Below are 144,179 nucleotides of genomic sequence, written 5' to 3'. Positions count from 1 at the left end.
GAACTCTTACCACTTGCAACAGCATGGATGGACCTGGAGAGCACTATGCTAAGCTATATAAGCCAGTTCGAGAAAGACAAATACAGTGGGGCCTTGACTTACAAGTGTCCCGACTAACGAGTTTTTCAAGATATGAGCTGTCTCTAGGCCGATTTTTTGCATTGAGTTGTGAGCTAAAATTTGGGTTACGAGCCAGGTTCAGATACCCCACTGCTAGTTGGCGCAGCGAACGTCACAGTGAACACCACAACATCAGCCCAGCATCACGTGTCTCACTTGTTCACTTTTTGATTTGACATAGGAGTAATTTGAGTTACGAGCTCTGTCACGGAACGAATTAAACTCATAAGTCAAGGCCCCACTGTAACACATGATATCACTCATTTGTGGAATATAATGAACAACATAAACTGGTGAACAAAAATAGATCCAGAGACACAGAAGCATCAAACAGACCAACCCACCTCAGAGGCAAGGCAAGGGAGGGAAGGGGGGTAAGATTAATCAAAGGACTTGTATGCATGCATAAAGCATAGCCCATGGACACAGACAGTAGGGGGATGAGGGCATGTGCTAGGGAGTGGGAGTAACCAGGGAGAAGTCAATGGGGGAAAAAGGAGACTTATGTAATACTTTAAACAATAAAGAATTTTAAAAATACTATTAAAAAATGCATCAGGGGATGGGTGTCACAACTAGTTTCTTAGTTGAAATGATGGTCAAACTTTCTGTGGTGTTGGATGATGTTCTTAATGAACAAAAATCTTACATAAAGTGTCATTCAGCTGAAAAGAGTTTCCTTTTCTTTAAAAGAATCACTTTTAAAGAAGGTGATTCTGTAAATCTGAAGCAGCGTGGATGTGTGACCTGCCCCTGTAAAACTTTTATCCTGTCATTAGAGAACCAGTCCTGTGGACCTTGATTTTCCTCACAGCAACATTATTTTTTTACTTAGTAGATTTTTTTTCATGAAGGCTGTCACTCCTCATTCTAGGTCATTGCTGTGCCATCCAAAAAAAGTTTTGCAATTTTTTTCATAAGGTTCCTGTGTGGGGCACGGCTACAGTGATTTGGACAGGTTCAAGCCTTGGACTGAGGAGAGGGCACAGCCCTCTCACTGCCACGTGCAAGTCCCAGCTGGAGGGCAGAGCCTTCCCAGCATAATGATAGCCAACAGCTATAGTTGTAAGCTTGAGCCTGTGGTCCGAACACGTGGCCCCACATGCCTGAGTGATAGAGTTCAGGCGCATGTAGTTGACTAGGATTGAAACCCACAAGAATGTTGTAAACATCTTGATCACACCCTTACTTTGTCTCATGGCATCTGCTATAAAATAAAGACACGGCTTGTGGGTGTCGGTGCTGTCCATCAGAGGGGCAGCGTCCCACTGAGACCCGGCTTTCATTCTCTTGTCTGTCTTTTCTAAGCCTTTCATTGCCCCCCACTCAGGGTCACTGAACCAGGCTGAACTGGCATGAATATGCCATGGCCGTGCCAGCTACCCACATATGGCACCTGAACAGGGACTGAGTTCTAGGTCCAGGAACTGAGTTCTGGGACCAGGGACTGAGTTATGAGGAACAGGGCCTGAGTTCGGGCTCCCCACATATGGCGCCCGAACAGGGCCTGAGTTCGGGGGGAAGTTAAAAATGGTCAGGTGAAAGGAGGCTCCCTTGAGGCACATGCAGAGAAATAGAGAAATAAGTAAAGATAAGCAAAGTAAAAGTAAAAAGAAAGTAAGGTAGGGAGCAGAGGTGTGGTAAATTAGCTCAGTGTAAAACTTGGGAAATTCAGGATCCCGGGAAGGGGATCATTAAAAGTAATGCTTATTGAAGCATTTTTAAATTTCTTAAGGAGAAAATAAGTTGAAGCATTTTTAAATTTCTCAAGAAGAAAATAAGTAGGAAACAAGCGGTAGAAAGCAAGCGGCAGAGAGTAAGCAGTAGAAACAGAAATGAGTGTTAGAAATAAGCGGCAGAAATAAGTGGTAGAAATAGGAGGTAGAAATAGGTAGAAAGTAGAAAATAGGAGATAGAAAATAAGGTAGAAATCTCCTAGGTTCTGTTTAAGCTACTGTAAAGCAAAAAATGGCTGTGGTTGATTTTGTTTGAGGAAGTAACGTTTATTTTAGACCTAGATTGTAAGCTCTTGCAGCAGTTTTGTTTCTGGGCTTTGGTTATTTTTGCGTGTGTGACGTGATAGCTCCCTGGGACTTTGGGTCTGTGTGAGACGCCAGACTCAGAGTTGGAAGTCTCCAGCTCTGCAGGACTAAGGGCTGCTCGTTTCCATGCAGCAGTGGCTAAAGAAAGAAGCTGTGAAGGGACCAGACTTCCCCAGGCGTGGACAGGGCTGATTTGACGGGGACTGGTGCCGACTCAGTGTCAAGGCCAACCATCCAAACAGCCTGATCCAGGGGACTAGTTTTGTATCAACGACATCTTCACATCGGCGGCATATCAACATGGAGTCAGCTGAAGAAGATGGCGTCTGAGGCCAAGCAGCTGTTAGAAAAGCAAGAAGTGGAAGCTATGCTAGTGTTGGTGAATTGCCAGTTTTCTGTAAAATCTTGCGGAGCTAAATCTAAGAACTCTAAGTAAGATATCCTGAAAACGTTAATATGTATGAAGTTTGGTTTTGCATTAGTATTGCTTTGTTATTAACCAGAATTTTGTTCTCTCTTGTTGCTGTATTAACACTGCTGTGCTTATGGTTTTGTTAATAGCCAGAAGTTGGTTTTGATGTTCTGATTATTTAGGTAATGTAAATAGATGTGTTTAAAAACAAAAGTAAAGGGAGATATGTGGGGTGTGGCTACAGTGTTTTGGACAGGTTCAAGCCTTGGACTGAGGAGAGGGCACAGCCTTCCCAGCATAATGATAGCCAACAGCTATAGTTATAAGCTTAAGCCTGTGGTCCGAACACGTGGCCCCACGTGCCTGAGTGATAGAGTTCAGGTGCATGTAGTTGAATAGGGTTGAAACCCACAAGAATGTTGTAAACATCTTGATCACACCCTTACTTTGTCTCATGGCATCTGCTATAAAATAAAGACACGGCTTGTGGGCGCTGGCGCTGTCCATCAGAGGGGCAGTGTCCCACTGAGACCCAGCTTTCATTCTCTTGTCTATCTTTTCTAAGCCTTTCATCGCCCCCACTCAGGGTCACCGAACCAGGCTGAGCTGGCATGAGTATGCCATGGCCGTGCCGGCTCCCCACATTCCTGCACTTTTTGATAAAAGTCAGTTTTAATTATAGTTGTTGTTATTGTGAATAAACTTATATAATATTTAATTTTATCTTTTTTTGAAATATTGAATTAAAAATGTACCTTTTCCACTTCTCTAAAATAAACCAAAGTGGCCCAGTTGACAAACTAAGTGAACCTTATTAATGATAACTAGAGGAGAGAGAAAAACAAGAACAATTGAAAAATATGGTATGATCTCTAAGGAAATATTTTCAGAAGCAATCCTGAAGGCTCCTGCAAGATCTCAGCCTAATGAAGGATCATGGCTCAGAATTAATGTTCTACTTTAAAGAAAGTTCTGCCTGTCTGTCCCTAGATGAACAATTGGAAATGAACATGCCCCAGCTCTAGTTATGAGGAAATCAGAATTCAAATAAAACGTGGCCGGAAGTGGGTGTGGCAATATGTTTCTTAGTGGTATTGATAGTGAAACTTGCTTTGATTTTGGAAAATATTCTTCAGTTTACACTGGACAACAGACATGAAAACAGATTGTTTAGGCACTAATTACACTAATGTCTGTAATGTGGAAGGCAAAGAAGCAGGGGGGTCAACCAAATCTTAGCTGGGAAGTGGTGACTCTCTATGGCATCGGTTCTCAACCTGTGGGTCGCGACCCCTTTGGAGGGTCAAACGACCCTTTCACAGGGTTCGCCTAAGACCATCGGAAAACACATACATAATTACATATTGTTTTGTGATTAATCACTATGCTTTAATTATGTTCAATTTGTAACAATGAAATTGGGGGTCACCACAACATGAGGAACTGTATTAAAGGGTCGCGGCATTAGGAAGGTTGAGAACCACTGCTCTATGGAAAAGATGCCTGGTGGCATATGGATGAGGCTGAGGAGATGCAACTGTAGAGGTAGCCCCAGGCTGGGCTTTGAAGTGCCTCATCAGCCATGCAAAGTATTTGGACTTTTCTTTTACAAAAAAAAAAAAAAAAAAAAAAAAAAGGACCTAATGGAGATCTTGAAGCATAAAAGTGAAATAATTAGGCCTGCTTTATCAAAAGACCTTAGCAGCTCTTTATTGAAGCATTTTAAAAAGTATGTTTCTGGCTTATTTTCCCCAGTTCTCCCCCAGCTCCTCCCCCTCCCCTAACACATCCTTTCCCTTTTCCTCCATTCATGATGCCAGAAGCAAACTGAACACCACAGCAAAGGCAAAGTCATTATCTTGTCACAAAAAGGTAATTTTATGTTGTCCTCACCATTGAGCCCACTGCATTTTACTCTATGATTATGACTCACATTGGGTCAGCAGCTATCAGCTGAACACCAACTTCTATTTTGTGTAGCTTGATACTGTTTGAGAAGCCTTCCAAGTTTGGCTTATAGAATTTGGGAAAAGCATCCTTATGACTAGAATAGGGGTAACTCAGGAGACCTGAGATTTCAATGTCCCCAAATAAATTATTGGAAACCAGTTCTTCACAAAAGATAGCTAAGATGTAAGTCTCTGTTCCAGGGAACTGAAGAGAACATTATCTAAGAAAAGCAGTTATTAAAGGTTTCAGACCCAATTTGTAACAAAAAGGGAAGCTAAGTCAGAGAATTTGAAATGTGAGAATGTAAGAGATGACAGGATAAGAGAAATAAGCAATCTTCCTAACTTTATTCATTAATTTCTTACATATTTGCACACATGCCTTAGATGCTGGGTTTGATTTCTTTCAAAACAAAATTTTAAAATATTAAAACAATTCAAAGTAAGCAATTGTTTAGAATATCATACTTAACTAGATATCCTAGAGATAGTACAATACAAATGTTAACAATAATTTGCCCTTAATTTACATCAACTGTTTGTAAATAACAGATATAGCTTCCAGTTGGACCAAAACAATGACAACAGCTGAGTGCAGTATTGAGGAAACCCAGGTGACCAGTCTGTCTTCTTTATGGTAATACCACCAGGCTTAGAGCGGCTCTGATGGCCATTCTCTCCTCTGAGAGGCCTCCCTTCTCCTTGTGAGGGCAGAATCTCTGCCCTGAGAAGGTAGGCCAGGCGGCTAGAAGTCCAAAAGAGCCTGGACCTTCAGATTTCTACACCTGTGGAGCACATTTAGGTGCTCTAATAGAGCAAATAGGAATCCTAAGAAACCCACAGGTAGGGAATGAGCAGAGGTAGAACGCAGAGGTAAAAATATAAAGTTCTGAAGCACTTAGTGAGGCTCAGAGTAAGAACCAGCATCTTTGACCTGATGGAGAACGAGTGTGAGAACTTAGGGAGAACTCTGAAGCAAACATCGTGTTTAATAGCCTACAAAACTCTTCCCAAAATCTTAAAAGGATGCTACTCTTTGACATGTATATGACATACCTAATAACAACCTTCTCTGTTAGAGTTTAGGTTTCTGAATATAGCAGTGGGATATCTGGATGTCCGTTTAGTATAAGTAAAATTTTTGTATGATACTTCTGCAATAAAAGCAGTAAAGATGCTTCATGTGGTATCTGGGAAAACTCTGAGTTCCCTGAAAGAAACAAAAAATAAATCTAGTGTCAGAATGTTCGTGAACTTGAGGGTATAGATTACTTTAGGAAGGTGTTACCTTTCGTTTAATCAATAAACATCAGGAAAAATTGTTTTAATGGGCAGACCAAGAAGTTGCCACATTCTTCACAACTTATAAGCATACATCAAATCTCTGAAGCCAAGGGAAAAATAAACATTGTTAAAATATTCTGCAACAGGAAATCTCATAAAACCACATGATGCATTTGAGCTGAAGTTATTCACGAGCTACTTTCAGGAAATCAGATACCTCTTCTTTCTGGAATGGGTTTGCTAAACCATCTTTAGCTAGTGTGCACCAGTGTCTTCTGCCATTTATCCTCATTTAGTATCAACGATACTCACTGACGTCTCTGAGCACCTCCCAGAAAAAGGGAGAAACAGGATAGCTGCCTTCATCTTTGCCCTGTAATTTAAGCTGACCCCCAGAGAGCTAGCAATAAGGTAACCACAGAGAACTGTCTCTCCCCTAGAGTTATATTTTTTATAGCCCAACCAACTTTACACACACACACACACACACACACACACACACACACACACACACACAAGCATACCATACACAAATAGTGGGGTGGCAAGATTTGACAAATACAAATAGGAGACAATCAGTCAGATTTGAATTTCAGGTAAACAGCATATAATTTTTTCGTTTATGCCATAAATATCATCTGGCAGATTTCAGAGATTTTGCTTATACACATACATGTGTACCATTTGGCTCAGAATTGTCTGAGAAAAGATTTGGGGCTAGGGTACAGAAGAGGATGTTAATATTGACATAGGGCAGTGGTTAAAATTAGACTGAGTGGCTCTTTTCCAAGTTCTGTCAGCCTTATGAAATTTGGCAGGTGATTTAACTGTTCTAAACCTCAGTTTCCTTATCTGTAAAATGGAAATGATTACAGTGATAACAACTAACATTTTCTGACCACTTACTAAGTAGTAGGCACTATTCTATAAGGCTTTACATGTAGCGACTTATTTTATTTTTACACCAATAGTATGCGAGGATATAATTTTGAGTCCTAATCAGATCTGCATTTTAGAATGAGAACTCTCTGAAATAGGGAGGACACTTTGGACAAAGGTTTTTCTGGAGAGAGAGGGACCGGTTATGAGGTCTTTGTAGTGATCCCCCCAAGGCAGAAGTGATGGACTCACATCTGTCTGTGTAGTATCCAGGTGTACACCTAGTATGCAGGGGTCTTTCAGTGATAGGATGTTATATGAAAGGACTGTTAAAATGAATGAGAATGCATGTGAATTTGTTGGCACTTTATCCAAGAATTCTACTTCCAGGTGTCAATGCAGTACAGTAATTGTAAGACAAGATGATCCAATCATTGAAAATAGATATTATGCAGTTTAGTTCCAGTTAACTATAAACCCATAATCCTTTCTAAATGTAACTACAAATCTCCTTTGCTTTTCAGGAACATTTAATAATAGGGGATTGTAGAGGAAGGATATATTTACAAAATTTTAATTGCTCTAAAAAAAGTATCTGCAGATCTAGGTATTAATCACACACCTAATTGCTGCCAAAGTGTACTTATCAACCTACATGATAACTGAGATGCAAGTGATTCTCTTCTAATCTTTGGGTGGGTAGAAACAGGTGATTGACAGCTTTAGTTAGATAGAAGTTATCTTTTATAGATAATGCAATCCAATTCTTCTTTTCATTAGCAGGATGTAGAATTTTCCATTTTCTTTTTCTAAATTTTGGTTTTAGATATTCACTTTTCTCTAGTCTCTGTACAATTCAGAGCTCACTTTAAAAGTCATAGGTAACTACTGATGCATTGTCTTTTCTTTGTTCTACTCAATTGATTCAATAAACATATTCTAAACATCTGTTTGGGGCCAGGCCCTATTCCAGACCCTCAAATAAACAGTGAACAAAACAGATAAAGTCACTGTCCTCATCAGATTTGGACTCAGGGAGGGAAAACAGACTAAACAAATCAAACGTAAAAATATGGAAACCAGACCCCACCGACAATGTTAAATGAATGAAATAATCACCAAAACCAAGATTGGTGCTCCTTGATATTTCTCTTGATTTTATTTAATTATTTAAAATAAAATCAAGAGAATGGTCTGGAATTGTCAGGGATTTGGGAGGTACACACACTAGACAGAAAGTCAAAGGACTCTCATTGTCTTTTCTACCAACAATTGCAATTTATTTTCAAGTAGCTGGTGTTATTTTATTTTAAAAATGTTGTTGTTATAAATGTTCCACATTCCATCTAGATAAGAAATACCACCCCAAAACTCAAATTTCTGTAATACATGACACGGCAACCAATGTGTTCACAGAAACAATCAATATTTTCCAGAGAAACTATCATGATTCAAAGTTAATCTGTTACAAGGAAAGGAACTGGAATTGGTTACTGACATGCAATCATTCATTTCTTATTTTACCAACAGTAATTAAATTGCCCGGAACTGTTGTCATTTAACAGCCTATTAATTGACTAATGTGCATTACTTGCATTCAGAGTATAGGTAAAATCCAGGGATTAAGCAAGAAAGAAAAAGATTTGCAAACTCTGCTTGTCATCCTCAAAGGGCTAAATTTACCTCCTCTGGGAAGGTAATTTATAAATGTACCTGTAGCTTGGGTTTCAGAAAAAGGGAACATCTCAATCTGAAATTACAGAAGCAACAAGGAACCAAAAGCTTCTCTCACAGCCCTGGACGTGGGTCTCTTGAAACCTCTAAGAGCAAAAGGATCCACCATCCTTTACCATCAAACAGTAAATTAGAAAGGTGTAATTATTTCCATTTTGCCGTAACTTCTTTTCTTCTGCCGTAACTTCTTTTCTCATGAGATATTTCATTTACCCTTGCGAATTCATCAGGTTGCTTCTGAGACATTATTTTGCATTCCTAACTAGGGCCATTCCTAACTTTTGTAACACTGACATAGAACTCTGCTGCACACCACAGTTTACTCCTTTTCCAGTGTTAGAAGTTTAAACAAATGGTTTACAGGAGTCTGTAGCATATTTTGAGGTTCTAGGCTGTGTGTTTGTCAAAGCCTGGGATCTTTGCATCTTTGAATCTTCAGGATTCTAAACAAATCTGACACATGGAAGATATAAAAAATTGTTCAATTAGGATAGGAAATAATTTACTATAAGTTAGGTTAAAAGGAAGTGACAAAATTAACATTTGTGGGAATTATTAAAATGTTCAGTTCTGGCATCTCATAATCTTATATTGCTAACAACCCACAGGCAAGGGAGCATCTCTTTTGCTCATAAAATTTTCTTCAAAGAATCTCATTCCCAAACACATTTCTATAGGATTTCTCTCAGAGCACACTACAAATCCGGGTTGTCTTTCTGAAGCCAGAGAACTTCTTGCTCTTCTTGGACTTGAGGCAGAAATTCCCTCTAAAGGTCGCATTACCCTTTCCAGGAAAACTTCTGGCTGAGGCTTATGAGAGAGTCCTCGGAAGCATGTATACTTTCTCTTGTTTCAGAGCACGGTGTTCTGTTGACCTTGTCGGAGTAATGTCTCCCCAGAAGCAAATGCTCTTGCTTCCCACTACCTCAGTTTATTCTCTGCAAAATGGAAATAATTACACCTTTCTAATTTACTGACACACAATTAAGTTGGAAAATTATTTTGGCCCAAGGTATGAATAGGACAGAATAAAGCAAGATGCCATCATTTTTCTTTTCTTTTGAGATCCTTAATAACCCTTGCCCATTTGCTTCTCATCCACTGTGGATAGCATTAAGTGGTCTCACTTATTTCTCCAATAGAACTGGCCTGCAGAATATTTTATTGTCTGTTGTTTCTGAACATTGGTTCTTTGGTGATAATGTATAAATAAAATACAAGGCTTAAGATTTCATTCTAGTCCCTCACACATAAATTCAGAATTGACTTATTTACCCTTAATTCATTGTCACCCTCCAGTGGAAAGAAGCTTTACTTATAAACAGGCAACTTGAATGGCAACGGTAGGTGTGAATTGGTGCCAAATAAGATTATAAATGTGTCTATGCCCACTTAGGCTGATGTGTGATCTTTGGTAAGTCTGAACCTCAGTTCATTCATTCATGATATGACGCAGTCAAAACAGGTGGCCTCTAAAGAATTCTTCTTCTATGAGTCTTTGCATATTAAATAGAACTGATTGTGTTCATGGAAAGAGAAGTCAGTTAGGTTTGTGCTTTTCTCTGACACCAAGCCCATCTTGAATCAAACTTTTCTTTAAAGGGTATAATATTTTTGGCCATATTTTTGGATTCTAGGCAGAGAATTTTAATGCTCCTCACTTCTCCAAGCCAAACTAGCTGTAAGATTAACTTTACTAGGCTATCTGTCTATGTATCCAAACTATTAACTTTCCGTTTTAAGGTTAATTTTATGTGACAATGTAAAATTCATATTAACTTGTCTGTCAAAGGCTGGTAGAAGAGAGAATAATGACTAAATGGTCTATCCTGGATCCCTTTAAAACATATTCTACCAGAAACAATAAGTCTGAATCTCTAATATATAGAGAGATTTCCTGTGACATGTCAGAGAGTTCCTGCTCAGTGACATCTTTCCATTACATAGTACTCTTTAAGTACAGATTTTGAACAAACATGAATATACCTATCTATATTCAATTTTTTAATTAGTTGAAGAGAACTTTTTTCAATACCTACTACTAAATATACAAGATGTTGTGTCAAAGTACTTAACATATGTTGTCTCTGCTCAAAGTCCAGAGTGGGCTGCATCATTTCCCCATGTTACTTCAAAGGTATCCTGGAAGACTCATGCCAATAACTTCTTCTCTCAGAGGCATTTGATTCTGAGCCTTATTTGTAACTATGGAGTGAAAGCTTGACTTCATAGTTCAGAGATGGCTGATGTCAGGAGAAAAATCAGGCATTCAAAAAAGGTCTAAGGGGCACTTTCTCATGTGCTGGTAGTAAGCAGAATAGATCTTTTCATTTGCCAAAGGCCAAAGGCATTCAACACAGAAGAGTGTTGCCTGATGCAGTGCAATCTCATTAAAAGCAACAGAGAAGCATATTCAGTTAATATCTGGATAGTATTCTCAAATTTAAATTCAAAGGACAGCATATTTTCATAACAAACGACTGACCTGAGAATTTTCTAGAAGAACCCATTGTGTATCATAAATTGGTGGTTCACCTAATACCTCTGTAGAAATACGTTAACAGAACAGCCAGACTGGCTGGCTTACAATTGTAACATTATTTTTCTTAAATTCCCAACATTCATGATTTAATTTCAGTAAAACAGTAATTTAAACAATGACTAAATGTGTAAGAAAAAATACATTGAAGGTTATGGAACAATTTATTAATAATGGTAGGACATTTTCTGCGGTACTTTTAATTCATCACTTAGGACTATATTGATTCAGCATCAAAGTTCTTGGAAACAAGCCTCTTACCAATATCTAAGATCCTGATGTTGTAATTGAACTAGAAAATGTAAGATTTCTACCGTTTCTGCTGAGAATTCTTCCCAATAAATGTATGTTTTCCACTGGGGCTAAAACCATTGCTACTTGTGTTTTTAATTTTTCCTCCTGTTTCTTTTTCATATTATTCTGTTTTATTTTTTTCTCTCCTTTACCAGAAAAACAGATATATTAGACACTATTTATTCCTCTAAGACAACTTGCACTTTAGGGGCCCATTTGAATGATAAACTTTGTTATAACTTATAGCCAGAAAATCACCAGTGTGCAGTATGAAAGAACTGAAAAATGTATTAGTGTTTAACTCTATAAGGTGTCTGAGTAAAACTCAGCAGAGATGAACTTTCACTATGTATTTCATTGTTATATGTGTGTTTTTCTGTAAAAAAGTTTAAGAAATGTCTCAGCTTGCTGCCTCACTGAGGAGACACGACATTTACCTCTGAACTTAATGAGCTGCATTTTATAGCACTAGCATCACACCATTGTTTCCTGAAAGAAAAAAGAGCACTCAACTAGGGTTATAGTTTTGATTTTAGTGCTAAGTGGATGTGTGGCCTTTGGTAAGGTGTTTCATCTTTGAGCATCTGAAAACAAATGGATCAGCCACGGTGATCTCTAAGGTTCTTCTATTGCTGTTATATACCTTGGCTGTGAGTTTTCTGAAGCTTGAGAAAAACAATAAAGAGCTACCTGAGACAGCTGACTGGAAATATCTAACATTAGGATAATTGAACAATTTTCAGGGAATGGAATCATCCTAAGAAGAGGAGTACTTTGGGTGAATAGTATGATGACTTTCTCTGGGGTGAGAAGGGGTATGGCTCGCTCTTATGACAAGATGGCTGTAGAACGAATAGTTCTTCATCAGGGTACTAGGGTCATATTTTCTAGATGTAGTGGATGCTGTAGTGTGCTGCTCGTATGCCCCCTTCAGTACAAAGACATTTATTCATCAATGGCTCCCCGTGTTTTAAGTCCAGTTCCTCTCTTGGAATTACTCTTAGCTTAAGGGAGTTGCCTTATTCAGGTTATACTCTTCCTTGAGATGCTCTGCTTCTGATAACTGCTCAATGTAGGGAGAGTACAAAGGCTCAGCCACCTTGCCTCAGTTTGAGATAACTTTGAAGGATCCTCTCAGCTTAGGGTCCCCCACAACACTGTGTGATGCACTGAGGTCTCTGTTGCAAATGCATCACAGACCACTTTCTCTGACAGATTTTGCCTTTCTCATTTCTTTTGGGATGGTGCACATGAGAGTAATATTCAATAAATCTCCTATGCCCAAATTTTCCTCTCAGAGTTTATCTCTGAGTAACCCACCCAAGGAACCAGAAGATGGGAAATAAAAGATTAGTATTAAATTCAGTATTATTTAGTAAAAATACCCATTGAGAAATGGGTTTAAGGTGGGAGACAGAGTGGTGACAAGGAAGGATAGAGCAAAGAAACACTGAAAATTTGCTAGATTCTATCAAAATTGAGTTAGTGCAGATAATATATTAGGATAAGGTACTTTTCCTATCCAATATGGAAATAACCCACTTGGAACTTTTTAAGGCCTATGTTAGAAGTACTGTGCTCTGTTAGAAGTGAATAGACATTTAGTAGAAGGAACATGAGAAAACAGTCTCCAGTGATTGCCATGGAGTCACAAAGTGAGGAGAGGAGCCCAGGGCTTCTTCTGAAGAAAGCAGCTCATGGCAGCTCGGCATTCCTGAGAAGAGCAGCATGCAAACCAGCAGGATGAGAAGCAGCAGCGTAACAGAATCCCAACAATTGCTGTCAAGAATACTCAGGATTCTACACCAGAAAGTCATTAGTGCCCACAGAGATATGGGGGGAAGAGAGAGAGAGAGAGAGAGAGAGAGAGAGAGAGAGAGAGAGAGAGAGGTGGGAAGAGACTTATTATTCTATGAATAGTGAGCAGGAGTGTTTCTTAAGGCAAAATCTCTGGAGACATAGCCTTTTCCACTTTCCTTTCAGTGGCTGTCACTGGAGGAGCTGGTTAAGAAAACTGATATTCAAGCATCAAGCAACTTGGGAAGGGAACATGTATGGTGTGCGCACATTCAGGGATTATTATTCAACCTCCATGTAAAAACAAACAAACACTGTGATTAGACAAAACATCCTGCCTCTTTCCTCCCCATACTATTATACTTATGTAGCTGCTTTGTGTTCATATAGTAATATATATATATATATATATATATATATATATATATATATATATATACTATATTTCATCTTATTATGTTTGGACCTTGATTCAAGCCAATTGTGAATCTATTTCATTCTGATTTAGTTATTCACTGTGTTCTGTAATCCATAGTCTACTCCCACTCTTTCCTGTATTTTGCTTTGTGCTATCCATAATTTTATTAAACATATACTTCATATATCCACTAATAATAATTTAATTGATTATATTTCTTGTCTTTAAGAAATATCTCTTTAGATAGTTAAAACACACAAACAAACACACACATGATTTTTATCTTCCCTCTAATCATAGCATCATAGCCCTGAATATTTTCCCTTCCAATGTATACCACTGCAGACACAGGAATCCTGAATCTCACACACATACCTATGTAATAGTGAAGAGATTTAGATACAGACAATAGAAGGCAACTCCTATTAATTTAAGCAGAAAATAAATTTCAGATAATCCATAATATAATGGGTGACTGGAGGTATATCAGGTGAGCCCTAGAAATAGTGAGATATTGGAGAATTGCTTTCAGGAAATGGACAGGAATTCAGAGAGGTTAGAAACCTGGCACACAGCTGAGGTAATCCTGTGGTTACATTCTGTTTCGAGTGCCCCTGCAGGCACTACTCCGGCAAGGCTGGAAGTTAATGTTACCGTTACTGCTCAGCCCCTTTGTGTTGAATGCTATGGCTGTGAATGGACTCACCCAGTGGGGAATTCCTCACAATGGGAAGGGGGTTTCTAGCAGGCAGCCAGTGTCAACCATAGTAAACTTATTTAGTTGTCCAATTTTCAAATACATATTTCTTCTCACAATTATATTAAAACAAACCTTTCCCAATATAATGTAACTCCATGGGGAACTAAATATATTTATCTATCTTTCCAAGGAGAGATATCCCAATGTCTCATCAATATTTGCTATGGCTCCAAGTTATGACCTCCTAGGTCATTGTCATGCCTTTCCTTATTCTGCCATGATACTGATCATTCTGAAACCCTTGAAACATGTAAAGTTAACCAGAGCCAACAATCTCTATACACAACTGTGGGGCATAGAGATAGAAACAAAAAAATGGGAATTAAGGTATATGAAAGCATATATGCACAACAAAAAGAAGAGTTATAGAAAAAGCTCCAGAGGTTATGGAAGACAATGAGGGACAGCTGTTACTTAGTCCTCCCCTTTTCTCCACATCAATTGCATCTACTTAGCACCTCATTTGATCAGGTTTTTTTATCCAGTGTGGAAACCCAAACCTTGGTGATCTTCTCAATATGGGATTGTAATGGTTCAACATCTTTGCCACCGGGCAGAGTAGTAAGATAATAACCCTAAAGGCTCACCTAGATTCCATTTACATGCCCCTCTGCATTGTACAAAGCAATTCTAATTATTTTATGTAGTCAAAATCAGTAACAGAAAACAACAATATAACAACTATTATGTTGTGCTGGTGTACTCATGAGTTTAGGGTGTCAGAAATGTCTAAGTAGCAGTCTCAGATTCTAACTTAAAGCATTATCTTGTATCAGTGGCAGTCTCTCTTGATTGCTAAAACCTCTAAACTTCAAAGAGCTCAACATAGAAAAAGCTGAATGAAAAAAGTGTGTAAATGGCTCATTTCCCTAAGAGTGAATATTCACACTTCTCTCCCTTGAATCCTAGAAACCTATATTCTGACTATGGAAAAATAACACCATATATTGTTTATGGTGTCTGAGTATATATTGCATTTTATAAGACCGCTTCCCAATTTGAGAAGGGGTTCTCTCCTTGATGAGAGTCTTACTGAGTCTAATACCGATTATTTCATCATTCTTTTTTTGCGTATGTGTGGTGAAATTGCCTAAAATCTACTCTCAGCATTTTTCAAGTATACAACTCCATATTATGAGCTATAGTTATTATGCTGTGCATCAGATCCTCAGACCTTATTCATTTTATAACTGAAAGATTGTTTCCGTTGACCTACATCTTCCCATTTCTCCTAAGTTTGTTGCCACATCATCCACAATAGCCAAAATAATATGGAAACAACCTAAGTGTTCATGTGTCCATCAATGGATGAAATATTATATATGTGATATATTATTCAGCCATAAAAAGAAGTAAATCTTGCCATTTGCAACAACATGGGTAACTTGGAGGGCATTATGCTAAGTGAAATTCACTAGAAGGAGAAACACAAATACTGCATGTTATCTCTTACATGTGAGCTCTCTTCTCTATATCAAGCCAATACATTTTTGACACTTTGCCTTTACTTGGGATGGGCTATGTGATATTGCCTAGTGTGGACCACACTTACACATCAGACACTCTCTGTCTTGGGTTTAGGGTTACATTTGTACATTCCACTTTTGGCATCCTCAGAATACACTCCCACTAGTAAATTTTGCAATAATCTAAATCAGCCAAGTACAAGAATACATCGATGTACACAAGATTTCTCCTACTCAATTTGGCTTTTAATTTTTTTAATATATATTTTATTGATTTTATACAGAAAGGAAGGGAGAGGGATACAGAGTTAGAAATACCAATGAGCCAAAACCGGTTTGGCTCAGTGGATAGAGCGTCGGCCTGCTGACTGAAAGGTCCCAGGTTCGATTCCGGTCAAGGGCATGTACCTGGGTTGCGGGCACATCCCCAGTAGGAGATGTGCAGCGAGGCGGCTGATCGATGTTTCTCTCCCATCGATGTTTCTGACTCTCTGTCTCTCTCCCTTCCTCTCTGTATAAAATCAATAAAATATATTTTTTTTTAAAAAAAAGAAAAGAAATATCAGTGAGAGAGAAACATTGATCAGCTGCCTCCTGCACGCCCCCTAGTGGGGATGTGCCCGCAACCAAGGTACATGCCCTTGACTGGAATCAAACCTGGCACCCTTTAGTCCGCAGGCTGACGCTCTATCCACTGAGCAAACCGGTTACGGCTCAATTTGGCTTTTAATTAGCTCCTTGGAGCATGTTGGGCTTTGGTTTGATTACACATATGGACATGTGTAAGGTGCTGGGACATTAGCACTGGCTTCCTTCCGAATGGAAAATAACCACATAAGACAAGGGGATGCTTTTCAGGGAAATGCTTTTCTTGGGCTTTGTGGTTCCAAAATGCTTTTCAAAATCTAGAAGTTCTACTCACCTTAAATCAGTGCTCTTATTTTCACCGAGAAATGGTAAAGTGGAATTCAATTGTTGTAATTCAGCCACTAGTTGCTGTAATTGAGTTTAACCTCAGCAATGTAAGACACGTTATGAGACTTAAGATATGTGGGCAAGCTCTATGCTTTAGCGAAGGATGGGGACTGGAAATTGTTCTTTTCTTTCTTTAAGTTGTTCCCTTGTTGTTCCTAAATTCTTAGACTCTTTTTATAGCTTTTTTGAATCCATTATGTGGTTTCTCAAAGTCGTGGTTGTAGGGAATTTGATTCCAAGTTACTTATTTTTAACCACTGTGTATCCTGGGCTTCATGTTACCATCCTGTAATATTGATGACTTTGAATATCTTTTTGTGTCAGCTAGGACAGACAACGAATGTCGTAATCCTTACACGTTTCTGAGGTTTTCTTTTGTACAAATCATGCAGTAGTTTCATGAGTGCATGCAACAGAGCATAGCCATACTAAGTTAATCTGAAAACTAACTTGTTGGAACATTATTTAGTAGCTTACAGAAACAAACAGAATTCCCATAACATTAACAGAAACTAAGGAAGACTAAGTGGTAAGAACAGAAGGGTTCTACTACAGAAACAACCTGAATAGGCTGCTACTCTTGGAACTTTTCCTCTTCTCCTTCTGGACACTCCAGCTACCACTGCTCAACACTGCTTCACCACTCTGACTGCTGTGTGCTGGAGCTATTAATGGATTCTAACCCTGACTTCATATTAATATTACTTATTTAAGTTTCAGAGTTTTAGCTGGAAGCATCTAATTGTCTCTTCCAGGGCACATGCCTGGGGTGTGGAGATGTATAAGAAGGTGTGACTTCCTTTCACAAAGGTTCTCACAATGGAGATTCCTCCAAAATAGGAATGAGTTCATGTGCTGGGAAGTCCAAAATGACAAATTTCCACTACATGCACAAATACTGTTATAAATGTAAGAAAGATTAGTTACTTTCCTTCCAAATTAACCACCACAACTACTACAGTTTAGTAGTTAACCATTGAGTAGCAGTTAGAGAGGCAATTTATTGTAACTTTGATACAAGTATGTCTACCTAATAATGGTAATTATATGCCACCATGTCCTGAATCTCCTCTATGTTATGCCACCTATCTAACTATAAATATTAACTGGACACTTTTTTAAACTTTTCTATTTGGTACAGAGAGGGCTGGTACCTTACAGTGCTAACATCTGAATTTTTATCTGGAGTAATCTTTCTTTTCTGATTGTGAATTAGGTTGGTTTATGAAGTACTGTGAGCTCTGAGCATGGACTACAGTGGGGTAAATATAAGATTATTTTGTAGGTGCTGCTGATACCCACATTCTAGAACCCAAAATTGAAGGTCTGTACCTCAAAAATATGGTTTTAACTTGGCCTTCCATCATTCTTCCAAGATGTAGAACTGCACTCTAAATCTACTTGTGATGAGAGAGCGGGGATGATTTATTTAGTTGCAAGCCCATCAAGATTGGAGGGTCAGGGAGGAGCTTTGAAAGCAAATTCCTATAGTGGGAAAGAGTAGGTGCCATAAAAATTCAATTTTACCAAGGGCTAAATGAGTGTTATGTTTTTTTTCCTTATTCTGAATTAAGTTTGTTCTGAAATAGAAATCCTTCTCTTTTTCCTTTTACTTCATTCTATTCTCAGCTCTTGTCTAGGGACCCTATTTAGGATTAAAATAAATGGACCGTTTCAGCATAAATGTAGCAGTGCAGGAAAGAGTGTGGAAAGTGCTTACTGCATAAAACACATCCCTTTCTGATTCATTACATCCCTTTTCTGCTGTGTATAAGTGGACACCTTTCACTAACTCTCTACAGGGTAGCTGTGCACTGCATTTTGAAGGGAGGAGAAGTCCCTTCCCAAAATACATAGAACTAAACTGTGAATCAAATAGACTTTGTCAAAATCAATCAATTAACAAAAGGGCCCCTCAAAAATTTGTCTCTTCCAAGCTTGGAACTTTATTTTCCTGTTTAGTAAGTCCCAGGGACAGATATGTTTTCATGGAGGATAAGCATTCTTCATATCCAAGAGATGCTCTAAATAGAAAACAATTTATACAGGAAAAACTGATCATTGATTGTAATTAGCTTTCCAAAGGAGTAGCATTTTGAAAAAGTAAACTAGAAATTGAAGTATGAGATTAAACTGAGATAGTGAGGCAATTATTAATATATCTGTTGCCTGCATTTTTAAGCTTGTAATACTTTTGAGAAATATTTGGGTAGGTGCCATTAAAAATAAAGATCTCAGTAGATGCATTTATGAACTAGTAACATTAAATTATTTTAGTGAGGAATTTTAAAGACACAGTAATAATGTTTAATCTGATTTTAAAGTAAGATGCAAGAATATACAAAGACAAAAGCATGGGACCAAGATAATACCTGCATAAGTATGTATAGTATCCTATAGTTTTCAAATATAGTTGTCATATGCTGTATTCAGTGACAATTCCTGAAAACAGTGACTATTATAGCAGTCCAAATTTGTATTTATCCAAGCAGGGAAAGGCAGAAAACTTAGAGTGGAAGTATTTAAAATCTCAGTTAGTCAATAGGCTACATTTGGAAATATATCCATTTCAGTAAGCAGTCCTACCTAAGACTTGTTAGGGGCAAAAAAATCTTGCAAATATGCGGGAATCATTAAAGGTTTTCAGTATTATGCTAGTACACATGCACAATCTAGGCTTTGAGAACCTCGGACCTATGTTTACTTTGAAAAACAAAAAATAATAAACAAACAAAGCAAACTCATAGATACACACAACAGAATGTTGGTTACCAGAGGGGGAGAGGGGAAGGGGAAGATAAAGAGCATAAAGGGGATCAAATACATAGTGACTGCCTGGTGATGGAAGGAGATCAGGCTTGGGGTGGTGAGGATACAATACAGTATACAGATGTCCTATTATAAAGTTATACACCTGAAATGTATATAATACTAGAGGCCTGATGCATGAAATTCGTGCATGGATGGGGTCCCTAAGCCTGGCCAGCATCAGGGTTGATCTGCAGGGAGACTGGTGGGGCAATTGCCCCCCCTCCCCACACCCCACCCCCCACCCCCCGCCCTCCACTGGCTCTCATCTTGGCTAGCCTTGGGCCTGTGGGCTGGGGGCAGCTCCTGCATTGAGCGTCTGCCCCCTGGTGGCCAGTGTACATCATAGTAACCAGTCATTCCACCAGTCATTCTGCCATTCAGTTGATTTGCATATTAGGCTTTTATTATATAGGATTATTAATCAATGTTACCCCCCAAAATTAATAAAAAAATGACAAAATATAGAAAAAAATTATGAAAAGATATCATGAATTTCCTTTAGAAAAAGAATTTACTCTGCTGCTGCCCCAACTTGGAGCAAATAACCCTTATTTATATAATTCCTAACATTTTTCATGGCTCCCCTTGCCATGCAAACTGGTTGTAATGGATTCCGTACTTCTTTTCAAATCACAGACCACACATGGAGAGCATAACTCAATCATACATGAAAATATCCCCACCATCATCTTCAGGAATTTTGAAAATTCATATGTTGATTAAACTTTCCTATCCTCACAAATAGAAATTGTAATGCCTTCATCAAATATATTCCTCTTTATTTATGTCTCCAAATTTATACATACAGTATAGCTAAAATATTTAAACTCAATATTTTTTAATGTTAGCACTGTTTCTTTTTTTAATACATTTTTTTTTACTGATTTTGGAGAGGAAGGAAGGGAGAGGGAGAGAGAGATAGAAACGTCAATGATGAGAGAGTATCATTGATCGGCTGCCTCCTGCACGCCCCCTATTGGGGATCGAACCCTGCAACCTGAGCTTGTGCCCTGACCAGGAATCAGACCAGTGACGTCTTGATGCATGGGAGGATGCTCAACCAGGTGAGTCACACCAGCCAGGTCAGAAAACAAGTTAATCTTATATACAATCTAATCTTCTTGCAATGGACAGTGGGTTGAATTGATTGAATTGTGTGCCGCCCACCCCACCCCACGGCAAAAAAAAAAGATATGCTGAAATCCCACGCCCTGGTATCTATAAATGCAATGTTATTTGGAATTAGGATTTGTTCATGCAGATGTAATCAAGTTAAGATGTAATTATTCTTGATTAGGAAGGGCCCTACTTGAATATGACTGTGTCTCTATAAGAAGAAAATCCTACATGAAGACAGAGACACTCAATGACATTACTATGCAATAACAGAGATATTGAAGTGAGGCAACTGAAAACAAAGAAACACCCACTGCTGATGGCCACCACCAGATGCTAGAAAAAGGCAGGGAAGGGTTTTTATCCAGAGTCTCAGTGGAAACATGGCTCTGCTGACATCTTGAGTTTGGATTTCTAGCCCCCAGAACTGAAAAAAAATTATGTCCTGTTGTCTTACGCTGTCAAAGTTAGTGACAGTTTATTACACCAGTCCTGGGAAACTTACACACCATGCAAGTCACAGTTAGTTCATAATAGGCTCTCAGTTAATACCTATTAAATGAATGCATGATGGGTAAATGAGTGAGTGAGTGAATATAATTACACAGTATAATTTTATTTGTATATTAAATTTCTTTGCCCTCACAAATCAGAAATTATAATTCCTTCATCAAATCTATTCCTCTTTCTTCATGTCTCCAAATTTACAAATACAGAGTACCCAAAATATTTTAAAATCAATATTTAAAATGTTATTGTGTTTTCTGTGTTTTTGTTTTTGTTGTTGACATAGAGTTAACCAAGAAGGTATATATATATATATATATATATATATATATATATATATATATATATCTGAATGGGTTCACATATGAGGGTATGTTGGGCTACTTGTGGCTACTTGTATAAAAATAAAGCCTGGCTAAGCACAAGCCAGACCTCTATTTGGTCGGCTATTTGGTAAATACTTTTTAAATTATCTCCCCAATGAATGATTGTTCTTCAGGCACTTTCTCTATATTCAAATAAAACAAGTGGATTTTAACTTTAGCTAAGTTGAATATAATTATAAAATTAAATAATGATCAGACTATTACATAATGTTTTCAATGAAACAAAAATAGAGAAATATGAAATACAGAGAAACAAATATGTACTGTTTTCCATTTGAGAATATAAAAAAAAAATCAGACACACATAAGGGGCGTTAGAGTGGTGGATGCTTTGTTATTATTATCCTACATTTGTCTGTGAGGATATATAAATGTTTCATATATAAAACTCTAAGGAATTCTTTAAATACTTATTTCCATTTTATAGGTAGTGCAACTAAGGCATTTTCATTTCTAAATTAGGAACTAAATGTGTCAAAACTAGGTCACACTTAACTTCAATTTTAACACCCATATGAAAAAGAGAGACTTGTTTGACAAAGAGGATACTGCAGAATCATTGTATCTCCTTAAACAATTTTAATAACTGGATAAGCTTAAAAAAATTAGCACAAATAATGTCTGCTCTTTAAGGTAAGAAAATGAGATATAAAGACCAAAATAGACTTGAAAGAGCAAAGATATAAGAAACACACACACACACACACACACACACACACACACACACACTAGGAAACAAATTCCTGGAAAGCATAGCCTATATTTGATAACTTCTAAAATATACTGCGTCAGGGGTTTTTAACTTAATGAGTGCCGTCTAGTAATAACCTGCATATAAATAATCATATTTTCTTACCCCAGTTTGTTCTCTTTGAGCAATAATTGACTTGATGATAGGTAAAATTCCTACACACTTGGAGGTATTTTGCATCTATTTTTTTCATTATTGCAATAAACATAAGGAATATATCTTTTTATTAATAAACTCTGGAAATTTTCCAATAGGACAATAGAATTTTTATAGCTTTGCATGATAGCCTTGGGAATAAGTTCCTCCAAAAGGTAATGTTATTTGGCTAGGGGTACAATGGATAAGTAAACTACTGGCACTGAAATATCTTGAGGAATAGAGACATTATTGATCTTTGGCTTGAGGTTATTTGATGGACGTTAGGAAAAACTCATTCTTATTAATGTGCAAATATTTACCATTACATTTTTACTTGGAAATTTATTTTCTGGGAATTTTATATGTACCTATTAAATAACAAATAGCTATTTTATGACTAATTTTAAAAAGGAGCACCTGTTATGTCTGATGAAATACACAAAATCATTGTAAGGAGCAGATGGTTATATCTGATCAGAGTGGTTCCCCAAGGATAGAACCCAGGGCCAGGAAAGATTTTACCTTTACTTGTGTCTGCTACCAAAAATACCTTGTGTTTCTCCTCTGTAAAATGCCCTGATGTTGTCAACTTATACTAATCTCCTTCTTCTCATTGACATTTAAAATTTGTAATTAAATTTATTGGGGTGACATTGGTTAATAAGATTACAGATGATTTCTCTATAAGTACATTAATAAAATTGTATCTATCATCTATCTATCATCTTTCCTATATAATAAAGAGCTAATATGCTAATTAAACCAGACATTGGAACAACCTTCTGGAATGACCAGTGGGCAGGAGGTGGGGCTGTGGGGCCGCGGGGCCGTGAGGCAGCCAGGGCTGTGAGGGCTGAGCCCCTTGCACAAATTCTGTGCATCAGGCCTCTAGTATTTATATATGTGACCATTTGTTCTGCTTGTTGCACCTATCCTTATCTCAGCATTGTAACCAAATGGTAAGCTCCCATGTGCTGTGGCTTACACTTTCCTTATGTCCCTCTCCATATATAACACAGTTCTGGTCACTGAGAACACATTCAATACATTCCCATTCAATGACTGACTTATAACATAATTCATTTCTATGTCGCCACATAGGGTTTTTCTGGAAAGCCAATGTGTTTTATTTATTTATTTATTTATTTATTTATTTATTTATTTATTTTTGTGGTAGCTCCAAGCAACTTGTTCAAGCCATTAGTGGTACACTGGCATGTGCAAAGTGACAGATCACTGTGACCACAGAACCCAAGGAATCTGAGAGCATAGTGGACTCCAATTGTTTTAAAATTTATCAGCTGCTTTGTAACTGTGTTCAACGTGTGGCAATATTAATATTTCTTTTAAGTGTGCTTGGCGGAAATAAAAAATTTTGGGAAGACATCCACTACTGTTTTCCATCTGCTGCCCTCTACGTGGAAGGCAAAAACAGCAGTTTTATTATTGGAGGATATGAATGGCTTACCCATCTGCTTGCCTGCCTGCAAGCAGGGAGCACAGAGTGTCCTTCAATGCACTGGAGCCCAGTCTGCCTCAATGCTAAGCTCAGAGCGGAGAGGGTTAAAAGCTTTGGTTTTCCCTCAGTAACCATTTAGAAGTACACAATGCAAGTCAACCATCGTTTAATTTATTTTGCTTTGTTAGATGGTGGCATTAATTAATTTTGCTTTGTCGCCTCGCTTTCCTCTTGATAACATCATTCTTTTTAATAGCAATGGAACCTTGCAAATGTCAAGCAGCCTGCCCCAATCACAACAGGCTGCAACATAAAAACACATTAGAGTTTGGAGTCACCACAAATAACTACTTTAGGAAAAAATGTAATAGCTGTAATTATGTTTGTGCCTGCCAGTGAGCTGCCCTCCTCCTCCTCCTCTCTCTCTCGCGCGCTCTCTCTCGCTCCCAGTGTCCTTAATGGATTTTTGTTGTACAAAACATCAGCACCTTTTGTCAAATGCTCAGTGGCCTCTGCCTTGGACAGTCAGCTGTTTATATCTGCCACCGAGCCACCTGCTACACTGTTACCTCCTGGGTGCTCGCTGACTTTCCATATTGGGGCTGTTTGATTGACCTACTTCTTGAACCATTTTGTATTGTCTCCATAATTTCACATGTATTTTTTCCTTTATTATATTAAAGCCTGCTTGTATCCCCAAACAATATCAGGATTAACATGACATTTCTGCTCTGTCTAAAAGGCTCTCACAGGTCCTTGTGTTCCTAGCAGGTTCTTATCCTTTAGTTTGTCATCAAGAAGGTAAACTGAAGGAATAATTGCTTCATATCTTAATCTTCAGAGATCTCAACCCATTGCCTAGCGTCATGCAATATGGTCTGGCTTTGCCTCCTAGGAGTCTCTTAAAGGTGACAAGGATATTAGTAAGCTCAGTGAGCTCCCCTGGGCCATCAATCTGATACTTTCTGAGTGATAGCTGCTGTGGATTTGGGTGGAATGGTGGTGAATGGAAACAGTAGCTGTGATAACAAGGAACATGAAGGAAGCCTTATTTACATGTTCAGGCATAAAATTAGCTGAGGATACAGGGGGAAAAGTTCTTGTGTGCACGTGTGTGCATGTGTGTGTGTGTGTGCGTGTGTGTGTGTTTGTGTGTGTGTGTACAGTTGACCCACACTGGGTTGGTGGTGATGACCCCTGCAAAGTAGAAAATCTGCATATAACTTTTCACTACCTAAATTTAATTACTAATAGCCTACCCTCAAACAGAAGCCTCACAATAACACACAGTTAATTAGCACATATTTTTATGTTATATGTATTATATACTCTATTCTTACAATAAAGCAATCTATAAAACAGAAAATGTTATTAAGGAAGTCATAAGGAAGATAAAATATATTTACTGTATTTATTGAAAAAAATGCATATAAGTTGACTGGTACAGTTAAACCCATGTTGGTAAAGGGTCAACTATGATGGCACAAATATAGATAGATTGGATTAAATAGATGATATAGATAGCTATAGATTATATAGATATAGATACAAATGTAGATATATATCTGTGCATGTGTGTGTATATCTTAGTATGGGCCAGGCTAGATACTAGGAATATAGTGGCGGTAACCAAGACAAACTCATCCACTGCCCTAATGGATCTTCTAGTCTAGTGGGAATGTCTTGATCACTTTTATAAAAGGGCTTGATGCATTTGGTACCTATGTTCCTCTGGCATTTGATAGATATGGCCAACGATAGGAGATTGCCTGGGGGTAGAAAGGGCACAAGTAAGACTTATTGATAAGAAAGTTTCAGGCATGTTGGAGCAGTGAAGTGGAAAACTGATAGATGCAGAGGAGGTTTGTGTCCACAGGTACAGAGAGACACCGTGATGAAAACGAACCCATCTATTTGAGGACCTTGACTATCATGTGAAGGGATTTCTGTGCTGTTCTACAGGTAATGGGAAGCAGGAAGTCAATTAAAGATTTTAAGCAGTGGAATGAAATGAGCAAGAGCAATTTCAGAAGAATAATCTGGAGCCAGATGAAGTACTTAGTGCAGAGGAAGCTGTTGGAGACAATAAAATGTGAAGCAGTTGTGTTATGAATAAAATGTACAGTATGCAGGGAGTCACTGTCAGAGAGAGGCTGTTTGGAGAATAAAGTCATAACAACCAGTCAATGATGAAGAGGCTATCTTGTATAATAGACAGGATTGTAGTCTTCAGAATGAGACCAAATTGGAGTCAAATCCCTGCTCTACCTTTTCCTTGCTCACCGAGGCTAGGGAAAGAACGTGCCTCATTGATACTCCTTGCCATACATACCTGTGTGTACTTAGGTAAGTGCCTGAAGTCAATATCCTTGGGTAGATCTACTACTCAGCTTAGCTCCTGCCACACATTAAGCAGCAAACCACTGCTGGCTGTTATTGTCAGACTAGAGACCCGGTGCATGGGTTCATGCCCTGGTGGGCTCCCTAGGCCTGGCCTGCAGGGATCAGGCTGAAACCGGAGGTCTGACATCCCCTGAGGGGTCCCAGAGTGTGAGATGGCACTCTGCAAAGTTGCTGTCACTCAATAGCTCCTGCATTGAGCGTCTACTACCTGGCAGTCAGCCAGTCGACCTATTGGCCATTTGATTAGGCTTTTATATATATAGACTAGAGCCACTCATGGGGGTCCCTCAGCCCAACCTGTGCCCTCTCACAGTCTGGGACCCCTCGGGGGATGTCAACCTGCTGGCTTAGGCCCTCTCCCCAGGGGATCAGGCCTAACCTGGCAGTAAGACATCCCTCTGGCAGCCCAGCAGCCCTCGGGGGATGTCCACTTGCCACTGGGGAGCAGGCCTAGCTGCAGTCGGACATCCTTAGTGCTGCTGAGGAGGCAGGAGAGGCTGCCACCACCACCACTGTGCTGGCAGCCGGCAGCCTGGCTTGTGGCTGAGCAGAGCTCCCCCTGTGGGAGCATACTGACCACCAGGGGACATCTCCTGCATTGAGCATCTGCCCCCTGGGGGTCAGTGTGTGTCATAGTGACCAGTCATTTCCAATTGTTCTGCTGTTAGGCTCAATTTGCATATTACCCTTTTATTATATAGGACTAAAGACCCGGTGCACAAAAATCTGTGCACTTGGGAGGGTCCCTCAGCCTGGCCTGTGCCCTCTCACACTCTGGGACACCTTGGGGAATGACCACCTGCTGGCTTAGGCCCGCTCCCCAGGGGATTAGGCCTAAGCTGGCAGTCAGACATTCCTCTGGCAGCCTGGGAGCACTCAGGAGATGTCCACTTGCCAGCAGGGAGCAGGCCTAGCTGCAGTCTGACATCCTTAGCGCTGCTGAGGAGGCGGGAGAGGCTCCCACCACCACCGCTGTACTGGCAGCCATAAGCCTGGCGTGTGGCTGACCAGAGTTCTCCCTGTGGGAGCACACTGACCACCAGGGGGCAGCTCCTGCATTGAGTGTCTGCCCTTGGTGGTCAGTGTGTGTCATAGTGACCAGTGATTCCCAGTCGCTCTGCTGTTGGGGTCAATTTGCATATTACCCTTTTATTATATAGGATAGAGGCCTGGTGCATGGGTGGGGGACTGGCTAGTTTGCCCTGAAGGGTGTCCCGGATCAGGGTGGGAGTCCCGCTGGGGTGCCTGGCCAGCCTGGGTGAGGGGCTGATGGATGTTTGCAGGTTGGCCACAGCCCCTTCACGGTGGGGGTCCCCCCTGGGGTGCCTGGCCCACCTGGGTGAGGAGCTGATGGCTGTTTGCAGGATGGCCACAGCCCCCAGCCACCCAAGCTCCCAGTGGAGGCTGTCTAGAAGCAGGTATCTGGGATTTATTTAGCTTCTATAATTGAAACTTTGTTACCTTTTGCGGAGGCCACAGCTGGCCAGAGCAGGTGGGAAGCTTGGCTTCCTCCATTGCCTGGGCAACCAAGCCTCCTGCTTGCTCCAGCTCTGTGGCTGCCAGCAGCCATCTTGGTTAGGTTAATTTGCATATAGTCGCTCTGCTTGGCTGGTGGACTTGGCTTGGGCATAGCGAAGGTATGGTCAATTACCATCTTTGTCTTTTATTAGTGTAGATAGAGGCCTGGTGCATGGGTGGAGCCTGGCTATTTTGCCCTGAAGGGTGTCCCGGATCAGGGTGGGGCTCCTCACTGGGGTTCCTGGCCAGCCTGGGTGAGGTGCTGCTGCCCGTTTTCAGGCTGGCTACGCTCGTGGGCTAGAAGCAGGTATCTGGGATTTATTTATCTTCTATAATTGAAACTTTGTAGCCTTGAGTGGAGCTCAGGGCTGACAGGGCAGGCAGGAAGCTTGGCTTCCTCCATCGCCAGGGGTGATCCAAGCCTCCTGCTCACCAGCTCTGTGGCCGCCACCATCTTTGTGACGGAGTGACGGAGTGAGGGAGTGGCAGTTAATTTGCATATTACTCTTTTATTATATAGGATAGGTCTTTACAATGTTTAAACACTCACATATTTTCATTTCACCACTAAGACTATCATTTTATAGTTTTCCTGATTTTTGTAAAAAACACTGATGAATAGAAGGGTTAACTAATGCTCACTAATGAGTTTCAGAGGGACTGTGGGAGGGGGAGAGAGATTAATCAGGGAAGCGTGTACATGCATATATGCATAGCCCATGGGCACAGGCAATAGTCAGGTGAGGGCCTGGGAGGGTCAAGTGGGGGGTGGAGGAGTTCATCTTTATCAACAATAAAGATAAATTAAATACAAACAAAAAACAACAAAGTACTGATATCCAGATTTTAACCCAGATTTTCACAGTCTTCTGAGACCATCTCCCTTTTTCAGAGAAGAAATAACCCAAGTATGGTTTTGTCATTCATTCAGAATATAAAGAAAAAAATAATGGATCAAGAAAAAAAAACAATTAAAATCCTGGTGTCATAGATGTCATTGATGTAGAAAAGAACTTCAAGCTAAAGGGAGTGCTGGTAACAAATAATTGATGGGTGTTAGCATCCAGGTAGGATCTAATCATTCTCTCTTCCCTGCCAGAACAAGCTGTGGATGGACTGCTTTCATCCTGTCTGCACCAAACGAGAGAATCTTAGTGACTCCCTACGGCCTTCAGACAAAAGCTGTACAACCTGAAGTGCCTTTTGAAGTCTTCACCTTGGCCCTGGCCTATACTTATAACTGTATCTTCTTACTAACTCCTTGGAACATGATTTGTACTGGGCCATTTCTTCCACCGCTGTCTTTATGTGTCTACCACTAAAATGTGTCTGTATGCTTCCCCATAGTCATCTCTTCTTCTCTGAGTACATGGAGCTCTAGGAGGTGATTAAGGAAGGTGGGAGGAGGGGGGACTCTAGAATCTGACTTCTTTTGCATGAGCCTGACATTTAAATGGCTGCAGCAGGTCACAGGAAGAACTTTCTGAGTGGGCGCAGACAGTGCTGCATTGTTTTGATCATTGCAGTGTCCTGAATAAATGTTTGATGTCATTTACTCCGTATCATCCTCGACTCACCTTTTAATTTATTTTAATAAAGAAATCTATTTTTAATGATCAATTGGAATTAAAGGAAATCACAGACATTTCAAATCAAATATCTTAATTAAATGCATATCTGAGAACCTTAATTTAACTATTACCTAAAGCTCCATGCTCTCAAGACATCTTAATTTACCCTGAGTATAATCGTACCTTATTCTTTCATTTCAGGCAGTCAGTGGTGCAGGTAGCTTCTTATACTCCTTAATGAAGAGCAAGATTTCTATTATAAAACAATAGTATACATGCAAATAGCCTCTATTGATTTTCAAATAGAAACTGCTTATCCTAGGCAGGTTATTAAGACTCTTAAAAAAACAAACGAACAAACAAAAACTTGAGGTACCCAAACCACGCATTCATAAACAAAACAGAACATTTTGAGTTATTATTTTAAATTCTAGGATAATTAATAGTGACTATAATTAATTGGGTAGCTAATGTAACCTTAAAACTCCAGTAATCTTTTTAAATGATATTTCCTCAGATCAAGAAAAAATATTTTACTGATGACCAGAAATATGGATAATAAGAGGATATATCATAAGAAGACATTTACAAAATTCTGTATTTTCTGCAAAGTTAGTCTTATGTTAGCATGTTATTTTTTTAAAGCAAAGAAAAATACTTCCATACAAATTTTTTTTAATGTAGGAAGTTTGTTTCCTATTCGATAAAATAAGACTTCTACACTTCAAACTACTAAATAGATTTTTCTCTAATAAGTGTGCATTTCCTACTTTCTTTCCTCCATCCTTCCCCATCTCCCTCTTTCTTTTTCTTTCTTTCTTTCCATCTAGAGAATCATTAATTATTTTAAATAATTCAGTAAATTATATCATTGCTACTACTTTGGCAATCAAAATTTTTACTTTACATTTTTATTGCAGGTACTTAGATAGAATAGAATAGGAAACGAAAGTAATGAATGATAATGCCCAAATATAATTCAAGAAGTTAGATCATTTGGAAGAATATATTGAAATCCAACCGTGCTACCTTCATTGGGCCATTAAGACATTTTTGGTGTCTTGATTTAAAATAACAGGAAACAAATAATGAGTGATGGACAAATCCTTATGCATCGCCATTGCACTAACAAAAAACTCCCAAACTTAAAAATATATATATTAGATGCATGAGTTCTCATGTAATAAATGCCATATCTGACATCATTGCAGATATCTTTTATACCTCATGTAAAATGATAAAGCACGCATACGATTTGAGAACTTGAAGATATAGGGTAGAAGCAGTAGAGAATAGCAGTGCTTAAATCAAAACAGAAACTATTTTCACCTATTTTAAATCTTATCTCTCTTCCTTCCAGTGTCATGCCATACAATTCATTTAGATAAACTAGTTTACTTGATTTATATGCAGCTGTTGTGTTTATGGGTGATGGGGAATTTTTTCCCAGTGTAACAATGAGCCTTAAAAAAGATTATATTCTATAGGCAAGCAAAGAATGATGTTTAAACATGGCTTTCTCAGCATTTATCTCTGAGTGATTGAATTTGAGTATCTCCTAGGAGTAAAATATTTGATTATGAAAGTTTTGGGTTGCACTTCAAATGCCACTGCATAAACATTCCCCCCAGCCTGTATGAACATCTAAATTGCAACACACACACACACACACACACACACACAAACACAAACACAACTGTGCATGGTGACATGAAGAAAATTACCAGTAGCCATAATATCTCATATTGGAAAAACCTGGAAATATGAACCGTGAACCGGGGGCATTATGTTATGGACCCCTCACTGACTGGTCTGGGTAGTTTCTGCTGCCTGCCTTGAAGTCCCTAACGCAGTTTCAGTTTTTGCACCCTTGCATCCCTCTTTGCTACTTCCCTCTGGAAGAGTGCAGCCTAATGCAAACTAAAACAGAAAGCTAATACTTCTTGTAAATGACTGATGGATGGCATCTCTTAATACACCATAAAGGGGGCAGGGAATGTGCTGGGCTGGAGCTGCCTGACAATGCCCGCACTAATGTGATCCCACAGCAGTGGCACGAACGAGGAAGGCAGCTAAATTTACCAAGTTCTCTTTAGTGCTCAGTTCAGTGATATTAGTTCACATTTCTCAAATAAAAATCATTACCTATCATTTAACACCCCCCCATTGTGAATTCAGTTGTTATTTGTCTAGCACAGAGCATCACAGAAAATAACTGCCCTTTGTGTGAATGATGAATATTTCTTATCTATAAAAGAAGATACTGATGTCTCTGGAAATTCTAAGACACTTTCCGTTAAAGAGAGTATGCAGGACTAATTTGTAGAATGATGAGGTCATTGGTCTTGGGCTTTTGCTCACCATTTTTTCTTTTTTTAAATCTCATTCTCTTCATTTTCTTTATTACTAAGAGGGAAGCAAACTCTCAAAAACCTGTTATCTATTATCCTTGCTCCAAATTTTGCTGGTTCTCAGTCCCTGGGGTTTGAAGTCAATATGTTTGGTAATGACTTCTTACAAAGAAAAAGGAAAAGGGACAGAGATTGGATTTCAAGTGTTATGATAAATGCATATCTGAACTTTCAGCTAAGTTTGGCTTGAAGAACCCAGCCTCACTTGTGTAGGAAGCCCAATCTTCTGAGAAACTGAAATCTGACAGAACACTAAATAAAATACCATATATTTTTCTCTCTCTCTTTCATATTCTCTCATTCTCTCTCTCTCTCTCTCTCTCTCTCTCTCTCTCTCTCTCTCTCTCTCTCTCTCTCTCTCTCTCTCTCCTCTCTCTCTCCACATCTACACACACACACACACACACACACACACACACACCGCAAACACATATACCTACAGGTTCATCCCTAACTCAGGTAAAAACTCAGAGAGATACATACTTATGTTGTAAACAGAAACTAGTCAATAATTGAGTTTGCAAAGTCAGAGTTAACACTGTTCACACTCCCCCCCTTCCCCCCGCAACCTTCAACTAACATACTAATTGGCTTCAAATTAGCTCTATTGCTTGCATTTTGTTGGCTTTTCAGGGTGAAAACATAAAGATGAGTGTCCTGTCTCAAAAAAATATATGCTGAAATGTGTTAGAACTCTAAATGCAATGTGTTTCAGAAACACATAATTCAAGAAAAAAATAATTTGTTTTATGGAAACCCTATGTCATATTGGTGGGTAAACTGACAGCACTTTTTAAAAAGATATGTTTTATAGAAGAATCAGTTTTACCAGTTCTTATCTGTAAATAACGTAGCTCTTTGGCTTATTGTGGAAAACTCCGGAAATGCTACATTTTAAAATTGAAATAAAGGTCTTCAAAGAATTTTCCTCAAATAGTTTATTCTTTTTTTTTTCTGGAATATTATATGAAAAAAAAGTGTGTGTGTGCATATATGTATGTGTCTGTGCATGTGTGTGTATATATGATTGTGTTCATCTGTGGGTTTTTCCTAATGGAAAGCTAAGTTTTCTGTTAGCTGGAACCAGCCTGGGTCTCGGTATCTTTGGTGCCTGAATAAACCCTAAAAATTCAAGAGAGCAGTAGAAATTCCCATAATGGTTATGTTAGATTTTTTTTATTCCAAATTCAAAAGACATAGGACTTTCCATATGTGTGTATATATATATATATATATATATATATATATATATATATATATCCTAATATCTATATTAATAAAAGGGTAATATGCTAATTAGACTGGAAGTCTTCTGGACGTCCTTCCAGACAAAGCCATGGTGGCGGGAGCTGAGGCAGAGGCGGTTAGGGGCAATCAGGCTGACAGGGGAGAGCAGTTAGGGGCAATCAGGTTGGCAGGGGAGGGCAGTTAGGGGTGACCAGGCCAGCAGGGGAGGTCAGTTAAGGGCGATCAGGCTGGCAGGGGAGGGCAGTTAGGGGCAACCAAGCCAGCAGGCAGAGGTGGTTAGGGGTGATCAGGCTGGCAGGAGAGAAGTTAGGGGCATCAGGCTGGCAGGCAGAGTGGTTAGGGCCAATCAGGCAGGCAGGCAGGCAAGCGGTTAGGAGCCAGCAGTCCTGGATTATGAGAGGGATGTCCAACTGCCCGTGGGATCAGGCCTAAACTAGCAGCCAGACATTCCTTGAGAGGTCCTGAATTGGAGAGGGTGCAGGCTGGGCTGAGGGACCCCCCCCCCCCACCCAGTGCACGAATTTTGTGCACTGGGCCTCTAATATATATATCCTAATACAAAAAAAGCCAGGGGCTGTCATGACCAAAACAAAACAACCAGACAGATGACTGAACAGCAACCTGCATAGGGCTACCAGGCCTGCAGGAGGGTTAGTGAGGGACAACCAAATGACTGAATAACAGGCTGTATGGGGCCACCAGCCCGGCAGGGGGGACAGTTGGGGGTGACCAGGCCTGCATGGGGGGCAGTTAGGAGCGATCAGGCCAGTAGGCAGAGGCGATTAGGGGTTATCAGTTTGGCGGGGGTGGGGGCAGTTAGGGGTGATCAGGCAGGCAGGCAGGTGAGCAGTTAGGAGCCAGTGGTCCCGGATTGTGAGAGGGATGTCCGACTGCCGGTTTAGGCCTGATTGGGCCTAAATCGGCAGTTGGACATCCCCTGAGGGGTCCCAGATTGGAGAGAATGCAGGCTGGGCTGAAGGGACCCCCCCACCCCATGCATGAATTTCATGCCCTGGGCCTCGTGTGTGTGTGTGTGTGTGTGTGTGTGTGTGTGTATGTGTGTGTGTGTGAATATATATATCACATGAGTGGCTGGCCTAGCTTCTAGCTTTTAGGTGCATGATCTTTAGCAACCTGGTTGCTGCTTCCAGTCCTTTGGGAGACCAGGAGCATTCCACAGCAGTGGAGATTACTGTGGCTGTGAACTGGCAATCAAGTGAAGAGAGGGTAAGAGATGACTTTTTCTGTCCAAGTGGTTAATAGTTTTCTTGCTCCAACAGACTAGGCATGCCATGCTGAGACAGAGGTTCTTTCCCCCAAATAAGACACTTGATGAGGCTCCAACTGTAAACTGCAATGTGCTTCTTTTACAGGTACCCAGCATACAAGCCCCGAGAGTATGCATCCTTTGTTCATCAGACCACCCCATAGATCTGATTGTTTCTGTTTCACTGGGAACATGTGCATACTGTCTAGGCACAGCTGATGTGTGCCCCAACTAAGTAGTTCCAATCAGAGGGAAAAATCATCTTAAACTTCTAGACTTACTTGAACAGGAAAAGCAAAACACCTTTTCAGCCAGACATTTGCCAGATGTCTCTGCTCCAATCTGAAGGCAAACTAGAGCAGAGCTCTGACTCGTAAGGCCCTTGAGCTCCTACTGTAGATTTGTTATTAATTAAAAATTCAGCAAGGGAAATCTCAGGTTCTTTAAAATAATGCTTTATCTATTTCCCCATATGAGGATGAACTCTTATAAATTCTATTTTATGATACTCATATTGATGGTTTGGGAGAACAAATTAATTGTTGGGGGAACAAAGCTGGTGAGTGAACACAGAAAAAGTGTCTTACCCAAAGAACAATTAAATGAGATAGGTCATATGATCAGGGTTGAATATACTCCTGATGATTCTCCAGGTTCCCTTCTTTCTGTGTGAGGGACTCAGAAAGCCTAACCTTCCCAAGGATTATTATTTAAGTCTACAAGTGTATTGAAAAGCTAAGGTATGGAAATCAAAATTTGAATGATTATTAGGGAATTAAGAGTTCCTTCAGATAGCCCTTATCACAATTGAAATTGAAGTACTTGAAATTCTGGTAGTTTCTAATTCTCTCTCTCTCTCTCTCTCTCTCTCTCTCTCTCTCTCTCTCTCTCTCTCCCTCCCCTCCCCCCTTCTGTAATGCCATATTTTATAGAATACTGCTAATCTTTTCTAGGATAAGATATTATTTTACCTAATCTCTAATCAAGAAAATTTAGGAATTCTAGGAGAAATAAATAAATGTAATCTTCATTCACTTCATATTGATTCTCTAATCAGACTATTTGGAATGGTTACCCATAGGACAATGGTTGAGAATATGGACTCTAGAGCAAGCGAGCCATCGTAGTCTGGGAGTTGTGTTGCTCAGACCTCTCTCCCACAGGCTTACTTTGAGGAATGCAGTTAGCTGACAGCCTCCAGCCTCAATGTTTGGGGGATCTGCAGCACATTCAAGCTCAGGCCATGCTTTTGCTGGGCAGCTCTCAACCAATGACTAAACATGGTGGCAAATTAGCACCGGCCATTTCCAGTTAATTCAGAACCTCTCCATGAGTCTTCTTTGGAGCCTACAGTGGTCTGACTGAGAACTTCTCCAAATTATATCATAGTCAGAGACCCTGCCTACCCAGTCCTTTTTAATATCTATTTTCCTTTCACAGTATCAGAAGGGCACTGCTGTCTGAAGACTCTCCATGCCCACTCTTGTTTCCTCTTTTTACCTATCACGAGCATCACTCCCCAGTAAATCTCCGTTTCCTGAAGGACTCAGACTGACACCCATGGTTTACATCTCTCTTGCATGTCCTATTTTTGTGAACATGATTTATTTAATTTCCCTCTTCTTTCAGTATCATTTTTTAAATTATTATAGTAATAATACAGGTATACAAATCAAATAATCAATAAAAAATTCTTGTCCATTTTAAGAGAACTTCCTTAATTTATTCCTCTAAAAAGGAATAGCAGGAGATTAAATTCCAAGTTATTACATTTTAGCATTTGGTTTTATACTAGTGGCCTGGTGCACAGATTCATGCACATTGAAAGGAAATTAATTAGAAGAAATATTTTAATATTGCTATTCATCCTTTTTCTATAATAGAAGTGTCAACCAAATTCATGATCAACAATAACAGATAGAAACACACCTATGCAATTGGTGCCAGTGAGAGCTTTCTATGTATTGCACATGCATGACTCAACTTAGCCTTTTATATATATAGAATAAACTTGCTTAATCAGACCAGCTTTCTGATTTAGATAAACTTTTTCCAGCCCAGTGAAGCACCTCAACTTCTCTTTCAAGTAATTGTCAGCAACACAGCAGTAAATATCAACACAAAGAAGATTATTATTGTAGATCACCCAGGGAGAACAAAGGGTAAATACTTAACTGCAGCAGTGTTTGACTATATTCTGCATAGTGAGAAAACCTGAAATGATTTTAAAGGGTCACCATTTCTTATTTCTTTTCAGTCAGGTTAAGTTTCTAAACTTTCTAAATCTCCATTTTCCTGCTAATGAAAAGAAAATGGGATTCTACTGAGTCTCCTGTCTATCTACTCCAGGACTTCTGTGAGGATCAAATGAGATGAGGCATGGGAAAACACTTCACAGACATTTAATTAAAGTGTAAAATGTTTGCACCTGGCTGTAAAGCAAGTCGTGTTCCTGAGCTGAAGAAACTCCAAGGAGGCTTGTTGCTAGGGAGAGCAAGTCAGGTGTTGCTACATGATGTCATTACCTGGCACCCCAGGGACTGTTTCTTGGCTGGGCTGTGGACCGCATTTGTGCCAGGGGGTCTTGGTAGTGTTGGCTGTGATTTGCTGGGCTGTTGCTCTGGGGTGGTGGCAGGGCCTGTGTCCCACTTGGGGGAAGCCGAGTGTTCATGTGTGGGCCCCAGGTCTGTGGTGCCTTTTCTTTGTAAATGGCAAGTGCATGTCACAGCAGCTCCTGGATTGAGAATCTGCCCCCTGGTGGTCAGTGTGTATAATAGCAACCAGTCGGGCGGTTGGAGGGACACTTAGTATATTAGCCTTTATATATATATATATATATATATATATATATATATATATATATATATATATATATATATATATATATATATATATATATATATATATATATATATATATATATATATATAGAGAGAGAGAGAGAGAGAGAGAGAGAGAGAGAGAGAGAAAGAGAAAGAGATTGCATTTGATTATTTGGCTACAGAATTCTGAGTACAAGTTAATGGTATTTTCCTGGAAATTTGAAGGCATTATGTCTAGTAACTAGTGTCACTCTTGGAAAATCTAATGACAATGTGAAACTTAGTTCTCTGTAAGTAAACTATATTTATCCTTTAAAAGTTTTTAAATTTTCTTATATACTCTTCATGTTTGCAATTTCACTGGAATGTATCCAAACACAGGTTGTTTATTGTGGATCCTGCTGAGCAACTCAGAGAAGTGGCTCACTCTTGTGACTAATTCATAACAATGTTCAATTCTGGGAAAATTCCTCCCATTATGACTTTATTTCCATTACTTTAATGTCTTTCTACTCTTTTTAACATTATACTGTAGAAATGTTGAATTTCTTGAGTGCTAATCTATGCACTTTTCCATCCAAGAGGTAAATACAATTCTAACCAATTGTATTTCTCTCACAATTCTGCAAAATTATATTTAGTCATTTTATGATCTGTATATACACTGAATTTCTGTTGACTTTTATACATATACTAGAGGCCTGGTGCATGAATTCATGCACCACTGGAGTTTCTCGCCCTGGCCTGAGAGATCAGGCCAAAACCAGCTCTCCGACATCCCCTGAGGGGTCCTGGATTGTGAGAGGGCACAGGCCAGACCAAGGAACCCCACCAGTGCATGATCGGGGCCGGGGAGGGACAAGGGAGGTTGGCTAGCCAGGGAGGGACTACGGAAGGGCTCCAGGGCATGTCTGCCCTGTCTTGCTCAGTCGTGATTAGCCAGACCCCAGCAGCAAGCTAACCTACCAGTTGGGGTGTCTGCCCCTGGTGGTCAGTGCACATCATAGTGAGCGGCCTTAGCATATCATTAGCATATTATGCTTTGATTGGTTGAACCACCAACCGGACAACTGGATATTTAACATATTAGACTTTTATTATATAGGATATTTTTAATTTATACGAATTCTGTCTTATTTTCCTTCTGATTATTAGTACTTTTTTACTATAAGCTTTCTGTGCTTCAGAGATATAATGGCTTATCTTAATCTGTAATAGTGAGTTAGATGAGGTAATAGATATATCTGGGATGAAATGCTTTCTATTATTATTAATTGGATTTATGTTTTCCTATCCCTTTGGTTAAAATTCTAATCTTTAGAATGCATAATCTTCCAAGGTCTATTTAATATTGAATATTGAACTCTTTCCTGGAGTACACTAGAAATACTCATTTAATTTGGATTTTGTTTTCTGCTTAAGTTTATACTTCTCTCCCCAACCCCTGTAACTCCTGTGCATACAAATTATCTTACATTTTAATAACCCAAGATAATGCTTTCTTAAAACTTCACCCACTCAGTGTGCATTTTTCCATGAATGATTAATGATAATAATTTATACAAATCTTCTGCTGAAAATCACATTAACTAACAACATTGCTAGTACAACATATTTCATTACAGTTGAGAGCAATACTTGGAACAAATGTAGCTACTTTAACCAACTGAAAATATTTCAAGTTGTATCTTTGAAGAAATGTAATAGGTAAAAGAAAGTATTTTAATAGATGTGCATACTGACTATATTTTCCCTGTTCACACAGGCAGTATCAAGTAGTCACTAGAGATAACAGATTGGTTCAGATCTCAATTCAACCATATGCTTTTGGGAAAACTACTCAAGTTTCAGGCCTGATTCTTGATAGCATTGGTATAAGGATTAACAAATATAATGCGTATGAAGTATTTTTTCTGCTACCCAGCACAATGTAAGCATTTAAATATATTGGTTCTTATGATAAATGAATACATTGACAATCTTTCCAATAAAAATGATTGAATCTATTTTCTCCCAAAAGTAATTGCATCTTTTAAAATTTTCTCATTACCCCATTCCATTGCATTTTTACCCCTAGAACAGTTTTCACTACACTCAGCCTATATATGTAAAAGTTATTTTTCTGCTTCTCCAACTATACTTTTAAAACCAGGCAGCTAGAGATTGTCACCTGTATCTCCAGGTTGACTAGCAGGAACTTCATATATTGTTCTCCATCAATGAACAAATAATGATGGCACAGTAGGAAGGAGATACAATTTGATCCCTAGAGTCTCTAAGGAAAAAAAATGTTTTTAAGTTACAAACTCATTCAAACATTTATATCAGATGGTGATCCCTGTCATGGAATAATGCACATCTTCACTAGGGAAATGGATCAATCCTATTGGTGCTTTCTTAGAGGGAGCAGATATATGGTGACCACTAATAGTTCCCTTCCAACCTTATGGAAAGACTCAGAACTGCCACAAAAAGTTCAAGTTGATGAAATATATCTACTGGAGTCTTGGGCTAGACTTGACTCACTAAGTGACAGAGAGTCAGGCTTAGGTCTGGTACTTACATAAATGAAAGGCCTACAGACAACTGAATTATTATAGATCTGCAACTTCCTTTGGTGGGTTTGGTCCATATCTACTTTCATAAGAATCAGTTAGCACTAGTCCTAGTCTTTAATATGTTTCAGATCCAATCCCTCTCATATGCCCATGTTACTGCCATTCTGATGCTCATTAACACTTCCATCAAAGAAGGGAAATAGAAAATAAAAAGGAGTGCAACCTAATTCTAACCATTTTAGCATGTTTTAATGGATTTGGCAGAAGAGAAAGGTAAAACTCTGGGCTAAATTTTTCAAGTTTTACATGTGTTTAAAGGCTCTCACAATGAGAGAAAATCAGAATTAACCTTTACTATTTTATTCTACTCTTAAAGCTTTAGTGTTCGTTATTCTAAATTCACTCTAATGCCTCTCTTGTTTACTAATTTCACTAACAGCTAGAGTTCCTTGAGGTTTAGAAACAGCCATATCTCAACTCCAATTCCCACTTCCTGCATCTAGTGTAGAATTGGCAGAGTAGGTTGCTGCTGCTCTTGGTGTGTGGAGCCTAAGGATCTCTCTGTGGGAGACTGGGAGGGTGTGAAGCTACGGGACTGGGACCTGAACTCAGCTTGGATGGCAAGGGAAGGAGCCTATTAGTGTATCACAAAGCTCCTTCCTTCCTTCTTGGCAGGAATTGTTGCTTGGAGCCAGCAGGTGTTTAATGCTGTTAAATTTATGAGTAGTGAAAGCTGTTGGGTTTCTTAACATCTGGGTAACATAAATTATCAGAATTTTTTTTTCGGTCCTGCATAGTTGGAAAGTGATTTTGAAATCCATTAAGTAACCTTTACTGGAATGTGTTTATTTCTGAACATTTACCTCCATGTCTGCAGGCTGTCCCTCGATGAGCTGACAGACCCTGGCCTAGCAGGAAGTGACAGGGTCAGGAAAAGCTAAGCCATAGCAGTTTCCTTTTGAGATCTATGGTAAGACACAGAGCCCTTTTGATATATGTATTCATAGTGTTTGTTTGTATGTTTTCTTGCTCAGAATTACCAAAAAGCTAAGTGAAGATCCAAAGTATAAGTTTGTAAAATACTTCTAACAGTTATTTTTTATTTTAAGCTGAGTGTAATATTGAGAGTTGCTTCTTTGTCACCCTTTCTTCCTGTTTCTCTATGCCTTCATCAAAATAAATAATGAGTTTATGACCTGTCAAGAGAATTTAAAAAGTAAACTAAAATAGCACAAGAGGAATTGGCCTTTTCTTTAAAGTAATAGATTAACCACATAATATTTTTCATCCATGTTGCTGTCACTGACCAGGATGCTAAATGCAAATAGGCATTTTTTTAAACTTTTAGCCACTGTTGAGTTTGAGTGGTACTCTACATAGAAAGCTCACACTAGTGTTTCCATATTGTGAAGGGACCTTTTAGAGCTAAGACTGTATTGAGAGGTTATTTTCACACCCACATTTAACTTTCTAATAGAAACTGTGGTATTATTTTGTAATATAGGCATAGAATATTGTTGGTTTTCATGCTTCACCTATCAATTGCATACTTATAATTACATTCAATGGTTTAAAAAACATAACACAAAATATAGTAATATAGTTTCACCGGGTATAGTGGAAAGAATATTGGGCTTATGAGAAGAAATGCTGGGTACAGACCCTGTCTCTGCTGTTTTGTCCTGGCTGTGGGCAAATCATGTCAAAAGCCAGAGTCCTTTTTCTTCAGTAGAGTAGGATTTGCAATGAGCACTGCAGATGGAAGTGCAGAATCTATGGCATCCTTGCCCTACTGGTAATAGTTTGGAAACTTCACGTAAGGTAAGGGAGGATCTGATTGCCCAAAGAGGTATCCTATCCCCTTTTTTCTGTAACAAGCATGTGACCTAATAATTGTCAAAGAGATGCAGTAAAACATTTCTGGAGATTTCTGAGCTAGTCATTTTAGTTCTTCTTCAGAACCTAGGCTCTCACTTATACATAAATCTAGGCATGCTGTCCCAGTTGCCACCCTAGGCATCTTGTGACCCATGAAGGAAGACAACCAGAAGACAAAGCAGAAATTTCCTAAAGATTAGACCTGGGTGGATCATAGAGAAAAGAAGCTCCAGCCTTGGCCATATCTCTCCTGAATCCTACACAGATCATAGGTCCCCTCAATCCCATGCCTAATCTCTGGACTTGCAGTTATGTGAGCCAATGAAATTATGTATTGTGTAAATGACAGTTCTAGGTGGGTTTATATTACTTGGAGCCAAAAGCATCACAATGGATACAGGAAGAATTTTATCTACCCATCAGGATTATTTTCAGGGCTAAAGGAGGAACCCATGTGGGAAATCCTTGCAGATTTTAAGTCCACCATTAATAACAGTTCCTCTCTTTGCCTTGTAGCTCTACCATCTCTTCCCAAAAGAAATTGGAATCAAGAAATTAAAACACTGAAGGAAATAAATTGAAAGATAGACTAGCTTCCATTTTTATATGGATAGGTATATTAAAATGTGTTACTGAGTTGTAAAATAGATTAATATTTTTAGACTATTATTTATATTGTAATAGACTATATATTATATATAACCTTAGAACATTCATCTACATTATGCATGTATATCAACATTGTATGTGTACTAGAGGCCCGTTGCATGAAGATTCGTGCAGTAGGCCTTTCTTCCCCTGGCTGCTGGCACCTGTTTTTCTCTGGCACTCGGGACCCAGGCCTTCTCTCTGGCCTCCGCCTTCTGTCTTCACTTAGGCTGGAGCCTTCGCTGTGGCCAGAGCCTTCAGTCTTTGCTCCAGCCAGAGTGCCGCTCCTGTAGCTCTCTCCACCTGCATGCGTGTTGCCCATCTTTGTAGGGTTAATTTGCATACTCACTCCTGATTGGCTGGTGGGTGTCATGGAGGTATGGTCAATTTGCATCTTTCTCTTTTATTAGTGTCGGTGTGTGTGTGTGTCTGTGTGTGTTAAAGCACAAACAAAAAACAATACAATAGATACAACTGGGCTATTATCTGTAACATTTGTGGATTCCAAGAAAGAACGCAGTGTTTCCAATGTGTTTAAGTAATAATTTACCCTACTTTGAAACTTCAGTTTTTTTTTCCATATTGGCTATTTAGGGAAATGTGCTCTTTAAAAGGTTTTTTTTAACTCAACACTTGCTCATCTCTGTGTAGATGTTTGCTCAGAACTGTATTCATTTATGAGGATATTTTAGTATGTTTTCATAAGAAGAAAACAAAACCCAAAGCTTTCATATAGGATCAATAATAATGCTTCACAACCAAAGACAGTTTTCTTGGGGGTTTTGCTCCTTCTATAAAAGAAGAACAATAACGCACAACAGACCCCAAAGGGAAATATATTGTTAATGGAAAAAATTGCCTTCATTCACTCTTTCTATTTAAGGGAACTCTTGCTGCCAGGTTATAATGAAAACATAAAGGTCTAATACAAAACTGATTAGGGGGAAGGACGCAGGGGAAAGGAACCCAGAAAATGCAGCATCTAATCCAGATGTTAGCTTAGTAAGTTTTGTCAAAGACAGCAGCAAACTTCATCTTCACCCTCTCTGAGGTCTCCACTTCTTGATCAAATTAAAAAAAACCTTATTTTTCAGGTTCTAAGATTCTTTACATAATTTCGTTAAAGTGTATCTACTAATAAAAATCTCAAGGATGAAACAAGTCCTTCATGATGTTTGACTTAATTGATCTAAAGTTCTAGAAAAAGATAGCATTGATCAGACCATCAAACCTAAGAGGGAAGGTAGGGAAGGGTGCGGGGGAAGGAGGAGAGATCAACCAAAGGACTTGTATGCATGCATATAAGCATAACCAATGGACACAGACACCGGGGGGTCGGGGGGTGAGGGCACAAGCGGGGTTGGGGTGCAATGGGGGGATAAGGACACATATGTAATACCTTAATCCAGTGGTTGGCAAACTCATTAGTCAACAGAGCCAAATAGCAACAGTACAATTGAGAGCCAAATTTTTTAAACTTAAACTATATAGGTAGGTACATTGTTATTAACTTAATTAGGGTACTCCTAAGTCTTAGGAAAAGCCACACTCAAGGGGCCAAAGAGTTGCATGTGGCTCACGAGCCACAGTTTGTCAACCACGGCCTTAATCAATAAAGAAAAAAATTAAAAATAAATTTAAAAATAAAGTTCTAGAAAAAGATGGAAACAACACCTAAAAACAATTTTGTCCATATGAGGAAATCACTGAAAATCCTGTCTTCATATTGTCAATGATTAAAGTAAATGTTTTCTTTACTGATAAAATTAAGTTAGGGATAAATCTTTAGAGTTGTTTTTTTTTTGTTTGTTTGTTGTTTGTTTTTAAGATTCATGTGTGACTTAGGAAATGATGGTTTACTGATCAATTTACAATGGGGGGGAGGATAGGGTTACTAAAAATAAGAAACAAATTAATCTCAGAGAAATCCAAGCACAATAATAAAATAAAATAATGACAAATAAAAGAACACACATCTCAGAGGAAGAAGTGAATAATATTTTTGAAAAATCTGTCTTGGCCTTTTCATAATCTTTGGGGCTGCTCACAGAATTAAAAAAAAAATTCCTTTCAACTGCTTTGCATAGTCTGTAATTCTGTGCCTCTCTGGAAGGTTATAAGCATGATGAGATGCTTGTGCTTCTGCACCTGCCTAGTAGGAGAGGGTGCTCTCAGAGCTATTGTTTATCCTCTGTTATTGCTGGCTGGTACTCTTCCTCATGCCTGCCAGTGTTTACATGTACATTTGTCACATAACTTATGAGATGGTTTTGTTAAAGTACTTGATACTTTCATGAATATATTAATGTGAATTTATTAAATATAAAGCTTGTTTGGGTTATAATATGGTGATGCATTATATTCTGGTTTTAGAAAGTTTGTCTTAGTTTCTATACCCCCTGAAATAGACTGAGCCAGGGCTTCGAGTGCAAGTGGTTGATTTGAGAAATGCAGGAAACATCAGCAGGGGACAGGGAACACATGCAGTAAAGGCTGCAGTGGAACACTGGGGGATATTTGGTGGAGAAATCTGGAAATCAGTGTAAAACACATGACTGAGAGTTATCTCACATGAAGGGTGTGGAGTTATACACCCACTCTGCCAGTTCTCTGCAGACGGCTGTGTCAGGGGTACTAACTGGCCGGCACTCCCAGCCTGCTGCACATGGGCAGAGAGGCATCGAGTAATCAGTGATAGAGTAGTGATGAAAACAAGATCATCTAGAAATTATCAAAGGCCTTTAATTTTTAAAATCATTTTGCATTATCCAAATAAATAAGTAAATTATTGAAAATTTACAAGAACTGCTAATATGAAAATAGCATCACCAGTGATGATATTGAGTTAACATTTATTTATTGCCTATATAATCTATAGATGAAAGGATAGGGGATTTTTTTTCTTTATACTTTTCTATATTTCTATATTTTGAAAACTACAAAGCATATTGTTTTGGTATAAAAGGCATATTGAATATAATGCAAATATATTGTTTTTGTCTATTGTTATTTGCATTAGTACATTAACATTTTATAGCAAATACCTTTAATATTGGTTCAATTTAGAACATGAAAAAAAAATAGAATTTTCTAACTTTCTTGCTTTACAAAAAACAAGTAAACCCCACAGGTATAAATTAATCAAATAAATGAATAAACAGAAGCCTCTTAAGGAATAAAATATTTCTCTCTGTGAGGTAATTTCTATTTGATTCATTTAGATAGTTTTTATATACTTTGCTTTTAAAATTCTATAACAATCACATCTACCATAAATTTGCTTTTGATTTGCATTTTTGGATTTCGTTTGCACTGAAAACAAAGAAAATAAAATAGTCTAATATTAAAAATTACACCCAAGCCAGCTTTAGGGAAAGGTAATTTTAATCTGCTATTATCATATTTCAGTGGTCTATGATACACTAAATTTCAAAAGAAAGACCATTAGAGAAATATTTAAGCTGTCTAGATTGGTGAGACCATAGATTCTGTAATATCTTTCAGTAAGTTACCATTTCAGTATATGTGGGAGTCATAAGTAAACAAGGAATTATTTAACATATTCAGAAAGTTCTTTTTACTATCAACCTATTGCCAATTATAGACAACTATGAAAACTAATGAGGACAAAATTTATGCCCGCTTAAATTTCCTAAAACTGAAATGAAAATCTTATACAATTCAAAAATTAATGTCAGTTTACAGTACTACCACAATCTGTGTTTTATTAGCCTTAACACGTAGGAGAATAACCTCTAAAGCTAACAAATTTTTCACTTATTTTAATTTATTTATTTTCTAAATCACTTCTACTAAAGCAAATAAATAAAACATGCTCATTTTACATTTACAAAGCAATTGATTAAGAATTACTTATTGTTTTCCACATCAGATAATAATGAATGTATTTTTTTTCAGGAACTATTAAGGGTTTCTCTTAGTAATTTTAAAAGAAATGAAAATAGTACTAATAAGATGGCAGTTATTAATAGCCTAAAATAAGAGTTTAAAAATTATATTGGCTCCTTCAGAATGTTTTAGATAAGATGATACAGTGTTAATACCCTCTTATAAAATAGCTAATTAAAATGTTGTATATTAATTTGCATTTCTATAAATATATCATTAATTTTTTGAGATTCTATTGTCAATTATCAGAAAATGACAGTTGAACTAGTCAACTATCCTTAAGGGAACTGACTTTTATGATGTCAAGTATGAAGTTAAAACATTTAAAAGTATTGCTTTAAATTTTATTTTAAAAGGTAAAGTCTTGATTTGATGAAGACCTGGAAAATAGGTTTTGTACATATATATTTATTACATTTACATGCACCTCTGAAATAATTTTTAAAATGAATTCTACCTTTTAATTACCTTTTGAGTAAGATTACTAGTTGCTATGCGGATATCTGTTCTCTCATTTTCCCTTGTAAGAAAAATCCAGACTTTTTCCAGGTAATTGATCATGATCACCCAGGAGAAGAATAATATTTCTTAGCCTATGTAGAAGCCAGCTGTGCTCATATCATTACATTTTGTATAAAGACATGTAAGAGAATATATGATGTGCAACTTTAGAAAGTATCTTTAAAAGATGGAAGACACACCCTGACCAGTTTGGCTCAGTGGATAGAGTGTCGGCCTGCGGACTCAAGGGCCCTAGGTTCGATTCCCGTCAAGGGCATGTACCTTGGTTGTGGGCACCTCCCCAGTAGGAGGTGTGCAGGAGGCAGATGATCGATTTTTTAACTCTCTATCCCTCTCCCTTCCTCTCTGTAAAAAACAAACAAACAAACAAACAAAACAATAAAATATATATATTTTTTAAAGATAGAAGACACACCCTTAAACTTTCCTTTTTATCCCTGAGGACATGGCTAAGGATGTGAAGCTCTGGAGCTAAGTAAACACCTTGAAACATGAAGTGGGAGCTTCATGCTATGGACAGCAAAAACACAAGGTGATAGGGGATGAATTTTTGCAGGTTTTAGAGCCACGACATGATCCTATGCTGTCTAGTGGCAGACTTATTTTCCATGAGAGAGAAACAGACTTCTTTCTTGTTTAAGCTACTGGTTTTATTTGTTCGATTTTTGGTTGATGTAACCAAATCTAACCCTAGGTGACCCACAGCTTAATTGTTATTCTGTCACTCCTTATCAGAAATTTTAAATTAAAAAAAGATGTTGACAGAGAGCAACCATAATAGATTTCTCATGTCAATATTTGGAGACCTTAGAAAAATCAACATTCACAAGGTAAATAGTATTTTCCTGGCATGAGATAGCATTCTTTAAAAAGGTTGCTGGCCAGAGATCGTTTCCATAATTCATCTATGTGAACATCGTGTCTTATAATCTTTGCTTTTATTTTCACTCTATTACACTAGGACTTTTTTCTCTTTTGCAAAATTCCTTGGCCACATAATACCAAAAGTGAAAATGAAAATTTTTCATAGTGAGGTGACCATCAGCATCAGAAGCATTGGACTTGTAAATGCTCCATCAAACACATTTTGAAAATGGAAGACTTTTAAAATTCAACATATGCAGGCTGTTTTTGAATTTAAAATGGGTATACAGTCAAAGGTGTATTTATAATTACCAGTAAAGTAAAAAGCATGGCCTTTATTGTCACAAAATGTTTATCACTGAACTTCAGTCCTTCATCTCCTAAATATTAAGAATTTTCTCATAAACCCTGTCTTTCAACTTTTTGGAGAAGGATCTCTTTGTCCAACAGAAATATTCTCTCAGAAGAACTGAATAATCCAGGTATCATTGCTGCCCTCTACTATTTTATCGTCAAAGTCAAAAGCTAGCAAATTCCTGATGACAAAGTTGTATCTGCTAGTAGATAATGTCTTATTTCAGTGTAAGGCTGAATTAAATTATGTTGCCAAGGCCATCCTCAGCTTTAAACACCAGATTGTTGTCACTGGCCAATGTTTCCTCCTCCTGCCTCAAAGCCTCCTGGTTTGGACAGATGCAGTAGTCTTTTATCAGTCAGCACCATGTGGTGGGAGAGCTGCCCTCGGCCCCAGTGCGTCTGGCACTATTTAGGTGATAGCTGTAGCAAAAGTTTTTCTTCTCTTTAGTATCCAGTGCCTTATTATTAGCACTCTGACCTCCTTCTTGAGGGCTTTTCCACGGAGTGTAGACAAAGGCCATCCTAGCATCTGCTTGTCTCCACCTTCTCTCCATCTGTAGTGTTCCTTCTGCCCGATCATGACAAGCTGGTGCTCCTCAAGGTGCTATCCAAGCTGTGCTAGCATGTGAGTCACTCTCTGTGGGTGATGCCATGCGACCAGCACAAAACAGTTCCAGACCACAGAGAAGTGAGTACAATTTGGCCCATTGCCCATCATTTCCTTCTTCTCATCGCCAGCAGCTAGGCTCCCAGTTCTACTCTAGAGCTTTAACATTCCGTGCATTTCCTTGAGAAACACTCTTTTTTACCTCTTCTCTAAACAGTCACCCTTACAATTTGAAACTGTTAAGGGTTCCTAGAGATCATCTGATCCAGAGGCCGGTGAACTGTGCTCTGAGGAATCTTGGCAGTTGTGGGTCTAGCATAGGGAGAGGGCAAAGGCGAGTTCCGGCCTCTAACCCTACTTCCTCCCCAGTGCCTTGTCTCTAACGCTTACATTCTTGTCTCTCATAAGATTTTAGTCTAACAAAATGTTCCTTGGTGAAGAAAACAGTTTGCAAAGCGCTAACTTAGCCCATATCATTGTCATAAAGGGAACTTCATGAAGGGGCATTTTTTCCAAGCTCATCTAGCACAGTGGTGGCAGAACTAAGGCTAGAATTGTGTTATTCCACCACTTGTGTATGAGTGATCTAGTTTTTCTGCGTGTCTACCAGCATTAGTGTAATCACAATTTGTTATTTGAATCATTCAGTAGGTATGTGCTGGTGATTATATTACAACTTGTCTTTTTATTCTCATAGCAGGGTGTTTTGTAGAGCAAAAGTTTATAAATTTGACAAAGTACAATTTATCAACTTTTTCTTTTATGGGCTATACTTTTAGTATGAAGTAAAAATTCTTTGTCTGGTCCTGGGTACAGAAGAGTCCCTCCTACTTTTTTCTCCTAAAAGTTTTACATATTAAAGTTTTATATTTAAGTTTATACTACTTTTGAGTTAAATTTTTTATAGTATATATGTTGTAGACTTAGGTTCTTTGCCTTCCTCTGTCTCTCCCTCACTTCTTCTTTCCCTTCGTTTCATCCTTCCTTCCTTCCCTTCCTCTCTACCTCCCTCCCTCCATCCTTTCTTCTTACATTTTTTCCTTCCTTCCTTCCTTCCTTCCTTCCTTCCTTCCTTCCTTCCTTCCTTCCTTCCTTCCTTCCTTCCTTCATCTCTTCTTTCCTTTTCTATAGATCAATTTAGGGAGAACTGACAAATTTGCTATGTTGAAAGTTTCAATCCATAAACATAGAATATCTCTATGTATTTAAATCTTCTTTAGTTTCTTTCATCACCATTTTGCAATTTTCAGTATATAGGTTCTGTAGATAACTTTTAAAATATTTATACCTAAGTATTTTATTTTCTTCAAAACAGTAAACAGTATTGTGTTTTTAAATGTTGACTTCCACTTGGTCATTGTTAATACACAAAAGTGCAATTTACTTTTTTGAGTGTGGATCTTATATCCAATTAACTTACTAAATTTACTTATTGGTTTTAAGAACTTTTTGTCTATTTCTTAGAATGTTTTACATAGAAGATCATGTTTTCTGCAAATGGAGATGGCTTTGTTTTTTTGTTGTTCTTTTTTTACCAATTTGATTTCATTTTATTTCTTTTTCTTGCCTTTTATACTGTCTAGAACTTCTATTGAATAAGATTTGTGGGAGCATGTCTTCTGATCTGTCCCAGATCTTAGAAGGAAAGTTTTAAGTCTTACAAAATTTACAATGTTAACTGTAGATTCTTTTGTAGATACTCTTATGAGCTGACAAGCCCCCCTCTATTCCTAGCTTGCTGAAAGTTTTTATTATGAATGAGTGTTCAAATTAGTTCAATGTACCACCCATAATCATATTATAACTTTTCTTTAGCCTTTGATTGTTTCTTAAATGTTGAGCCAGACTTGCATATTTGGACTCAGTCTCATGTGGTAGCAGTATATTATTTGTGATGGATTGAATTTTATTATTTTGGGAGGTTTTTTGCATTTCAGTTTATGAGAAATATTTATCTATAGTTTTCTCTTTTTTTCTTCCTACACTGGCAGTCAGACATCCCTCTCACAATCTGGGACCACTGGCCCCTAACTGCACCCCCTGCCAACCTCTGTCTGCTGGCCTGGTTGCCCCCAACTGCCCTCCCTGCCAGCCTGGTATCCCCCAACTATCCCCCTGCCATCCTGGTCGCCCCCAACTGCCCCCCTCTGCCAGCCTGGTCACCCCTCACTGCCCTAACTGCACCCCCTGCCAACCTCTGTCTGCTGGCCTGGTTGCCCCCAACTGCCCTCCCTGCCAGCCTGGTATCCCCCAACTATCCCCCTGCCATCCTGGTCACCCCCAACTGCCCCCCTCTGCCAGCCTGGTCACCCCTCACTGCCCACCCCCCCCGCTGGCATGATAGTCCCATGAAGCCTGCTGTTCAGTTGTTTGGTTATCCCTCACTAACCCCTGCCGGCCTAGTCACCCCACTCAGCCTGCTGTTCAGTCGTTTGGTCATCCCTCACTCACCCCCCTGCTGGCCTTGTTGCCCCATGCAGCCTGCTGTTCAGTTGTTACTGTGAGGTCATCCTGACCAATTTGCATATTACCCTTTTATTAGTATAGATTTTTGTGTGTGCTGTCTCTGTTTGGTTTTGATATCAGGTAATATTAGCCTCATAATATGAGTTAGAAAGCATTCTCTCTTCTTTTATTTTATGTAAATGATTGTTTAAAATTGGTATTAATTATTCCTTTAATTGTTTAACACAATGTCTAGTGAAAGCATAAGAACCTGTAAATTATTCTTTAAAAGAGATTTTTATAAATTAAAAAATTCAGCTTCCTTAGTAGTTTTAAGATTATTCTGGTCATCTTTTTCATCTTGAATGAGTTTCAATAGCATGTGGTTTACAAAAAATTTGTCCTTTCTTCAAAGCCATTCTATTTATTAGTACAAATTTGTTTGTAGTATTCCCTTATTATCTTTTTAATGACTGTAGGATTTGTTATAATATAGCCTGTTCTATCTCTGACATTGGGTATTCCTCTTCTCTCCTTCTATCAATTTATTGATAAATGAAGGTTTATCAATTTATTTTTATCAATTGCTAGAAGTTTATTGACTTGTTAAAGAATAATCTTTTTGTTTTATTAAATTTTGGTTGTTTTTTTTCTAATTTTTTTTTTTATTTATGCTCTTAGCTTTATCATGTCCTTCCTTCTGCTTGCAATGCTCTTCTTTTTCTTTTCTCTTAAGGTAAGAACTTGGGTTATTGAGTCAATATCTTTATTTTTTAAATGAAAGCATTTAATGTTATAAACTTTCCTCGTAGCACTATAGCCACACCTCACAGATTTCAGTGTTCGGGGTGGACAAATGCAGGTTTACAGGTTTACAGTTTTCAGCATGTGAAACACAGTTTATTTTTATATTATTTTTTATTAGTTATAGTATTATTTTCCATATGAATAACTGTAAACCTACATTTGCTAATCCCTGTATTTTAATTTTCCTGTAGTTATACATGCATTTTTAATTTTTTTCTGAGACTTCCATTTTGACCCATGCATTATTTCATAGTGTGCTATTTAATTTTAGTGTGCTAGAAGATCTTTCTGTTGTCTTTCTGGTTTTGATTCTAATATGATTCTACTATGACTAGTGATATAATCTGCATGACTTTAATTTCTTTGAATTTGTTAAGGTTTATTTTATGACCCAGGATATGGTCTATCTTGGTGACTGTTCCATAGATAATTAAAAAGAGTATATATTCTGATTTTGTCAGATCTTGTGTTCTATAAATGTCAATCAGATTTTATGGATTGATAATGTGGTTAAGCTATTTTATATCTATAATTTCTGTCTAGTAGCTCTAACAATTGCTGAAAGTGGATAATGAAGTCTCCAATTATAACTTTGGGTTTATCTATTCTTCTTTCAGCTCTATCAATTTTGCATCATGTACTTTGGAGATCTGTTGTTTGATGCATACACATTTATGATCGCCGTATCTATTTGGTGGATTGATACTTTTATTAATATGTAAAATTCTAATTTGTCCTTGTTAATTATCTTTCCTCAGAAACCTACTTTCTCTGATATTAATATAGCCACTCCTGACATTTATTAAAATTATTTTTGCACAATATGTATTTTTCCATCCTTTGCTTTCATTCTATTTACATTAGGTTTGAAGTGAGTTTCTTTTACACAGTCAGATAATGGTTTTTAGATTTTTCCTTTTTAATGCACTCTGTCAATATCTGTCTTTTAATTGGTGCATTTATATATATATTTTAAAAATAATTATTGATTTGATAGAGTATAAGTATTCCATTGTGGCATTTGTTTTGTTTCTTATCTGTGCTCTCTGCTTCCCATTGCTCCATTTCTTTTGTCTTGCCTTCCTGTATGTTACTTGAATATAGTTTTAAAATTCTATTTTTTTTCTTTTTAGTGGTTTTGAGTATAGCTTTCTTAGCATAATTGCTTGCTCTAGGTGTCGCAATATACATGTGTAACTTACCACAGCTTACTAGTTTGATCACTTCAAGCAAAGTATAGAAAACCTACTTTCCTTGATGTTCCTTTCCCTGTCACTTTTAAAATACAACCAGGTTATTCCTGTAGATCCATTGAGCACCACATCAGATGGTACTATAATTTTTGCTTCAATCATAAAAAATGCTTTAAGAAATTCATGGGGTGAAGAGTGGTGTAGAGTACTCTATTATGTTTACCCCTATTTTTACCCATTCTGTTGTTCTTTTATTTCTAAAGGCTTTAGCTTTATTATGTTATCATTTAATTCTCTCAGTTTATTTCATACTGCTGCCATCAGTTCATTTTATCCTATTTCCTTAATATCCACCAAAAGAACACACTAATTTTCTAATTTCAACCTCTGACCTTTGCTCATAGTTTCATTCATAATCACAAGGCCCCTTGCATTCATTCTGCAAGCAAGCACTTTCCTTCCATAAGTTTATAGTCTGGTTGACAGTTTTTATGATCTCAGGAGTTTTAATTTTATTTATTTAACAAGTTAGGAAACATTTATCCAAATAATAACTATGGTATTTTAGCAATCTAAAACAAATGGGAAATTTTCGAAAGATAAACCAAGTATCAGCTGAAATCCCAGCTATAAAAGTACCACATGCATGTTAATTATTATTAGGGCAACGTGAGAAGATTCAACTACCTTTGCTTTTTTCCATTTTTGAGTGATCAGAGTCATAGGAACCATTACAGACTATTATGCCAAATATTAAAAATAATCTTTCAAACCCCTGAAGCCATTGTCAGCTTTTCCTTATAGTATCAGAGGGGTTTCTATATTAAATAATAGCAAATGATTTCAGATAAAATGCTTCTGCAAAAGACGCATTGGTCTTTTAGAAAAAGAGAATTCTTGACTAATATGTCATTATGAAACTTTTATCTGCTTACTATTGACTACAAATATTACTAATATCCCAAACCTTTTTGTTTTAATTTTAAGAAACTCAATTTCCAATAATAATGTCTTGTAACATTCATATATCAACCACTCTAACCTTTACATCAAGCTGTATTATATTTTATTATATTAACTTATCTGTGCCACAGTATTTGTTAGCTGAATGGAACCTAATTGGTAAATAATTTTAGCTTCATTTTTACAGATTTGCTTCTTGAAGTGTCCAAGGAAAAGAATACCCTGAATTGTCAATATTTTTTAGTTTATATTTGTATTCAAGTTTTGTTTTGCCCTATAAGTGTGGAAAGATGACTTTATTGTGATCTTCACTGTGTTCTAGCCATCAGTAACTTGTGATTTAAAAGAAATATGATTAGACAAATTGTAAGCAGAGAAAATGACTATACCAGCTTTTTAAAATAAATCAGAAGTTAGTTATTTAAGTTAATCTGAGTGCTGAGCTGAGAGACATATATGTTATCTAACATGGAGATCATTGGACATGTAACTATTCCAAGTTTGTTCATTGCTTAAGTTAATCAATTAGTAGATATTTTTGAGTGCCATTTGGAATCAGGTAAAATGAAAAGAACTATGCATATTTTGGTGAATAAAACACAACCCTTACTTTCATGGAGTTTGAAAATTATTGTAAAACAGCAATAACAAACAAAAAATGCACAAATAAATGTATAACTGTCAATTTTAGTAAGTACAAAGATGGAAACCAGCAAATAGAGTGACAGCATATTTGACTGGTATCAGGGAGTAGAGAAAGGGAGGTTATGTTTAAATGGGACTTTCTAGAATCTTACATTTCAGCAGTAAACTGAAGGATGAGAATGAGCTAGGTACATTGGCCAGAAGAAATCTTTGCAATCTAAAGTCCTCTTGCTTACCTACAACTTTAGTGATTTTTTTACCCATGAACTTGGATGAGTTAGGGTGTAAAATAATCTCTATCCGTGTTACACATTGCAGGATGGTTGTTAAGATGGTAAAGGAATTGCTGTTCTCCAAGACCCATTTCTACCTAGGCTAAGTTTAGTTTGTTGAATGACTTAGTGGTCAACATGTCTTCCATAGAACAAATTTGAAGCCTAATCTTAAATAGTCTCATAAAGCAGCCCTCCTTTCTGTGCTCAAGATCCACATATTTCCATGAAATTCAGGATGGAGACCTAGTATACCTAGCAGGGATAGAGTAAACCACAATGCAGCCTGTTTCCTGATCGATGCTGCAGCGCCTCCATTTGAGTGAAACTGAAAAGGAGCAGCCTGGGGTCATTCCCTGTGCTGAGAAAGTACTTGGATCACCCACTACAGTTTGCAAGGGTATTTTTGTTATTCTTTTCTTCCATCTTCTCCTTCCTTAAATGTTGCAGTAGTAGGAAAAAAAGAAATCATGGGAGAACAAAAACCAATATAGAGAAAATTCGTCTGTCGGTTAGATTTTAAATCACAACTTTTTAAGTCAGTCTTAATTCATGGGAAAAAACATGATTTTTTTTTAATTTTATTCCAATAAATGCCTAATACAGTGCTCTGTAAAACACAACTAGTGCTCTTCAAATGACATTACTTTATGATCTTCACAAATAATGTCATGCATATGAACTTTACTTTTCCATCTTTCAAATCTCTAAAGTCTTTTAGGATCCAACTAGTAGCTACTGTTTGTTGTACACTTATTATATGCCAGTTACTGTATGCAACATTATCTCAACTACACTAATAAAAGACAAACATGAAAATTGACCATACCTTTGCTATGCCTTAAGCCATGCCCACCAGCCAATCAGAGCAAGTGCATGCAAATTAACCCAACCAAGATGGCGGTTGGCAGCTATGGAGCTGGAGCAAGTAGGAGGCTTGGTTGTCCCAATGATGGAGGAAGCCAAGTTTCCCCCTTGCCGCAGCGGCTTCCCTCTCACCTGCCCTGGCCCACTCTGAGCTCCTCTCAAAGCTACAAAGTTTCAATTGTAGAAGGTAAATAAATCCCAGAATAAAAAAAGAAAAAAGAAAAAAAGGAGAGGCTGGGAGCTTCCATCACGGGGCTTGGCCAGCCTGAAAACGGCCCTCAAACCCTCACCCAGACTGGCCAGGCACCCCAGTGGAGACCCCCCCCAACCTAAAGGGGGTGTGACAAGCCTGAAAACAGCCGTCAGCCCCTCACCCAGGCTGGCCAAGCACCCCAGTGGAGACCTCCATCCTGAAGAAGGTGTGACCAGCTGCAAACAACCATCAGGCCCTCACTCAGGCTGGCCAGGCACTCCAGTGGGGACCCCCACACTGAAGGGGGTGTGACCAGCCTGCAAACAGCCATTAGCCCCTCACCCAGGCTGGACAGGCACCCCAGCGGGACCCCCACCCTGATCTGGGACACCCTTCAGGGCAAACCACCTGGCCCCCACCATGCACCAGGCCTCTATCCTATATAATAAAAGGGTAATATGCAAACTGACCCTAACAGCAGAACGACTGGGAATGACTGGTCACTATGATACACACTGACCCCCAGGGGGCAGATGCTCAATGCAGGAGCTGCCCCCTGGTGGTCAGTGTGCTCCCACAGGGGGAGCTCTGCTCAGCCACAAGCCAGGCTGCCGGCTGCCAGCACAGCGGTGGTGGTGGGAGCGTCTCCCACCTCCTCAGCAATGCTAAGGGTGTCCGACTGCAGCTTAGGCCTGCTCCCTGCTGGCAAATGAACATCCCCCAAGGGCTGCTGGGCTGCCAGAGTGATGTCTGACTGCCAGCTTGGGCCTGATCCTCTGGGGAGCTGGCCTAATCCAGCAGGTGGTCTTCCTTTTAGGGGTCCCAGACTGCAAGAGGGCATAGGCTGAGCTGAGGGACCCCCCCCCCTCGAGTACACAAATTTTTGCGCACCAGGCCTCTAGTTTAACAATAACCCTACACTAAACGTGGTATTATTCTCATTCTACATCAAGAAAACAGGCTCATAAGCAACTTATTGGCAGAACTGAGTTCAACCCAAAACTGCTTTCTTAACCACCTCCACATGACATGTTCTGTGGGCTGAATCTATAGCACAGCTAGGGAAGTAGATTTTATTTTTAGAACAGATTTAGATTTCCAGAAATATGAGTAGATAGTACAGACAGTTCCCCTGTACTCTTTCCCCTATTATGATTATTAACATTTTATATTCATGTCAGACTCTGACAGGAGGGAGATTTTCAGATACAATTTACTAATTTTCTTTCATCTCTGACACTTCTATTATAGAGAAAGGGCAAATAGCAATATTAAAATATTTACTCTAATTAATTTCCTTTTAATGTGCACAATTTTCAAATATATCTATCACAATTGAATCTAAGAATGAAGGTAACCAATTAATTTGTTACAATTAATGAACCAATATTGGTATTTTATTATTAAATACTAGAGGGCTGGTGCACAAAAATTTGTGCACTCGGGGGGAGAGGGGGCCCTCAGCCAGGCCTGTGCCCTCTCCCAGTCTGGGACCCCTCAGGAGATAACGACCTGGTGGCTTAGGCCTGCTCCCGGGTGGCAGAGGGCAGGTCCAATCCCTAGGTGCAGCCCCTGGTCGGGCTCAGAGCAGGGCCGATTGGGGAGTTGGGGCAGTGCCCCCTGTCATGCACAGAGTAGAGCAGATTGGGAGGTTGCGATGCGACTCTCAGTCATGCTCAGGGTAGGGCCGATTGGGAGGTTGGGGTGCTGCCCCAAGTCACACTCAAGGCAAGGCCGATGGGGAGGTTGCGGCGCCACCCACTGTCATGCACAGAGCAGGGCAAATCAGGGGGTTGGGGCGCCACACCCTGTCACACAGAGCCGCAGGGTGATCAGGGGGTTGGGGAGCTCCCCCTTATCAGGCACAGAGCAGGGCTGATCAGCGTGTTGGGGCGCCTTCCCCTGTCACACACAGAGCTGCAGGGTGATCAGAGGGTTTGGGCGCTGCCCCCTGTCATGCTGATCCCGGTGCTGGGAGACCTCGTGGCTCCGCTGATCCCGGTGCTGGGAGGCATATTACCCTTTTTCTATATAGAATAGAGGCCTGATGCATGGGTGGGGGCTGGCTGGTTTGCCCTGAAGGGTGTCCTGGATCAGGGTGGGGGTCCCCACTGGGGTGCCTGGCCAGCCTGGGTGAGGAGATGATGGCTGTTTGCAGCAGGTCACACACCCTTCAGGGTTGGGGTTCCCACTGGGGTGCCTGGCCAGTCTGGGTGAGGGGCTGAGGGCTGTTTTCAAGCTGGCACGTGACTGAAGCTCCCAACTGCTCCTTTTTTTCTTTTTTCTTTTTTTATTCTGGGCCAGCTTTAGCTCTGACTCCAGCTCTGAGGCCTCTGCTACTGAAAGCAGGTATCTGGTTTGTAGGTGTTCTATAATTGGAACAATGTTTCAACTCCAGCTCTGAGATCCCGGCTGGCTGAAAGCAGGTTTCTGGGGTTTTGTTTAGCTTCTATATTTGTAACTATGTTTCAAACTGCAATCTCAGAGGCCGGCAGTAGCAGGCGGGGAATATTGGAGTCCTCCGTCACTGAAGCAAGCAAGCCTCATGTTAGTTTCAAGCTGCCTGGCTGCCGGCTGCCATCTTGGCTGGCAGTTAATTTGCATATCACCCTGATTACCAATGGGAAGGGTAGCGGATGTACGCTAAGTACCATGTTTCTCTTTTATTAGATAGGATAGTTCATAGGTTGCATCAGGGTTTGCTGTTTGTGTTGTACCTTTTTATAGATTTTGTCAATGCTTAACCTCATGTATCCAGCATCACAGAAATATGCAGAATAGTTTCATGGCTTTAAAGTCCCCTGTGTTCCACCTGTTCATCCTTTTTCCCCATGAGTCCCTGACAGCCACTGATATTTTTACTGCCTTCATGGATTTGCCTTTTCCACAATGGCATAAGGATGAATTCATCCACTGTACAGCCTTTTCAGCCTAGCTTCTTTCACTTAACAATATATTTTTAAGTTGAACTTTACCCAATCCCTAGGTGCAGCTCCTGGTCGGGCTCAGAGCAGGGCCTATTGGGGAGTTGGGGCGCCGCCCCCTGTCACACTCAAGGCAGGGTTGATGGGGATGTTGCGGCACCAACCCCTGTCATGCACAGAGCAGGGCCAATCAGGGGGTTGGGGCGCTGCCCCCTGTCACTCACAGAGCAAGGCCGATAGGTGAGTTGGGGCACCGCCCCCTGTCACACTCAGGGCATGGCCGAAGGGGAGGTTATGGCTCTACCCCGTCACACACAGAGCAGGGCCCATGGGGGGTGGAGGGAGGGTTGGGGTGCCGCACCCTGTCACACACAGAGCCGCAGGGCGATCAGGGCATTCGGGCGCTGCCCCCTGTCACGCTGATCCTGGTGCTGGGAGGCATATTACCCTTTTACTCTATAGGATAGAGGCCTGGTGCATGGGTGGGGGCCGGCTGGTTTGCCCTGAACGGTGTCCTGGATCAGGGTGGGGGTCTCCACTGGGGTGCCTGGCCAGCCTGGCTGAGGGGATGATGGCTGTTTGCAGCTGGCCAAGCACCCTTCATGGTGGGGGTCCCCACTGGGGTGCCTGGCCAGTTTGGGCGAGGGGCTGAGGGCTGTTTTCAGGCTGGCAGGTGACTGAAGCTCCCAACCGCTCCTTTTTTTCTTTTTTTCTTTTTTTATTCTGGGACAGCTTTAGCTCTGAGGCTTGGCTCCAGCTCTTAGGCCTTGGATGCTGAAAGCAGGTACCTGGTTTGTTTGTGTTCTATAATTGAAACACTGTTTCAACTCCAGCTCTGAGATCCCGGCTGGCTGAAAGCAGGTTTCTGGGGTTTTGTTTAGCTTCTATATTTGTAACTATGTTTCAAACTGCAAGCTCAGAGGCCGGCAGCAGCAGGCGGGGAACGTTGGAGTCCTCTGTCACTGAAGCAGGCAAGCCTCATGTTCGCTTCAGGCTGCCTGCCTGCCGGTCGCCATCTTGGCTAGCAATTAATTTGCATATCGCCCTGATTAGCCAAAGGGAAGGGTAGTGGAGGTACAGTTAATTACCCTGTTTCTCTTTTATTAGATAGTTTATCAACCACCTGAAAACTTGCTTTCAAATGTGAGAACCTATTTTTATCTCACATAATCTTATATATTGTTATTATGCTTCCCCATTTTTATCTAAATAAACTGAGGCTTAGCATGGCTGTGTTAATTTTCCAAAGTTCCATATTTGGAAAGCATAATTGTTAAGTCCTCTGATTTCAAAAGCCCCTATATATTTATCATAAGAACTTCTATAGCTCATCATTTCTGGTGATGTATAAGATAACTTCTGTCACTGAATAGTTCTGATCTCACTTTATGAAACTGAGTTTTCATGTATACAACAAAAATGTGACAACAAAATTTTAGGTAAATAACAAAATTAAATTCAGAAGGCTACTTGGCTAGATTCTTTCATTTGGTATTGATGTTCCCAGGGCTAACATTTAGTTTTGCAATTCTAGAGAGTCAGTTAAGTTATAACTAACTACATCTTTAAGCCTAAATTTTACCTTTGCTTATTGGAATCTTTATCATGGACTATAGAGTACTACACCCAAAGCATGGTTGTTATCAACTTGTAAAGATAAATTATTTTGTTTATTTCACTTTAGGTCAGTCATCAAGCCTGTTTTCTGCTAGATAACTTGTGAAATCATTGCATATAAAGACAGAAAGGGCAAAGAATAGTTGGGCTGCAAATCTCAAGTCCTGTCTGCCAGCTACCCTCCTCAACACAGGAGTAATTTGGAATGGAATTTCTGCTATGTCCCTCCATTTTATTCTTATTTATACTTCTATTTAAGTAAATTTGAAAGTATAGTCAGGTGTACAGTGTTTGTGAGCACAGAATCTACAGCCACACTGCCTGGGTTCAAATTATGGCTTTATGTTTTTAATCCCTCCAAGTCTATGTCATCTCATGTGCAAGAGAGGGGTAATAATACCTCCCTCAAAGAGTAAATAAATTAGCACATAACAAGGAGATATTTGCACTTGGAAATAATCCAATAATGGCTGTAATATTATCTTGATTTTATTATTATCCAAAGTGAGATATGACTACATATGCCAGATTGTTTTTCAATAGGTTTTTTTTTCTTTGTATCTTCTTTCTTCACTTCGTTTCTCCAATATTTCCCTCCTTCTTTCCCTCCTTATTTTTCTGGTTCTTTCACAAATATTTTTTGAGCGAGTCCATGATGAGGCAAGGTCACATATATACCTCTACAACTTCTAACCTAGCAGTCCAGCTGTTAACTCTGCTACTCTTATGTTTTGTCAGACATCAGAGTATTTCAGGGGAAATATAAATGTTTTTCTATTTACCATATGCTGAAGCATGAGGCTCACCTAAATAGAATTGATAGGAACTATTCCCAATTGTTATGCCACAGCAACATCAATCTATTAAAAAGGCAACTATATTGGGATTAGGGGAGTCCCAAGATAAAACATGATCTTTACCTCAGCACCTGTTTTCTAATTAGGATTGCTTAGTGGCAATTTTCATCCAATAATTTAGTTAAATTTCATTCCTAAAGTATAAATATCCTCTGAAGGCGCATGGGTGAAGCTAAATCAATAACAGCATTATTGTAAATTACTTCATAATTATGTATTGATAAACAGAATAAGGTTATGTGATATCCATTTTCCATATCACTTCATACCACAGACAACTTAGTAGAAAATTGCATTCTTATGTTGTTTTCAAAACAGCTTTGTTTGATATAAAATGCATTTCATCATTTTAAAGCAATCTAATTTTAGCATAACACTCTTTGCCTTGCTTAGATTTCCACACCATGTTAGCTCAGGATATCTGAATCATATTTTGCTCTTTAAATGCTCTTAGGGAATTTTATATGAAAAAATTTAATGGCATATGGGAAAAAATCTTGCAAGTTGTTCTATGTTTCTGGCCTAACTAGAGAGTACTGGAAGACTGTAGGATGTCAAAGTATTTCAAACCAGTCTGCCTCCCATCTCTCCTATAACCCTGACAAACCATCAACTTAGAATGTTCTCTTTATCCACTGGTTTCTCTTCTGTACATTGTCTCTTCCTCCCCTGTGCTATTTATTTATCATGTACTGATTTATGCTGCCTGTGTGCCCTAGAATGTTCACAGTTGTCTGCTTTAAAGCTTTTTGTCCTATTTTCTGTAAAAGTGACCCAATTTTTGGTTGAGAAAAAATGGCCCCTGTACACATACCTATTAATTAATGTATCACTTGTTTCTTAACTCAGATATGTCCTTGGTATAAGCCTGTTCTTTGCTGACTTTGTTCCTCTCTGGGGAGATACACTGGGAGGATGTGTGTTTTAAGTGCAGGCACACTTGCCCCGGAATCTATTTTCAGCACTTACTAGATTTTTTTCCCTAACCAAGTCATTTAATCTCTTCCTATATGAAATAAAGCTAATACTTCTTCCTCTCACTAAAATAATGTTTACATGAGATTAAGCATTCATGACTAGTCTCGGTCCTTAACACTTAATGGGTGTTCATTATGTGGACACTGAGAAAGAAAATACCTACCATAAAGGGATCCTGTTGGCTTACTGGGAAAAAACAAACAAAAAACAACACAACACAAATACACAACAAATCAAAACAGAGCCTAGCAGCCATTTCTACACAGGGGCCAATCATGCAAACTGCAATTCAGGAAGAAGTCTCACTGAACTACCTGCCTCTGGAATCTGACTTATAAAATGATGAGTCTCTGAAATCTTATTTCAACCATTGAGACTGAGACTTTCCCATCCAATTGGAACTGCATAGCTATATCCCCATCAACATCTTTACCCAGCAACCAGAGTAACTCCATTCTAATGGGAAGTTTTGGACCAATCAAACTATGAGGTTTTGGAGCCCTTATTTGCATGAGGATGGACCAATCAGAGACCAGGAGCTGGGACTTTTGTCTATGTGAGTCAGCTCCCTTCTGGCTCTGGGAGCACAGTTCCCTTTCCACTGAAGACTGCATTTTCCTGGCTGAAACTCAAACACCAAAGATGTCTGGAAGATGTCTCTCTGAACCAGAACGGGTCAGCTGGGACCAGAACAGGTCAGTGGGGCCAGAGCAGACTGGCACAGAATAGAGCATACCAGAGAGGAGCAGAGCAGAGCTGTCAAACTGAAGAGAGACTGGGTCCCAGGGACGCCTCACCGCTGTGCTCTTCTCACAGCTGTGCTGTATTACATTGAGCTGTTTTGCACTAAATAAAGTTTCCTTCTTCACTGCACCCTAAATTGGGGATTCCTGTTGGTGTTGAATTGGCACCAACAAACATCAGTTGACAATTATGTGGTAGGAATTATTATGAGTAACAATAATTAATATGAATCACTCTGTAAATAAAACTTTCTCTTCACTATCACACTGTCTATCTCACCAGGTCTTACCTTCTCATCTTAAAATGATGGTCATTATCTCTGTGAGATATAGCTATGTTTAGATAAAGCAATATTTCTCAACCATCCATGAGTTTCTTCCTCAAATTTACTGAGCCAGAATCTTCAGAAGTGGCTGTGTTTATACACCCTCCACAGGGATTCTGAAGAGAAATCTGGTTAAGAAGAACCAAGCCAAACATGTGAATGGGGTTTGAAAATCCTCTGTCGGAAGAAGTTTTGCTCCTTCATAGTAATTAGCAGGAATCTTCAAGGAAAACTGCAATGTCAGATGTCCCAGGCAGGACCGATTACAAGCAGTAGAGAATTAGGAGAAACTTATATCATGCAGACCCTGGGCCCTTCACACATGCCAATTTCATATAAGTGACATCTAGTGACAACAAACAACAAACAAACACTTTCTAAGTGTGTATCCTCACGGGAGTCAGAACTGGGAAATTTTTCTTGATAGGCAGGCCCAGCAACGCTCAGAACCCCAGCATTAACTGCCTGTCTTAGGTCCCTCCCTTTCCTTCTTCCTGAGTCACCATGTGGGAGAACTATTTGTTTATCTCAGCTCACCTCCTTCAAGATGATTCCCTTAGCATCATGGACTCACCCAAAACATTCTTCTGCTTCAATGTAAAGCATTTTATTTTTTTGTATTGATTCAGGTATTGTGAATTGTTGCTTAGCAGGCCTTTGACTGTGACATTTAGACCTCATTCATAGTTAATTTTTAATTAATTCTAGAATCATGGCCTGCGTATCTCCAGACTATGCGTGGATTTTTTTTTCCTGAAATCCAAACTGGTATTCTGAATGATTCTTGGGTATGACTCCTCAAGATATATACAAGAAAGAAAAGTTGTGCCCTATATGCAACTATCAACTTAAATCAAAGACAGGAGAGAGGTGAGCTCAGGGGAAGGAGAAGATTAACAAATGCCTTTCTCACCTCTGAGTTAAATAGCAAATTCTGCCATTTTGAACAGTTTTACTTGCAGTTAGTTTCATACTTCAATTGCTTAGATAATCTTTTAAAAATTGACAAGCTCTTGAATGATTTTGCATTACTTTCTTTTTCTTTTTTTAATTTATAATTTCTTAATGTTGACATTTACAAGTGTACTTTCTCTTGATGTCTAACAAATATGAGTATTTGCATTTGAAATGCATAAAAAGTACAAAATGTAGCCCTGTTTTGACCACCAAAATGTTTGTTTATAATCATAATACTTTGAAATATCTTTTAAAATGTAATACACCAATAAGAATCCCACACAGAATATTTACAATGTATACCAGAAAAGAATTCTTCTATTAGTACAGTAGTGCCTTCTATATTTTGTGGGGAAAAATATAAAACAATTACAAAAACAATGAGGACAGGCTTCAAAATTAAGGATTAATTAATTTTGTCATTCATTTATTTACTCACATCCATTCAGCAATTATTTATTGAGAGTCCTCCTATGAGCAAGGTGCTGTTTTATCTAAATATTTTTTAAGGAACAAGACAGACAGGGTATCTTTTCTCACAGAGCTTTACATTTTAGTGAGGGAAAGAGGTCAATAAGTAAACAAATAAGAACAATGATAGGCTAAATTGATACTGCAAAAAACTCTTTACTTTTAAACTAAAACCTTAGTGTGTCCAAGTTTAGAAAGAAGTCATATAAATATTTTTTTTAAAGCTAGTGTTCAAAGATTGTCAACATGTTCAGGTCATTCATTCTTCCTACTTTTATTAAAAAGATCACTTATCCCTGTAGTATTGAAAGGAAAACAAATTCAGGAATGTAAAGAAGAAAAAAAAGATAATTCATATTAAGCAAACTTTGGTGGAAGAAGCTCCTTTGATGGTTTTCTAATGTCAGGGTCATTCCAGTCAGGAATCAAACACCTTTTCTCTTGTTCCCTGACTGCTCTCCTTACCCATTTCATCACATGTGCTTCCTCAGCTCACCTGAATGATTACCATTCTGCTTTGTTCCCTCTTTCTAAATATTGCACTGCTTCTTCCTAGTAACTCAAGAGAAGTCCATTATTTTTGACAACTGCTGCAGAGAGAGAAGCAGGGATGATGGAAATACTCAACACTTGCAAATCCTTAGATTCCCAGCATTGGTTTTCTGTTCTCATAGACTTATAGGAACTTTGGTTAGTTAAACTATATCTTTTTTTAATGGAAACATTGGTCACATAAATGAGTGTCAAACCAATTTATGAAGAAAAATGCTTTAATATGGTCTCGCTATAATCAGTGAAGCTAATATATGTTTGCTTATCACATCAATGGGGTTTAAAGATCATTTAAAGAATGTGTTGCTCTATTTCAGCCAAAATTCCCTTCCTATTAATCTGAGCCAAATGTCCCATATATAGGATACCACTTCAAGTTATTTAAAACTACACAGGTATTTAGGGGGTAAAATCTGTTTTTGAAACTTGCAGCATATACTTATATGAAAAAAATTTAATGAACAACCTCATATTTAAACATAGAGGCATCTTTACACATAGTAACATTTATAGTAGTACAAGTAATACTCCCACCTCTATACAGTCTCTATTTTGAATATCCTCTGTGATAGCTTGTGGTTATTGTCTGCAGTTAGCAAGTAGTGTTGAAATATGGAAATTGGGCAACATGCAGCACTTGTCCATGTCTGGTAATTGCACAATTACCTCATATCTCCCTGAATAGATTTGTTTCTACATCTTTCATCTACATTGAAAGATGTCTCAATAGCACATCAACAGAGTACTTGATGTAAGCCAGGCATAACAGAGCACTATCAGGCCATAGGCCAGTAACAAGGGCCAGCAAGCTGAGGTGGAGAAATTGATGGCACAGATTACATAAGCAGCAGCTCTTTGGAGGAGCACGGTACCCTCTAATGTTCCCTCCTGAAGATAGGAAGGGTGTTACAAAGGTGGTTCCTGGATGTCTCTCTTACCACAGCCTTTTGAATTACATGGACATGTGTTCATTCAGTGCTTAGCCTGACCAACAGTGACCTCCTTGAGGGGGGAGGACATAACTCATTCAACAGTTAATCTCCTGTATGTTGTACGGTGCCTGGAAAAATGTTTGTCAAACTAAGAAGAAATAAGTTAATTATAACAAATATGACATTATTGTTTGCAATAAACTCTCTTTTGTTGTGAAGATAGGCCCTAGTATATAAAGCTGGAATCTTTTGCTTTTATTTATTTTCAATTATAGTTATACTGTACACTGACACACATTTGTTCAAATACATTAGCGTTCCCATGTTGACAGCCTCTTTGGTCAGGAAAACTGCACATATATGCCTTGGAGTGGGCTCACCTCGCAGACATTCCAGCATAAATGCAGAGCATCGTGTTGTTTTGTATTTGTGCAAAAAAACAATTTAGAATATGGGGTTTGTCTTTTAATTTTTGGCAGTGCCCCTTGAAATTTTATAAATTTACAAGCATTACATGTGAAAAATTCAAATATTGAGAAACTGTATTGGAAGAGAACAAATATATTTCACAATTATTAGTGCATAAACATTATCATCTTATTTTCTTTTTTTAAATATATTTTATTGGTTTTTTACAGAGAGGAAGGGAGAAGGATAGAGAGTTAGAAACATCTATCAGCTGCCTCCTGCACACCCCCCACTGGAGATGTGCCAGCAACCAAGGTACATGCCCTTGGCTGGAATGGAACCTGGGACCTTTCAGTCCACAGGCCGATGCTCTATCCACTGAGACAAACCGGTCAGGGCTATTATCTTATGTTCTACAAAATGTAGTGCACTCTAAGATAACATTTGAGAATAGTTTTATCTTCTCTAGGAAGTCCTTCCTGATCCCCCATCAGCTGCCTGCACACACACACACACACACACACACACACACACACACACACACACCTCTATTACATACTCCTCGCTGGGTTATGTGCCCTTTTCTATACTTTTCTACACAGCATATTGTATGGGTCATCATCATACTATTTAAAGCACACTATCTGTTTATCCATGTCTCTCAATTGATTAAACACCTCAAGGTAAAAGAACAGAGCTTATTCATATTTAAATTCTATATTTATCATAATAGTTGGCTCATAAGTTCTCAAGAGATTGAGTTGAAATGACTTCCACTTGTGTCTAACAGTGGAATACTCATTACTTATCCAACTTAGTTAGGGGACAAGTCTCTGGCCTCATTTTCATTTGCATCCTGGCCATGATTTGGACTACAGTCAGTCATGATGGAATAAGTAAATTGGGCTAGAGTGAGGCAAACTCACAGGACTGAAAATATCCTCATTAGCAAAGAGTCCAGGCAATTGGACAAGTTAATTGAAACCTATCCTATGGTTATCATGAAAGACCAGTTATGATTTTGATGTCAATTCATCTTGCCAAATATGGCCTTTGTTTGAAAGATATTCATGATATAGCAACTACAAAAATAACAGCATTTAGTAAACTTTTACAATACTCCAAACACCCAGATAAATTACATTATTGTTTTAGTTAATAAGATGAATAAAATTATTAGATAAAGCTTTCTAATATCTGTATTGTCTTATTTTAAGGTGTTTTTACGTACAGTTAAAAATTAATAACAGAAATAAGGAAATTATCTGCATATTCAAGCCCAAATCTATTAACACCATATTTATCTACCAACATATTTTGATTTTTAAAAAATCTCATGTCACCCAACTCTGTAATTAAAAATGAGAACAAAATTAGCCCTTCTAATAACCACATAATATATTGTAAGTAGTTTTTAAGAGTCTCTGTTCCAATTATCTTGAGAATAATACCTTGAGTGAGAATGAGCAATTACTTCCCAGGTATTTTCCATTAAATGTTTAAAGGAGATTATGTCTTTTTTTTTTAAGTTAATGTATTGATTATCAATTGAGAAAATGCCCCTTATAAACAAATATTAATTGACAATAGCTAAAGTAATGAAACAAATGTCTCAAGAAGGGCACTCAGCTGAAAGAAAGAAAAAAAAAACAGCAAAGATTTATTTTAAAGCCACTTTTTTTGCTAGGCAGTTTATATGTGTTATTTTACTTAACTCACATTTCAACCTTGTGAATTATGTGTTATTCCCCTCTCACCCCCAGCATATTCCCCTACCAGTTTTTCTGATAAAAAAAACTAAGATTAACTTGCTCAATGTTCATTAGCCATGACTAAAAACTAGATCTGACTTTAAACTCCAAGATCCCTATGTAGTAAAATGTTGGAAATCTAGGATAAAATGATGTTGAATATAACATTATAGGAAAATGTTAGTTTTAATTCTTACTTCAATTTAACAATTCTGTAATCTTTGGTAAGAGGGTGTATAGAACCCAAAATATCTTCCTGAGTTATACTGTAATTTTGTGTGTTTTTTCAATATATGAAGGGCAATTGCATTTTCACATGTTCTAATTAAGGAAACATTTCTAAACAGACTTGAACACTGCGACTATATGCATGGCTAGGCCATTTCTTGCTACTATGACTCCTTTTATTATACTGCAAGACTAGAATTTTAATTAGGGTGAAACAAAGAACCATTTCCCTAAATTAGATTAACCTTTGCACCTTTAGCAGCTCAAGTTAAGCCCCAAACTGCCCTGAAGATCAAGTGGGATCTGGGGCAAAAGGACTTTCCTTCAACAGGTTAAGTTAGAAAATTACTAGTATATCCAAGTAGAATGACGGCCAGAGAGAAAAAATATAAGCATGTGGACTAGAAGTTATTTTTCACTGAATCTAAAATGTTTCAAGTAATCTATAAGATGCTGAATGATATAACCACTGGATGTAAGATATAGTTGAGCTATAATAAAGGTATCTGGCTAAATCATACTTCAAGTAAATAGTAAATATTAATGTACTCAATACCTGTACTGATAGTTGCAAAAGAACTACATTTGCAGAAGTAATTGATAGGTGCCCATTATTCTCATACTAATTCAAGAACTTTCTCACAGACATTTAAAATGTTGCTTGGCTGGTGTTGCTCAGTGGTTGAGCATCAACCTATGAACCAGGAGGTAACTGGTTCAATCTCAGTCAGAGCACATGCCTGGGTTGTGGACTTGATCCCCAGTAGGGGGTGGCAGGAGGCAGCTGATCAATGATTCTCTCTCATCATTGATATTTCTATTTCTCTCTCTCCCTTGCTCTCTGGATTCAATAAAAAGATGTATTAAAAAATAACTCAGTAAATTAAATTAAATCCTAGTAGAAAACTGTTTGTAAAGCATGGGAGCATCGAAGTTGCAGTGGCAAAGAACATATTCATTAACATTATGTTACTTTATTTTGAGTCTTAGAAATTCCTTCATATTTTACTAAAGTGATGGAAAAGAATGTATATGTATATTTAAGTAAGAAATATGCATGTGCACAATATATTGAAGTATATATAATGTTTCATGCTTTAATGATATATGTAGATAAGCTATTATATGCAATATATTGTGAATTATATACTATACTAGAGGCCCGGTGCACAAAAATTTGTGCACTCGGGGTGGAGGGGGGGGGTCCCTCAGCCCGGCCTGTGCCATCTTGCAGTCTGGGACACCTCGGGAGATAATGACCTGCTGGCTTAGGCCTGCTCCTGGGTGGCAGAGGGCAGGCCCAATCCCTAGGTGCAGCCCCTGGTCGGGCTCAGAGCAGGAACGATTGGGGAGTTGGGGCGCCGCCCCCTGTCATGCACAAAGCAGGGCGAATCAGGAGGTTGCGATGCCACCCTCAGTCACACTCAGGGTAGGGCCAATTGGGGGGTTGGGGCACCGCCCCCTGTCACACTAAAGGCAGGGTCAATGGGGAGGTTGCAGTGCCACCCCCTGTCACGCACAGAGCAGGGCCCATCAGGGGGTTGGGGAGCTCCCCCCTGTCAAACACAGAGCAGGGCCAATAAGGGGGTTGGGGAGCTCCCCCCGTCACTCACAGAGTAGGACCCATAGGGGAGTTGGGGCACTGCCCCCTGTCACACACAGAGCAGGGCCAATCAGGGGGTTGGGGCGCTGCCACTGTCACACTCAGGGCAAGGCCGATGGGGAGGCTATGGCTCTACCCCGTCACACACAGAGCAGGGCCGATCAGGGGATTGTGGCGCTGCACCCTGTCACACACAGAGCCGAAGGGTGATCATGGGGTTGGGGAGCTCCCCCTATCAGGCACAGAGCAGGGCTGATCAGGGGGTTGGGGCACCTTCCCCTGTCATGAACAGAGCAGGGCGGATAGGGAGGTTGTGGCCCCACCCCCTGTCACACACAGAGCCGCAGGGTGATCAGGGGGTTTGGGCACTGCCCCCTGTCACACTGATCCCAGTGCCGAGAGGCCCCTCTGCTCCGCTGATCCCGGTGCTGGGAGGCATATTACCCTTTTACTATATAGAATAGAGGCCTAGTGCACGGGTTGGGGCTGGCTGATTTGCCCTGAAGGGTGTTCTGGATCAGGGTGGGGGTCCCCACTTGGGTGCCTGGCCAGCCTGGGTGAGGGGATGATGGCTGTTTGCAGCTGGTCACACACCCTTCAGGGTGGGGGTCGCCACTGGGGTGCCTGGCCAGTCTGGGTGAGGGGCTGAGGGCTGTTTTCAGGCTGGCGAGTGACTGAAGCTCCCAACTGCTCCTTTTTTTCTTTTTTTTCTTTTTTATTCTGGGCCAGCTTTAGCTTAGGCCTCCACTGCTGAAAGCAGGTTTCTGGCCTTTGTTTACAATGTTGCGATCCTGCTGGCTGAAGCCTGGTGGACTAAAGAAGGTTTCTGGGGTTTTGTTTAGCTTCTATATTTGTTACATAATTGCTTAGAGTTGCAGCTCAGAGGCCTGCAGCGGCAGGCGGGGAACGTTGGAGTCCTCCATCACTGAAGCAAGCAAGCCTCATGTCAGTTTCAAGCTGCCTGGCTGCCGGCCGCCATCTTGGTTGGCAGTTATATTGCATATCTCGCTGATTAGCCAATGGGAAGGGTAGCGGTCGTACACTAATTACCATGTTTCTCTTTTATTAGATAGGATATTTAAATGTAAATTCAGTCACAATAGTGTTTTATATTTTGTACCACTGGTTAATACTGATTCTGGTAAAAACAGCAGTTGAAGCCCTAGCTGGTTTTTGCTCAGTGATTATAGTGTTGGCCCATGGACCAAAGGTTCTCAGGTTCGATTCCTAGTCAATGGCACTTACCTTGGTTGCAGGTTCCACAGTTCCAGACAGGGCGTGTGTGGGAGGCAAAGCTTGATGTGTTTCTGTCTCTCTTTCTCCTCCCTCCCTTCCACTCTCTCTAGAAATCAATGGAAAAAATATCCTCAGGTGAGGATTAACAAAAAAACAAACACAGCAGTTGAAGAGCATAAAGATATCTTGGAATATAGTAAACACAAGAGAGCTAACAGCAAAATATTTAAAAAGCAAATAAACAGAAAAAATACATGACAGAGTAATATATGTCAGCATTTATGATTCATAACTATTTAACATAATGTAAGTTCCTAATAAGGATGCTCTTAATGATTTATTGAATTAATGAATTCAATATATGTAATGAATTGATTTTCAGAATTTTTATTTAATACCATGAGGCTCTATATCTTTTGAAAAACATTCTATGTGGTTGTATTTATTCTATTGAGACATTTGTAAATTGGTTGAGTACAATGTGTACATTCCCAATTTAACTGAAAACATAGTTTACAATTTCCTGTTTATGAAAAAATAATATGGGGTATTATTTATCTAAAAGAGAACTATAAAATTATAAATGCCTTAATTTCCTTTTAATTATTTCAAAGAAATGAAGGAAAAGAATGTAGGGGAAATGTGGGTCTTTTTATGGTTTAGTTAAGCATTATATTATTGCAAATCCTTTTCCCATGATTTTCTCAAATTTTTCAGTTACAGAATTGTTTTGGGTAGTACTACAGAAATTATTAAAAGAGCAGAAAAAAGATCAATATAAAGGGATTATCTTGCTATTAATTTGTGTCAACAAAGGAGGAGGGGAATATTTAAAATTGCATATGGAGAATTTAGACTGGACACCAAGAAAATAGGTACATGACTATGGAAATGAAGAACTAACGCGTACTATTTATTGGGACTCAAAAATGATGTTCACATTTGAGTATGTAATTTCCTTACCAAAAAATTCCATGCACAAATGTTCCTATAAACATATGTTCATTACAAAAAACTTGAAAGAGTAAAAAATAAGAAACAAAATCACCTTTAATATTATTCCTCTAAAGTCTAAAAGAATTCATGTCATCATCATATATTTATTATTCCTGCAAATATGTCAAAATGTTTATATATTTGTTTTAACAACATAATTTAATAAAGATAAAAAACACAGAAATGACAAAACAAAAAATATATATAAATAATTTCCATTTTAGCATACATTATCTTTTTCACTTACCATTATATTGTAGGAATTTCCATTCATCATGTAATGCTCTCAAAAATATCATAACATTCCATTATGTGAACATGCTGTATTCTATTTAATCAATTTATTCTTAAACCTTTAGATTATTCCATTTTGTGATTATTAAGATGTGTTCCTGAAGTCCTTTTGCATATATTTTAACACATTCTTGATTATTTTCTTTTTCTAAACTTCTACATGTAGAGTTACTTAAGTAGAAGGTTTGCACTATTTTAAGGATTTTCACAAATCTCAACATTCTGCAGAAAAGACACATTAACATCAACATTTTTTAAGCAATTAGTGGCTAAAGAAGAAAGTAATTATGTTTCCTTGCATTCAGTCCTTGTTCTGTGGAACCATGACAGACTTTAAATTTTTCCTTTAGAATTATTTTTTCCACTCAGAAAAAGAATACTTCTAAAAGGACCTTAAATCCTGCATCAGCTGAGGCTTACTAAGCAATATCAATAAGATCATATCATTCTCAAGAAAAGCATGTTTTAAATAAAAAGGAAATGTCAGCCTTGAGCATTTTTATTAACCATCTTCCCATCTTGCCTTTACATTCAGCTTTGGCTGACCACTTCCCCTCTCTGGTTTATTTGTATTAGAAATAAGTGGATTCATTAACTGTGCCACGTGGTGGGTAGGCCCGGCCTGTGAGTGTCCAGTAACAGGGAATGGTTGTCTTTTTCATGGGGTGACTGATGTTTACTTTGTAGATGGCCTCAGGAGCCTATGTAATCTGAGACTGGTCTTTGTTTACTTCTTGTTTTACTGATAATGCTGACCCATTTGAAACCTGCAAGAAAGAAAAATAAACATTCGGGAATATTGTACCTGTAGTAACTCTTCCTTTGGTGGCTATTTTGGAATCTCTTCAAAGAATTTTTTAACCCTCTCTTCTCCCAACAAAATCTTGTACCTATTTTCCCAATAAAACCCAAAGTAATCAACATCGAAACAATTTAAAAAAGCAAATTAAAAATATAAAAGATTAAAATTATGGCTTAAAGAGAGTTTGTATCTGGCATTGAATTACCTGTGTGTTCACATGTTTTGTGTCTGCTGTTTGCTAATGACACATATTAATAACTGAACTGTCTACAGGAATTAAACTTGAATAATAAGTTAACTTAGATTTTTCTGTACTGACACGTTTGTTTTATTCTTTTAGATGTGTTGAAATGAATTTTTTTAATGATGATATGACATAAACATGAAGTGAGAGAAGCATTTTAATAACTAACATGTTAGTATTTAATTGCTAACATGTTAATGAAAATTTATTATTGTGCCACACACCTCATTAAGCTATTTGTTACATTATTTTACTTAACTATACAGCCAATATTCATGTTTTATATATGAAGAAACCAAGGTACAAAGAGATTAATTCCCCAAAAGCAGAGGGCTAGCAACTGGTGACTGCATGCAGACAGAGATCCACACCTGCCTGAGTCTGGAGTCCATGTGCTTAACCATCACACTGCGCTGCCTCTATTCTTTATAATTCAAAATTGCATGAACACTAATATAAACAAGTATACTGGAATCTGAACAAATGAGCAACCAACAGCATACACCCATTCAGCTAACCTTAACATGTGCCCATTATCTTCACTGACACATCGCCTAGCTCAGAAATGACTAGGCATTTATGATCTGTTTAATTGCATTGAAGTCTCCTTAAAGGGCTAGATTTGCCACTGTTCAAACCATTTTTGCTATTCCAATTTTAGATTTGTGCATGGTGGGGGGGGGGGGGGGGGGGGGGGGGGGGGGGGGGGGGGGCGGTCCCTCAGCCTGGCCTGTGCCCTTTTGGAATCTGGGACCCCTTTGGGGATGTAGCAGTGCACCAAGTGGCAGGCGCCCAGGGAGGAGCCCGAGCCGGGGCCAGGTGCTGAGCTGCTCGTGCTCATCCCAGCCCGCTGTGCCTGCCGTCGCTGCTGGGTAGCGCTGCCACAGAGATGGGAGACGCTCCAGCCTCAGCAGCTGTGCTCACCAGCCATGAGCCGGGCTTCTGGCTGAGCAGCGCTCCCCCTGTGGGAGTGCACTAACCACTAGGGGGCAGCTCCTGCATTGAACATCTGCACCCTGGTGGTCAGTGCACGTCATAGCGACTGGTCAACTGGTCGTTCCTGCTATTCTGGTAATGAAGTAATAAATAGCTTCATTACCACAAATTAGTTACTATATTTTCTTTTTATGTGCGTGTTTTCAAGAATTATATTTAATTTCAAAGAATTAGCATCATTTTGCATGGTGGGTTCTGAAAGAAGTTTAGAAAGATTTTGAGGAATTACACTACTTGGAAAGGTATAGCCTCTCTACGTAAATGAACCATTTTTAGGAATCTTCATGTTAAGTATGAGTATTAAAAACGTGTTTAAAAGTATTCATGTTACTTTATTCTTGTATACATTATATTCACAGCCTGAATATTTTTTTAAAATTAAGTTGCATGTACTTACAATGCATGATGTGTTCAGGAGACTAGCAGTTACATCCCAGAACAAAGTTGATCAGTTAAAAGTCTAGTCCATGCACTAGTGATGGTGAACCTTTTGAGCTCAGTGTGTCAGCATTTTGAAAAACCCTAGCTTAACTCTGGTGCCGTGTCACATAGAGAAATTTTTTGATATTTGCAACCATAGTAAAACAAAGACTTATATTTTTGGTATTTATTTTATATATTTAAATGCCATTTAACAAAGAAAAACCAACCAAAAAAATGAGTTCATGTGTCACTCTGACACGTGTGTCATAGGTTCGCCATCACTGCACTAGGAAAACCAGAGGCACTCCTTTGGAGCTGCACTGGCCTGTAGCCTGCTCAGTGTGGTGACTGTCACATCTTCCACTTCCCCTTATTTGCTTAGAGTTGTTTTGTTAGTTGCACCAACAACAGTCTGATGATTTAAGGTCTACTTCATAAGCAGGTACTTGGAATAGAAAAGGGTTTCCGAGGGCATTTAAAAATATATAAAATAAAGATGTTGCTAAAAGCTATCTTCTTAGATTCACAAGGATGAGAGGAAAGCCCAATTCCAACTCAAAAATCATCATGACCAGCCAAATGCTTTGCTCTGTCATGGACGGCAGAGACGTGGGCATGCAAACCAGTGTGTTCACACCATTGACACTGCTAAAAAGTAGGCCAGATCTTCAGTCCAGGTAAGAACCCAGGTGCTTGGGAGAAAAATCCATTCTAACTATTGTATTCATTTTCCAGGAATACAATCCATAGTAGCAGGGAGCATTTAGGAATGGTTCTCCGTGACTGTATTTCAATGAAGAAACTCAGAATATGGGAGCATTAATGGTGATTGTAGCCAAGCAGAAAAATAAAGGGTTACCAAACCAGGGCTACAATAACAGGAACAGGTAGTGTTTAGTTGGTGTGAGTATTTATATTATCCTATACAATAAAGAGGGAATATGCAAATTGACTATCACTCTGCCACAAAGCTGGTGGTGCCCACAGTAGAGGCGGGGTTTCTGTAAAACAAAATGGCTGCACCCACAGCTGAGACCGAGTTCCCTTAAGGAGCCTTAATCAGCCATCAGCAGGGGCCTGAGGCTGTGTGTCCCCCCAACCCCGTGGGGCTTGACAGAGGACCTCAGGCCACTCCCCCCGCCCTGGCACCAGGCCAGGGGACCTAAGGCCGCACCACTCTCCTGGCGGGGCTTAATGGGGGACCTCAAGGTGTGCCCCCCGCCCTGGTTCTGGGCTGGGGGACCTCAGGCTGCTCCTCCCACCCCGATGCCAGGCCAGGGGACCTCAGGCCATGACCCCATCCTGGCACGGGGCCAGGGAGCCTGAGGCCACACTCCCCACCCTGGCGCCAGGCTGGGGAACCTGAGGCTGTGCCCCCCACCTGGCCGGGCATGACAGGAGACCTCAGGCCATGCCCTCTGCCTGGCAGGGCTTGATGGGAGACCTCAAGGTGTGCCCCGCCCCAGTGCTGGGCCAGGGGAACTCAGGCTGCTCCCCTCACCCTTGGTCAGGGGACCTCAGGCCGTACCCTCTGCCTGGCAGGGCTTGAAGGGAGACATGAGGTTGTGCCCCCCTCCTGGCGCCAGGCCAGGGGGTCTTAGGCTGTGCACACCCACCCGGCGGGGCTTGACAAGGGTGGGACCAGCCAGGTCTGGATCTAGCCCAATGCGGGGGAGCCAGCCGGGTCTGGGTCTCGCACGATTTTGCGGTGCACATGGATGGGCGGGGACTTGACTCTGGGTCCCGTGGTGTGCCCCAGATTCTGACAGGAGGGAGATTTTCATATACATTTTACTAATTTTCTTTCATCTCTGACACTTCTATTACAGAGAAAGAGCAAATAGCAATATTAAAATATTTCCTCTAATTAATCCCCTTTTAATGTGCATGAATTTCATGCATTGGGCGACTAGTAGGAATTATAATGAGAAAGACCATTATGATGATATTAAAACAGTGGGTGGTATGGTAGGATATTTTTACCTCACTAATGAAATGGGAAACCCTGAGACAGGTGTGATGCAGAGAGATAGCACTATTTTTTTTGTGTAGTGTTAATTTTTTTTATTAAATTTTGCTCATTCTCTTCTATGTGTTCAAAATTGTTCCTTCCCTATGTCATTATGCATTAATATCAAAACTGGCTTATACATGAGACACTTGTCTTTGGGCCTGGTCTTTGGGGCCTATGAACCTTTTGGCGGTATGTGTTTTGGTTGGAGCTTAGGTTAAAGTAATATTAACAACAATAATAACAATAACAACAATCGACATACATGTAATGTCTACTCTGTACCAGGCAGGATATAAGAGCTTTACATCCATTAGCTCTCCTGATCCTCACACCATCCTCTGGGTGAGGTACTGTAATAATCACCATTATATTTGTTGAACCTGAGGTACAGAGAGGCAAAGTAAGTATTCCAGTACATCAGTAGTAAACAGCAGAGCTAGGCTTGTACCTCAGAGGATGTGGGAGAAATTTTACGCCCTGCATTGCCTCTCACACAAGTGTTCAGTAGCACAGCATTTGGAAAAAGACCTTCAAGCTTTCGGCAGTAGAGAGCCCAAAAGGCTGCCAGAACTGGGGTCCCCTCTATTCAACCACCAGTCAGAGGAAAGAGCCAGGTCCAGAAGTAGAGGCAATCTGGCTTAATGGAGGAGCTAGAAGCTGGAAGATATGGATGAAAACCAGATGTGAGACAAAGGTGGCGTGAGAAAAAGGCTAAGCAGTTACAATCTTCCAGGTGAATCCAGGTTTAAGTCATTATCTCTGGAACATAGGAAGCCAATAAAGCATTTAGCTAATTAAAATTTTAAAGTCCACTCTAGAAGCAATTAGAAAACTTATCTGAAGTGGGGGAGGCAGAGTAGATACCAGGAGAACCTGGAGGCAGACTCAGTAGCCTAGGCAGTGGTCGGCAAACTGTGGCTCGCAAGCGCATGCGGCTCTTTGGCTCCTTGAGGGTGGCTCTTCCACAAAATACCACATGCGGGCGCGCATATTCAGTGTGATTGAAACTTTGTGGCCCATGCGCAGAAGTCGGTATTTTGTGGAAGAGCCACACTCAAGGGGCCAAAGAGCCGCATGTGACTCGCGAGCCGCAGTTTGCCCATCACTGGCCTAGAGGGTGATGAAGGGTCTTAGATTAAAGAGTTGCTGGTGCAAGAATGCTCCCTCTGATCCAAACTTGGAAACCAGCTAGGACTGGTCGTTGATGTGTAGACACCTTGAATATGATACTTTGGCTTATGGGTTGTTTTTTCCATTCCAATTTTTAATGCAAAGTTCTATCTGTTTTAAATGAAATTCTTGGCTTTTGTTCTTAAACATGATTTAGGCCATTTGAAATTTATAAGAAAGTAACAAAGAAAAAATTCACATGTTAAATTTGGCATGATATCTAAGGCAAATAATAGAACTGGTAATTTGTGGTCTTGGAGTCCTCTTTCTATAATAAAAATAAAATAAAATAAAATCTGGCCTGCAACAATAATCAAAGAGTTAAACCAACACAGTAGCCTTAGTCTGTTTGCTTTTGCTGAGTTCAATATTTTCAAAAGGGGTAGGATCACTTTCTATATAAATTTGTACTGCATCATTCACTGTCAGGTAGTTGAAAATTTATAGTATAATATTAAATAATTTTGACTTGAAAAAGTGCCTATTTGTATTTAATTTGCTAGTTTAATAATATCTCTACAAAAAGTCTAAAATATCTCTAATTTTTCTTAATAACAAAAATACTACCTTGTCAAAACTTGATGTATTCCAAAGGTATAAATTATTATTATAAACTATGAGATATTAAAGCATGGGTTTCATGTACTACTTAATACTAAATAGCATTCACCTATATTGTGACCTAATATCATACCTATGTGACTTCAAGTATGCTTTAACACTTGTTGAAAGAAAGTTTATGAAGATTTCTACAAGGAATGACTGTGATTAGAAAATATAATTCATTGGGCTGTCTCTTTTTTAAAATATATTTTTATTGATATCAGAAAGGAAGGGAGAGAGAGATAGAAACACCAATGATGAGAGAGAATCATTGATCGGCTGCCTCCTGCATGCCCCTTACTGGGGATCGAGCCCACAACCCCAGCATGTGCCCTTGACCGGAATCAAACCCAGGACCCTTCAGTCTGCAGGCAGATGCTCAGTCCAGTGAGCCAAACCGGCAAGGGCTGGGCTGTCTCTTATAGGAACAAAGCAAACCAGATTGATCCAGGATTCAAAAGAGCATTGCTTGTATCCTAGATAAACCAATAAAATATATCTGAATGTGTTTGTATTTACTTCCTGTAAAGATTGTTGGAAAGGTCAAAGTTTTGACTTTTCTGTACTACTTTTTAAGAGCAGGATTACTAATGTTGCATTCTACCTAAAACATCTTGGTTTACAGATAATGTAAAACTTGTGTCCAAAAGACCAACTAACTAAAGTTACTATATTGGTGATAATAGAAGTTACCGACGTGAAAGCACTGAACCACAACAACAAAAAAGGCAGAGGCTGATGGTTCAAATTCTACCTATAACTTTGGAAGACCCACTCTCCTTTTCTTTGTCAGCTGGGTTCTCTGAAAGCCATATGTTTGTGTGGGGCCTATAGGGAGTTTAGTGCCACTCATTGTTTGTACAAAGTTTCTTTTGTGACTGATGATTATTAATTACCCTCCGGAAAGAATTTCAAGTCAGAAGGGCTCCAGTTTCAAAATTAACATATGTACCAGCCCTTTCCACTTGAATGGGAAGATCCTGTTGATGGCTCTTGTTTGGTGCCAGGCCCTCACGTGCTTCCCCATGGAAGCCATAGTTAGAGGGAAACAATTTCCTGACCTGACTGACAGACATTTACCTAGAATTTCTATAAGCACCACGAGCTTATTATTTATTGTATAAACAGCTATGTGTTTACAAATTAAAGATGGCATTGTTCCCCAAAAATGGCAGGTCAATGACTATAAATTGAAATTGTTTTGGGAAGATTAGGAAACAATTGGGAACCAAGAGACAAAAAGTCTTACAAATACCCCAAAAGTATAAAGAAAAAGTGAAATACTAAAGTTTAAACAGCTTATTATGAGAGGCTATTTGACTCTTTATTCGGAACAAAATTTCTCTTATTTTAGATACAATTTGAGTAATCTTTTTGTTGCTTTCCTTAATATCCAGGGGCTGGTGATCGACAGTTGCAAATTTATAGAATGGGATGGATTCCTTAATAAGTAACAGTTGACGGCCCACTAGAGAAATATGAACAGAAAAACTACCCCTGGAAAATGGCACAGTAAGTATTAAAGAAAAGAAAAATTTAGTGGTTGTGGGTTATTTCATAAGTACAAATTTAGTAAACATAGCATAGAGGGCTCATTTGGGTTGCACTATCCTGCTCCAAAATAGGAACTCCATTTCCTAGCTTTACAATGCTCTTTTGAATCCTGCATCAATCGGGTTTGCTTTATTCCTGAGACAGTCTAATGAATTATATTTCCCAGTAACAGTCATTCCTAATGGAAATATTCATGAGTTTCTTTTTTTCTTTCTTTTTTTTTTCTGTTGGAACCATTTAAACCATCCCATAAGTATCTATTGAGTTCTAACACTGCTCTAAGTGATATTAAGTTTTCCAAGTGTTCTTATTATTTTTTCTTTAGTGTCAATAGTCACCTGATAAAAGAATTAGATCTAGTTTAAATCTGTGGTTTATTATTCTCAGAAAAACTTTTTTAAATCTGTCAGATATCCCTTCTCCTCAAGACTTTCTCTTACAGGCATATATTAAATCATGTAACGCTTGTTAAGATTCATAAATAGAATACTAGTACATGAGTAAATAGGTACATGAATTCTGGATTCTTCTTTGTTATATCCCTCTGAGTCAATTGGATAATTACTTTACTTCTCTAATTTCTTTGGAAAAGATGATCATGCTTTCAGTTTGCAGTGTGGTTGCATCATGAAAAGAAGAGTGTCCAGGAAACAATGTTGTCCTGAGAATACAGGCCAAGATTCCTTTCTTGAAGAGTCTACTCAGCAGAAACAGTGCCACATGCCAGGGGAAGGAATAACCAAAATATTTTGAGGTATTTTTGTCTGTTACGACTGGAGGGAGAAGCGGGGGGGGGGGGGGGGGGGGGGGAGGAGAGAATGAGAAAGACATTCATTCTTACTAAAACTCACTTAGGTCATCCTACTAGCATTCCTGCATGTGAGCATTAAGGTTATGTACCAATTCTTCCTCTGTAGGGTTTTAATGCTGGTGTTCAAGAATGTCATATCTGGCTTATGTAAAAGGAACTATTGGTAAGTAAAAAGAAAGGTAATGCGAGGGCATGACAGAGGTGGAGCTCTGTTTGCATCTTTTCTCTATGGTGAAGTCTGGGGAAGAGCTCTGAGGAAGTACAGCCTGTCTCCCTGTGGAGGGGTGGGCTGAGGCTGTGGGAGAGGCCTTGTGAGGGGGAAGGGGGCTTCAGCATGAAGTTATCAAGGGCCTGATAAAATATTTGAGGACTACTTACTCATCTATGACCAATACATTAAATAGAAGCTCCCTAAAGCTTCTCAAAGATCAAAGTTACTCTCGGTCTCAGGATCAAGGAACCAGGATATGGAAATTAAAAACTCCAAATTATAAAATCCAGCAGACATTTTGACAAATTTTCGGACAGTGAAAAAGAATCCATAAGAAGGAATATTATCTTGATAAAGTAAAACAAATTTGCAAGCATGTTTTTGAAATTATAAGAAAGATAGGAAAGAAAAGGTTTTAGTGAATAAAAATGTGCTTCATTGTAGCCTTAACACTAACTTAATAGATATGTCACTAGTATCATTCACTGTTTTTAGTATTTCATTTTAATAAATGCATATATCATAATGTGTATATCTTCTTACAAGTTAATGCCTGTGTAAATCTTCCCAACTGTCTATTTTTTAATTTGTTTTTTCCTTCTTGAATTTCCAAAAAACATTGTCCTTTAACACAATTTGGAGCAGAAGCACCTATAGCTAGTAGAACTTCTTTGATTCACACATTGTTGATTTTCTTAAGATTACAGAAATAATAGTTGTAAATTGACTTGACTTGTCCAGATGACTGGATAGGAAAATCTGAATACAAATCTTTTTTGGAGCTATCCTTTGATGCCATAGATTTGGGATATTAATGAGAATACATATAATAATATATGTTTATTATCTAAATATGATTACTCAAATTCCTCTATTAGGTCTTTGGATTAGTTTGTTAGGGCTGCTATTAACAAAGTATAGTAGTTCCCCCTTATCCACAGTTTCACTTTCCATAATTTAATTTATCTGGGATCAACAGCAATCCAAAAGTATGAAGTAGAAAATTCCAGAAATAAACAATTCATAACTTTTAAGTTATTTGTTGTACTGAGTAGTGTAATAAATTCTCTAGCCACCTCTAGTCCATCCCACCTGGGTATAAATCACTCTTTGTCTAATATATATATATATATATATATATATATATATATATATATATATATATATATATATATATTACATACAGTGGGGCCTTGACTTACGGGTGTCCCGACTAACGAGTTTTCGAGATACGAGCCGTCTCTTGGCCGATTTTTTGCTTTGAGTTGCGAGCTAAAATTCGGGTTACGAGCCAGTTTCAGATACCCCACCGCTAGTTGGTGCAGCGAACATCACAGTGAACGCCACAACATCAGCCCAGCATCACGTGTCTCACTCGTTCACTTTTGATTTGACATATCGATAATTTGAGTTACAAGCTCCATCACGGAACGAATTAAACTCGTAAGTCAAGGCCCCACTGTATATTGATTTCAGAGAGAAAGGGAGAGGGAGAGAGATAGAAACATCAATGATGAGAGAATCATCGATTGGCCGCCTCCTGCACGCCCCCTACCGGGGATCGAGCCCCACAACCCTGCATGTGCCCTTGACCGGAACCGAACCCGGGACCCTTCAGTTCGCAGGCCAATGCTCTATCCCCTGAGCCAAAGCAGCCAGGGCTAGTGTATCTTCTGTTTGTGCTTCTTCCTCATTAGTCACTTGGTGGCACTCTTGGTAGTCAGATCAACTGTCACAGTAGTATGGTACTGTATTCAAGTAACCTTTATTTTACTTAACAATGGCCCCAAAGTGCAAAAGTAGTAATTCTGGCAATTTGGGTATGCCAAAGAGAATCCATAAAGTGTCTCCTTTAAGTAAAAATGTGAAAGTTATTGACTTAATAAGAGAAGGGGGAAAAATTGGTATGTGGAGGTTGCTCAAATCGTCTAGCCTTTAAATTGTGAGCAAGAAAAAAGACATTATGCTAGTTTTGCTGTAGCACTTCAAACTGCAAATGTTACCCCACAGTGCATGGAAAGTGCTTAGTGAAAATGAAAAAGGCATTAAATTTGTGGGTGGAAGAAATGACCAAAAAGATACCTAGATGGCTCCGTACCATTGGTGGCTTCAGGCATCCACTAGGGGTCATGGAGCGTAACTCCCTCAAAGAAGGGAGACGACTGTACCACAGACTAGGTAGCTTACACAACAGAAGTTGCTTTCCTCACAGTTCAGGAGGCTACAAGGCCAAGATCAAGAGATGTTAAAAGGGTTGGTTTCTTGAAACCTTTTCTCTTGGCCTGTAGATGGCTCTCTTCTCCCTATGTCTTCACATGGTTTTCCGGCTGTGTGAATCTGTGTCCTAATCTCTTCTTATAAAGACCTTAGTCTTATTGGATTAGGCCATACCCCAAATGACCGCATTTAACCTTAATTACATCTTTAAAGACCCTGTGTCCAAATACAGTCACATTCTGAGGTACTGGAGGAATTCACATATGAAATATAACACTTTGAATGCTAATCTCACAGTTAGTGTCATTTTAGGGTACTGTTGTAGATTATACCCTAGCATTTTGATAATTATATATTCTTGCATTAGTTATCAAATGTTTCTTTCTCAGACCAAATTTGTGGAAATAGAATAAAAGCGAATCCCTCTCTTTCATGAAATGCTACCAAGAACAGAGCCACTACCAATGACTAATCCTGATGGCACCTGAGGTTAAGACACCTGCCCTGCATGGCACATTAGCATCAATGACAACCACTTAACACATAATCTATTCCTTACATTGTGTGGCTCTGAGCTCTGCTCACCAGGAAAACAGAGTCCTGGGGTCCCTGTTGCGTTATTTACCTCTTTCTTGAGCTGTTAAGTCCACCACAGCCATTTAGTAAATTATCAGTTTTCTTATTGGCCCTAAATCGTGCCTAATTAAAAATCTGACCTCCACAAGCTAGTCCTCTTCCTAAAGAGACAGAACATAAACAGGAAAAATCAGCTAATTGCTACAAAAACTGCTTTTGTGGCACTGTAATTGGACCTCAGTGAAACAAATGAACCCACTGGGGATTCCTTAATGAATGTTTAACTGCAAACGGTAGTCAGGCACTTAAGCAGCTAGGCGGATGGTCCCTAATGAAATCAAATAAAATCAAATAAAAGAATCTGGCATTTTTACTAACCAGATTTCTTGGCACTATGACATGAAGAATAATATATTTGAGTAAATAAATATAGGAAAAATTATAAATGGAGCAGTGAAAACATGGTTGAAAAGCTCAGATTACACTAAGAAAAATACAACCCATGGAAAAATCCTCAACAAATGGCACATGCTGTTTAATTTCACACACGGATCTCTCTGTCATGAAAGTCACTTGAGGGAACTACTGAATTTGAGTTGTACTATTTTCTTATTGACACTTAAGTGCAATTTCTTTTCTTTACCTTTCTTTAAATTTATTTTTAATCTTAAAGAATATTTAAAAATCGACAAGCATTAGCATCACAGTTTTCAATCAATGTTATCAATGTGCTTCCTCGGGGAGTCAATGACATTTCTAATTTATTATTCCCTTGCCTAATAGATGATAAATGAATTCTAATGACAGTGAAATAGCTGTATAATTTAGATTTCTTCCCGGTTATATCAATACTAAAGAAAACCTTAATAAATTGCTTTTATCATTATAAATAATTTAATGATGTGTACACACCAGTTGTGACTAAGAATGTTAACACTCACTAACATTTGTGAGTTTTCACTTTCCTTGGCATCTTGCTACTTTCAGCCCCCTTTGTGTGCACCTAGGCAGGGGCCGTACAGTGGAATACCAGTGGAATGTGGGCAGAGTCAGATATGCCACTTCCAGGCCTGACCCATAAATATCCCAAGACCTTCCATGTCTTTTGCTACGACTTGTTAGAGACTATCGAAGACTGGGGTATGGAAGTAGTTAACAAGAATAAACACAAAGGATATCAAATTGTGATTCCCAAATTTATACTATCACAACACCCACATCATCCAGAAAACTGTTATTAATGAAAACTCTTGGGCCCCAACCTAAAATCACTGAATGAGAAACTTGAGAGTAGGTCAAAAATCTGCTTCAGCAAGCCCTCCAGGTGATTCTCAGACATTTGACAGTTTGAGTACTACTGCTCTCCAAGAGGCTTACTAGTTGGAAGAATCTGGGGTCCCTGAATAAATGCGCAGATGAGAAACTAATCCTTCCCCGCCCTAAGTCATGGGAGAGTAACTCAGGCAAGGGATAGCTCTCAATTAGGCTAAAATGCTAGAAGTTTTGTGTCGGCTATTATAGAAATCAACATGATATGCCCACACTCATATATCAGTGAAGAAACCTTTTACATAAAATTTACATCCTTTTAGTTTCAGCTTCCTTTGTACCTATGCAGGGGTCATATAATATATATGCTAATTCCTTACCAACGGGATGTGGGGAGAAGTGATGTGTGCCACTTCTAGGCTTGGCCTATAAAATGTTCCACGGCATTGTCTATATGGTCTTTATTTTCACGTTGCTCATTGGATGGATATACAAGACGATGCAATCCTAGGGTCTCTATATGTATCAAAGCCTAGGTGACCATTATAACTGGTCGCTATGACATGCACTGACCACGAGCGGGCAGACACATGAGCTGCCCCTGGTGGTTAGTGTGTTCCCACAAAGGGAGCATCACTCAGCTGACAGACCTGTCCTGATGGCCCACCAACCCGGCGACAGCCACTCACTCCCTCAGTAGTCCTGCAGGTCCAATCTCTGGAGAACGGGCCAGGCACCAACAGACCAGTGCCGCAGACACAATCCTGACCGCACTGCCAGACTCCTGGAAGTCAGGCTCATGGCCGCTTCCCCTCCCTAGACACTCCACAAGGAAGAAAGGATATAAAAGTGGGTGCAGATAGCTCCTGAAAACTGACACAAACATCAGTGGGACTGATCCGGATCCTGGGCCTGCAAGGGTATCCCATCGCCCACCCAGAAGGCTGATCGCATCCCCACCACCCCCACCCCTTAGAACCCTATCCGTGCACAAATTTGTATGTATATAATTATCCAAGGATATGTTTGTATGTATATAATTATCCAAGGATATGTTTTTATTGATTTTATAGGGAGAGGAAGGGAGAAAGAGAGATATCAACGTGAGAGAGAAGCATTAACATTAATCAGTTGTCTCCCTAACCTGGGATGGAACCCGAAACCTAGGTATATGCCCTGAGTGGGAATGGAATCTACAACTTTTAGTGTATGGAACAACTCTCCAATCAATTGAGCCACCCAGTCAAGGCACTGGGAGATTATTTTAATTAATATATACATTTTGAAAATGAGGAAACTGATATCCAAGTTAAGCAATTTGACTAAAATCATGTTACTGTTTTGTCCAAATCAGGCAGAAAACACACATATATTATACAACACTAGAGGCCTGGTGCACAAATTTGTGCACGGCTGGAGTCCTTCACGGCTGAGTAGGGCCGTCTCACCCAGTCCCAATTGAGCTGGCCAGCTGAGGGGAAGGACCGTGGGAGGTTGGCTGTGGGAGTGCACTGACCACCAGGGGGCAGCTCCTGCGTTGAACGTCTGCCCCCTGGTGGTCAGTGCGCATCATAGCTACCGGCTAGTTGTCTGGTCTTAATAGTTGCTTAGGCTTATATATATATATATATATATATGTGTGTGTATATATATAGATACAGTCTGTGTCCTCATGGAAAACTTTAACATAATTTTCAACATAATACTTCATATTTTTTCTTTATAAATGTGTTTCCCTTCACATATTTACTTTATTAGATATTTAGTAGGAATAAAACCACTTATATAATTTTGGATGCTTCTCTACCATTCATTATATCTACCCTTTCATGTCATTAATACAAATTTGAGCACTTGTTATTTGCTAGGTGCTCTCCAGAAAATAACTTCTTTTTTAATACTTGGCTATAAACTATATTTGTTTTACTGAAGCTAAGTTGGCTCTGAAGGATCGGAAGAGAGCTTTATCTCAGTAATTACTTGAAAAAATATTTGTAAAATGCTGATACAATTTAGCAAATAGCATATAAAGCAGTTGTTATGAAAAATCTAGAATGAGTCAATAGACCAATTTGTGTGTGTGTGTGTGTGTGTGTGTGTGTGTGTGTGTGTGTGTTCTGGTTCTTCCATAACCTAATTGTGAAAACTTTACCCAGTCGTTTTAGACCCTAGCTCTCAACATTGTCTAGTGCAAAATTAGGAATTGTGCTAAATGAACTCTAAATTCTCTTCCACCTCTAGATCTGTGATTCTAATGAAAAAACCTTAAATTTAGATTCCAGGTAGGATCAATGAGATTTTATTCAATGGGATGGTGTTTCCCCTCTTTTTGGAAAAACAAACGAACTATTCTGTTACCTTGAAATGCTGAGAATAATGTAGACCTTAGTCAAGTTCAGAATATTAATGCATGGCCTTTGCTGTTACAAAAATGGATTACATGAGGACAGTAAATATTTCAATTGTCTTAAACATGGTCAGCCAATTAGGATTATTGAATGCCTTTATAAAGTGAATGGGGGTCACCAGAAATTATGCAATGTGGCAACCCCGAAAACAAGATCATTTAGAGTCACTATGGTTATATCCTAATTTGCAGGATGGAGTTGCAGCTCTCCCAACTGGGGCAAGTTTCTTAAACACTTAATCTTCATTTACCTTATCTTCTAAGTAAGCATATTAATAATATATACTTTACATGTTGACTATATATTAAGTCATATACTTGTCTGGCTCAAATGAGGTAGTTTATATAAAGGATTTTTACTAACTGCAATAAATTTTATTATGTGTTTGTGTCTAAGACATTTTCATTTTCACTTCAAATTCTTAAATTCGGGTTAAACCCTGGCTGGTGTTCTCAGTAGCTGGAGCATTGGCCCCCACATCTTAGGGTCCCAGGTTGGATTCCTGGTCAAGTACACATACTTGGGTTGCAGGTTAGATCTCCACCTCTGTAAGAGTGCGTGGGGGAGGAAACCAATCAATGTGGCTCTCACACGTCTCTCTCTCTCTCTCTCTCTCTCTCTCTCTCTCTCTCTCTCTCTCTCTCTCTCTCTCTCTCTTTTCCCCTACCTCCATCCCTTAAACTCTCTCTAAAAATCTAAAAGTCCATGGATCCCGGCCTGTGTTGCTCAGTGGTTGAGCACTGACCCATGAACCAAGAGGTTATCAATTTGATTCCTGGTCAGGGCACATGCCCAGATTGCAGGTTCGACGCCCCAGTGGGGGGGCAGCCACGATGATTCTCTATTTCATTGATGTTTCTATCTCTCTATTCCTCTCCCTTCTTCTTTCTCTAAAATAAATAAAAACATTTTTTAAAAAGAAATAAGTAAATAAAAAATAAAAATCAATGCAAAAATTATCTTCAGGTGATGATTAACAAAAAAAAAATTTTTCAGGTTAAAAAAGAGAAAAGAAGAATGCAATGGCAGTAGAATCTCTGATTCAGATTAATTGTAGATATGCTGGAGCTGGTAACTCAAGTTACCAAATTAATTTAAAACACAGTTTATTTTTCTCCATGTGAGTATAGTACTTGAAATAACTGCTAGCAAATTGTTTTCAAGTAGAGATCCTTCGGGACTATTTAAATAAATAGTTAAGACTCATTTGAAATTAGCAGCTCTCATTTGCATACAAACAAAATAATGTGTTAAAGCCTTTAAAAACTGTTCAGTGGTATGAATTTAAATTCTGGGCCCTAAGGAACAGTATGTACACCTGTAATTCATGAAGCCTAGCTGTTTACCTGTAGCTCGAAGCCACAAACTCATTTCTTTAAGTAGTGAACTAGTCCAGGAAAATGTATCTTCCAGGTTTTTAGAACCCAGTGCACTTTATCTCCAATTTTTAGTGTCTGGTTTTCAGTTTCAGACTTTCCCCCTGGTTTTGTCATCATTGTATGTGGAGTCTGGGGTCTTTGGCATAAGAGCAATAGGATTCTCAATACAAATGAGATGCTAGCTGAAGCCGCAGACATTCCCACCCACATCTCTTCATGGTCCCCTTCAACTCCCACCCCATACCTCTGATTGACTAGAAATTTCTGAGCCCCTAGCCTTCATCATTTCCCACATCCTTGGAGATTGAAATTAGTTGCTGATATTGGGATTTAAAATGGAATCTGACATCTAGCTAGCAGTTCTCTCATCTATTCAATTAATTCCTGTTTATCGAACATATATTATTGCTGTTAGTAATGCAATGCTATTTCAGGCATTTCCACTGAACTCAAGATTGACAATTACTAAGGAATTTTCAATGAAAAGCGCTAAGGATGCAATAGGAATAATTATAGGTTACTATGGTAGAAAATAAGGAGCACTTAATTTGATATAGGGAAATTCAAAAATATTGTCTTTAGGAGGTTATGGTAAGATCTAAGCAAAGATATGAAAGATATTTAAGAGTTATTTGAGTAAATGTAATGGTGGGCAGGAATTTTTCCAGTATATACAGAACTTCTTCAGTGATACTAGAGCCCCTCACATCTTTATGTAAAAATCATTGTGAAGACAGACAGCAAAAGGATTCTCTTTTTGGATGTGAGTACCACTCTTGAGATGTTTCCATTGACTCCATTCTTACATTCAATCATAGAAAAATATTGTTAGAGATTTGTAAAGGTGGTAGGTCTTAAGGAGATAAGATTATCTCCAGGGAACTTCAGTTTTCATAATTAAAATATAGACCAAATAAGGAATTAGAGATAATGGGAGTTCTGTTCTCAATATGATGGTGATTGAAAGTTTGTTTCTTTATCTACTGCTTCATAGTCCCACAGATTCTGATAGTGGTTTCAAATGGTTTCAGGTTAATTTACAATGTTGAACTAAAACCTGATACTTTTACTGAGAATTATTCATATTTGTCACATCTCTATTTGAAGGTCTAAGAACATTCAATGGACCTACAATGAAACCAAGAAAAAGACATGTGTGCAGTGTATAGTAAATAATGTGTTCAAATAGATATTTTTTCTCATGTAAGGATAAATGTTGGGAAAGAACTTAAAATAAAGAAAACTATAGAAAAGGGATCAGTATGTCAAAGTTTCAAAGAGCAAGCAAATCTAAGAAGTATTCATTGGGTCAACCAGATAAAATTTTTGAAGCTATTTTCAACAGATGCTACAATATCTAAAACATACCTGCAGTGGATGGTGCTAAAGATAAAAAAGAACAAGGTAAAAAAAAGAAATGGACGGTGGGCTCACATAGGAGGGGCTCAGAATGAACATACTGAAAGGGAGCCAAATGGCAATAGTAGATCTTAAATGTGCATTGGAGGTAGCAAAGAAAAGAAATAACTATGGGGTAGCAAATAATACTAGATGCAAATCTGAGAAAATCTCCCCTATGAAGAATAATCAAGGACAGATATTAAAGTGATGAAATAAAAGTTTATAGTTTTAAAGGACACATGATTCCCTAAGAATAGAAAGTAAATAAGATCAAGGCTAAAAATAATAACTGCAAAGGCAAATTGAAAGATTCACAATGTTTATTTTTTGAGGTAAAAAAAAAACAAAAACAAGACACCAAAAAAGCAAAAACCTTCTACTATATACAAAACAATTAACAAACTGAAATTATGATTCCTTTGAATGAAAATAATAAAGGGTTATTTCATATATTTTTAGGAAAAGAGACAATGTTTATTTAGTAATGACGTATTTCATTTTTTTTTTAATATCAAAAAAATACTTCACATGGCAAGGTGTGGCTCAATGGTTGATTGTTGACCCAGGAACAGAGTGGCCACTGGTTCAATTCCCAGTCAGGGCACAAAAGAAAGAAAGAAAGAAAAAGGAAAGAAAGAAGGAAGAAAAGAAGGAAGGAAGAAAGGAAGGGAGGGAGGGAGGGAGGAAAGGAGGGAGGGAGAGAGGGAGGGAGGAAGAGAGGAAGGAGGGAAGAAAGAAAATATTTCAATATACAGAAAGCCAGAAAATATGCCACATGTATATTATTTTTAAAATAAAAATATGTCTAATCACTATGTTATACGTCTGAAAATAATATAATATTGTATGTCAACTATAATTGAAAATTAAATGTAAATAAATTTAAAAATAGAAATAGAACTTGAACATGGGTATCAACTAATCAAGAGACAAACACAATTTAGGTTCTCAGAAATTCTTAAGTTCCTTCTCGGGCCAATGAAAAGCATTGATATAATTAAAACATTAACTATTAATTATAAATGGAAATATTCAAAATAAATTTCAAGAAGATGTGTAATGTTAAATAAGTTATTCACATCAATGTCCTATTATGTTAACAAAGATAAGATAGAGAAAAGATGAGTTTGAAATAAAGTATATAATGTTTATTGGTTTAATAACATTTTAAGAAATCACAAATTTGAACAGTATAAAACATTACAAAAGACAATAAATTATAGGAGATAGTCACATATGTACTTGAGTTTCTAAGAAATCAAGTAAACAATAAAATAATAAGAAATTATTTTGGATATCATAATGGATATTATATATTTAAATATTTATATAAGTAATCTATCTTTGTATTTGTCATCTATCTTCTATTTATCTTCTATGTATATCTCCTATTCTAAGTAATAATTAATATAATGTCCTATAATAGGCAATAAAGTAAATATGTGTGGACTACATATAGAAAAAAACAATTTTTTAAAGAAAATACTATACTAAGGAATAAACAAAATCCCTGAAAATTCTGAAAGAAGAAAATTTGTGAGCTATAATGCCTGACAATAATTCACCAAAATCACTATTTGTAAATAAGAAATATAAAAATACTATCTATATGAAAACAAATGAGATGAGACTAAAGCTATATTTTAAGTCACTGTGTGGTAATTTATTACAATCACTACAGAAAAAATAATACAGAAACCAATAAAAAACTTTCTTCATAAAAGGAAAAATGCAGATTCAAACCACATCAATAAAGGAATTAACATTAATCAAACAAAATAGCCTCAATGATATATACATTTATATACCACATAATGATGTTTTGGTAAATGATGGACCGTGGACCCCATAATACCATGTTGGTCCCATAAGATTATAAAGGAGCTAAAAAAATTAGTATTACCTGTACAGCTATAACTGTCCTAATATAGCACATCATATTCCTCATGTGCTTATGGTGATTCTGGTGTAAACAAACCTACTTCATTGTCAGTGTATAAAAGTATAGTACCTACAATTATATAGTATATAATAATTGATAATAATAATAATTGATTATATTACTGGTTAATGTATGCCATGTTATACCAGTAACAACTTTCTACATCTCCTTTCTTCCACATCTCTTGATTGCATCATTTTTTCTTATGCTTGATTTAGTCTCCCATTGTTTCATACAGTAACACATTGTACAGGCTTGTAGCCTAGGCACCATCCTTGTCATTAAGGAGCACATGACTGTAAAGTAAAAATTAACAAAAGTACAGTAGGAAATGGAAAAAGTCATAATCAACATGAGAAATTTTAGTACTCCTTTTTTGGTAACTAAACTTAAATGAGTTAGATTTTAAGAATTCAATTCCCATAATGTAAAAGCCTGTTCTAATACATCTATGTAGGCTCATATCCAGAAGAAACTCATTCTTTTCAACTATACCTGGAGTCATTTACAAAAAGTGTCATGTAACTGGCCACAAAGAAAGTCTTCATCAGATTTATAGTATTTTAGAGGTCATGTTCTGGTCACAATACAATTAAATCAGAAATCAACTTTGAAAAAGTAGTTGAGCCCTCGCTGATTTGCTCAGTGCTTAGAGTGTCAACCTGCGAACTGAAGGGTCTGGTGTTGGATTCTAGTCAAGGGTGCATTCTTTGTTTGCAGGCTTAATCCCTGACCCCGACCAACCAGGGCTTGTGTGGGAGGAAACCAGTCCATGTGTCTCTCTCACATTGACATTTCTCTCTTCTTTGTCTCTCCCTTTCCCTTCCACTCTCTCTAAAAATCAATGGGAAAAATATCCTTGGGTGAGGATAAACAAAAAAAACACCAATAGCAAAAAAAGGTAATTGAAATGTAACATTATATTTGAAAACTGGAAAACATCATTCTAAATAATTTTTACAATTAAGAATAAATCATGCAGAAATTATGAAATATTAAAGACTGAATGACAATAAAGGCATATAACTCAAAACTTGTTGGAGACAAGCAAAAAAGAAAAAAGCCCTTATGTGGGATTTTGTATCCTCAATGCATTTAATTAAAAAAGAAAAGACTGAAAAATTTTATGCTAGCATATGTACCAGAAAACTATAAAAAAGCACAAATTAAGAAATGAATTCAAGTAAATGTTAAGTAACATTAAAGTAAAATAATCTTAAATTGGGAACATAAAATATATATTAAACCTTATCAAGAATGCAAAAAATAAATCTCTGAAAAGACTTGAAATGAACAAATTGGGAATGATGAATAAGGAAAACATGTATGAAATGAATATATTCCATGTGCAAATAGACTTAGCTATAGTTATAATAGAGATTGAATATACATACTATGAAAAATTATATGCTAATGTATTTAAAAGTAGACATGAAATGAAAATTTTCTAGAAATATAAAACTTCCTAAAATAATAAAAGAAGAAGAAAAACTGAATACCCAATATATATTTAAGAAATGAAAATGACTAAAAGAACACCCTGCCCCCAAACCTCTAAAATCAACTGGGTGATTTTATAGGGGAAATTTACAAAAGTTAAAGCCATAAACAGTTCCTATTACAAACTATTTGAGAATACATACTAAGAAAATACATTTATATGCTTCATTTTATGAGATCAGTGCAAATTTTAAAGGTGATTTCAAATAATAAAATGTGACCTAGTAAAAAATTGTACCAGCAAAGTGAAAATGGTTGAATTTACAACCACAGTAATGGTAAAGTAGACATCAAACCAATAGTAATAGTTGCAAATGATAGAAAACAAATAACTCATAAATTGCAATACCTCTTCATAAAAAAATACCTTCCCAATTAAGTGATTTGAAGGGAAATCTTTCATAATCTGAACAAAATGTATTTTTTGAACATCAGTTGGCATCATTGTACTTAATGGCAGAACTTGAGAAATATATAAATCAAAGGCAAGCACAATATAAATCCCTCTTATCATTATCACTCTACTGGAGCTTCTAGCCAGTAAACCTAAAGAAGAAAAAAAGCATAATGATTATAAATAAAATTTTTTAAAGTTGTTATTTTTGACATGTTTTTAGATAAGGGATACAAAAATAAGTAATATGGAATCAGTAATAGTTTATTAAGATTGCTAGATATGCGTTCAACCTACATAAATCAGTAGCATTAGAGAATGTAGTAAATAGAAGTGTTTTTATTACTTCAATGGTTTTGGATACTAATGGACTAGGCCAAACAATGACAACATAGAACATTTCCTGATTGTTTTTGTTGCTTTTTTGGAATTTGGAAAAGAGCTAAAAGTTAACTCTTAAAGGAAATTTATTTTTAAATAATTGGTTTATGAATTTGTACTTTATCCTTAACAATTGTTTTTTAAAAGATAGCAATAAGTACTAGTTAAATTTCACTGCATATTTTCTTCTTTTTGAGAATTCAATAATTGTAACTATAAAGTTCATTTCACACAGCTGGAGAAACGCTTACATTGTGGTGAACTTAATACCATGACTGCCTTCAGAGCAGTAAATAGCAGTTCATTTTTGGGTGCCTCTTTGATCTATTTTAGAGGCTGAACTAATGACTCATGCATAGCTGGCCTTTCTTCTGTAGCAGTGATCCTTCAAATATCTCTGATTTTCTGTGATTAAAATCATCAAAGACTATTGTTTACAATATTTTAAAGTGCAGAAATATCAACTCATGGAAAATCAAGTGTATTTATATGGTATATTTTAAGATGTCCTGGTAAAGACTTTTGAAGATACTTTCCTAATGCATAACTTTGTTTTCAGTAAACAATGACTAAACTGTGAAAATACTGAAATGATTGCATACTGTCAAAATAAGCAGATCTTTTCTTATAGTTTTTGAATGTTCATTTCATGGTTATATTAATTTATAAGACAAAATTTAAGATGAGTCTTAATAGCTTTTACTTATAAGTATGCTCTTTATAAAATATTTTGTATCTCAAGTTTTAAAAGATATATTTTTGAGGGCAAGTGCTGGGTGGTAGGGGAGGTTGGGAGGCGGTCAATGGGGAAAAAAAAAGGAGACATATGTACTACTATTTGTAATCCCTTAATCAATAAAATAAAATTAAATTAATAAGATATATTTTATGCATGATAGACTGAATTTCTAAATGAAACTTATTGGAACATCATTTACAATTTGAAAAATTATATCATCAATTATTTTCTATCACCAATATTAAATAATATAACTCTTTTAAATGAATATTTTTCTTTTCTTGTTAGGAACTCTATCAGAAAATCCTATATAATAAAAGCCTACTATGCTAAGTGTCCAGTCAACCAGTTGGCCATTCAACCAATCAAAGCATAATATGCTAATGATATGCTAAGGCCGCTCAACTGCTCACTATGATGTGCACTGACCACCAAGGGGCAGACACTCCAACTGGCAGGTTAGCTTGCTCCTGGGGTCTGGCTGATCGGGACTGAGTGAGATGGACCAGACACTCCCTGGAGCCCTCCCACAGTCCCTCCCTGGCTGGTCAACCTCCAATGTCCCTCCACAACCCCAATCCTGCACCGGTGGGGTCCTTCGGCCTGGCCTGTGCCTTCTTGCAATCCGGGACCCCTCAGGGGATGTTACAAGAGCTGGTTTCAGCCCAATCCTACAGGCCAGACCGACAGACCCCACTGGTGCACGAATTCATGCACGGAGCCTCTAGTATAGTATAAGGGGAAGAAATAGCCTTATCTCCTTATCATTTGCTATGCCACACATCACACTATCTCCCATCCAGTTGGTTCCAAGTGAACTCTGCAAAATTCTATGACCTTAAGTGGAAACCACTCATCTTAATGAAATGCATAATTATTGCTATTTTTAAAAAATAGAGAAACTTTAAAGTGCATAAATATCGACTCATGGTATTCAGTCACCACAATATAAACATTTCTCCAGCTGTGTGGAATGAACTTCATAGTTACAATTATTTCTGTAAGTTTATTGTCAGTAACAATACATTTTCTTAGTTTTCTTTTTTTAAGAATAAAACTATTTGCTGAAGGTATGTTTGATTATGTAGAAAATCCTAAGGATACTGCAGAAAAGCATTAAAATTTATAAGTGAATTTAATAAGAATGTAGATTCAAAGTCAACATACAAAAGCAATTGTATATATTATCAAGGTATAACTAGAAAATAATTTTTATTTTATTTTATTTTTCCTTTTTTTTAAATTAAATTTTATTGGGGTGACATTAGTCTACATGAACATATAGGTTTCATGTGTGGATTACTAAATTACAGAATCTGTATATAGCTCCATGTGCCCACCACCCAAAGTCAAATCTTCTCCTGTCACCTCATATTAGGACCCCTTTTCCCCGCCACCCCCTTCCTCTGGCAACCACCACACTGCTGTTGTGTTCATAAGTTTCAGTTTCATATTCCACATATGAGTGAAATCATATAGTTCTTAGCTTTTTTTGTCTGACTTATTTCACTTTGTATTGTGTTCTCAAGGTCCATCCATGTTGTAAATGACACTTTTTCATCCTTTCTTATGGCCGCGTAGTACTCCATTGTGTATATATCACTTCTTCTTTATCCAGCCCTTTTGTTTTAGTAAGTAGCTTTCATATCTGAGATTGAACTGCTTTAAGGATACCTCCTCTCTCTTCAGTGTTCATGATTACCTGGCTTCTCTTTTCTAGTTCACCTGACCAAGTAGACTGGTGCATGCCTATGTGTGCTGCTGCCTGTACTGTGTGTTCTGTGGACTGCATTTAACTTCAAGATCAAACTGCAGATAGAGAAACTAAGTTCCTCCTTAGCCCTCCTTCATGTTTCCACTCCTTCAAAATCTGTCTGCTTATGTTAAGTGTTCCGGAAAGCAACCTTCAGATTAGCACCATCAATCAGAGTTCATTTTTTTTTTTGAACTTCTGTGATTCTTTTTCTTCCATGCACAGTTCAGATATGAGTATGCAATGTGAATAAGCAGAATTTGGATATTCTGAATGCAACTCTTTTCATTTTGGGATTTCCTCCATTCTCTTCAATATGCACAGTATCCAAGTTTCATTGTTTTGTTCGTTCAGCCAGAAATATTTTGGAGTTTCCTATGTGCATTCCCTGCCATTACCACTTGCCCGAAGGACTAAACTTAACTCCTCAAAGATTGGAATTATTTGTACACCTGCCTGTCTCCTTCCCACTGGGAAGCAGGGATTGTCTGCTAAAATATACATGCTCTGTTCACTGTCTAGTTCCTATAGGTGGCTCCTTTTAAGCTAGGTTTTATAGTTATTTTCTGTAAGGAGGTTCATTCAGCTACCTAGAAGTGAAAAACTTGCAGTGGTTTTGAATGGATTCTGCTTCTATTCAGACTGATATTTTTGCTATTATTTCTTTGATAATTTTCTTCTTCTTTTTTTTCTTTCTCTATTTCTGGACTTATTATTTAGATTCTGGCATTCCCTGGCTTAATTATCTATGGCTCACCTTTTCTCTCAAAATTTATTTTACTGGTCTTTTGCATTACATTCTGGAGATTTTCTATATTATTTTGTAGTCCATGAATTAATTTTTTAAATTTTTATCTTTATTATTCTTATATTCAAAAATATACTTATCTTCTTATTTTTTATTTTTTTCATAATGTCCTGTTTTTATTTATGAGTGAAGCGTTTTCTTGACTCTCTTTGATCATACTAGTTAATGTATTTAAAATTTCAAAGAATATTTCTATATTATGATTAATTTTTGGTTATTTTTTTCCATTTATTTGGTCATTTTCTTTCTTGCTACAGGACATCGTCCTTGATTTTCCATTCATGTTTTAAATTGAGGCAGCAAAAGAGCTTCTTGGGATCTTGAACTATTCGGCCAGTGGTTGGCTTTTATTTTGTGAGCAGATGGCTAGCAGATGGTAAATACTTGTACCACCTATACCAATGGCTACAGTTTTGTTTAGTTTGTTTAACAGCTTTAGAGATGTGTTTTCTAAAAATTTTTAGAGTAAATTCTGATCTTTTTATATTATTTACATTAAAGTGGGTGAGGCATGTTATAGGATAGTTAGGGTCAATTTTTCTTAAACAGACCTTTAGATATCTCCTTGTTTCCATCCTTATTTCTCATTTCTATTCATTTGTTCTTTCTATTGATTTCATAACTGGAACTTCCCAGGATTCTTTCCATATTATCTCATCTTTGAGGCAGCCCTCTCTGTATTGCGCTTTCTTCTATTTCTCCTAGAAATTTGTTGTAATTCCTTGTGTGTACACAGACACCATTTTGATTGATTTTTCTATTATTTATTTATAAAATTTTTATTCTTTTAACTATCTACAAGGTGTTTTTTTTCTTCCTATCTCTTTTTCCTACTCCTTTCTCTCTTTTCTTACCTGTGAGAGCAAGGGGAAGCAAATGTCATTTTCAATTGGCCATTTTCAAACTTACTTTTTGGTATGTTAAGTAATGTATGCATTCCATCAAGGTTTTCTTCTTTCTACAAACTAATAAATATAGTTTCAAATAGATATAATAATTCTCACTTTAAAAGTTTTAAACCTCTCTAAGAAAGTGTTTATTTGTATTTAAATATTCAAGTTTTAATAGTCTTATTATATTTACTTATAAAAAAGTTTATTATTACTGTAGAAAATGCAAACATTAATAATGAAAATATAATCATTTAAAATCTTATATTTCAAAGACTAATAGTATGACATGAATAAAATGATGTCACTGTACGTGTGCTTTTGCAATTTTAATATGGAAGTAAATAGAGGGAACTTCTAAATTTAATTAATGTGCAATGTAACTAATTACAAGGGTAAAGGTGAATCTAACATGATGGCTTCGTTTACAGATTAATCAGAATAAATACTATTGTTCTGAAAAGAATTATGTCTGAGAGCCAAATGAGAGAGGAAGCACATTGGCATTTGTGGGGCCAATCCTTCATAAATTACCTCACTGTAGTGTGTATTGTTCATCCTTTTTCCTTTCTAAGAGATATTTTTGTTTCAAGGATATAATGTTGACATATTCAATAAAAGCTAGAGATAGTGGCACCGGTAAATGCAGTACTCACTGCCTCCCACAACCACATCAAAATTACAACTAAAATATAGAACAACCATCATTCAGAACTACCTGAAATCTGGCTGAATGGAGGTCCTATAACTAAGAAATTAAAGAAGAAATCACATTGAGGCTGGTAGGAGGGATGGAGGTGCCAAACAGGCTGGTCCAATACCCATGTGTGACTTTCTTTTAATTGGGAGGGTCATCTAGGCTGCAGGAGCCTTCTGTGAGGAATAAGGGGTCCCAACTCTACACCAGACCCCTCAGCCAATGCTGTGAAGTAAAGTCCCTATGAGTAGGCACCATATCTGAGTCTCCATCAACCTGGTTCATACTGTTCGCTCTTCTCTGGTGTTTCCCTTAGACCCCGCCCCATCCAATTTGTGACCCCACCCAAGCTGTTTGCAGCCGCTTTTCCATATGAATGGCCTGTCCCAGCTCAGGCTCAGACATTTCTAAAATCTTTCAAACAAGCAGCAACTGGTGTCAGCATGCTCCTTGTCTCTCAATAAGAGGCCCCAGGCCTGGCAATACCAGCAGTCTGCCTGGCTTCACCAACCTGTGAAGTGTCTCTCCTAGGCACTTTTAAACATAACACAAGTAGCAGCCTTCTGCAGGTTACTCTGTAGCTCCTAATGGGTGGCCCCAGGCAGGATACAAGCAGTTTTTTACTTTTCATCTTCTGAGGGGCCCCTGAGCTGGTGCAATAAGTGGACAGATTCAGACCATACCAGATTACAACACTACACATTCTTGAGTGACACACTCCAGGGGCAGACTCAGTGAGCACTAAAAGCCCCACTGAAGCAAGTCCGATCTACAGGGGTGTCTTCTGCACAGCAGCTCTTCCACTTTAGTAGCAACTATTTCTCACAGCCAGTTGGCCCGGGGTCAATTCTTCCCAGTGACACCAACAGCAATCAAGGCTCAATTATAAGACAGTGCAAATAACCTACACAGGGGTGCATCTTGAGTGCCCAACTGAGGTGACTAGGGAGGTTGAGCCACTGGGCCCTACAGGACACTTACTACAAAAGGCCACAATACCAATTCCAGGAGACCTAGCAATTCTACCTGATATATAGAAACAAAAAAAGGGGAGCAGTCAAAATTTGGAGATAAAGAAACATGTCACAAAGGAAAGAACAGAAGAAATCTCTAACTGAACTAAATGAAATGCAAGCAAGCAAACTACTAGATACAGAGTTCAAAACAATGGTTATAATGTTGCTCAAGGATCTTAATGAGAGTTTCAAGAGATTTAGTGAGAATTTCAAGGAAATTAGTGACAACATTAAAGACATGAAAAGAGACCAGTCAGAAATTAAGCATACACTAACTGAAATGAATAATAATTTATAAGGAATCAACAGTAGAGGAGAGGAGCTGTCCCCTAGTGGTCAGTGCACTCCCACAGGGGGAACTCTGCTCAGCCACAAGCCAGGGTGATGGCTGCCAGTACAGTGGTGGTGGTGGGCGCCTCTCCCTCCTCCTCTGACTACAGCTTAGGCCTGCTCCCTGCTGGCAAGTGGGCATCCCCCAAGGGCTCCAGGGCTTCCAGAGAGATGTCTGACTGTCAGCTTAGGCCCAATTCCCCGGAGAGCGAGCCTAAGCCAGCAGGTGGTTATCCCCCAAGGGGTCCCAGACTGCGAGAGGGAACAGGCCGGGCTGAGGGACCCCCCTCCCCGCCCCCAAGTGCCCAAATTTTTGTGCACCAGGCCTCTAGTATATATATAAAAGCCAAGCGACCTGACCAACTGGAATGACCAGAATGACCGGGACAATCTGTCACTGTATTGTGCACTGTGGTCAACCAACTAGCCCGACTGGGGTTGTGGCCAGCCAGCCAAACTCCTATAGCCTCTCCCACCAGCCAACCTGGCCCCTAATTGGCCACCCCCATTTGGCCAGCACAGCCCCAATTGGCCCCCCACTCCAATTGGTGGCATGGCTGGCCAGCCAACCTCTTATGTCCCCTCCCCCTGGACAGCCCAGCCCCGATCAGCCCCAGTTGGGGTGGGCCGGCCCAACCCTACCTGTGCACTGGGCCTCTAGTTTGAAGAAATAATGACAGAAAATTTCCCCTACTTGGTGAAAGAAATAGATTCACAAGTCCAGGAAGTGCAGGGAGTCCCAGGCAAGAGAAACCTAAAGAGGCCCATATCAAGACATATCATAATTAAATGCCAAATGTAAAAGACAAAGAGATAATCTTAAAAGCAGCAAGATAAAGGCTGTTCGATACCTACAATGGACTTCCCATAAGAGTATCAATTGATTTATCAATAGAAACTTTGCAAGCCAGAAGGGAGTGGCAAGATAGTAAGGACATATAACCAAGATTACGCTATCCAGCAAAGCTATCACTTAGAATTGAAGGTTAGATAAAGAGTTTCATAGACAAGAAAAAACTAAAGGTGTTCATCACCAACAAACCAGTATTACATGAAATGTTGAAGGTTGTTGTAGAAGAAGAAGAAGAAGAAGAGGAAGAAGAAATAAAAATATGAACAATAAAATGCCAATAAATACATATATATCAAGAATTGAATCTAAAAATCAAGATAAATGAACAAGGAATCTAATGAACAAAATAAACTGACAAATAAAATAGAACCAGAAGCATGGGAACATGGAACAGACTGACAAATCTCAGAGAGAAGTGGGAGGGAAGATTGGGAAGAGATTAACCGAAGAAGTTATATGCATACAAGAGGCCTAGAGCATGAAATTTGTGCACTGGGTGGGGGGGTGGTCCCTCAGCCTGGCCTGCATCCTCTTGCAATCCAGGACTTCTTGGGGGATGTCTGCCTGCCGGCTTAGGCCCGATCCCTAGGGTGATCGGGTCTAAGGGGGCAGGCAGACATTCCTCTTGCAGTCTGGGGCTCTCGCAGTCCGGGACCTGTCGCTTCTTACCGCCCTCTGCAGCGGAGGTGGTGGGAGAGGTTCCTGCCACCACCGCTGCACTTGCCAGCCGTTAGTCCAGCTTCTGGCTGAGCAGTGCTCCCCCTGTGGGAGCACACTGACCACCAGGGGGCAACTTCTATGTTGAGTGTCTGCCCCTGGTGGTCAGTGCACATCATAGCAACTGGTCATTCCACCAGTCATTCTGCCATTAGGTCAATTTACATATTAGTCTTTTATTACATAGGATATACATTGGCTATGGACACAAACAATAGGGTGATGAAGATCTGGCGTGGGGAGAAAACCAAGTGCAGGTGGGTAATGGAGAGGACAAAGGAGGACATCTCTAATGCTCTCAACAATAAAGGTTTTAAAAAATAAAAATAAATAAATAAGAGAAAATGCTCAGACTAAAAAGCCTTTAAGAATATTTCAAGAAGTTGTTAGCATTCTGCTCATTTTAAAGTGGATAGCCTAATTTTTAAAGTATACACAGACAAACCTTTTCTATTTACTAGTTATTATAAATGTATGTAATTTTTGCTTAAGGAAAATCTTTAATCAGAGATCTTTAATCACAGTGAATGTCTAATCAATTGGAAAAGTAACTAAAAGCACTGTATCTCAATTTTAAGTTCATGATTTTATTAATCTTGGTGTTGTTACTAGAAATAAGATACTGTCTAAAATTACCACTCTTTAAAAAGTAGGCAATATATTGTTATTTAATAGGAACTTTCTGAGGTCAGAGCTGGGTCTAAAGCTAGGAGCTACAACTCTATAGGAACATATGAGATGTAATTAAAAAATTCATTTCTTACCTTGCTATTTAATTTTTATATGTATATGCTTTATCTCTTTAATCAGACCAGAAATGTCCTAATAAATTAATTATCTTTTTTTCCATTTTTTTAACTTTGCTTTCTGTAGCACACAGACTATTAACCAGGATTTCTTGAATAAAATGTTCTTCTTGTTCCCATAACATTTTACAATTTAGACTCCCCTCATCTCTGACTTCCTCTGGTTCTTTCTTTGTCCAGATATGCCCCTCAGATCCCTCATTTTTATTTTATTCTCCTCATTTGGCAAATGACAGCCCTGAGATCCACTGACATAGATTCAGCTTCCACTGATAAGTGCATGGTTTATGTATACATATTTATAGCCTTGACTTGATTTGAAGTCTAGGAAAGTATTTTAAAATCTTACTATGCTTTCAAACATCTCAAATTCAACATAGCAGAAATTTAACTCAACACTAAACTTTCTCCTTTTTTCTTCTAATTGGTAATTGTATTACCATTCATTTTATCTCCTAGATTAGAAATAACTGCGTTAACCATTAACTTTCTTCTAGCTTGCACCCTTATGCCTACTGGGGATTCAATACCTGTTAGTTCTACCTCAGAAATGTATATTTAATTAGTTGTCAAACTGCCCATTTCCATGGTATATCACCTTATTCAAATATCCTAATTGTTTTCTCTAACTTTTTGTTTGTTTGTTTGCTATAATTATCCTTCTCCTTTTCTGAAAATACAGATTTGAACATGTTCAGCATGCCTTCACTTCTTCAAAAGCTTCATGGTTTCATTGCCTACATAAAAAATTCTACAGTTCTTACCATAACAACCAACTATTCTTATGTTCTGGTGTTAAGCTATCTTCCATTCCTATTCATTTTCTCTTACTGTACTTCACCTATACCAAACAAAACATCATCACCAAAACAAATACTGTGAGGTAAACATTTGGGATTTTCAATACAGTTATATAGTATGAAGTCTTTAATGTTTGACTTATTTCACATAGTATGATGTTTGTGCAATTCAACCATGTTTTCACATGTATTAATATCGTATTCCTTTTTGTTTCTGAATAGTATTCCATGTGGCGGATATACCACAACTTGTTTATTCATTCATCAACTGATGATCAATGGGGTGCTTTCCAATTTCTATTTTTTCTAATGATGTTTTTTTTATTTTTATTTACACACATGTTTTTGTTTGGACGTACGCTTTCCTTTCTCTTGAATCACCAAGGAAAAGAATTTCTGAAAAAGTCACTGAACTTTAAAAAGTATTGCCACATTGTTTTTAAAGGTGGCCATATCATTTTATACTCCAGTAAAAACATGCAAGAGAACTAATTGCTTCGCATTCTCTCCATCAGCCTTTTTATCTTTAGCCATTTTGTACGTTTTATTGTAATTTCATTGTGGTTTTAATTAGTATACATAAAAATAATGCAATATGTATGGCTCTCTGATGATTGGTAATGCTAAACAGCTTTTCCTGTACTCATTGGCCATTTTTTAGCAGCTTTATTGAAATATAATTCTTATACCATACAATTCACCTAAATAAAGTATAATATACTCTGTAACTTTTACAAGTTAAGTTCACAAGATTATGTCTGATTTTAGAGTATTATCGTTCCTTCCAAAATAACTCAAGAACTAGTAGCCACTCCATTCTCTCCCTAAACACACAGAACCCAGTCCTGAGCAAACACACTTTTGTTTATTTTAGACTTGCTCATTCTGGACATATTATTTAAGTGAAATAATGCAACATGTCATCCTTTTGATTAACTTCTTTTATTTAGCATAGTTTTGTAGAGGTTCATCTGTGTTGCATTATATATCAATATTTTACTTATTTTATTATAAAATGACATTCTAATATCGGGATATACCATGTTATACTTTTCCATTGATCAGTTTATACACATTTAAGTTGTGTCCACCTTTGCTTAATAATGCTGCTATGAACATTTTGCACAATTTTTTGTGTGAGTGTATTTTTATATCTCTTGTGCAAATACTTAGAGGAGTAAATTGCTAGGTCATAAAATAATTTTATGTTTAATATTTTGAGGAACTAAAAAATTGTTTTCTGAAACAGAAGCACCATTGAACATTTCCAACAATGTGTAAGAGTTTCAGTTTCTCCATATCTTCACTAATTTTATTTCTGTCTCTGTTTACAATCAATGTAATGTGTGCAAAGTGGTATCTCATTGTGCTGTTGATTTGCATTTTCCTAATGGTTAATGATGCTGAACACCTTTTCATTAAGGTATTGGCCATTTGTATAACGTCTTTAGAGAAATATCTATTAAAGTACATTGCCCATTTTTAATTGAGATGTTTGCTTTTTTGTTATTGAATAATAAGAGTTCTTTATAGACTCTAGATAGAAATCCCTTACCAGATATATAACTTGCAACTATTATTGCCCAATATTTCAGTTGTCTTTTTACCCTTTTATTGATCTTTTCCTCTTTATTAAGATAACATATAACATGTGTAAGATTAAGGAGCAAAATCCTGTGATCTTATATTTATACATATTGCCAATGGCTAGTTAACACATCCATCACTTTGCCTAGTTACAATTTTATTTTTGTGGTGAGAATTTCTAAAATATACTCTCTTAGAAACTTTCAAGTGGAACCATAAAATGTTGGTAACTATAGTGATCATGTCCAAAATTTATTAATCTTTAATTGGAAGTTTGTGCTTTTTGACGACCTTCACCTATTTATTTTATTCTCTCACCCCACCCCTGGGAACCGCCAATCTATTCTGTTTCTGTGAGTTTAGTTTTCTAGATTTCATATATATGTGAAGTTATAAAGTACTAGAGTCCCAGTGCATGGGTGGGGTCCGGCCAGCCTCTCAGATGGGGGCCCATTGGGTTTGGCCAGCTGTGGGGAGGGGCCATGAGTGGTTGGCAAGCCAGCCTCTCCCCCGATCAGGGTGTTTGGGGCTGCTCGGTAGCTGGGCCAGCCAGTGGCTGCTGATCTGGGCCCAGATAAGGCTGTTTGCCTGCTGCAGTGTGTGTCATAGCCACAAGTCTTTCCGGTCATTCTGGTCATTCTGCTGTTATGGTCGCTGGGCTTTTATATACATAGAAGATTTGTCTTACTCTGACTTATTTCACTCAACATAATGTCATCAAGTTTATACATAATTTTGTAAATGATAGAATATTCTTCATTTTTATGGCTAAATAATTATATATCTATTATCTATCTATCTTATCTATCTATCATCTATCATCTATATATGTAAATATTTTCTTTATCAATTTACCTGCACATTGACATGAAGGTTGTTTCTATACCTTGGCTATCTGTAAATAATGCTTTAATAAACACAGGGGTACAGATGTCTCTTAGAGATATTGACTTCATTTCCTTAGAATAATTACACAAAAGTAAAATTGCCAGGTCATATGATAGTTTTATTTATTTTTTCATTATTTTTAAAAATATTGCCTGATGATATGTTTTTATTTATTTTTAGAAAGAGAATAAAGAACACAGAAAAAGAAAGAGAGAAAGAGAGAGAGAGAGAGAGAGAGAGAGAGAGAGAGAGAGAGAGAGAGAGAGACACAGAGAGAAACAGAGAGATATGATAGAGAAACATCCATCAGTTGCCTCCTGAACACCCCCCTGACAGGGGATTGAACCCACAACCTGGGTATGGGCCCTGACCTGGAATTATCCACAACCTTTTGGTGTAGGGAACAACACTCCAACCAACTGAGCCACCCAGCCAGAGTGATAGTTTTCTTTTAAATTTTGTTGTTTTTATTTTTTATACTCTTTTCCATAGTGGCTGTATTAATTTACATTCCCACCAACAGTATATAAGGCTCTTTTTTCTCCACAACTTCAGTTAATTGTTACCTCAACCTATGCCAATCAATAAATATAATATATCACATTAATAAAATGAAAGATAAACATCACATAGTCATATTAGATTCAGAAAAAGCTTTTGACAAAATTCAACACCTGTTCATGATTGACCCTCCACAAACTAGGTATAATAATGTACATCAACATAATAAAAGCCCCCAGCTAATATCATACTGAATGGTGACAGGTTGAAAGCTTTTCCTCTAATATGAGAAACAAGAAAAGGGTTCCAATTTTCATCACTCTTACTAAGCATAATACTTTAGGAAAGAAAAAATAAATGAAAGCCATTCACATTGGAAAGGGGAAAGTAAACAGTCTCTGTTTACAGGTGACATAATTTTATACACAAAAAAACTCTGAAGACTCCAGCAAATAATCCTATATAATAAAGAGGCAATATGCAAAATAACCCTCATGCCCTTCAAGATGGCTGCCCAGGACCAGGCTGGCAGGGAGGTTAGTGAGGGATGGCCAAACAACTGAACAGCAGGTTGCATGACCAGGCCAGTGTGGGAGCCATGAGGGGTGACCAGGGTGGTAGGGGGGCAGTTGGGGTGACCAGGCTCACAGGGTGGCAATAAGAGGTGACTAGGCCATTGAGGAAGGGCAGTTAGGGGCAACCAGGCTGGTGGAGGGAATTGCAGTTGGTGTCCAGGCTGGCAAGGGGGGAAGTTGGGGGTGATTAGGCTGGCAGGGGGCCAGTTTGGGGTGACCAGGCCAGCAGGGTGGGCAGTAAGAGGCAACTAGGCCAGTAGGGGGGGCAGTTAGGGGCAACCAGGATGGCAGGGGGAAGCTTGCGGTTGGGGCAACCAGGCTGGAAGGGTGGGCAGTAAGAGGTGACTAGGCCAGTAGGGAGGGGAGTTAGGGGCGACCAGGCTGGCGGTGGGGGGCAGTTAAGAGTGACCAGGCCGGCAGGGAGAAGGGCAGTTGGGGGCGACCTGGCTGGCACCAGGAGGCAGTTAGGGGTGATCAGGCCAGCAGGGGGGGCAGTTAGAGGCAACCAGGCAGGCAGGCAGGTGAGCAATTAGGAGCCAGGGGTCCAAGATGGTGAGAGGGATGTCCGACTGCCGGCAGGGGTCCTGGATTGGAGAGGGTGCAGGCTGGGCTGAGGGGTCTCCCCCCCCCCTGCAAAAAATTTCATGCACTGGGCCTCTAGTTCTTTTTTTAAAAAATATATTTTATTGATTTTTTACAGAGAGGAAGGGAGAAGTATAGAGTCAGAAACATCGATGAGAGAGAAACATCAATCAGCTGCCTCCTGCACACTCCCTACTGGGTACGTGCCCGCAACTAAGGTACATGCCCTTGACCAGAATCGAACCTAGGACCCTTGAGTCCGCAGGCTGACACTTTATCCACTGAGCCAAGCTGGTTAGGGCTGGGCCTCTAGTTCTTAATAAGTTCAGTAAAGTTGCAGGATACAAAATCAATGTGCAAGTATCAATTGTGTTTCTATACATTAACAATAATAAATCAAAAATGAACATTTTTAAGAGTTTACTTTTAATAGCATCATAAAAAATAAAATACCCAATGATAAATTTAACCCAGGAGGTGAAAGATCTGTACACTAAAAACTATAAGATATTTATTTAAAAAAATGAAGACACAAATAATAAAAAGAAATTCCATGTTCATGGATTGAGAGACTATTTATTTATCATTTCTAGTGAATTTTAAATTCCAGTGTTTTTTTTCAATATTATTTAGTACCATTTTATTAAAGAAAACAACAAAAAAAACATCATTTGGCTTTTTTGTAAGGCAGATCTAATGGTAGTGAATTCCCTTACCTTTTGTTTGTTTAGTAAAGTCATTATCTTTACATTTCTGAAAGGTGTTTCTTGGTATATTTTTGTTGGACAATTTTTCTTTCAATATTTTAAATATATCACCCACTTTGTTTTGGCATGCAAAATCTCTGTTGATAAATCTACATAGAGTCTTATGGGCAGTCCCTTTTATGTAATGAGTCACCTTTCTCTAGTTGCTTTCAAAAGTCTTTCTTTGCCTTCGACATTTGACAACTTAACTATAATGTGTGGGGTTCAACCTATTTGGGATCCTTTAGATTTCATAAATATGATGTACATTTCTCTCACCATATTTGCTAAGTTTTCAGCTATTGTTGCTTTAAATTTATTCTCTGTCTTCTCTTCTTGGGATTACCATGATGTGTATTTATTTCTTTTAATGATAGCCCATAAGTCAAGTTAGCTTTTAACTCTTTTTCATTTAGTTTAATCCCTTGAGTGGACTGGAAATTGGGGACTAAATCAGGCAAAACTCACCACAAAGCTACCTAGCCAGACAGGGCATATGTTTAATTCTTCACATGGGCATAGCCATTGATCTGGCTCACTGCATGGGCCCAATTATGAAAAAGATGCAGCCTTCTAAAATCTTATTGCTGTAAAGTTTACCCCCTCTTTTATCTTTTCAATCTAATCCTTAGAGGCCAAACCCTAAAGATTTTCCCTATGAGGTGAGACCCAAGTGGGCCTCCTGGTAAGCACTCTGCAAGGCAGGGAGACCTAGATGTCAACCTTTGGATCTTTTTTCTCACTGGAAAAATTTTAGGTTCAGGGGGACCCTTTGGGTACTGTGTTTTGCTGGTCTGGTCTGCATGTTAGCTGCTCTTTTTACCCTCTAATATGGCCCTTATTGATCTATGGGGTCCAGCCTCACACTTGGGTTCTGGAGTTTTTGCAATGGTGTCTTGTCTATGACTAGTTGCTAGTTGGTCTTGTGAGGGAGACTGAAGTCAAGAAGGACCTTTATAATCACCTTGATAACATCACTCCCTCTTCACTTTCTTGGCAGTATCAATTGCAGAACGAAGCTCTGAATTTTGATGCCATCCTGCTTATTATTATTTTTTGTCAGTATGCTTTTGGTGTCATATTTAAGTAACATATTTAAGTAATTTTTGTACCTATGGTTACAAAAATTTATATTTACATGAAACAGATTGATAGAATTAGATCTTACATTTAGGTCTCTCATCTATTTTAAAATAATATTTTTTGTTATGATGTGAGATAACTATCCAAAATTTGTATTTTTCCATGTATAAGATGCTATTTTTTTCTAAAATAATTAGACAGAAAATCGAGGGGCATCTTATACACAGAAGTCAGCCAAGGAAGGCTGCCCATACCCTGTCAAACAGGCTCCCTCCTTGAGCCTTATTGTTACTGATGTCAGTTGATGCTGTAATTGGAGGTGGAGTGTGCACAGATGCAACAGGGACCAGAGCATTCTGAGCCCATAAAGATGTCAAAAAATAAAAAGATAAATACCAGTAAGTGATTGTCTTATTCTGCAAAATTCAAACTGAATATAATCAGCTATGCAAAAGAGCAAAAGTGCATGGAATTAGAGCTGCAGAGAGACAATTTGGACCTCCTCCCACTGAGTGTATGATCAAACAATAAAGAAAACAGGAAGAACAACTCCTTAAGATGCCAAAAAAGAAGAAGGCCTTAAGGGGAAAACCAGGAAAATGTTTAAAATATTGATTTCTTAATTTTGGGTTGGAAAAGTGGGGAGCGTATTATACATGGGGGCGTCTTATACAAGGAAAAATACAGTACCTTTTACTTTAATATTTATTTATTAAATTGATTGGCATGACATTGGTCAACATGAACATATAGATTTCAGGTGTGGGTTTCTATGCTACAAGATCTGCATATTGCACCTTGTGCCCACCACCCTAAGTCAAATCTTCTCCTGTCACCATAGGTTAGGTCCCCCTTCTCCCTCCGCTCCGTTTCCTCTGGCAATCACCACACTGCTGTTTGTGTTCATGAATTCCAGTTTTATATACCGCATATGAGTGAAATCATATAGTTATTAGTTTTTTATGACTGACTTATTTTATTTACCTTTTTGTCGGAGGATTTCTTGTTATCTAAGTACCATTAATTGAAAATATGATTCTTTCTCCATTGTACTGTCTCAGACCATTGGAAAAAATTAATTTGCCATAATTGTATGGGCTTATTTCTGCACTCCCAATTCTATTACTTTATGCCAGAAAAATGATGTGTTTGTACTAAATTTTGATATCAGCAAATGTGAGTATACCAAACTGGTACTATAAAAATATTTTTGGCTATTATAAGCTAAATATGAGGTTTGGGTTCAGCTTATGAATTTCTGCAAAAATTAAAAGCAGCTGGGATTTTAATAAGGATTCCATTGAATCTGTATATCAATTTGGGAATATTTCCATTTTAATGCTATTACATATTCTGTCCCATGAGATGTCTTTCCATTTATTTAGATCTTTAAAATTAATTTACCAATAGTTTATAGTTTATAATGTTCAACTTTTTTACTACTTTTTAAAATTTGATGCATGTTTTATCTTTTTTTATGTTATTGCAAATAAACTTTTTTTCTTAATTTTATTTTTGTACTATTCACTGCTGGTGCATAAGATACAATTTATTTTTATGTTAATTATGTATCTGGAAACTTTCCTGTACTAATCTATTAATTCTAATAGAATTTTACCAGAGTTTTTAAAATTAGAAATAATTTTACTTTCTCTTTTCCAATCTGGATTTCTTATATTTATTTTTACTGCCTAATTGTTCTGTCAAGGGCCTTCAGTATAAAGTTGAATATAATTTATTAGAGCAAACATTTTTATGTTTCTTATCTTAAGAAAAAAAAATCAGTCTTTATTTAGTTTGAGGTTATTTGTGAATGTGTATAAATATCCTGTATCTGGTTGAGGATGCTTATATCTGTTCCTAATTTGTTGACTATTTTTTATCTTGAAAGGCTTTTGTATTCTGTCAAATTATTTTCCTAAATCAATTTCGATCATCATGTGGATTTACCTTTTATTTTATTACTATGGTATATTATGTTAATTGAGTATTGGTCTTAATCCAATTTCATATTCTAAGATAAATCCTTCTTGGTCAATTTATATCATCATTTTTATATGTAGATTGGTTTCATTTGCTAATATTTTGTTGATTTTTTTGCATCATTATTCATCATTGATTTGCAGCTTTCCTTTCTCATGATATATTTACCTGGTGTTAGTATTACAATATTACTGACCTCATAGAATGAGTTAGAAAGGGTACCCTCTGCTTGTATTTTCTCAAAGAGATTATAAAGGTATTATTTCTCGCTTAAATAATTTGCTAGAATTTATCAATGAAATCATCATGGCCTGGTGCTTCCTTTTTTTTTAGAAACTTATTATTTACTCAATTTCTTTCATCTGTATAGTTCTATTTAGATCATTTTATTTTATATTGTGTATGTCTTAGTAGTTTTGATCTTTCAAAGTATTGGTTTGTTTCATCTAATTTATCAAATATTGAGGTATAGAGTTGTTCATAGTATTTATTATCCTTTTTATACCTATGACATCAGTAGTGTTCACCTCTATTTCATTTCTCATATCAGTATTGTTTTTCTCATATCAGTATTGTTTTTTCTTCTCTCTCTTTTCCTTGATTACCCTGCCTAGAGGTTTATCCAATTTATTGATCTTTTCTAAGAACCAGCTTTCATTTTTATGTATTTTCTCTATTGTTTTTCTGTTTACAATCTTAATAAAAAAGGAAAGGTAGATTTTTTTAAATAACTTAAAAATTATTTTTATATAAAGCCACCACATTAATTATAATTATTTTAAATTCTTGACTAATTCTCAAATATATGTCATAACTGATGTGGTTCTGATGCTTTCCTTTTTCTCTTCAGTACATGTTTTTTCTTGTCTCTAGCATTCCTGTAATATATTTTTACAGACAGAAGTGATGTATCAACTAATAGGAACAGAGGTAACTAAGGCCTTTGTGTCAGGTTTTAAGTTAATCTAGCTAGAAGTTGGGCTGTGCTTATTGTTTGCTGTGTCTGTATGTAACAGAAGCTTCAAATTTATCTAATATCTTTGTTGTCACTCACTTTGCCTTTGGCTTCCGGAAGTACTCCAGCTCAGATCAGGTCTGTGTCTTGTAGCTCCTTACAATGCAGTTGACTAGTATTGTATTAAAGCCCCACTGAGAGAAAATGCTCCATAATTAATCTGATACCCAAATCTCTGCTTTTAGTGGGACTGTGGCTCTGGGCTGTGACCTTTATTCATGGTTCTTAGTTCTTCCTTCCTTAGGTGAGGCAGGAAGGATGAAGGGGACTGGAGTCACAGAAATGCCTTTCCTCCATGGGAAATATGACTAAGGGAAAGATTGTTTTCCTAGAAAGTAGGTCTTTGTTGTAAAATACACTCTGGGCATATTTCAGAGAGTTTACTCTTCCCCTCCCCCTGTTGGAGGAGCTATGAGAAAAATTTTCTTGGCTCTTCAGTTTGAGAATTTGGTGGGTTCCTAGAAGTCAAAAACTGCAAAGAGTTTTAGCCTCCACCCCTCGCCTAAGACTACAGCCCTTAAAAATTTCTTACCTTCAAGTGAATCCAAACTTGGTCTACAGTAATTTGTAAAAATTACAATATAACAAATATCTCCACCTGTTTATGGCTCCAGCAATTTCTCTTCCAGATGAGCTTGCCTTGTGGCTGTATGCTCTTGGTTCACACATCTCTTTTGATTTGGGGAGGAGCAGTTTTTCTTTGTCCTTTATTCTCTGATGGATGCAAGAAAAGTTAATCGTTTTAGTTATTACAACCTTCTCTACTTGTAAGGGTAGAGATAATGACATCCAAGATTTTGACATGTTAGAACTGAAACCAGCAATGCCTTTTTAATTCTCCAGTTCTGAAACTCAATTGTTTGTGTGTTAGATTATTTGCTATTGTACCACAGCACTTGGGGAAAATATATTTTCATTTTACATTTACATTTATGTTTATGTTCTCATTTCACTTTCATTTATATATTGTTGGTTCACTTTTTCCTCTTTTATATCAATTTGAATATTTTCTATTGATTTGTATTTCAAGTTCACTGATTCTTTCCTTTTCTGTCAAGCTACTAAATAGCTTGTAAGAGGGATTCTTCATTTTTAATACTTTATTTATTGCATTTCCATTTGATTATCTTATTATATAGTTTCCATCTCCCTATGAAATTTCCTATTTCATAATAAGGTTTAAAAAGAAAATTGCCTGAAATTAAATCCATTGTCAAAAGGGATAACTTAACATTTGTTAAGAGTGCATTCTATTCATAACATTTCTTTTTAAAAATAGTATGATTTAAGATTTAGTCTTGTTTTTTCATTGTTAATTTACCAGTAAAATTTTTTAAAAAACTAAATAACAATTATCAAGAAAATCAAACATAAACTAAACTTATAGAAGTGGGTAGGAGACCTTTTATAACACCTCTGCAAGGACAAAAATTATTTATATATCTATCTGCTTTAACATTTTCAGGGAAAATCGGTCATTTCTGTTCAGTAGATATAAACGTTTTCTACCTTTACGGCAAATGCAAAAAATTTTTATTGTGCCTCCACTGGAAATTTCTGTTTTTCAAGTTAAATAATCATTTTCTTTCTCCAAAAAAAGTGTTCATCTTGGTAAGAGTTTGAGAATAGGGTATATTTGAAAAGTATGCACAATATCTAAAATGTCTTAATGTTTGACATGAAAATGTTGATTTTTTATTTCTTCTTTTCTATCAATATGAGAATTCCTATAAATAAAAAAGAAAAAATTATGCGCCATGGGTTATGCGAGGGACCTTCCCAGATAACATCTTGTAGTTGGAACCAGTTAGTTGATTATTCCTCTTTCCTGAAAGCTTCCAAGAAAGTTTCACTTCCCCTATTCCTCTGTTGGAATAGAGAAAACAGATTTCTAGAATCCTGTCTGTTGAAGATTTTAACTTAGTTATATTATGATTTATTTCCACTTTACCAGATAATTTCAGATATACTATTAATGGTTTTGTATGTGCTTGCATTATTTTCCAAATATTTTTATTTATTCTAAAATTAATAATCTAATATTTAAGGTAAATTTAAAAACTAGTTATTTTTTTCTAAAACTGTTATCTATATATATAAAAAGCCAGCGACCAGAATGCCGTAACAACTGAAATGAAAGAATGATTGGTTTCTATGCTGCCCACTGTGAACTGCCCGATCAGGGCCAGGGCCGGTTGGCCAACTTTCTGTGGTCCCTCCCCCTGGCTGGTCTGGCCCCCGATTGGCCTCCCCACCCCATAGGCCTGGGGCCCCTCCCCTCGGCCAGCCCTTCCCCCAATCAGCCCCCCACTCCAATAAGGGGGGTGGGGCCGGCTGGCCAACCTCCTGAGGCCCCTCCCTCACTAGCAGGTCCAGCCCTGATCTGCCCCAATTGGGGCTAGGCTGGCCAGACCCCACCTGTGCATGAATTTGTGCACTGGGCCTCTGGTAATAGACATTTTTAAAACTTTTAAGATTATATCCTGATCACTACACACTTTTTAGAATGGCCTAAATCTGAAACAGTGACGATACCAAATGCTGGATGTAAGCAAAAAGAACTCTCATTCATTGCTGGTGGAGATGTAAAATTATAAAGTCATTTTAGCAGACAGTTCAGTGGTTTCTTATAAAACTAAACATAGTTTTAACACATTATCAAGCTATTGTGCTTCTTATTATTTGTCCTTAGGAACTGAAAACTTATTTCCACTGAAAAACCTGTACATAGATGTATATGTCATCTTTCTCCATAATTGCCAAAACTTAGAAGCAACAAAAATATTCTGTAGAAGGTGAATGAATAAGTAAACTGTGGTACATCCAGGCAATGGACTATTATTCAGTGCTAAAAAGAAATGAACTATCAAGCCATGAAAAGATATGGAGAAAACTTAAGTGTAATATATTGAGTGAAAGAAGCAGATCTGAAAAGGTCACATTCTCCCATTATTCCAACTAAATGACATTATGGAAAAGGCAAACTATGGAGACAATAAAAAGATCAGTGTTTGACAGAGGTTGAGGGGTTATGGGCATGGATGAATAGGCAGAGCATAGAGGATTTTTTAAAGCAGAACATATACTCTACATGATACCATAATGATGAATACATGTCATTATATATTTATCTGAACCCATAGAATGTACAACACCAAATGTGAATCATAATGTGATCTGTGTTGGTTCAAATCATTCATTTTGACAAATGTACCACTCGCTGGAAAATACTAATGGGAGGCTGTGCATGTGGGTGGGCAGGGAGGATATGGGAAACCTTTGTAACTTCTATTCACTATTGCTGTGAATTAAAAACTGCTCTAAAAATTAAAGCCTTAAAATTAAATCTTTATCTTATATAAATAAGTTTCAGTGGCTTTGTTAGTATGATTTCTGCTCAATGACAGATTTCTATAGTTAAAAAATTTAAAAATAATGCTAACTCCAATAAGGAAAATCACGACATTGCCAGAGTTTTAACAGTGTCTCTAGGGAGGCAGAGCAGAGGCAGACATGTCATGACAACTGGGGTTCTGTTATAAGGTGAGTTTTTCAATGTGTAGGCCTGATTTCTATTGGGTGAGGTTAATGATGTAACAGCTTAATGTAGTAAACATAATGACATGCCAATTTCATGTTGAGAGAATAAAGCTACTCTTAGAGAGTAAAGAGTGTCTTGTTTTGCATTAAAGAACATTTTCTCTTACCCAGACCAGAAAAGGGGATGCAAATGAATTGAGAATCATTACAAATTAAATTAAGATCTCTTACCAATCATACTTTAAGCAAATGTAATCTACTAACCATCACAAAGAGATTTTTAAAAAACCTACTGTGAGCTAAATGTGTAATTTACATTTCATTCTCTTTTTATGTACCACATTAGTTTTTATTTTTTATCCAATTAAGGATATCATATTAATAACAGTTTACAAAAATAATAAGATACCTATTCATGGCTCTTAATGAAAGAGACAAAATACCTCCCTGCCCCTGGTTGTTTCTGTCCTGTGCTTTAACAGCAACTAACCTGTTATCTTGAATGGCTAGTTGAATTGCTTATATTTTATTTCCTAGCTTTCTTTTTCTGGGTAGAGGAGAAAAGTAAAGGACTCTGAGCTGTCAAAAATAACATAGCTTCTTAGCTTTAGGGGGATTTTTTAATGATGATACTACTTTAAATGTGCCTCTGATAAACTTCTTTCACAGAAAGGAAGTCCATATGTGATATAGGCATATTTGTTTACAGATCTAATCACAGCATTTATATTAATAACATAAAAGGAAAGCTTCAACCCTACTTTTAAATTTATTATAGACTTTTGATATTAATAAGGAATGAGGATACTGATAACTCAAAATTTTCATATTCAAATGCTCATTTGAAAAAAATAAATAAAAAGCATTATGCAAGGACTGCTAATCCAGCTGTTTTACTTCTGGGTTTAATTGGATTGACCTAAAATTGATATTTAGTGTCAGTGTGCATTATATCATCAACACAAGCAATAATTACCTGACATAAAAGAAGCTATGAAGAGGAGTCCATGATTATGACTCAAACTAAAGATATATTAGTTTATTTCACTCAGTCTTAGCATAAACACTTTTTAGTCACATATGTTAGACACTTAATATACCAATTTGATGCGATCTTTCTACATTTTGATCATTGATGCTTATCTCCTAGACAGAGACAAGTGAAGGGAATTAGAGCCCAATAAAAAGGCCTTGGAAATGATTATGCACCTTTTCTTCCAGGCAGCATGTTGACTGTTGTCTCTAAATACAGGTGTATAACATCTGAGTTCTAAAGGCAGGTACACATCATCGATTACAAGCCTTTCCCATTTGTGTGTAGAAAAATAAAAACAGGCAACACAAGCTTTGTTTGAGGAAATTGGCACATGCATTTATTTATGTATATTTTATTCCATTTATCTATGAGCAGTTAATATTAGATGCTTTCAAGTGAGTATCAGGAATATTTTATTTCAGAAAAAAATAGATTACCATGGCTAATATGGAAAAAAAATCAATAGAAACGTGGAGAGAGTGAAAGAGAGTGTTTATCTAATAAAAGAGAAACATGGTAATTAGCGTACAACTGCTACCCTTCCCATTGGCTAATCAGGGTGATATGCAAATTAACTGCCAGCCAAGATGGTGGCCGGCAGCCAGGCAGCTTGAAACTAACATGAGGCTTGCTTGCTTCAGTGACGGAGGACTCCAACGTTCCCCGCCTGCCGCTTCCGGCCTCTGAGCTGCAACTCTAAGCAACTATGTTACAAATATAGAAGCTAAACAAAACCCCAGAAACCTGCTTTAGTCACTGGGCTTCAGCAAATAGGATCGCAACATTGTTTCAAATACAGAAGGTAAACAAAGGCCAGAAACCTGCTTTCAGCAGCGGAGGCCTAAGAGCTGGAGCCTCAGAGCTAAAGCTGGCCCAGAATTTAAAAAAAAAGAAAAAAAAGGAGCGGTTGGGAGCTTCCGTCACCCGCCAGCCTGAAAACAGCCCTCAGCCCCTCACCCAGACTGGCCAGGCACCCCAGTGGGGACCACCACCCTGAAGGGTGTGTGACCAGCTGCAAACAGCCATCAGCCCCTCACCCAGGCTGGCCAGGCACCCCAGTGGGGACCCCCATCCTGATCCAGGACACCCTTCAGAGCAAACCAGCCAGCCCCCACCCGTGCACCAGGCCTCTATCCTATATAGTAAAAGGGTAATATGCCACCCAGCACCAGGATCAGAGCTGCAAGGCCTCCTGGCCCCTGGAGCAGCATGACAGGGGACAGTGCCCAAACCCCCTGATCACCCTGCAGCTCTGTGCATGACAGGGGGCGGGGCCACAACCTCCCTATTGGCCCTGCTCTGTTCATGACAGGAGAAGGCGCCCCAACCCCCTGATCAGCCCTACTCTGTGCGTGATAGGGGGGAGCTCCTCAACCCCGTGATTGCCCTGCGGCTCTGTGTGTGACAGGGTAGAGCCATAACCTCCCCATCGGCCCTGCCCTGTGTGTGACAGGGTGCATCACCCCAACCCCCTGATCCGCCCTGCTCTGTGTGTGACAGGGGGCGGTGCCCCAACTCCCCTATCGGGCCTACTCTGTGAGTGACAGGGGGGAACTCCCCAACCCTCTGATCGTCCCTGCTCTGTGCGTGACAGGGGGTGGCGCCTCAACCTCCCCATCTACCCTGATTTGAGTGTGACAGGAGGTGGTGCCCCAACCCCCCAATCAGCCCTACCCTGAGCATGACTGAGGGTGGCATCGAAACCTCCCGATCCGCCCTGCTCTGTGCATGACAGGGGCGGCGCCCCAACTCCCCAATCAGCCCTGCTCTGAGCCCGACCAGGGGCTGCACCTAGGGATTGGGCCTGTCCTCTGCCACCCGGGAGCAGGCCTAAGCCAGCAGGTCGTTATCTCCCAAGGGATCCCAGACTGTGAGAGGGCACAGGCCGGGCTGAGGGACCCCCCTCCCCCCGAGTGCACAAATTTTTGTGCACCGGGCCTCTAGTGTATATATATATATATTCATATCACACAAAAGTGACACATTCAATATTTTTAGCTGCATAACTCACACTGATATTATCTTATTCACCCTGTTTGAAAATGTACCCCCTCATTTATATCAGCAGTCCTGATCTTCCTTTCCTGTTATAATTTTCTTTTTTTATTTCAGTTATCACCAAATATGCTAAGTAATGTATTTATTATGTCTGTTTATTACTGTCTGTTTTCTCCCTTAATGTAAAGTTCATGAGAGCAAGGATTGTTTTGTTCATTGATACATCTCAATTGTCTATAACACTGTGACATAAATATAGTAGGTGCTTAAACATTAACGTTACAAATAGTATGTTGTGTACATATTTATGTGTAGTAGTTAATGCAGGGATAAAGATAGATAGATGATAGACTTAGATAGATAGATAGATAGATAGATAGATAGATAGATAGGTATAGATAGATAATATATGTTTCCAGATTTTGCAATTATACTTTTCATGTATTTTCTCTAATTTTTCTTCTTCTGGTGTTTGAGCTGTCCTTTGTCATTTAAATAGGACACATAATAGAAAATGCATAAAGTTTAGAAGTTTAAATCAAAAAGTCTATCTTAAATGCCTAACCTAATACTCTGAATTCAGAGTCCTGAGATAAATGCTTTGTTAAGCAAAATGCTTTAAAAATTTTCTTTTTTCAATGTCTCAACTATATATATTGCTATCATAGTGCTCTGAGGTTGGTTGACTAATATTTCTTCTAAATCAAATAAAATGAAAGTTACTCCTGAGCTAAATAAAACAATTTTGTGTTTCATCCAAATATGCCAATGAAATGGTTGCCAGATCTCAGTAGTATCATCTGAGCTAATAGAGCTCAGAGAAGTTTGAGTTAGAGGAAAAAATTACTGCACTATAGAAAAATACAAAAGTATTTTACATAACCATATTTTAAGCTGGCAAATCTAAAATCTGGAAAGCTCATCTATAATAATGAAAGCATAATATGCTAATTAGACCAGACATGTTCTGGACGTCATTCTGCACATCCTTCCTGACCATGCCAGGCCAGAGGGAAGCCAGCCGGGGTCCCGGGTGACTGCCGGCGGCCCAGGGGAGGGAAGCCCCGGTCCCGGGTGCCAGAGGGAAGCCGGTGCTGGCAACCAGGGAAAGGAAGGCCTGCTCTTGCATGAATTTTCGTGCATCGGGTCTTTAGTAGTTTAATATTTTCATCACCAATGGCAAACTAGTTGGGTTGTCACAACGTATCAAGCAATACAGGTGAATTCGACTGTATTTTGAATTGTCTTATGAAAAACAAATTTAAATTTCTGATGAAATACTTAGGTCTGTACTCAAAGTGTTCCTCCTCAGTGGTAACTAAATAATATCATCTTCATACATTTTTACTGCATATTATAAATTAGAATCATTTTGTTATTTGATTATTGGCTTTCTTCCTCACTAGCATATAAGCTCTATGAAGGCAAGAGCTCGGTATGTTTCATCATTATTTTCCCAGTAGTAAGAAAACTATGTCTCATAAAGTCTAGGTGCTCAAATAATAGATGGCCTCTCCAAAGCCCCTTTTCACCCTCCAGCCCCACTCCAAGAAGGGCTCTGAAAAGCCTTTGTATAGAACATTTAAGGTAATAAATACCTTTTTTCTGAAAAACATTTCTTTATCTTTCCCAGAAACATCTCCACAATGTGAGTATAATTCTATTGTCACATTACAGAGTTCAGTAGGTGTGAGCTCATAACCTCATACTTGTCTTCAGAAATGAGCTGATTTTCAAGTTATTTTGTTCTTGAGACAATAGATTGAGTATTAACATAAAAAACAAATAGTATAAATATGTTGCTTGAGAAAAATGGATGAATGGGAAGACTACAAAAATGCAGACCCTGATGGTGGAATAGGAAATGATCAATGTTAAAATTTTAAATATGTTAAATCCAAGATGTCTTTTAGGGATTCAAGTAGCTATAATGAGTATTCAGTTGAATGTATAATCCTGGAGTCAGGAGAGAGGTTTTAGCTGAGTATCTAAATTTGGGAGTTATTATATCAATATTTAAAGCCATAAGAAAAGAAGTAAATGTAGATATACAGAAGAGGCCTAAAGATTGATATCTGAGATATGCCAGCATTAAGCAATTGTGATGATTGGATTTACCAACTAAAGAATATGAGAAGGAATAATCAGAGAGGTAGAGGGAAAAAAAAGTAGGTAGCTGTGGTATTCTAGCCATCAAATAAAAGAGGAGATTTTTGAAAGGCTGGGATTGAAATGCTAGGAGTGAAGTATATTATTTTTCACAGTATTTAAAAATTATATTTAGTTCTATTTGTTTTTATTATAAAACCAACAGGTGCAAAACAGATGCATTAGGAAAGAGAAAAAAAGTAATTCATATTTAAGTTCAGTAAAACATGAGCAGAGACCTAAAGCCATTATTAGTCAAGTTTAATTCCTTCCAGTTGATTTCCTTTTATGCATAGTCCTAAATAATGAACTAATATTGTATGTACAGATGTTATCAAACTTACATATTTTACATTCAACCATATGCACTTAGAATATCATTGCTTATTGAATACCTTTTGTTTTACATTTTATTGAAATATAATTCACTTGTAACATTATATATTAAAGAAATGATAATTCGTAAGAGTTTAAACTGTACTTCTGAACCTCTTATTGATGGATATTCAGATTTTATCTTTCAATCAAAAACTATTTTTGAGAGCCAATCTGTGACAGATACAATAGAGGGAAGAACAATATTCTAGAGAAAAAAATATATACAAGTCAGTAAACAATTACAAAATTATACAAAATTTAGAAATTCATATTTATTATATCCCAAGTATTATTCTGAGTGCTTTACAGATGTCATCATATTTAATCTGACCAAATCTTATATGAGCATGAGTGTGTGCACAGGAGTGGAAGAGCTTGGGGTTATTTAAAAACTTCAACTAGTTCATGTAAACATGACTGGGGTCTAGCTTATGGCATGGGGGTTGCTCTGAGGAGACTGCCTGGAAGGGTGGCCTGAAGGGAAAGGCTGGGACCACTTAGTCTTTTCAGAGAACGTCCCGTGTGCTGTCTGAAGGAGATCCTGGCGATCTCGGAAGCTGTCAAAAGGCTTTAGAAACCGAATGGCATGAGCAGATTTATGATCTAGAGGCGTGTTCCATAAATGCGACTAGAACCGTGTAAGCTACCAGAGAGATGGCTCGGGGACAGGTGTGAAGCATGAAGCACACCTGGCTGGAGAATGCTTTCCTCTGCTTAAGAAGATTTCTCTTAGGAACAGAGAATAAATGGGTCAAGAATGTGAATTTTGGAACAGAAGTTGATTATTTGAGAAAATTTTCTCAAAATATTTGGCAACCTTGGAGTGCAGATACATGGTTTTATTTTGCTAGTTTGTATTTATCATTTATTTTTATCACCTGGCCAAAATCATAGTAATTGCCAATTGTCATTTATATTTTCTCTCCATCTTTGATTTTAGCTATTTGATTAAGATGTGTCTAGGTATGTGAGTGTTCTTTTTTAAGTTTCCATTCAAATATCTTTCTGAGATTTCACTTTAAATAATTATTACTATTTCCATTGTTATTAATATCATTATCATCATTAATACTTGTGAGGTAATAAAATTTTCAGCATTGTCTTATATATGGAATTCATTCATTCATTTCACACGTTTCTAAGTTCTACTAATGACAAAACTGTTATACTAAGTCATGTTGTGGGCTCCCAAGGATGTATAAATCATAACGGAAAAGTAATATGCTTCTCACTATCAAGGCAATAGTTTGGAGAAATGCTTGCTTGTTTCTCCCAGTGGCCAGCTTGTTATCCCATTTAGAGCCCAGCTTTCTGGACTCCAAGCCTCATCCCCAAGAATGCTTATCCGTCTAGTGCAGTGGTTCTCAACCTACCTAATGCTGTGACCCTTTAATACAGTTCCTCATGTTGTGACCCCCCGATTTCATTGTTACAAATTGAACATAATTAAAGCACAGTGATTAATCACAAAAACAATATGTAATTATATATGTGTTTTCCGATGGTCTTAGGCGACCCCTGTAAAGGGTCGTTCGACCCTTAGGTTGAGAACCACTGCTCTGGTGGTTCCTGGTTCCTTCCTAGTCTATACTAGATGTTTAACCAATACTATGTTACCACTTTGCCTATTGAAGGCACTTAAGGATTCCTCTTTGTTCTCTATTTCTTCACTCACCTGGCCTGGTAAGAGCCAGAGGCCTGGAGCCTACTGGAACTGAGCCAGGAAATGGTACTTCAGGGACAGTGCCTCTCAATTATTTGATTTTTTTTTTTCAGTAGCTAAGCTCTTTCATGTTAAAAATAAGAGAGTTGAATTAAAGAATTAAAGAATCTTCAGAGTTCTCTCCAAATGAAAATCTGTGATTCTTTAATTTCTTAAACAAGGAAAACGAGTTATATGATTTACAGTTGGAAAGCAACAAATAAATACATACTTTATGTTGTAAAAATGAGAATACTGAGCCAAAAGAAAGTTAAATGAATTGCCCCAAACCACCTATATATACAGTATATACAAAAATAAGTCATATGGAAATTAGGTCAGGATGCCATAATGGTCATGACCAGTTCGGGAGGAGGGGCCGGGCTCACCCTGATCCTGAGAGAACAACACGCAGGCAGGCACAACCCAGAGCTGGAGAGAACAACCCAGCAGGGGGATCCGGGCCCCACCCCGGCAGCGGTGCTGGGCTGCACGGGCTGGAGCCAGAGGGGAGACAAGCCTGAAGGGGGTCCAGACCGCAGCCCCAGCCCTGGGGCTGGTTCTGGGCTGCTGGGGCCAGAGCCAGGGGAGACACAAACCCACAGAAGTTGGCCCTGATTCGGCCGGCCCCTATGAAGCCCAGTGTAGCCATCAAACCACTGATCAGGGGTTGGGGCCTTTGGCCAACCTCGCAGCCCCTCCCCCCTGCCAGCCTGCCTCGGACTCTCCCATCCCCATCAAGAGTAGGCCACACAGAGCCTGGACCAGCCGTGGGCAAACTACGGCCCGCGGGCCGGATCCGTCCCGTTTGAAATGAATAAAACTAAAAAAAAGAGACCGTACCCTTTTATGTAATGATGTTTACTTTGAATTTATATTAGTTCACACAAACACTCCATCCATGCTTTTGTTCCAGCCCTCCGGTCCAGTTTAAGAACCCATTGTGGCCCTCGAGTCAAAAAGTTTGCCCACCCCTGGCCTGGACCCTTCCTGGCAGCCCCGAGTCTGTGAGGCTGAGAGCAGAGGCACCTGGTGGGCAGGGACAGGGACCACAGGCCTCCAGGGAGCACGCAGAGTTGGCAAGGAGAGGAGGGGGCCTGCGAAGGGGGAGGAGGTGAAGCCAGCCGACATCAGCCCAGAATCCAGCCCTTCCCCTCCAGAGGCAGCAAGACCTAAACCCAGAACCCCAGCCTGAAACGGAAGAGCCCAAGGGAGGCTTCAGGAAGCTCTATGCAAAGCTGCGCATTGAGAACTAGAGACTTCGTGAGGCCCTGACCCAGACCACACTGCAGCTGGCGCAGCTCAAGGTGGAGCTGGAGCGCACCACACAGAGGCAGGAGCGCTTTGCAGAGAGGCAGGTCCTCCTGGAGCTGGAGAGATTTGAGCGCAGGGCCCTGGAGTGCAAGGCCACTGAGCTGGAAGAGGAGCTGAAGGGCCTGTCCAAACTCCGGGCTGACAACCAGCACCTCAAGGAGGAAAATGCGGCCCTGATCTGCGTTATCAGCAAACTGTCCAAGTGACCCTGAAGGACTTGCCCCTGCACCCGCATTTATACAGCTGCTTCTGCCACACGGACCCCTTCCCCTATGAGGACATGAGTGACAAGGCTGCTGGGGAGTGTCTGAGAAGCCATAACTTCCCCTTGGGACCTCCAGGCTGTGAGGGGAGGATAGAGCCTCCAGGAGCCAAGGGGGCCATCTGAGGCCAGGATGGAGACGGGAGGCTGAGCCAGGTAGGGGGACCAGGGCTGCAGGCAGGACCAGGAAGGAACCAAGGACCAGGAAGTGTCAGGATCAGTAGCCAGGACCAGAGTGGCCACCCAGAGGTCCCCTCTCACGTGTGCTGCCACCAGTCACCCCTCCAGCCCCTGAGCAGGGATCTGAGAATGTGCCAAGCATCCCTCTGGCCTGGGCCAGGTGGGCCTGTATATAGGGTCTGTGTGCAATAGGGAGGGACATCTTCTATTTTTTGCTGCCTTCTCTCCAACGTTTTCCCTGGCAGGGGGAGAAGGTATTTTTGAGACATAACACAGGCACCACAAATAAAAGTCGTGAAGTTGCCAAAAAAAAAAAGAGTGATCGGGCTGGCCAAACGCCCTCTCCCTCCTCCCCCCTGCCCCCCCCCGCCAGCCCCACCCTCAATCAGCCTGCCCCACACAATAGGTCCGCAGCCCCTTCCGTGGCTGCTGATCGCACCCCCCACCCCAATAGAGGGCAGGGTCGGCCAGCCAATATCCTGCAGCCCCTCCCAATGCCTGGCCCCACCCCAGATCAGCCCCCCCACCAGGATCAGGGGCAGGGCTGGCCAGCCAACCACCCATGACTCCTCCCCCAAACCACTGGCCCCTGATTGGCATCCTCCCACCTCATTCAGGGGTGTGGCTGGCCAGCCCACCTACCACAGCCCCTCCCCATGGCTGGCCTCACCCCCAATCAGCCCCCTAACCCCAATCAGGCCAGCAGGGGGGACATTTGGGGGCATCAGGCCAGCAGTTGGGGGCATCAGGCTGGCAGGCAGAGTGGTTAGGGGCAATCAGGCAGGCAGGCAGGTGAGTGGTTAGGAGCCAGCAGTCCTGAATTGCGAGAGGGATGTCTGATTGCTGGTGCGGGATTGGGCCTAAACCGGCAGTTTGACATCCCCTGAGGGGTCCCGGATTGGAGAAGGTGCAGGCTGAGCTGAGGGACCTCCCCCTACCCTGTGCACAAATTTCATGCACTGGGCCTCTAGTATAGATATAAAATGCAAATAAAAACTAGAAGAAGATCTAAGTCATGGTTCTTGACCACAAGGAAGGCTTGGAAGAGCCTTCACAGCTTAAAGGGAATTTGTTAAAATCCTGTTTCTAGGAGCTCCAGTGGCGCAATCGGTTAGCGCGCGGTACTTATAAAATCCTGTTTCTATTGTTTACTTATCTATAAATCCTAAGCAAAGTGACTCAACTTTTCTAAAATTCTATCTGCCCTTTCATGAAATAGGGACAATAATGGCAGTATTGGCTCCCTAGGGCTGGCATGGGCAGATAATGATGTTGTTGACAGTGCTTGGCTAAGTGCTATCAGTAAACGTATTATGGTATTAATACATGGACTGTAAATTAGTGAGCAGAGAAACTGTCAAGTCAGCATTCTCTGCATTATTTTGAATGGAAATATACTACAGTTCTCACAGACCTCAATTATATACAAGAAGGTTAGGAGCAGGTTGCATGTTTGGTTTTATGCAATTATTCAGACTGGGTAGTGTTTTTTAAAAAATTAATTAACCTAACTAATATATTTGCTTGCAATGCATGGAAGGTGGTATGGTTCTAATAAACATGTAGCACTTGATGAAAGTAAATATAGAGGTGGAAGATGGGATGGAGAAACTGCAGAGTAACTGCTGTAGAACTAATTGTTTTCTTCAGTGCCAGCGTGGAGTTTCTAAAACATATTTTCTAGGCAATGCTATAATTTTTATTCTTATTTATTGACGAAGAACTGCTTCATTTACTGTGCTAACCAGGTTGTGTAGCAGTTGGCCAGCCCTATGCTTTTGCTGAATGGGTCCTGTGAGTAATGCCCACAGGTCTCCCATAGATGGCAGCATTTCACAAACAACACAGTGACTGTGACCCACCCTCCCCAACCTCCCCCTCCCCACCCCCCCTTCCAGGCCCTTACTCTTTCCTCTCAAAGAGAAAATAGCTCCATAATCTGTTGACAGGATTAAAGACCCCTGTTGTTTAACAGGAAGTAAATAAATCCTTATGGCATCTGAAAACCTCAGAAGTGAATGAGAGTGGTAAGAAATTGTTTATTCTATGGTAAAGGTATCAAATGAATATTTACAGCATTTAAAACAATTACCTTAGATTGATGTGGACTAGTGTTAAAACCCAGCCTGTTTGCATTATCTAGTTTAGAATATTTGTTAAACTCTTACACAGTAGGTTTACTTTCTGAGTACAGAATTTCTTGCCAGCATGAGTTATAGTGAATAGTAAAGCTGAGAAGACAGTGACATTTTCTTTTTTAATTCAAATAAGGCATTTAGAAATTAGAATATTATCTATTGTGTATGCAAATCATTGTATGAAATTTATGCCAGGTGACACTGTGAACTATACAAATAAAATAAGCAAAATAAAACATACAATACTAGAAGATAAATTGTATCATAATGGCTATGTTTAAGCAAAAGTTTATCTTCGATAAGAAATTCCGTTGAAAGTCTCAATTTTAAATAAGATTGTTTAAGTTAGACATAAAAAAACACTCGTTAGACCATTGATGCTGCATTAAATGGTTTTAGCTAGTATTCTTAAGTACGTTTCTTAAATAATTCCAAAATGATACAGGGCAATAATCTAAGTCCATCAGTGAAATTTACCCAGTCAATTATGTGTTCCTGATACGCATTTGGGTTTTCAGCAACTTTAGACTGCACTATTTTTTTAACTCCTATTTTTTTTTTCCTGCAATTTTGTTTACACTGTATATTTCAAGAAGGTGCTGATATTTTTAAATTTCAATCCTCACCTGAGGAAGTTTCCATTGATTTCAATAGAGAAAGGGAGAGAAAGAGAAAGGAAGGGAGAGAGAGAGAGAGAGAGAGAGAGAGAGAGAGAGAGAAACATTGATGTAAGAGAGAAACATCCGTTAGCTGCCTCTTGTATGCAACCAAGCCAGGACTGAACCTGCAACATGGGGATGTGCCCTGGTTGGGAATTGAACTCAGGGTACGGGACCATGCTCTAACCAACTGATTGAGTCACGCTGGCTAGGGCAGAAGCTGATGATTTTTTTAAAGAATATTGATATGTGATGATAATACATTATTAACTAAATATTTTTCATATTTATAATTTTCATATTTTTAAGATCAGTATTTCCAATAAGAAAATAAAAATGGTCCTACAAATGATAATCTAATAAAATGTCTGATCTTTTGTTTTTTTGTTAATCCTCACCTGAGGATATTTTTCCATTGATTTTTAGAGAGAGTGGAAGGGAAAGGGTGAGACAGAAACATCCCTAGGTGTGAGAGAAACACATCAATTGGTTGCTTCCCGCACTCGCCCTGATCAGGATGGAGCCTGTAACTGAGGTACATGCAGTGACCAGAACTGAAACTGGGACCCTTCAGTCAGCAGGCAATGCTCTACCCATGGAGTTAAACCAGCTAGGAAAAATGTCTCATCTTTAAGAGTACAACTACTCTATAAAACTTAACGAGGGACCAAGTATGATTTTTCTTTATATTCAAGTGTTAAACTGAAATGTTGACTATCATTCCACTCTTATTTTTAATGAAAAATAATTAAATACATTGGTCTTAAGAATTAATTAAACCCATACTCAAATGCTAGATATAATATTAATTCTGCATCACTTGGACTTCTCAATCATTCTGGTCTTCAGTTGCCATATTGATAAATGTGAAAATAACTATTTTATGTAAAACACATAGTGCTAATTTAGTAAGTGGTCATAAATATTATTTCTGGAAATTTAATACTGAACATTTGCTTGAGTAATAATCCAGAAAAGGCTGTAAAAACTAGATACAGTGGCAGATCTCTGTGGCTTACTACCCCTTACACTTGATTATGTCATGTGATTGTGCACTTTCATAGTGCAAACTGATGCTATTGATAACCAGTCAATGCCTGTTGGCCAATCCAGATGTTGCCCATCAAGAATATTAAGCTTGACAGAATTCATTTAGCAGCCCAGAGTAGTGAGAACATTGCACACTTATGTTGCATCAAAAACATAATTCAATAAAACACAATAATGGCGATAAAAAGGTGATGAAAACCTGACCAGTAATTGCTTTTTTTCCTCTTAGCTTATGATAAATACCTTTGATGCTTTATTTACTGCTGCTGCTCAAAGAAAATAAATAAAACACTGTGTAATGTGCTTTTTTGTATGGTAAGAACATAACCTGACATCTACCCTCTTAACAAAATTTTAAGTATACAGTACAATATTAACTATAGGCATGATGTTGTACAGCAGCTCTCTAAAACTTTTTCATCTTGCTTAACTGATACTTTATACCCATTAAACAACTTCTTCTTTCACTTTTCTTCCAACTCCTAGAAACTATTATTCAACTTTCTACTTCTATGAATGTGACTATTTTCAAATACCTCAAATAAGTGGAATTATGGTGTATTTGTGTTTTTGTGTGTGACTGATTTATTTTACTTAGCATAATGTCCTCAAGTTCATCCATGTTGTCACATATTGCACGATTTTATTTTATGTATTATTTTACAAGAGGCCTGGTGCACGAAATTCATGCACTGGGGGGAGGGGGGTCCCCCCTCAGCCCAGCCTGCACCCTCTCACAGTCTGGGAGCCCTGGAGAGATGTCCAACTGACAGCTTAGTGCTTCTGTGGAGGCGGGAGAGGCTCCTGCCACTGCCACTGTGCTCACCAGCCATGAGCCTGGCTTCTGGCTGAGCTGGGAGCCCACTGACATCCAGGGGCCAGTTCCTGCATTTAGTGTCAGCCCCCTGGTAGTCAGTGAGCATCATGACAACTGGTAGTTCCACTGTGGGGCTGAAACCAGCTCTCCAACATCCCCCAAGGGATTCCAGATTGCAAGAGGGCGCAGGCCAGACCAAGGGATGCCACTGGTGCACAATCGGGGCTGGGGAGGTTGGCTAGATGGGGAGGGACCACAGGAGGGCTCCTGAGCATGTCTGGCCCATTTCACTCAGTCCTGATCGGCCGGACCCCATCAGCAAGCTAATCTACAGGTCGGAGCATCTAACCCCTGGGTGATCAGTGCATGTCATAGTGACTGGTCGACCAGTTGACTGTCCCCTGGTGGTCAGTGCATGTCATAGCGAGCAATTGAGCAGTCTTAGCATATCATTAGCATATCATGCTTTTATTGATTGAAAGGCCAACTGGATGACCAGACACTTAGCATATTAGGCTTTTATTAAGTAGGATTTTATTAAGGCTAACTCTCCATTGTTAAGTATATAGATTTCCTTTACCCATTAACCCATCAATGGACATATAAGTTATTTCCACATCTCAGCTATTGAACATGTGAATGCTAATATCTATTTGAGATTCTGATTTCAATTCTTTTGGATAATCATTTGTAAGTGGAATTGCTGACTCATATGGTAGATCTATTTTTTAATCTTTTGAGGAACATTCATATTGTTTTTCATTTATCATTTTAAATTGCCACCAACTGTGTTCAAGGGTTCCAATTTCTCTACAAATTCACCAACACTTTGTGTGTGTGTCTATGTGTGTGTGTGTGTGTGTGTGTGTGTGTGTGTGTGTGTGTTTAATAATGGCCATCCTAACAGGTGTGAGGTGATATCTCATGTTGTTTTGATATGCATTTCCCTCATGATTAGTAATTTCAAGCATCTTTTCAGGTACCGGTTGGCCATTTGTATTTCTCCTTTGGAGAAATTTTTATTCAAGTTCTTTGATCATTTTAAACCAGGTATTTGTTTTTATGCTATTGAATTGTAGGAATTCTTTATATAGTTTGGGCATTAACCCCTTTTATGATGATTTAAAAATATTTTCTTCCATTTACTCTGTTGCGCAAAAGCTTTTTAGTTTGATATAGTCTTGCTTGTCTATACTTGCTTTAGTTGCCCATGTTTTTGGTGTCATATCCCCCAAAAATCATTGTCAAGACCAATGTCATGAAACTCTTAATTTTTTTATGTTTTACAGATTCATTTTTAAGCTTTTAACCCATTTTAATTGGTTTTTGTGTATACAATACATTTTTAAATCATCATTTTGTTTTAAACTTTATGTAATAATCTTATATGTGCAACAAATCTATACACACCCTCTTTTTTAAGCAATCTCTCTTGACTTTTGAAATATAATTAAAAATTATTTCAATAGCTATAAATAATTGTGACTGTTTTAAAAGTAGTTTTACCAGTATTTTGATTTGCTTCTTTGAAATCATGTGGTTATATACAAATATGTTATACGGGCCAATATTTTGAAGGAGTATTATATTTTTACAAAAGTAGGAAGCAAGTAAGAGATTTATCTATAGTTTTTAGTAAGATGCCAAAGATACATTTTCCATGTATCAGATAATTTTTAGAACAAACTAATTAAAATACATTATATAATAATAACAGACAATTAACAAACATTGAACTGAATGTGATTTAGTTTTTCACCTTTATGTGTCTTTGTGTAAATGTATTAAATATCAAGAAGCAAAATCCCCTTTCCATTCTGGAAATGGGGTCCCCATAGCCAGTTGTCTGAGTTCCTGTGGTTCCTCTCTCAGTTAGTTAGTCTCTGCTGCTGCTGCGCATTCTTCCCCACTTGGCTTTGTTGCTCTGCTCTCCAGCATGCTTCCAGGTCCATCTGTTGGCTTAGAAACATTGCTGATCCTGTCTTCATTTCTGGAATGAATTAGACACTTAGGCTGCTTCATTAGTTCCGGTACTTAGGTAGTGTTCCTTTTGGTGGTAAACAAACTTGACATCTTATTTTTTTTTCTATTTAACATCTTTGACATCTATCTCTTCTTTTCAGTTCACACTGTCCCCAAATCATCACCTCAAATTAGAATTCACTTCATAAATAGCTGGTCTCCTTTCTGGGGGTCACTGCCTCTTAATGTCATCTGGGAAATCTTCCTAAAAACTCATTTTAAGAGCCATCAGTTGCCAATCCTGTCAAACTCCTCTGCTTGATTATCAATTTGGTAATCTAACCACATCTTGTCTGTGCATTCTGATTTTCTACTTCTTGTAAATATGAGCTTGGCAGATCATCCTGATTCTTTGCAATCCCAGAATATGGCATGTCATTCTAAACTCAGTTACTAGTCTCCATTTCCCTACATCTGGAATTCTCTCTCCACTCCACTGACTGTATCCAAATTCTACCCCTCTTTTATATGCCCACCTGAATTTATTCACTGTTGTATCACTGATTGGAAGGCATCCTGGAACATGGTAGAAACTCAATAACTTCAGAGCCCGAGTGAACCAAAGGCCACTTTGCCTACGGCTTTGTCTCTGATTATTTCAGATTGCAGAGGCCCCTCCTTTCCCTGAAATCTCTTTATGCATATGGCCTGGAACTATACTTTTATTTGTTCTTTCATATGCATTGGTAGTGCTTAATAAACACTACGAGTAATAGTGACTTGTTGGTGCATACATGCTTCCTTCTACATTTGAGCAGCTGCCTCGTGGCTTACAATTTGTACTGGAAAACGAGTCCTCAGAGAGGAGGTGCAATGCAGCAGGTAAGCACATCCACATACAATTCAGAACAATGTGAGTTTGAATCATGTCTGTATCAAAAACTAGTTCTGTGACCTTAACTTTCTAAGTCAGATCTTTATTCATGATATGGAAACATGTTCGTCTCATAATTAGCACAAATATTAAATAAAGTGCCGAAACCGGTTTGGCTCAGTGGATAGAGCGTCGGCCTGCGGACTCAAAGGTCCCAGGTTTGATTCCGGTCAAGGGCATGTACCTGGGTTGCGGGTACATCCCCAGTAGGAGATGTGCAGGAGGCACCTGATCGATGTTTCTCTCTCATCGATGTTTCTAACTCTCTATCTCTCTCCCTTCCTCTCTGTAAAAAATCAATAAAAATATATTAAAAAAATAATAAAATAAATAAAGTCAGGTGTGCAAAAAGGTAGACTATTAATTGCTGCCTTGTAAGCATTCAAACACGACGATTGTTGCTATTTTTATTATTGTTGGAATTTCATTGAACTCTAGCTTGGGATCACTGGTTTTGCTACAAACTAATAAAAACATGAGTTTTAATGATTCTCATGTATTTTGAGATATGCCTGCTATTGTGAAAATGAGGTTAGAGAATAGTAATTCCAAAACTGCTTAGCTCTATTGTTTTGGAGGAAAGTGCTCTCTTTTTGTGTCAATTTTATTATTGACCAAATGAAAATCAGAATGCTTACATCATAGACATGAAGCAGAGATCTAATAAGTTTTGCTTAAAACATTTTGAAAATGAAATTTGATATAACTGAGTATTAAATATTTTAATAAAAAAGTTAACTTAAAGATAACAGTGCTCACCAATGCAACATTATTTAAGATGTGAAATTGTGATTTCCTAACCAAGCCTGACCAGAACTGTGAAATCAGACTGACCTCTGTTTGAATCCAGATGCTGTACTTGAGTTGGGGCACCTTACCTAGTATGTTCTGCATTGGTTTTCTCACCTGTAAAATTGGGGAATAATCTATACCCTGTACGCTTGTTTGGGAACAAGCCTGCATGTATCAGTGCTCAATAAATAATGATACATAATACTATATTCTGTAGTCAAGTCAACATGTTGCATCAACAGTGACTATATTGATCACATGGACTTTGTCATGGGTTAGTCTCAGGTTTAGGCACAATGAGATTATTTGAAAAATAGTCAACAAACATTTACTGAATATTTTAAGTCTGTCAGGCATTCTTCTAGGCACCCTGGTAGAGTGAACAAAACACAACTCCCTCCCTCACGAAGCTTATATTCCCTTTGTTGTGAAAATGTGTAAGTCCACAAAAGATATTATAACTTACTTCAAGAGTCAAGTAACAAAAACTTGAAACTTAAAAAAAAATAGTAGCCCTAACCAGTTTGGCTCAGTGGATAGAGCGTCAGCCTGTGAACTGAAGGGTCCCAGGTTTGATTCTGGTCAAGGACATGTACCTTGGTTGTGGGCACATCCCCAGTAGGAGGTGTGCAGGAGGCAGCTGAACGGTGTTTCTCTCTCATCGATGTTTCTAACTCTCTATCCCTCTCCCTTCCTCTCTGTAAAAAATCAATAAAATATATTTAAAACAATAGTAAAGAGCAGAAAAGTTATATAAAGGTCTAAGGTAGCAATTACAAAGATGTCCTAAAGGAGCAGATGATTAATTGCCAAGTGAATGTTATAAGCATGTGTCCAAGAAGTTTTAAGGCAGGGCAAACCTTTATACAAGCTATATAAATAATAAATAAGTTTATGAGTTTTTCCCAAATTAACTTCAGTCTGAATAAAATTTTTGTGCTGAACAAGCTATTTTATGTCATGTGTGCACAGAAAAGGCTGGCTGCTTAGAGTATAGCATCAGAGTGAGTCATTTTGAATACCTAATAACATCAAAGATGTGCACTACTTTCGTCTGAAAGGTATTTAAAAAAAACACACACACAATTCCCAATGCTCTAAAAAGTATGACTTCCAGACTTTGAAATCAGGCTGAAGTTTTCTCAGATAAAACAGAAACCTTTGACTGGTCCACTTCCATTTGTATAGAGAACTTTGATCAGATGTCTCACAATAGGGAGAGCATACAGAGCCCAATGTTGCTTTGCTGACATCAGCAGACAGGTTTCCTCTTGTTACTAAGTGAAAGCTTATGATCAGGAAGGGGGATTTTTTTTTTTTTTAGGTGTCTTTTGTGAAGCTTCCTATCTTTGCCTTTCATCTATAATGAAACAGCTTTTAAAAGAAGATGGCATGCGAGATGAGATCAGAATAGATTCTTTATTTCACATGAAGAGAGAGCTGCTGTTCCTCTTAACTTTTGCCTTTTATTTTGTTTTGACACAATTGTCAAAACGTTTAACTCCTCCTTTCCCAGAATTTGTCATTTTTGGAAAGAGAGAGGTGACCAGCAAAGAAATTCTACTGATGTCATTGAACACAGCTCTGATTAAGCAAACTTAGTGCTATTTTGAGATAAGAAAATCATGCAGAAATAAACAACTTGACATTTTACTTCCTTTTTACAGTGTGGCTCAGACGCAAACCACATGAGTTAAGTCTATTGATAGAAATATGAAACATGACAAATCGCTGTTTTTCTACACTTGAAACCAAAGAAATTGTACACTTCCTGAAGAATTACACACTTGAGATCTTCCAGGTAACCTCTGGATCTTCAGAACCCATTTTATGGCTTTGAAGGCTGTTAAAACAGAGATTGGCAAGTGTTTATTGGGTCACAGCATACAGTTCAAAGAAAACAGAACCAACTGGCTTGCTTGTATAACAGTGTGAAACAACTAACTCAAACCAAGCCAGATTACTCAGAAGGGAAAAGTGTGTTAGGGAAACCATCTGTGAGTAACAGAATATAGATGATGATTGCAGTGGGGTAGAAGAGCCAGTGTCTTAAAACTGAATAAAATTGATATTGTAATAATTGTCTTGCTTTCTCTTAAACATATGAGAACAAGAAAAAGGGGTAGTTGGTGGTGATTTGGGGAAGAGTAAATCAAAAAATATACAGTAGAGTGCAAATGCTTGCCTTCTGTGCTTAAGAATGTTCAGAGAAAAATGAAAGTAATTTCCCTGGTGGACACTGAGGGAGGGGAGAGAACCAGGAATGTACCACCAGGAAGGGGATACTAGGAGCCAGCGGAGAAGGCCTGGAAGATTCTTACTTCTCCCGATATCACAGAGTGTGGGAGAAAATTCCAAAGGCCGGGGCTTGAATGGCAGAGAACCTTCTGAGCTAGTATATTTCCTCCATTGGCGAGTGATCGTTAGAAGAGTGACAAGAGTGAAACAGAAAGAGTGGACAGTGATCATTTAGGAGAAAGAGTTGGAGTTACGGAAGGCGACTTGGTGACAGTGATGAGCAAATGCAGGGTTTCATGACATGAGCTATCTGAGACACTGGCATCAGATTGTGATGGCACAGATGTTTAATTGTGTCCTTAACCTTTCCGTGTTTGCCACCAACAGTTTTCGCTCTCACACATCCTCACTGTCTTTGCTAGCGCACAGTTGCTGTTTTCTGTTTACCGCCCTTTCCATCATATGCTTCTGACATCCCAAATGCTTTATTTAATGCAGAATATCGCAACCTCATCCCCACTGACATTTTATACCAGAAAACTCTTCACCATGGAAGATTTTTCTGTGAACTGTAGGATGTTTAGCAGCATCCGTGGCCTCTACCCACTAGATGCCAGTAGCATTCCCTCACACAGCGGTGACAATCAGAAATGTCTCCAGACAATGTTAAAGGTCCCCTGTTGGGCAACATTGCTGCGGTTGGAGAGGGGAGGGCACTGGCCAAATTTGCATTTATTATGTAGTGTGAAAAAGTTTATGCGAAAAATAAATGAATTTCCCTAGAAATACTTTTTACAAGTTTTTATGTGTAGAAAGAATACCTAACCTGTTTATTTTCTCATCATTAATTAAGTGTTCTGAATTGGTACTAGGTATCACGTTTAAACATCCGTAATTTCTTTGTCTCAGTGCTCTGATGGATGCATTCATCTTCTTTAGGAAGTCAAATTCTATTTCTTTCTATTTGTCTGTGTACCTACCTACATACCTACTTACTTATTCATATGTTTATTGCCTTGTAAATGACATTTGGATTAAAACATTTGGAAGATACGCTTTTCCTAACCAACCCTGGTCATCAGTAGCTCACAGAGGAGAACTCAGAAAGAGAGCAAGTTCAAAACATATTTTGTATTGGGGGAATACAGCTCTCTTTATAAATGCCAACACATTGGTTTGAATGTGGGAATGGAATAAGTTTGTTCCACAAGTGCTAGGGCGATGACAAATGACCACATTTAACAATTTTAAAGAGTCAGTTTTAGTCATTTCTTGACCTACGTTTGGCATAATTTTGGGGATGTTTCTTAAAATCCTAAGTGTTTAGTGACATGAGGCAATTGTAATAGAATGGAAAATGCACAGGCCCAAGAGTCCACTCTTCTAGACAATCCTTTCAGAGTGGAGAGTGCCAGGATCCTTATTAAAAGATGTGGGGAATAAAAATTCCAGAGGCGGTTATTGTACAAATGAGGAGTTTAGGTTGGAGGCTAAAAGTCCTGGTCAGTGAAAAGGTGCTATGAAATGATTTGATTGCTGTTTATTAAAACATTATGAAAATGTAGAGTATAAAATGGCACTTTAAAGTTGCCTTAAAAAGTATGTCCAGACAAGCAGCTAGACCACGCTTCAGGTGTGCCGTGCTTTAATGGGATATTCGCAGGCCAGTACGACACATGGCAGTTTTACAAATCAAATCACACATTGAATACATTAGGGGAAATGGATATAGAAAAGAACTGAATAGATAACTATTGTGTAAAGTGAAAAATCTTCATCGACTTTTTTGGCAGTAGGAATAATCATTGTATTTTACCTGCTTTATGATTTTTTTTTAATATTGGAACTCATGATGACTATGTATAGTACAAATACCTCTAAACAGCATATTTCATTGACTTAAAAAACCTAAACTCCATTTTTTTCAGCATTACTCTCAACTTCACCCCAAATAGTTTTATTAAATTCACAAGAAAAAAAAAAGTACTGGCAACTCAGAGTTGAAAATTCACCCTGCTGCCATTCAGAAAAAAATGTTTTAAAAAGGAAAAAGCTAAACAATGTGAAAACATAACGTTGTCACAATGTGATAGGTTTCAGCATTACTACAACTAGAGAAAAAGAGCAATGACATGTTTAATTTTTATTATGGCTTTAATGCAACCCCTTCTTTATTTGCTAAACAGTTTCTAAAAGGAGTATTTGATGGCAGTGGGATAGTTCAGGAGGAAGCAGTGAGAGGCCCTGCTGGAGGACATGTGCCTGTGTTTCCTCTAAGATTAGGGAACATGGAGGATGGAACATAATCACTAAACCCTGTTCCTCAGGAATAATCTCTATGTAAATGACAAGTGAGGGACGGAGCACCATTTGCATTAGAAAAATAATTAGTTACTTTTTTCTACTTTTCTTTTCCCCAATCTTACCTGAAAAATAGTCATTTTGCAACATAGTATATACTAGCCCATCAATTATAAAGTAGATTCAAGTTCGTTATTAATACACACAATGAAGAAATTAAAAATTGTATTCAAACTGCAACTTCAAAGTAAGAACTATAAAGTTCTTATGATAAAATTAACGCATTTCTATTGTACACTACAGACTTCTGATGTATGAGTCTGAATCTTCTTGGGAATATGCTTTCAAATACTGTCATGGAACACACCAGGCTTTTATTTTTAAAAATCCTGATCTAACATATACATAGAGAGTTTATCTTTTTCTAAACGGTTGTGGTTTGGAGGAGGACGGGAGGAGAAGGAGAAAGAGCTTGGAGTATTTTCTTTAAAATGTGGTTCTTTTGCCACGTGTGCATTGGCTGCACTTTCTGGAGTGGAGTGTGTTCCCAGCCAGTTTCTGTCTGGGGAATTTGATGGCTGGGGTCCCTCCAGGCCAGCTTTCTCATATGGAGCAACACAGGGAAAAACAAACACTTCTCAGTTTGCAGTAGTGGTAACCTCACTCGTAGATATTAACTGCTTTGTTGGTGCTAGATCATTCCCTTGTCATTTTGCAATGTCTTATTTCAAAGTTGCAATTTGAATACCCATTAGTTCTTGGTTGTGTGTATTAATAACTAACCGAGAATCTATATTTGATAGGTGGTATAAGCTATATTGTAAAATGGTATGACTCCCTGCTTTCATAGTATTGATTGAAAAGCTCTAGAACGCAATTTTAAGTCTTTTGTTTGAATACCATTATGTCTGACGCCCAGTAATTTCAAAATTCTCAACCAAAAGACAAATCTATAGTTTGGAAATTGAATTGGAGAATTGGTGAATATGCTAGTTTCCTCATTTTGTTTTTTGCTTTTTATGTGATGAAATGAAAGTTGCTTTGATTGAGCTAGGTGCAAGAAATTAAGATTTCTGCTAGACTAGCCCCTTCCTCCCTCCCTTCCTTCCTTCCTTCCTTCCTTCCTTCCTTCCTTCCTTCCTTCCTTCCTTCCTTCCTTTCTTCTTTCTTCCTCCTGTCCATCCTTCTTTCCTCTATCTGTTCATTTCTTCCTTTTATTAATTCCACTAGAGGCCCGGTACATGAAATTCGTGCACTGGGGGGTCCCTCAGCCTGGCCCGCGCCCTCTTGCAGTTTGGGAACCCTCAGGGGATGTAAAACTGATGGCTAGGGCCCACTCCTTAGTGCTCCCATGAAGGTGAAAGAGGGTCCCACCACCACTGCTGGGCTTGTCATCTATGAGCCCAACTCAGGGCTTCTGGCTGAGTGCACTGACCACCAGGGGGCAGCTCCTGCATTGAGCGCCTGCCCCCTAGTGGTCAGTGTGCATCATAGTGACCAGTCATTCTGCCATAAAGTCAATTTGCATAATAGCCTTTTATTATATAGGACTAGAGGCCTGGTGCACGAACTTTGTGCACGAAGGAGGGGGGTCTCTCAGCCCAGCCTGCACCCACTCCAATTGGGGACCCCTCGGGGAATGTTTAGGTCCAATCTCTGTCAGGCCTAAACTGGCGGTCAGACACCCCTCTCACAATCTAGAACTGCTGGCTCCTCACCACTCACCTGCCTGCCTGCCTGATTGCCCCAACCCCTCTGCCTACCTGCCTGCTGGCCTGATCAACCCTAACCTCTCTGCCTGCTTGCTTGATCCCCCTAACTGTCTCTGCCTGCCGGATCGCCCCTAACTGCCCTCCCCTGCTGTCCTGATCTTGCCCCCACCTGCCCTCCCTTGCCAGCCTGGTTGCTCCCAACTGCTCTTCTCTGCCAGCCTGATCTTGCCCCCAATGGCCCTCATCTGCCAGCCTGAACTTGCCCCTAACTACTCTACCCTGCCAGCCTGATCTTGCCCCTAACTGCCTCTGCCTGCCTGATTGCCCCTAACTGTCCTCCCCTGCAGGCCTGATCTCGCCCCCAACTCCCTCCTCTGCCAGCCAATTTGGTTCTGATTGGTCGTTTCTATGCCAGTCAGTGTCAAAAGCTGCACCTCCTAGGCAGCCATTGGCTCCTTATATTCACCCAGATTTGGTTCTGATTGGTCAGTTTATGCCAGTCAGCGTCTCTGGGCCTATCAGCGGGGCCTGATCAGAAAGGCAGGGCTGGTCAGCATCCCCCGTGGAGGCCTGGAGAGAAATGGAGTTGGGACTGTTGGCTGGGCCGGGAGAGAAAGAGAGGCAAGTTCTGATCAATGACTGCCACAGAGGTTACAGATCAGACCCTGCCTCTCTCTCTGCAGGCCTCTCTCGGGCCTGATCCACAGCCCCCTGGGCAGTCAGTGCTGGGTCAGGGCGCCCTCAGCAGCCCCAGTCAGTGCTGGGTCTCCACAGCAACCCAGCATTGACTTCCAGTCTGGTCAAGCCTTCAGTCGGTAGGACCCTGGCTCTTCATTATATAGATGGCACACAGGGAACACTTACTGTAGAGCACCTGCTGTGACCGGACACTGTACAAGGCAAATTGAATAGAGGCAGTAAAATATTAAACAAGAGCCCAACCAAATGAAGGATCCAGTCAAGTAAACAAGCTGTGGAGTGATGAGAGGAAATGATGGGGTGATAAAAGATCACATAGGAGAAACATCTAGTTCAGGCTCCCATGAGCTCTCTCTCTCCCAAACCTCTCTCTCCCAGCTCCCTTCTTACCTTTAGAGGAGTTCCAGGTACCTATAGGGCTAATATGCAAAATAAACAGAAGAGAGAAATGTGAAATATAATTTATTTCTAGATTTCCCTGCAAAGTTGATAGTTCATTTCTTTTCTAATAGCAATATTTTAACAAGTGACATCTCAACACTTTGCTTTCTTAGCCTGAAAAATGATATAATACAGAGATTTTTGAAAGGGCATTTTCCCCTGCCTTTTCAAACAAGTGATACATTTATCAGCTGGTTTTTGCTACAATGCATACACACGTCAAAATATTTTTTATTGTGATTTGTTAAGTCTCCTGAAAAATCCTAATATTGATTTACATCTTCTCTTATATGGATTAATCTGAGACACTTAGCTTGATAACAATTTAACCCAATTCACAACAAAAGCAAGTCAATGTGGTGCTTAGAAATTTTTAGTAGTGGTTGTTTATTTTTCTTTTATTTCTCTGTTTAGATAAGAGTTTACCATGTATAAAATCCATTTTTAAAAATTCAAATTAAACAAAGCCAAAATATTGATTGGATTGCATAAGTTGGCTTACAAATAATTGGAACTTCTAAAAGTTATGTTGAAGAAAATATCATGATAAGGAAAATTATTAAATATGACAGTCTTCAAAACTGATATGAAAATAATATGTCAAGTTATGATGTAATTTTAGCAAATAACACTGAAGAAATACTATGATTTGTATAAATTTAATATGTGAATATATGAACCAATAAAGGAAATGTAAGAATTCTCTTTTTAAAAGAAAAATTATTTTGTACCCCAGACAGTGACTTTCAATGATTATATATTCCATTTAAGAAACATTTTTGAAGATATCAGAGATATTTAAAAAATGACAAATAAGAATTAATATATTTCTATATTATTCCAAAAATTTTACAATTCATTTTAGATGACAACAAAGTCAATATAACTTTATTTATAATATACATAACTTATAAACAATCAAATGCCCAATAATAGATTATAATTAAAAGAATATATTTTATTAAATGGGATAGTAGGGAAAATACTTATAATAAAATGTTGACAGTCTTATATAGCTAAACCCAAATGTTTCAAACTGATTATATTTTTCATTATGCAACATAGTTATAGAATCACAGTTCATAACTATTTATTTATCATACCAAAAAACCATATAGAATATTTCTACTTGCAAAATTTACAAAACACAATATGCTAAGCTTTGTGGAAAGTATGGAAATCAATAATTCTCTTTATTTGTGCTTCTTGTTTTATTGTTTTTGCAATGATATTGCTTATATTTAATGGAAGTTATAGTAGGTGTCGCTTAATAAAAGAATGCTCCCTGCTAAAGATGAGAAATGGTTATATCCACTGAGTATATGTCCTTCATTATTAAGTTTGATACAAGGATGGATTTAAATAATATAAGTTGGTTCACTGAATCATTCATTGTAAATTATACCCAAATAAGACTAAGTCCTACTCTTTATTTTAAAAGGCATGAACAACATTTTGTAATTGTTTTTAGCTGTTTTGACAGCAGACATTAAGTGTGTAGAAAGAATCTTCAGTCCTGTAGAATGTCCGAATCGGGGTTTCCAAGTCAACAGGCCTAAAAATGGCTCTTTGGCACAATAATCTACTAAACAAATGAAGAGCAGGTTGCTTCATTTTTTCCTGTGTGGGCAGCACATATTTTTAATGTGAATAGACTTGTACCCTAAAGTAGTAACAAAAATTTAGACAAATGAGAGACTGATAAGGTAAGACTGAAAGTGCCTAAATATCATTATTATTGTTAAAGGAAGATGTAGATATTTCTGTAATATAAATATTTTCAGTTAACCACATGACCTCTTACTCCCTTTGCACCTGCTTTTAATTAATTAATATCTTACATTTTTTTCAATGTATGTCTTTAATACTTTCGAAGCATTTTTCTTGTCAATATTAGAATCACAATCTTAAAGGTTAATTTATTGTTATTAATAAACTAAATTGTGATTAATATTTTATTGTACAAAGTACAAACCTATTTCAGATGAGGCCATGTGAGTGGTATATAATAATGGAAAGCATTAGCTACTTTCTAGATAATAAAATTAATAAAAATTAAAATAATAAAACAGAAGACAAATTTTAAAATATTTATCTAATCTTGTCTAGAGATTATAAAAGTAAGTGGAGCACTTCAAATAAAATATTTTATGTATTTGGTTATGTGTAACAGACTTCCAAATGCAATAAACACATAAATAAAATTATGAAGAAAGCCAAAAAAGTGCAGAAAGTATTTTCAAGTAATAAAAAGCAAAGCATTTGTGCAAATTAGTAAGAAATCAGCTAATTTGATTGAGGTAGGCAAGGAACACACATAATTTACAAAGTAAAATATGCATATTGATAATAAACTTGAAAAATTTAATACTAGGAATAAAATGTTTGTAAATTAAGGTATTTTTCATTTAAACTATAGAGGCTTGTAAGATATGGTAGTGTTGTAAGAGTGAAAAAAATATAAATGATTTCATACTTACCTTTCTGGAAGCAGCTTACACTGAAAGTTTAGAAGAATGTATATTATTTGATCTAG

The 144,179-nt window shown here is 38.3% G+C and overlaps 1 long non-coding RNA gene across 4 annotated transcripts; it reads left to right on the top strand.

The window, feature by feature from the left end:
- Positions 1-48,230: 48,230 nt before the first annotated feature.
- On the top strand, positions 48,231-103,034 carry LOC118677043. Of its 4 annotated transcripts, none has more exons than XR_004974309.1 (6): positions 48,231-48,501; positions 80,328-80,442; positions 81,093-81,238; positions 81,402-81,458; positions 98,531-98,649; positions 102,964-103,034. It is a non-coding gene; the product is annotated as an uncharacterized LOC118677043 (long non-coding RNA). The 4 variants fall into 4 exon arrangements; XR_004974308.1 differs by lacking the exon at positions 48,231-48,501 and adding an exon at positions 75,658-75,820; XR_004974307.1 differs by lacking the exon at positions 48,231-48,501 and adding an exon at positions 75,884-76,030.
- Positions 103,035-144,179: the final 41,145 nt, after the last annotated feature.

Source organism: Myotis myotis, unplaced genomic scaffold (genome assembly GCF_014108235.1).
Source record: "Myotis myotis isolate mMyoMyo1 unplaced genomic scaffold, mMyoMyo1.p scaffold_m19_p_2, whole genome shotgun sequence".
NCBI lineage: Eukaryota > Metazoa > Chordata > Mammalia > Chiroptera > Vespertilionidae > Myotis > Myotis myotis.
Note: the sequence above shows the minus strand (reverse complement) of the source record. Positions and strands in the feature narration are given on the sequence as shown.